General features: G+C 37.6%; 4 protein-coding genes, 4 long non-coding RNA genes and 2 pseudogenes across 19 annotated transcripts; 5 read left to right on the top strand and 5 right to left on the bottom strand.

The window, feature by feature from the left end:
* Positions 1 to 51,277: 51,277 nt before the first annotated feature.
* LOC121051850 lies at positions 51,278 to 51,860 on the bottom strand. The gene is made up of 3 exons (XR_005807195.1): positions 51,772 to 51,860; positions 51,488 to 51,691; positions 51,278 to 51,415 (listed from the first exon to the last, which is right to left on the bottom strand). It is a non-coding gene; the product is annotated as an uncharacterized LOC121051850 (long non-coding RNA).
* Positions 51,861 to 55,237: 3,377 nt separating this feature from the next.
* Positions 55,238 to 57,739, top strand: LOC112189667 (reticulon-like protein B17). The gene is made up of 8 exons (XM_024329015.2): positions 55,238 to 55,942; positions 56,033 to 56,183; positions 56,283 to 56,357; positions 56,441 to 56,582; positions 56,669 to 56,738; positions 56,837 to 56,902; positions 56,993 to 57,115; positions 57,453 to 57,739. The coding sequence occupies exons 1-8, from the start codon at positions 55,441 to 55,443 to the stop codon at positions 57,620 to 57,622; spliced, it is 1,299 nt and encodes a 432-aa protein (XP_024184783.1). The 5' UTR covers positions 55,238 to 55,440; the 3' UTR covers positions 57,623 to 57,739.
* Positions 57,740 to 58,346: 607 nt separating this feature from the next.
* Positions 58,347 to 63,281, bottom strand: LOC112183785 (nuclear cap-binding protein subunit 2). Its single transcript, XM_024322123.2, has 9 exons — positions 63,144 to 63,281; positions 62,663 to 62,749; positions 61,626 to 61,849; positions 60,750 to 60,888; positions 60,636 to 60,669; positions 60,300 to 60,413; positions 59,332 to 59,385; positions 59,104 to 59,210; positions 58,347 to 58,787 (listed from the first exon to the last, which is right to left on the bottom strand). The coding sequence occupies exons 2-9, from the start codon at positions 62,678 to 62,680 to the stop codon at positions 58,713 to 58,715; spliced, it is 765 nt and encodes a 254-aa protein (XP_024177891.1). The 5' UTR covers positions 62,681 to 62,749; positions 63,144 to 63,281; the 3' UTR covers positions 58,347 to 58,712.
* Positions 63,282 to 74,558: 11,277 nt separating this feature from the next.
* On the top strand, positions 74,559 to 77,775 carry LOC112185525 (protein NUCLEAR FUSION DEFECTIVE 6, mitochondrial). Of its 8 annotated transcripts, none has more exons than XR_005806260.1 (4): positions 74,559 to 74,779; positions 74,897 to 75,018; positions 75,588 to 75,645; positions 77,409 to 77,775. XR_005806260.1 is itself a non-coding variant. In XM_024323783.2 (3 exons), exons 1-3 carry the CDS (start codon positions 74,631 to 74,633, stop codon positions 77,414 to 77,416), a joined length of 279 nt encoding a protein of 92 aa, XP_024179551.1. In that variant the 5' UTR covers positions 74,559 to 74,630; the 3' UTR covers positions 77,417 to 77,775. The 8 variants fall into 8 exon arrangements, 4 of the variants coding, with proteins under 4 accessions (XP_024179551.1, XP_024179549.1, XP_024179547.1 ...); XR_005806261.1 differs by lacking the exon at positions 77,409 to 77,775 and adding an exon at positions 76,745 to 76,999; XR_002930311.2 differs by lacking the exon at positions 77,409 to 77,775 and adding an exon at positions 76,409 to 76,740.
* An 836-nt stretch (positions 77,776 to 78,611) lies between these two features.
* LOC112187685 lies at positions 78,612 to 79,975 on the bottom strand (annotated as a pseudogene).
* Positions 79,976 to 80,199: 224 nt separating this feature from the next.
* On the top strand, positions 80,200 to 84,352 carry LOC112187684 (pentatricopeptide repeat-containing protein At3g26782, mitochondrial). Of its 4 annotated transcripts, none has more exons than XR_005806258.1 (4): positions 80,200 to 80,320; positions 80,953 to 83,349; positions 83,704 to 83,810; positions 83,886 to 84,352. XR_005806258.1 is itself a non-coding variant. In XM_040514294.1 (2 exons), exon 2 carries the CDS (start codon positions 81,016 to 81,018, stop codon positions 83,125 to 83,127), a length of 2,112 nt encoding a protein of 703 aa, XP_040370228.1. In that variant the 5' UTR covers positions 80,200 to 80,320; positions 80,953 to 81,015; the 3' UTR covers positions 83,128 to 83,692. The 4 variants fall into 4 exon arrangements, 1 of the variants encoding a protein (XP_040370228.1); XR_005806259.1 differs by having other exon boundaries at positions 81,515 to 83,349; positions 83,952 to 84,021; XR_005806257.1 differs by having other exon boundaries at positions 83,952 to 84,021.
* A 3,468-nt stretch (positions 84,353 to 87,820) lies between these two features.
* Positions 87,821 to 89,324, top strand: LOC112190516 (annotated as a pseudogene).
* A 955-nt stretch (positions 89,325 to 90,279) lies between these two features.
* LOC112185216 lies at positions 90,280 to 92,760 on the top strand. Its single transcript, XR_002930177.2, has 3 exons — positions 90,280 to 90,456; positions 91,341 to 91,458; positions 92,310 to 92,760. It is a non-coding gene; the product is annotated as an uncharacterized LOC112185216 (long non-coding RNA).
* Positions 92,761 to 121,159: 28,399 nt separating this feature from the next.
* On the bottom strand, positions 121,160 to 121,433 carry LOC121051522. Its single transcript, XR_005805965.1, has 2 exons — positions 121,308 to 121,433; positions 121,160 to 121,251 (listed from the first exon to the last, which is right to left on the bottom strand). It is a non-coding gene; the product is annotated as an uncharacterized LOC121051522 (long non-coding RNA).
* A 19,815-nt stretch (positions 121,434 to 141,248) lies between these two features.
* LOC121051528 lies at positions 141,249 to 144,142 on the bottom strand. 2 transcript variants are annotated; one of them, XR_005805990.1, is made up of 5 exons: positions 143,911 to 144,142; positions 143,248 to 143,362; positions 142,479 to 142,575; positions 142,119 to 142,255; positions 141,249 to 141,783 (listed from the first exon to the last, which is right to left on the bottom strand). It is a non-coding gene; the product is annotated as an uncharacterized LOC121051528 (long non-coding RNA). The 2 variants fall into 2 exon arrangements; XR_005805989.1 differs by having other exon boundaries at positions 142,483 to 142,575.
* Between the last annotated feature and the right edge of the window lie 37 nt (positions 144,143 to 144,179).

Below are 144,179 nucleotides of genomic sequence, written 5' to 3'. Positions count from 1 at the left end.
GTATTTGATATGCACTCTATATTTACAGGAGATTGATAATTTTGCTGCTCAGTTGGGTCTTTTTTTTTTTGAATAAAGGGCTGGTGCGGTTGCCCTCAAGCCTTGATTAATGAAACTGTCGAATACAAAGGGGGGGGGGACATTGAGCCTAAACCCCTGATTATAATAGGCACTAGAGAACATCCTGAAATAATATCATGACCCTCTACTAAACAATTGTATTCAATTACGCACCAACTAGCAAAACGCGCTCTACAGGCGACTCTATTTGCTTTACAGCGGTGACACAACGGAAAGATAACTCGATCTGCAACTCGATTACAGCATAGCATAATTTCCATACTCACAGCTTTCCCATCATGTTCCACTGGAAAATACATGCAATGACACTTAGTCTCACCCTGCCACTAGGCGATAACGACCATTTGACGAAGCAAGGAACTCGCCGCCTACCCAGAGCAGACAAGGCACTTAGAGTGTACACACAGGCACAAGACCCGACTAGGCTAGCCCTACAAAACTATTGCAGGGACTTATTGCTCGCAAAAAGCGCAAACAAACTAAGCAACATAAGTAAATAACAACTATAAATAACATAAAATCTTAGGCAGGGCCCACAAAGTGAACCAGACCCCAAGCTCCAGCCCACTTGGGTCTTATTTTGGAAGACTGAATTAGCATTTTTGTACCTTGGAGGTAGCTTTTTTTTATATAAGAAAGAACCAGGGATGCTCATTTTTAGAAAGAACTTAGTATCCTCATTTCAACAATAGAAGTAGGAAAAAAAAAGCTGATCCTTTTGTATTTTGGAAAGTAGACTTGCACAAAGATCTCTCGCTGTGTATTTAAGGACAATATCTTTTGTATATGTCAGTTATGAGACTCTAGATATAAGAGTGTTATTCAGTTTCAGTTAAGTCGTATTTTTTATTTATATTTTGAAAATATATTTGTTGTAAAGTTTGATAATACCGAAAACCGAAATACCTAATTTGGTAAAAATAATTAATAACTGAAAGTTTTGGTTGGTAATTGGTAAGTCAATTTCAAAACCGAAAGCTTTGGTTTTGAAGTTGGTAATGCCAATAACCGATTCGAACTGACCGAGTGGCAGGCCTAGTTTGAACCAATTGAGCTCTAGAATCTGATTGACAACCGAATTAATGACATGACTGCCACGTTCAACCTCTTCGGAGTTTCAAATCAAGCTGAAGCACTGGGGGAGAAGATCGTGGATTTGGGCATTTTCAGAGTTGGTAATTTGGGGAAGAAGTGACAAAATGGGTTCGAATATATGGGGGAGATGAGTAGTAGGTATGTGAGGTAATAGGTGTGGAAGAATTGGAGGGTCTTGAGGGAGTTGGGGGTGGGATGTTGAAGGAGGTGAAGAGGTATGTAAGAGAGGAGGTAGAGAAACAATGGGTCTGGGGAGATTGGGAGATGAGGGAGAAGAGATAGAGTGGGTAGTCGGACACTGGCTTTGATGGTAAAGAGAATTAAGAGCGGGAAGTGAGGTAGAAGAGGAGGGTTGGGTTGCGCTCATGGTGACGATCGAATGGAGCTGCTATATGAGTTTTTAGGGTTAAAGAGAGGGTTGTGGGATTTAGGAGAGGAGGGTAGTCTGGACATTTTATCCAAATTGAGGGTCAAAGTTTGCAAATTGGGTTCTCATGTCAAGATCAACTCAGCTTGTGACGTCACAATTGGAGGAAATTTTGAGATTTGGACGTGGGTGATAAAAATTGAAAGCATAAGGATGATCGTGATTAAGAAAACCTATCACGAACGAAACTAATGTTTGCCCCAAAATTGAAGAGGGCAAACTGAATTTAGTCCTAAAACATATCCTTAATATTGGATAGTATTAAGGAGATTCTTTTGATGAGATTTCCAATCATGAATGGAGTATATAAAAATTATTAGTAAGTAATGGTTAATAATACTAATACTTTATATAACCATATACCTTAATGGTTAGTACTTAATAGTAAGGGAATTCTCACTACTATCCTTCAAACCTATTCAACTGTAATTTTAAAATTTGGAGGATGGGTAAAAAGACCCTACTCTTTCTAGCAACGATTGTTCTCACACTCATTCTAACACCGTCCCCTGCCGGTGATGCCTATGGCAGTTCCGACTGACTTCCAAGCCCAAAACTTTTGGGTCCGATCTCTGTTGCCTTTGCGTGAGATGGAAATAATCCTTCTGATTTGCCAATGTATCTCTGGCTGCTAAAAACCTCCCAATCTATCTTTGTTTATTCAATGGCGGCGGCACTGTCTGAGACACAGACGACAAGCAGTGCTGGACCAAGATGTAGTGTAGAGGTTACAGATCCAGAAATGAAGGTGAACAGTGCTTGGTCGGCGCTACATGAGTGGTCAGTGTTGCCGGTGGCATGATAATAGATCTGGGTGTCCAAATCAGTATGGCGGGACTGTTCTGTTGCTCAAAACCGAGCCCAATTGTTAGGGGACATCACGAGTATGAAAATATGTGAAAATTTGTGTGATGTCACCTACTCCCAAGATTAGGAGGTCAAGTTTTAGTAAAGGCAAAGACTACCTTTGTACAAATTCACAACCTTAGCCCTTTGGAAGCTAAAGATCATGAGCATAGTATTTACAATTATGGTAGTAAACGGTTTGGTTGATTTTAATTTTTGGATAAAGAAAATTAAATGCATAAAATAAAATAAACAAATAAAAAGGGAGAGACTAAATCAATGAGAAGAATAGAGACTTAGGCATCACACCTAGCCTTACTCATGCACAAAATATAACCCAAAATTAATGTAACAACATGCTTTGATAAATTTCCCCTTAGTGCTTTGATGAAGCTACCAAGAAACCAACTAGTCATGCAATTTAACAATCTCTTCTGAAGCAAAGCTAAATTACACAACCTTTATACCATTCAAATCTTCCGGATCCTAAATGGCCTATGGTGCCGTGAGTCTAAATTCTTCCGGAATCTAAACTCACGACATCATGCATTAATTTCAAGGTAAGAAATTCAAGCAACTTAGTTCTTCCCGTAGGAATAAGCTAAGCCACCACCTAATTAGCTACACATGCTCACTGAATGAAGAGTTTATCAAGTTCATGTTTCCGATTCATTAATTTCCTAAGCATGTTTCTAGGTGATAAATCTATAAACACACTTAGGATATATGAAAGTACAGTAGCCAAAAGATTCAAAACATGCATAAACATCAAACCACATGGAAATTTACATTATTTGCACATATGTTTGGTAGGGCTAGCCTTAGCCTCAAATCCAACTACTCACAATACATGTTATTATAAATACAAGCCATGGACATCAAATTAAAGAGAGAAGGAAGGGAAAAGAGAAGAACTACCCAACCTTCTACCTAGCTCTCAAAGATCTCAAATGATGAGAGAATTGCTTCAAGGTATGGGATTTTTGGTTTTACAACCCAAAACACCATACACATCCACAAAACTCAAGAACAAAGAAGAACAAAAGCTTGGATGTGTGAAAACAAGTGTTGTGATTGATTTAGAGTGTGTAGTAACTTCGGTTTTGGTGAAACCCAAGTGCGTACACACCTATTTCTCACACAAACTCAAAAAACTATATACAAGCTACGAAAAACTAACCTAAAACTAGAGAAAAGAGAGATTTTGATGCACCAAAATGGGGGAGCCAAGGGGATGCACGGTTTTGGGAGAGAGGAAGGGCTATTTAAAGGCTAAGGCAATCCAAATCAAGGGTGGAGATTGGCGAATGCTTTTGCTCGTATCAATTTTTGCAAAAATTGATACGTGCAAAAGCATTCGCCAATTTAAACCCTGAAAATGTCGAGCGTTAGAATAGAATAAGCAGGGATCGTTCAAGTCGGGGATTGAGGGTGCTTACATGTGAGAGACAAATTAAAAGAAATAATATAAAAATTCACACGAAAATTATAAGAATATGTACAAGTTAAGTTAGAATTGAATTAGAAATCCATATACAACACAAATACAAACAACAAATTCTAGTTAAACTCTAACTACACAAATCCATGTATAACACAAACTCATATTACTATTCATGAAAACACTATTCACGGAATTAAAATATATTTCCAGATTATTTGTAAGTTATTTACGATTTACATGCATACTAAATCCTAAAACTGATTTACACATATACACAAACAAGAAAACATAAAGATAGGGGGGGGGGGGGGGGGGGGGGGGGTTTGAAGATCAAACTATAAAAATTTCAGAAAACAATAAAAGAATAAAAATGTTTTCTATACAAAGGTGGGAAAAGAAGAATTTTTGGAAAACAATTCAAGCTCAATTCATTCATGCAATCTTTAATCTTTTAGTTACCATGGAACGATATCAACCAAGAAACAAAGTTACAAGCGCCCAATGTCCCTTATATGACTTCCCTTTACACAATTGAGTAGAACAAGCGCCTAAACAATATATTTCAAATGCAAGTATCACACAATCGAAGCGACTCATAATCTCATGCATTCAAATCATTAAGAGCAAGTGAAAGTTTAGTCAATAAACATGCAAATTCAAGTACTCAAAGCAAGTCTTTTCATTACATGCATAATCTGATCTCGACCTTTGTACAAAGCCTTTACTACTTTAATGAATTAGGATCAACAAGCGTTCACCTAATTACTAGCTCCAATTACATGCAATCATCCTAAGTTGGCCACCAAAGAACAAGAACATGCAAAAGTTTTCTATAAAACAAAACCAGATTATCATTCCATATATTCGGCAATTAAGCAAGATCAAGAGCACATAAACAAACCAAAAATTGAAAAGAACATCAAAATCGCATCCAAAAATCAGATTGTCAACTCATGGTTTCGGTTTTACACAAAGAAAAGTAAAAACAGAAATTACAACTACAAGAACACTAAACCGTGAAGTAGACATATGGAAGGTGGTAAGAACAACCCTTGATCACGTCCCAAAGACCCAAAGCAGCTCCAAAGGTGGTGGCACAAGGTGAAGATCACGGCAAAGATGGAGGATGGCACGGCTAGGTGATGTGCTTAAAAGCAAGCGCATAATTTAACCCTGAAATATCGTTAGTAGTATAAGCAAATAGGGATCGTTCTATTCCGGGGATTGAGGGTACACCTGTCATTGTCAAACAATTAAACAATTAAAATTAAAACAAAGTATAATATTCACAAGTATAAACATTATTTACGAAAAAATGGGGGATTTTGTTTTTGGTTTTTTCGAAAATAAAACTAAGTTAGCAAAATAATTAAAATGCAAAAACATAAAAATACAAATGGAGTGAGAGAACAAAGATCAAAAACCGAAACATATGATTAAAATTGATTCAAACCCTAATATTGTTCTTCTAAGTCATGAGAGAGGAGTTGATCATGTGAAACGTTAAAAGCAAACAATTTCCCATATTTTACTTTTCAATGCTAATTAATCTAAGTGAAAGCACCTAGATTAATCCTATTAAACATGCAATCAAACCCTAGAAAGCTAGTCAATCATGTCATGTTTAACGCATTACACATAGAGAAAGGCTATCAACTCAAGTGTACAACTTAGTATGGAAAAGTCCACCTAATTGCAATCCTCTTTAATTAAATTCAGTCTTTGCACAAAACCTTTACTACTTTGATTCAAGTTTACACAAAACGAAAAGTCGATTTCATGTTCTTAAACCTAGCACCATTCATATCAAAACCCTACGTGTTTGCAACCACATAAGATTAAAATACAAAAGTTATCTATAACGCAAATTTAATTAAACAAACTCACATAAGCAACTCTCGAATCACAATATATGAATCTGAAAATTCTCAATTAATCATAAAGCAACATAAAAATCAACATATAGAAATCACAACTTTATCTCAAAACATATAAACGGGCTTTAAACTTTGCCCTTAACATTATTTGTTAACTAGAATTCATAGTTCTACAAATCTAAACAAAGAAAACCAAAAGAAATTACAAGGAAAAAGATAGAATTACACCATGAAGGGAGTGGATGATGAAGAGCTTGAGACATTGATCTTGAATCTTTAAAGCAAGACTTCACTATCACGGCACAAGGTGGATGATGACGGCTAGGAGGCTTCATGGCTTCTTCTTCTCTTCTTCTCTTTGCTTAAAAATGCAGAAACTTAAAACTAGAGAATGGAGAGAAAAATGGAAAGGAAATGGAGAGACAAAGAACATGAGATGGATGAAGGAAGATGTTTTAGAATGAGAGGAGAAGGTGTTTATATAGGGAAGAAAAAGAAGAGTGAAATGATGAGTGGAAGAAAAATAATGAAAGTGGAGTATGAAAGTGATTTGTAGAATATGGAAAAGAAAGAGAAATGATGAAATGAAAGCAAAGCATGAAGGTGCAGCAACATGGAAGTGATGATGATCTATTAAAGAGATTGTAGAAAAAATATATCCAAGGAAAAAGAGAAAAGCATCTAGCTTTCTTCATGTGGGTGGGAAACATGAATATGTGGTGTTGAGCTGTTTTCAGGTCAGTTTCTGCCCCTTTATTCCTTCAATTATTTCTCCATCATATTGGGCCTCCGATTTCTTTATATCAAATGTTCCTCTATGAGTGTAGATCATCCTGACAAATTTTCAGAGCTTCAATCCATGTGGTTGGGCCGGAAATGCTGCTGGACCTCTTACAGGTCCAGTTTTCCGGTTTTGCTTCTGTAGAAAATTGGGCTGATTGTTTGAAGGCCTTCCACTCATATTTTTATCTGGCACTCTTCATAAGAAATGATCCTTTGGGTATCTAGAATGGATCTGGAAGGTTTCAGCTCATTTGAAGTTCATTTGGTCAGGCGGCCGCTCCTTCTTCTTTGCTTGGCTTGGTTTCTCCTCGGAGTAGGAATATGTGTAAAATTGATCTTTTAGTACATTTCACCTTCATCTACTCCAATGTACCTTCATCTTTGCTCCTCTTTCCATTTATGAGTTCATTTCCACTTTTTAGCTCGGAGGTCCTGAAAATAGAAACTAATAAGAAAAATAGAAACTTTCCTAAACTGAAAATGGAAACTTACTAAAAATGATAAATAGAAACTATAAAAATAGAAACTTTTTACAAATAGGAACTTTCCCAATCAAAGAATGAAAACTTTCCTAAACAGGGTTTTAATAAGGAAATAACGCAAGAAATGTAGGGAAAAGCAAGTAAAACGTCGCATTAAAATGCTCCTATCAAATTCCCCCACACTTAGCTTTTGCTAGTCCCTTAGCAAAATAAAAATACAAAACAGAACAAAGACTTGACAAAAAGCAAGTAAATGACTCTACTGCCCCTAACTGTTGTATCAGAGACTCCAAACTCATGGCTTTCACGTTAAACACTTAATCAAAATCACAAAGATAATTCCAAGGTTAATAAATGTGTGACACTCATATGACTAAGTAAGATATGGAGAACTTAAGTTATACAGTGAATGATAGCATGTTTCGAACAAGTCCAATCCAAACTCACAAGGCATACTCTCGATTTTTCTTTCAGAAATGGCTATGCTTAAAAGCTTCACACTCAAGTATATGCAAGAGAACAAATTGTAAGGCAACAAACAGCTTGCATATTTCATCAATAAAAGCATTTTGTGAAGAATTTTTAAAGACCTCATGAAATGACTAAGTGCACAAATGGACCTAAACCATAAGCTCGACTGCGTAACTGACTCCACTAACCAAAGACTGCCCATCTCAAGGATCAAGTCAGCACTTAAAATAGGTTGTAATGGGGCTAAGCTAGGGTTTTTGAAATGAAGATTAAGGATACAAAAAATCCTAAGGACCTAGCAGAGCATAAAAGGACCACCTTATGTCATCATTTTGTAGACCACATATCATTGTTTTGGGCCAAACCTTTACTCTAACCAACATGGGAATGGACAAAGGCATAATTTTCAATTTTGAGCCTTCTACAAATTTGAAAGTCCAAAACCACACTTCAACAATTTCCCAAGAGTTTTCTTTTCAATTTTTCTTCTCTTTTGCTGCTTTTTTTTTTTTTTTTTTTTCAAGGCATTTTTTTTCTTGGATTTACCCCACCCCACACTTGTCTTTCATCGTCACCCCTACATACTATGTCATGCTCTACTAAGTCCTTAAGACAAGGGTAGAGATATCCTGTACTAAGCTCATGGTAGGGTAGTGAGGGTGATGAAACAAAGGTTTTCAACGTAGGCTCAAAAGGGTTCGTTCTAAGGAGTCCCACGACGAGCACAATTGGGGACACATGCTTGTTTGGCTATGGTGGTTACCCTAATGCCTTCTATCCTATCCAGGATCAGTGCAAATTATGGCATACTAGTTTTGACAGTCACAACAGCCGAGTTCTAGTACTCTCTAGTCCATTAAAATCTATGGCACATGATCATTGGATTTCCAAAGAATGATGAGGTTTTGCAAATATAGCCACGAAATTCTAGAATTATCAGTAAGCACTCAAAAAGAAAGTATTTTAGCTCAACAGCTCACTTGGGTCAAATGAATCAGACTTAATCCTAGCATGCTTAATGAACCAAGTTACAATCCTATCTCAAATCTTCATACAAGCATCACAATGTCGATTAACCACAGAATTCAATTAAGTCCTATTTTGATTGTGAAAACCTTCAGCCATGAATTCAGAGACATGTTCATCCTAGATGTTAGGAGCATCCTAAGACTCAAACACACAAAAACACTCTAAAACCAACACATTTTTTTTTAATTTAATTTAATTTCAACACTTAGGTACGGGAACAGGGAGTCTCGATGTGCAATGGGACTGAAACAGCTACCCTTTTTCAAGACTATGTTTAATCCAATATACCTTAGTGTATCCCAACATTTTCTTTTGTTATAAACATTTTTTTTTTTTTAAATACTAACTACTAAAAACACAACAAAGCAATAATCCGTCCCCCATACTTAATTCATGCATTGTCCTCAATGTATAACAAATATAAAGCATGCAAAGCATAAATCAAGCATAGAAGAGAAAGTTAACACAACAAAACCTAAAACAACTTAAAATTCATGAAAATAAAATAGAAGGAAGAGTTCAAGAAAGCAAATCTGCGTTTGATGGCTCCTCCACAGATACGGTTGAAATGGGTTGCCTCCCATGCAGCGCTTAATGTTTAAAGTCTTTCAGCCTAGACTTGTACCTCCATTTACTCCTTTGGAGGAGCGGTATGCGGGCGAGTGGCAGCCCTTTTGCTGGTTTCAGCCTCCGGAGGAGAGTTCTCATGGTGTGATGCAGTAGTGTCCTTGCGAGGAAACCTAGGAGGATAACTCTGCAAGTTATTGACTTCCTGAGCAAGCTTGTTTATTGCAGTGTGACAGCGGATCAAAGAGCAGTTCATCTCAGAGATGTAATCGATCATGCAATTGACTCTCCAATCTGTCACCATAATACCATCGCGGAGAGAGGAACACAAATCATCAATCGAATCCGACAAGCTTTCCAGGGTGGCCATAGGCCGAGGAGCACGAGCAGCTAGTGAGGAAGAAGACTCTCCGGGATGCAGTCTGGGAGAGCGACGAGGTAGAGGAGGGGGACTGCGGGTACGCTCACGGATAGGACGATGGTCCCATGGACGAGTAAGCCCAGCTCTAGTGGCCGCTTGACGACCTTCTTCCTCCAAAGAGAGAATACGGTGTTGATTGACGCCCCTGCGAGGAGTAACCTTGGTTCGAGCCATGAGGAAGTAGAAGGAATTTGAAACTGCACGCTTAGACAAACCTTAGTAAAATCTGGAGGAGACAAAAAAGGATGTATATGTAAAGCAAAAAATAGGGTAGAAATCTCAACAGGCACACGGTTTTAACAAAGCTTCTCCAGGAAGGAGAAGAGTTATCACAATTCACGGCCCAAGAAACTCCCCCACGTGTAAATATTCCTTTCTTTTCCTGGATTTATGGCATGCTTTCGGCTATAGCTTGTCTGTCACGGCTCCTCGAGATTCGTTTGATTCCCCTACGCGTCCTTTCTTTTCCTTGATTCACGGCAATTAAACCTGCTTTCGGCTGTAGCTTGTCTGTCACAGCTCCTCGAGATTCGTTTGGTTCCCCCACGTGTCCTCCACGCGCCAACAGCTTTTCCGTGTTTTCGGGTGACTTTAATCCAACGCGTAGATTTAATCTCAGAGATCGTCCATCCAATGGTGGAGATCTGCTCACTCGTTCTATAAATAGGTGCATTCTGAGGGAGCGACTGTTCACTCCAAAAGAAAATTCTTCCGAGTTCCAGCCTTTCTCTCTCAACCCTTCAGCTTTTCTTTCGAAACTCAAATCCTTTCTTCATCAACATGGAACCACGAACTCTGCAACTAATGGAGTTACGAACCCAGCAACAAATGGAATTACAAGCCCAGCAACCAACCGAGGAGGGAGGAAGCATCCAAGCAGCCAGGAGTAGTGCCAACACGCCTATCAGGCCGACCAATAACCGGTGGACTCCCACACCAGATCAACTAAGAATCCTACAGGTGCTTTACTATGACAAGGTGCTTAAATGCCCAACTCCAGAGCAGATTCAAGAGATCTGCCTTAATCTGCAACAATATGGGCAGATCGAGGACAAGAACGTCTTCTTTTGGTTCCAGAACCTCAAGGCTCTAGAGAGGCAGAAGTTGAAGGAATTTCAGAACGTTCCGGTTGGTGGATCTCTCGATCTGCTATGGTGTTGATGGATCGATCATGGAACAACGAGGAGAATATCACCAGGAGATTGAAACCCTTCCACTATTCCCTATGCATGGTGAGGACATCTTTGGCAACATGAAGACTACTTCCGAGGGAGGTAGCGGCTATGGCGGTGGCTCTCGCATTTCCCTTGAGCTCAGCCTCAACTCTTACGGAGAAGCAGACATGGCTTAGTATAGTGAAATTTTATTTTATTTTTTTATTTTATATATATATATTTTTTTTGTAAATAGCTGAATTTAATAAGACTGAATGAATGCAGTTTTTTTATTTTTATTTATTATTTATTTTATTTTTTTATAAAGGACTCAAAATGAAAGACAAAAATATAAATCCCTTCCCCCACACTTAAATATTGCATTATCTTCAATGTAATCAATTAAAAGCATGCAATGAAATAAGTAAGCATAGATAGAAGACATTTACGAAAACAAATCCTAAAATAAAAACAAAAGAGAAAAATTGAAAAATAAAAAGAAATAGGGAAAGAGAAAGCAAATCTGATTATATTCTGAATTGGGTTGCCTCCCAAGTAGCGCTTGTATTTTACGTCTTGCAGCCAGACGGTACCTACATTAAAAAAAATTAGTAACTATAATTAATAAAGAAATACAAAATAAAAACAAGTATAACTATTAATTACAAACTACAAGTATAAACAAGTATATTGTACACAAGACACAAGTTAAGTACTCAAGTGAGTCTAAAACGTGAAGAGTATTTTTACAAGTTTCAAGTGTGAAACAACAAAATAATTTACACCTATAGAGTATTTACAAGTATTTCTTTTATTATAAACATTATTGATATTGAATCAAATTTCAAGCGGTAAATCAAGTGGACGTGCGGCCCAAGTATAGTCGCCTAGACACAAACTCCCTTTCAAATCGTTTGGGCAACCTTACTGAAATGGCCAGGTGGGGGAGGGCGAACACGAGAGGAAAAATCCATTTTGGCATGAGCTACTCCCACATTGTGGTTTATGCCCATTTGCAAGCACTTCTGGATTCAAAAACCCGTCATGAACGTTGTCCCCTTCCTAGACACCATTTCACATAGGCTTTCTTACTAAGATGAGAAAGGTCATAAGTGTGAAGACAGTTCAACAAGTGTTAATAAAGGCCGCCCTCAACCTTAAGGGACCTGAGCTAGGTACCAGTAAGGGGTTTAGGCCAATATTAACAAAAGAGACTTCACCTATTCCTCTCAATTTACAACCTACAATTAAAATTCGTGTTCAATAATATAAATAATATTTAAACTAAAAATAAAACAATTTATATACAACAAATATATACAATAAATGATACAATTTAGCAAGTGATTTTTCAATCCCCGGCAACGGCGCCAAAAATTGATGTGCTTAAAAGCAAGCGCATAATTTAACCCTGAAATATCGTTAGTAGTATAAGCAAATAGGGATCGTTCTATTCCGGGGATTGAGGGTACACCTGTCATTGTCAAACAATTAAACAATTAAAATTAAAACAAAGTATAATATTCACAAGTATAAACATTATTTACGAAAAAATGGGGGATTTTGTTTTTGGTTTTTTCGAAAATAAAACTAAGTTAACAAAATAATTAAAATGCAAAAACATAAAAATACAAATGGAGTGAGAGAACAAAGATCAAAAACCGAAACATATGATTAAAATTGATTCAAACCCTAATATTGTTCTTCTAAGTCATGAGAGAGGAGTTGATCATGTGAAACGTTAAAAGCAAACAATTTCCCATATTTTACTTTTCAATGCTAATTAATCTAAGTGAAAGCACCTAGATTAATCCTATTAAACATGCAATCAAACCCTAGAAAGCTAGTCAATCATGTCATGTTTAACGCATTACACATAGAGAAAGGCTATCAACTCAAGTGTACAACTTAGTATGGAAAAGTCCACCTAATTGCAATCCTCTTTAATTAAATTCAGTCTTTGCACAAAACCTTTACTACTTTGATTCAAGTTTACACAAAACGAAAAGTCGATTTCATGTTCTTAAACCTAGCACCATTCATATCAAAACCCTACGTGTTTGCAACCACATAAGATTAAAATACAAAAGTTATCTATAACGCAAATTTAATTAAACAAACTCACATAAGCAACTCTCGAATCACAATATATGAATCTGAAAATTCTCAATTAATCATAAAGCAACATAAAAATCAACATATAGAAATCACAACTTTATCTCAAAACATATAAACGGGCTTTAAACTTTGCCCTTAACATTATTTGTTAACTAGAATTCATAGTTCTACAAATCTAAACAAAGAAAACCAAAAGAAATTACAAGGAAAAAGATAGAATTACACCATGAAGGGAGTGGATGATGAAGAGCTTGAGACATTGATCTTGAATCTTTAAAGAAAGACTTCACTATCACGGCACAAGGTGGATGATGACGGCTAGGAGGCTTCATGGCTTCTTCTTCTCTTCTTCTCTTTGCTTAAAAATGCAGAAACTTAAAACTAGAGAATGGAGAGAAAAATGGAAAGGAAATGGAGAGACAAAGAACATGAGATGGATGAAGGAAGATGTTTTAGAATGAGAGGAGAAGGTGTTTATATAGGGAAGAAAAAGAAGAGTGAAATGATGAGTGGAAGAAAAATAATGAAAGTGGAGTATGAAAGTGATTTGTAGAATATGGAAAAGAAAGAGAAATGATGAAATGAAAGCAAAGCATGAAGGTGCAGCAACATGGAAGTGATGATGATCTATTAAAGAGATTGTAGAAAAAATATATCCAAGGAAAAAGAGAAAAGCATCTAGCTTTCTTCATGTGGGTGGGAAACATGAATATGTGGTGTTGAGCTGTTTTCAGGTCAGTTTCTGCCCCTTTATTCCTTCAATTATTTCTCCATCATATTGGGCCTCCGATTTCTTCATATCAAATGTTCCTCTATGAGTGTAGATCATCCTGACAAATTTTCAGAGCTTCAATCCATGTGGTTGGGCCGGAAATGCTGCTGGACCTCTTACAGGTCCAGTTTTCCGGTTTTGCTTCTGTAGAAAATTGGGCTGATTGTTTGAAGGCCTTCCACTCATATTTTTCTCTGGCACTCTTCATAAGAAATGATCTTTTGGGTGTCTAGAATGGATCTGGAAGGTTTCAGCTCATTTGAAGTTCATTTGGTCAGGCGGCCGCTCCTTCTTCTTTGCTTGGCTTGGTTTCTCCTCGAAGTAGGAATATGTGTAAAATTGATCTTTTAGTACATTTCACCTTCATCTACTCCAATGTACCTTCATCTTTACTCCTGTTTCCATTTATGAGTTCATTTCCACTTTTTAGCTCGGAGGTCCTGAAAATAGAAACTAATAAGAAAAATAGAAACTTTCCTAAACTGAAAATGGAAACTTACTAAAAATGATAAATAGAAACTATAAAAATAGAAACTTTTTACAAATAGGAACTTTCCCAATCAAAGAATGAAAACTTTCCTAAACAGGGTTTTAATAAGGAAATAACGCAAGAAATGTAGGGAAAAGCAAGTAAAACGTCGCATTAAAATGCTCCTATCACTAGGAACTTGAAGTAGCGAAAACCTGAAACTCAAGAGCAAACTGGTGAGAAATCGAATTTGTGGAGAAAAAGTGTCACCCCTGGACGTCTAATACACATGGTATATATAAAAGAATGTCCCAAGGCACTCCCAATTCGTTTCTACTTGGTTTCTCTTAGTTTGTGTTGATTTAGGACTTCTTTGGCACAAAACAGATTTCTGGCAGGATTGAACTCAGTCCACTAAAACGACCATAACTTTCTATAGAAACTAACTATTGATGAGATATAAAAATATCTGGAAACTAGACATCCGTAGCTTTCCAACCATATAAAGATCATAATTTTCTGAGCTCTGAGCAATTTTTGACACTCCGTTGAAGTTGACTGATCTGCACAGGCAGATTTCCGAATCTGTATTGGATTTGACTTTTGAAGCACAAGTTGAGTCCAATTCGGTTTTCCTTTGTATCACATGCCTCTCACATGTCTTCCACGCCTATTCTGAAGTAGAAACGTCAAGAACCTTCAAGAATATTCAAGATTATCACGCAATTCCAATCCTTACTCAACTAGAAGTCCAAATTCCACATTGCTTTGTAATTCAAATCTCTTGTTGCTTCCTCTTCCATGTGCACGGTATATGACCTTCTTGAGTCTTCTAGATGCTTCATGGACGTTCCATGGACTTCTCCTAGCTTCCACAGGTCTCCTAGTATGAGTAGAACTCCATATGCAAGTAGGTTTCCTAGTTGAATACTGCTTCCTTTCTGCGATTCTTCCACACTCTTCCGGAACCTTCTTGAGTAATCCTTATCCAACAGGGACTCCTTGTCACACTAGGATTCCTTATCTGAGTAGAATTGGGTTTCCCTGTCTAAGTAGAACTTCTAATTTCCACGACTTAAGAGTTTGAATCAAAGTCAGCTTTTGATTCCTACTCCAACTAGGATTCCTTTTCCTAGTCGAACTGGGAGAACTTCCATTTCTTCATTTCTTCTCATTTCCGCGCCCTTTGTGTTTTCCTTAGCCATTTTTGGACTTTGAGACTCCATTTACACCTGTAAAACACTAACTAAGTTAAATTGATCAAGTTAAAGGAAATAACTTAGCAAAATATAGGGTTTAATCGTTATAAACGTCGCATTTGATGCTCCTATCAGAGATCAAAAGGAATGAGGGGCTAGATGTGATTGACAAATCCGATAAGCACAAATTATGGATCTAGTATTTGACTCCACATAGAAATGACCTACAAAGCCGATAGATATTTTGGTGGAGGAGAAAAGGTAAGGGTAGAAAGGTCATTGTGTAAGGGAACAAGGTAATAAATGGAAGTGTTAACGTTAGAGATCTGAGGGGTCTCTAGTTAGCTTTAGAGAGAGAGAGAGAGAGAGGGAACGACACAAGCAAAGTATAGTGGTTCGTCTCCGGCTTAGCGGGAGACTACATCCACTTGGATATTGTACTATATGTGTTTGGGATTACAAAGTGTGTAATGGAGTGATTTCTAAGTGGGAGGACTGATCCCTTTTATAAGGAAGGAAGTCACTCTCCTTTACATATTTTCCAATGTGGGATGCAAGGATAACTATTCTAGTGTAGAAAGCCATATTATAGAGGCATGTTGGCAAGGTCGGGAAGGTGGCTTCCCAGCGAGGTATTGGCCTCTTCCAATTACCGTAGCGTAGCTTGAACATCGGGCTACGGGATGCATGTCTCAGTTGGGCCCCACCATGGCTTGTGGGCTCCTTTAAGAGGGTGTTACTTATGCTTGGTGATGTAGCAAATAGCCTTGCTAGTAGAGGTATCTACAGGGAGACAAAGGTGTAAGGTGTAAGAACGGGACCATTTGTCATCTTTCAAATTTTGAATTTCAAAATAACCTATATCTAAAGTCTTCCCACCTAAAGTCTCTAACCCTATTTAGATCTTCTTTGTCTTCCACACATGTTCTCGACCGGCCAACTCGGTGAGAAATGTCCAGAATCCGGCGTTGACCACCGTACGTTGACCGATTTTTTGTCCGTTTGCGCACTTTCTTCGCCTTTCTTCCTTCACTTAGATCTCCACCAAGACTTCTGAATTGGCCTTTGACTTCTTCATACCAAATATTCCTTCATGAGTTTAGATCATCATGGTAAAATTTCAGAGCTTAGTTCACAGTGGTTTGGCCGGAAATACTGCTGGAATCTGTACAGGTCATGTTTTACAGTTTTCGTCTTCTAGTGCAGAAAATTTAACCGATCTTTTGAAGGCCTTCCACTCCAAACTAGCTTTTACACTCTTCATAAAAAATGATACTTATGATGTGTATAATGGATCTAGAAAGTTCAACTCATTCAGAGTTCATTTAGTCAGTCTGCCACTCTTCCTTCCTTGCCTAGCTCAGTTTCTCCTAGCCGGAGTAGGAAAATGTCCTAAGATTCACTTTTTAGTGCACTTCCAAGCTTCTCCATCATTTCCTATCATGATAAGGAAAATATAATAAATATATATAAATAAACACAAAGATTAAGCAAAAGTGTAAGATTAGGGAAATAATTACTAGGTAATTATGGACCTAACACCAATTATCGGTGATTCTGATGTTGATTGCCCGGTGGTGTTCACAGGTCGCTGTGTTGGACTCAGGCGGTGGTCCAAGTGGCTATGTGATTGGAAGGGTGACTCCCTATGACGGCGATGACCTAGACTATAGCAGGGAGGCTACTACCTTAGTGATATAGGGTTTGGGCCCAAATTGGCTAGTGCAAACTGTTGGGCCTGTGCTAAAGGCTCTTGATATTGGCCTCATCAATGCTACTGTGGGCTAGAAAATGAACATGAAAGAAGAGTGTGATGGGCTTAGGCTTTTAATTAACCAATCAATTCAGATCTTTAAGAGTTTGGGCAGCTGTGGGGCCCACTTCTCCCTGTTGTTATTCTCTACGGACAAGACAACTTTTGCGTTTGATAAAATCTCATAGCCCTAGCTTGATGGGCGAGGAAAAAATATAGATAGGTGTGGTAGGTGTCATGCCCCGATTTTTAAACAGAATTAAAAATCAATACATAATCTCATAATTATACATGCGCGATGATTCAGCCATCAATACAAAATACCTGGAAAACTTTTTAATTTTTAAACCAAGTACATACTGATGCTCTGAACCCACTGAGTCAATACAGACTCGCTCTGCATAATCAAATATTACAAAAGTTTACAAACTAAATTGCCACAACAAAATAATAAGTAAATGCTCCTCAGAACTTACTGCAATCGGAAGTCTTAATAACGGTAAAGTCACAAAATTGGATTCCTACCGTAAAGCTGCTAGCACGCTACCTCAGTTCAGCCAAGATTACCCTGACCTACAGGATTAACCCCTACATCATTGAATAGTACTGCACCGAGTTGCCACACAACAAACCCGATAAGCTTATGAAAGCTTCTATGAGTAAACTCAAAACCACAAAGCAGAAATACATTCTTAAGTCACCTCAACCTAAACAACGATATGCACACAACTCACACCTACAACATCAATTTCATCTCCTTCCATATCATATATGCTTACATAAGTCAATTCGTGACTACAACCTCATGCTCAGATTCTCAACCTAGTGTCCAATTACACAAATTTCAGTCAAACAAGTCTTCCTCAAGCAATGTTTGATACCATTCTAACACACTACGGCGAATTTCAAACTCACATTCATTCCCTCTCCACTAGAAGCCTTTGTCATCAACATGACATGAAAGGTGAAAATCAATGAATCACCTTCCTATCCTCACCACAGAGTACCATTCGTCACCACTATGACATTTAAGATAAATCAAACCATCAATCAATAAAATCAAGAAGAAAATAAGGCAATCACAATTCAAACAAGCGAAACCATTCATAGTAACCCCTGCATATAGTTTAGTTCAGGAGTCACATTAAGTCAAGCAATTCAAGTCATAGTAGTCATCGTAACCCCACACTCTGACATCCGTAGATAGCTTCGACCATCACAGCATTCATCTCGATCATTGTTAACTTAATAACAATTCAACCCCGCTACCGAGCAGTCATCACACTGAGCATCGCACAGATTCCACCGATCATCACACAAATAGCCATCTTCCTACTAATCATCACACATATTCCGCAGGTCATCACACATATAGCAATCATCACAAAGATTCATCACACTAATTTTAACGATTCATTACACAGATATTCCTACACAAGCTTTACATGACAATCATCACAATATTCATCACATTGATTTCAACGATTCATTACACAAATATTCCTACACAAGCTTTAGATGACAAATATCACAATATTCATCACACTGATTTCAACGATAACGAACTTAATACGTCCTATGCTACCCATATCACAGCAATTGCACCGATATATATATATATATATATATCACATAAATATATATAAGTAAATGCTCACTCAGGAATGCCACTAATACCAACTATAGTCATAGTTAACCTAATAACTCCAAGACAATATGGTAATCATGCTCATAACGAATATCGTGGGATTTACTCACCTCTAAATCCCGCTGTGTTTTCACACGCTAATCAAAACAAGCATAAATCGCCGCAATCAGTTCAACACAAGCGGTGCGGCTGAAATAGCATCACAATTTAACCCTGCAAAATGTAGTTGTTAGTATAGGATAAGCAAGGATCGTTCAATCCGAGGATTGTAGGGTAAACCTACACAAAAAGGTCAATTAGCAAATAAAAGAATAAAATGGGGGGTTTTGAAACTTGGTTTCTAATCTACTTAAAATAAAAACAAAACAAACACTACTACAATAAGTTAATCAGACGACAGACATTTTGTGTTGTGTGATGACCAGCCTCACTGTGGTCTAAACGAGTGTTGTGTGATTAAAAAATCACACAACGGTGATTTCACCGTTGTGTGACAATACTTTGCTCAACAAAATACCTGTTTCCGTTGTGTGAATTCTGCGCAGGCATGTGCCTGCCATGACATGCGCGGGGATGTGTCGACACATTCAGACAACAGAAGAAGGAATTTGCCGTTGTCTGAGATTCATAACACACAACAGATATAATTCATTCTTTGTTGTCTGAGGTTCATAACACACAACAGATATTACTCATTTTTTATTGTCTGAGATATGCAACACACAACAGATATTACTCATTCTTTGTTGTCTGAGATATGCAACACACAACTGAAGTGAAATTATCTCCCTTGTCTGTTGATTACTCAGACAACAGAGATGATTTCATTTCTGTTGTGTGTTACGAATCTCACACAACAGAACTTTGTTTTCTTTTGTTGTTGGTTGTTAGTTCACACAACCACTATATTTGGTTAGCTGTGGTGTGAATATTGTAATCATATTGACTAACAGTCAATTACTGTTGTAGGAGAAGCCTTAATTTTGAAATAATTTACAATCATACAATACATTATTTTGTATTGTGTTGTATGAGATCAATGCTAGGTGAAATCATACAAAGTCAATGCTAGAGATTATTACCAACGAGCAATAATTTTATATTAATGCTAAAAGTAACTTTGATACATCAAAACAAACTCCAATCGATTCACTATATACAATTTTATAAGCATTTAAACATTTCATTGAACTAAGCCTTCCAATTTCATAAGCTATAGAAGATTGTGTTCGATCCTCACCCATAAGCAATGCTGCAATACTAGCAATCCAATTTCCATCTTGTGCAGCATATGCTTGAGGATTCTGATGGAAAAGTTCATTATCTGGTGCAGCATTAGTTCTAGATTCATCTCCTACATGGAATCTTAGGCCTGAATCCACACCCAACTTGGATGCCAAGGACAGTTGCAGCAGCTGCCTTTGCTGCTGTTTCAGCATCATATTTCTGCATAAAGTATTAGCAAAGACGCATTGTGAAATCCTTAGAAGAAGCCTAGTCAAAATCCCAGGAAAATCCTTCATTTTTTGTTTCTCTCAAAAATACAACGAAGTATCAGATTCTTAATTGGTTTCAATACCTCATATCCTTTAGTCCTATATAAATGTGTAACAGAAAACGCAGCACCAAGGGCTTGATCAAATTCTGTAAGTCCTATATTAATGCAATTCCATATGCTTCATCATTCTATTCATGCAAATTCCAACTAATAGACGCTTTCAATCAAATCAATTTAACTCTTTCTTAAAAGAATCCATGAAACAAATAGATATCATACAAGCTAATAATTCTTTTGATATCCAAAACAAATATCAATATAAGATAACTACTTAAGCAATTAGTTCACTAGAAAAAAAAAAGTAACAAGAAACCTAAGTTAAGATTCATACTTGAGACAAGAAGAAAGAGTGTGGAAACAAGGAGTTCTTAACATACACCTGCACACAGAGGATTAATAGATAAACTGTTAGAAAAATTTAAGAGACAATGATACCAACACTATCCCCAAAAGAAACAAATGATGCATCCATAGCTAAATAACTGAGATATGACAAAAGTACCTGCGTTACAGCCTGCCCATTCATTTTTCATGACCTCTGGGATATGATCAAACCAGCATCCTTCAAGTTCCTTCTGAAGGCATTCACAAGACTGCTAGTATGAGGCCTGTGCAGATAAACTAGAACATATAAAACTTCAGAAAATTTGGGAAATGTAAATACATGAAAGACAAGATCGTGAGGGTAAATGTGCATTTCAAACAAAGATCTAATCCTACCTCAAAGATCAGTCAGTCTACATCAAACTCTATATAAGTTTATTGGCTACATATAGGTCAGAGAAACCTTAAGGTTTGTAATGTCAAAGTCTGAGCATCTTCAGACCTGAAGCTTTAACAACCTACTCACTGAGTACAGAAAAACTAAATAAAAATAAACTTTTGTTTTTCCAAGACAAGTTCCTATGCCTAAGAATAAAGAACAAAAATTATCTTCTTTTGTTCATCACTAGTTAACTACAATCATTGATGAAAGCTTAGAACAAGAAGGGAAACTGCTAATACACGACCTACTACTAATGATTTGTATTAGTATAGAGAAAGGTGTTGACTTGCTAAAACCTTCAATGATGCATTTAAAATCTGCAAAATGAAAATTCATGATCCCATAAGAAGAGGACTTGATACAAGGTATAGGATGAGGGGAGGACACCATATGCATCCGTGAGCCCAGACCAAGCTGCCCTTCTCCTCCATATCCCCATCCCCACACCTGTCCCATATCTGAACATATGTCAAACTTTACATAATAGAGCTTCAAGCATCTAAATACCATTCCAGATGGAGTTCGTACTTCACTGATCCTAATACAAACACTCTTTGATTTCAAAATTTCAGATAAATCAAGAGATGCATGTGCTTTATGAGATGCTTATGCTTTATGCTCTTCAACTATTTTAAGGATGATGCTTTTTCTCATATCATCCTAATTTTCACAAATGGAAGTGCTTGGCATCCTACCAATTATAAGCCAAACCTCATGATTGGTAAGGTGCGTACTGCTGCCATTTCATGAATACAAGAGCAACATACTTTATAAGGGACATGAAGAAAAATTTTTGGAAAGTTTATTAGGAAAAAAGAAGGAAACAAAGAATCTGGTGTTTCAAGATGTCAAGGTTTACACTCATGCATATGAAGTAGATATACAATATTCTTGCATCAAGCAGTAAACATTAAAGCATTCAAATGTAGGTAGACACACCATGAAAAATCGAAAATCCTTAATCAACAAGTAACTTACTTTGAAGACGGGCCCAAATCCTCCCTCTCCAAGCTTATTATCTAGACTAAAGTGATTTGTAGCTGCCTTCAGTTCAGAAAAACTGAAAGTGAGAGGTCCAAGATCTATTCCCTACAGCTCTACAAATTTTTGACAATGAATATGTCTATTAGCATGTTTCTCTCTCAATCAAATTGCATTCTTTTTTTTTTTTTTTTTTGCTTAAGTTCAAAGTATGCATCTATGTTTTTCTCACAATCAATTTGCTTTCTTTCAAGTTAAATAAAATATCCTAGTTTACAGAAATAAAACAACAAAAGTATAAGATTCCACTTATAGCTATTAGCTAATACAATATATAATTATTTTGTCTTTTGAGAAGTCAAACTTTTGTAAATAGTTTACCTTCATCATAGTCATCATCAGTGTTGTGCCTCTTTCTTGAATAGTTTAACATAATAACAAGAATTGGCAGTAAATATCAAACCATGAATAGATGAAAGAGAATGACACAAAACATAAGTTGCCATAATACAATAATCACTTAAATGTATTTTCAGGGAAATGCTATTCCAGACACTAATAAATAATAAAACATATGAATGGTGCAAGTAGAAGAGGTCTAACATATGGCTTTAGAGTTTAGACCATATGAGACTTGAGATTGCAATTTAGCAAGGCCTTGGTTGGCTCAAATGTGCACTGACAGGTATAGCATTTGTGATCCACGAATTACATTACATATATAAAAATACAGTATTAGAAACATGTACAAGCACTGATACAGATGAACATTCATATAGAGTTGAACCTATCTATATGTCCTGTGAAATTTACAACATCATATGACATGGCAGACGGATTAATGTGCCAGCAGTCCATCTGATGTGCTGGCACATTACTGTGCCTGTGAAATTACAAACTTTTTGTTGCATACAAAACCTCAAGAAAGGCTATCACATGATTATGGTTTGAGTGCAGTAGTCACATTTAAACCTCGACATCATAAATTTTAATAGAGATAAGAGACTTACAGAGACGATGGGGGGAGGGGAGGACAATGAAAAATCGAATGAACCATCAATATCTTCCATACTTCTTTGTGAGTGAGATGATTTTGATCAAGATCAAATATTTTTGCATTGCCAATGTTGGCCTGCAAAAATACCCATAAGTTCACTCCCTAAAGCCAAACCATCAAAGTCTGGAACAAAATAAAATTAAAAAGATAAGCTGCTACAAAGTCAAGAACGTTATAAGACTAAAAAAAAAAAACACCAACAATCAAGCCTCACCATGATGAGAGGTGGGTTATAATACAAAAAGGCCTCATATAAGAATAAATTACGCAAATTCGCACTCATTCTCATGGCAGAATCCCATCCAATCTGTTTCAAAAGAACAACTTAGGTATCAGCATATTGACAAAATTTATCATATATCTACCAAACCAATGCTTCAAAAGCATCCATAACAAATGTGATTAAGATCAAAAGAATTAACACTGACCTTGCAACAATTAAATCCCCATATCATGAAAAGTAGAACCTGAAAAGGTGATGTCCTAGATGATCAATGAAAAGAATATGAATATGACTAAATAACTGGGAAAAAAAAAACCCCTTAAGCCTCCATCGAAACTGGAGATGGAGAATATGTGACAGCGGACTCTTCATTTCTTGTACATTATTCTCCAGGGTCAATTGTACCTGAAAATTATCAAAGAAGAATGCTTTGCCTAATGAGAATGATAAAGATCAAAACTTTAAGGGAAATTGCCAATTGGATACAGAGCTTTCTTCACTACGCGAACAACTACTTCAATTCAGATCACGCAGAAATATAACAAAGGGAAGAAATTAAGGGGAAAAATTAGTTAAATTAAATACCGGACCAAAAATAGACTCTGCATCCAGAAAATTGCCTGCCTTCTCAGCTCTACTACTCAAAACTATAGCAAAAAAATATAAATTCAGCACCCAATTTGTAGTAGAAATTGAACAGTGAACATAGAAGCAACATCAGCTTGAGCCAAATTGATTCTGCAAAAACAAAAAGCTACTTACGAGAATGAAAGAACCTCCATAGACGCTGCGTATTAGCTCCTGTTGCAACTCAGACTTGCAAAGAGCGAGAGAGAGATAGATTTGGCGAGATTGACATAGAAGAAGCGAGGTTTAGGGATTGAGAATCACCCACTTGGATGGATTGAGAAGCGAGGCCGTAGTTGGTTCCCCGTGAAGGTGCAGGATTTAGGGATTTAGGGATTTAGGGGGTCTATGATGATGGGAGGTTGGGGTTGAAATTAAGTGTGGAATTGGAAAAACCCACCATTAACATGAAAGATACATCTATCAGATTAATGAGAATACGCCATTGCTAAACCTCCAGGGAAAACTCCAGCTGAACACTACCTTCAGAGAGAGTGGGCTAGGATTGCGAAGGAAAGAGGGAACATTAGGGTTAGGCTTATGAGGTAGAAGGCCTTAGGGGACTGTTTGGGGGGAGAGGTCGATTCTCGAAGAATGTCTGGGATTTAGAGAAACTGAAGTTCTTCCAGGGCCAGATCCATGGTTGATTCAAGACAGGTCGAAGCTTTAGGGCCAAAGATCGAAAATTTGGGGGAGATTTGGAGAGAGAGAGACAGAGGGGGAGGGAGAGAGACAGAGAGAGGGATATTGGGAACGGAAGAGAAGAAGAAGAATGGGACCTGGCAGAAGAAATGCGGAGTAAACCCCAATCGAGACTATTGATTTCAATAAAGACTACTTGAGTTGTTTAGTACGTGGGGGACTTCCAAGTTTCTCCAACAACAGAAAATTAAAGCACACCGTTGTATGAGCATATAATTACAAAGCAGGCTGAGAGGGAAAATTTGCCGCCTGTGATTATAGGTTTCATTTGAGTGAAATTTTGCCGCGCTGTGCAATTTGTTTCCATGCTCAGACAACAGTACTATCACAATCGGTTGTACAAATTTTTGCAACTTGCACTAGGTGTACCTAGAGGATTTCTCAAAGTTCATGCAACATTTCATTATACAACAGATATCAAAAAAACTGTTGTGTGGATAATTCAAATTGAGCTCCTTCTGGGAGGGAATTATGTGCTCATTTCCCTCCATCTAGGCCTCACATTCACACAACGGAAACTTCTCAATTTGTGCAATATCTTCTTAAAAAAAAAAGTTTTCAATTTGCTTATATTCACACAACAAAAACATAATTGTACCATTGTATGATAGAGTTTGTGTTAACACACAACAGCAGATTTTAGTTCTGTTGTGTGATGAGTGTTGTGTGTTTCGATTTTTGTAGTAGTGAAATAAAACTATCTACAATGATCAACTTATTCACACTCAAATCAGAATTTTCAAACCATATCAACATGCAATGAATTATTTCAATTTATACAACCTAAAATCGTGCCAACACTAAATATCAGAAATGAATTCGAAGTACAAGTCTGAAGAGATCGAGTACCATTTTAATTCTCCTTTTTAATCTCCTAAGTCAGGAAAAATCCATAACTTAAAATATTTCATATAAAACATCACGTTAATACTGAAGAGCATTTGTCAACATTAAATATGAATCATTAAGTGCAATTAGAATTCTGAATCCAAACATGTATGCATCCATAAGAAGTTGCAAACGCACAAACATGTAGTATATAATCTCGACCATTGTACATAGCCTTTACCACTTTAATTTATGCCCTAAAAAGATTAGATGAATTAGAACATAAATTTGGCTTTATTAACCTGCACATTAACATAATTATTCAACCAAAATCATATGCTTAAAGATATAAAGGATGGCACAAAATCATATTGTAAAGATATCATAATTAAACAACTCAAGAACATAAAGAAACGAATCTGAAAATTACTAACATAATCTCGTTCTTAACAAAAATCCAACTCCAATAACAAAGTTCATAAATGAAATCTGAAATTCAAAACTAAAGAGTATGAAAACAGAAATAAGGGCCATGAGTTACAGTTTTTGATCTTCAAGGAAGCTTAGAGAACGTCAAGAGAACACAAGACTTGTGTCACGCCCCTGATTTTTAACAATAATAAAAATCGATATATATAATCCCATAATTATACATGCGTGAATGTTCAGTCATCAATACAAATACCTGAAACATCTTTCCCTTAAAACGAGTACTTACTGAGGAACTGAACCATCCAAGTTAATATACACTCGCTCCACAGAGTTATATATTACACAAATTTACGAATTAAATTGTCATCACAAAATAAAACGTAAATGCTCCTCAAAGCTTACTGCATAGCGGAAGTCATATACTGGCAAAGCCAACAAAATTTGCTTCCTACCCGTCCTGCTGCCAACAAGCTACCTCAGCTTCAGCCACGATTTTCCTGACCTGCAGGATTAGCCCCTACACCGTTTGAATGGTGCACCGGGGTTGCCAAACAACAAACCCGGTAAGCTTTTGCAAGCTCGTATGAGTAACTCATGAACATCAATCAACAACTCACATCAATCTACTTAAGGAAACATGAAGCCATGAATCCATCTAACATTCTATATCCTTTCCACAGAAAGGACAACATGAGTCACTGCTGTGACCATGCCCTATTTGCTAACTTAACCATCAAGTAGCAATTCAAGTCTCATCTAGACAATTAAAGAAGAATGCCATCGGAACTCTCCTTTAAGATGCATACCTATGAGTCTCAAGCAACCTCGACCGTTACTCCCATAGGCTATCATGACAGATAAACTAGAACTCTATTGAAATTGTAATCACTCGTCCTACCAAGGACGTGAATACCTATTTCCTGCCTTGATCACCATCTGCGACCTGTCACCATCTGTGACATATGATTTCAGACTCCGTCTGATCATGAAATTAACATCAAGGTCACCATCTGCAACCTGTCACCATCTGTGACATATGATCTTTAGACCCTATCTGGTCTCAGATCAACCATTGATCACCATCTGTCACCATCTGTGGCTCTTGGTTTTCAGGCCCCATCTGGTCTTAGAACCAACTATTAGTCACCATCTGCGACCTATGCTTTTCAAACCCCATCTGGTCTCAAGTCAAATGTTAAGTAAGTCACACCTGACCTAAAACGTTACAACTATCTAATTTCGGCTTTCTTTATCCATGCTCACCATCTGTGACGCATGATCTTCAGACCCCATCTGGTCATGAAATCAAACATCAAGGTCACCGTCTGCAACCTGTCACTATATGTGATCCATCACCATCTGTGACATAAGATCCTCGTAGACCCTATCTGGTCTTAAGGTCAACATTAAGTAAGTTGCATCCGACCTAAAAACGTTACAAACATCTAGTTTCGGCTTTTCTAATCTCTGCTCACCATCTGTGACCCTTGATACAAAGACCAATACATCTAAAATGAGTCACGCTTGACTCAAAATGTAACATCAAGCTTAATACTTTTCAAACAATAGGAAATATCTTTTTCCACAATATTGTTTCCTGGAAAGTCATATTCAACAATAATATGAACACCATCATGCATATTATTATTCATCACAATCATCCACAAGGATATATATATATTTCATCTAAATATATATATGTAGTCATTCGCTCAGGAATGCCTACTAATACGAACTATAGTTTGCAGTTAATTAATTAACGCCAAAACAATAATGGTACTTCTGTTCATAAAGATCCTTGTGAGATTTACTCACCTCGAATCTCCTGTTGCGTCTTCAATGCAGAATAAGTAGTCAAACTACAGAATAACCATCCCAATACTTCTTCAAGTACCTAATCACAAACGGTTTCCACTTAGTAACGATTCACATTTGATTTAAGTCTGAAACCCCTGTTTTGAACTAAAATCCCTAAAGTGGAGCCAATCAAGGAAAAACCACATCCGAGACCTCCCAAAGTCTCCGGAATACGTCTACGATCGATGTGACCAAACCACAAGTCGATCGGACGCTCGAATCCTCACAGATCAAATAAATCGATCAGTATGAAAATACAAAAATCATAACAAATCCATTCGAACTCCAAAATTTGCACATTATATATCGAAACGCTCGTATCGACGAGTAGAAGAAATATAATACCAGAAACTGTCCCATACATGGCCGGAACACCGCCGGAAAGCCGCCACAGGCGGTGGCGCACCGCCGCATGCCAAAACTCAATATTTCACAAACATTGCCGAATAATCGAACTGTCTGAAATCGTAAAAATCATAACATATTCATACGATCTCCAAACATTGCGTATTATATATCGAAATTCTCGTATCGACAAGTAGATGATAAATAACACAAGAAACCATCCCTTACATGGCTGGAACTCCACCACATGTGGTAGCACAACAACCACTAGCCAAACCTCAAAATCATCTAATCCAACCATCCAAAATGTCAAGAACACCAAATAGAACAACTTTAATACTTGGGGATCAAGCCAACTCGGCCTAGATCGGCCTATATCAAGCTTGCAAGTTGAGAGTACACTGTTCACTCCGAGTTGAACCAATTCCAATGTGAATCGATCGAAACCACCACCAACGATCGACAAAGAAGGCTAGAGCGAGCTACACAAGCTTGGTTTGAGGCACTGTCGTTGTCAGATATCGGAGAATCGATCGGGTCCAACTGCCTCTAACTTTGCCACCTTGCAGCGTCGTGAGTGAGAATCGATGCTAGAGGATGCGACAGGGAGGAGTGATAGGAGCATTTTAATGTGATATTTTAATAGTTAATTCCTCACATTTTGCTTAGTTAATTCCTTAACTGAATCGATTTTAATTCAATTTCTATTTTTAGGTACATTGGAGTAAATGAAGGTGAAATGAGCATTAGGTCCATAATTACCTAGAAATGATGGAGAAGAATGAAAATGCACTAAAAAGTCAACCTTGAATATTTTCTTACTCCGGCTAGGAGAATCAGAGCCAGGCAAGGAAGAAGGAGCGGCCGCCTGACCAAATGAACTTCAAATGAGCTGAAACCTTCCAGATCCATTCTAGACACCCAAATGATCATTTCTTATGAAGAGTGCCAGAGAAAAATATGAGTGGAAGGCCTTCAAACAATCAGCCCAATTTTCTACAGAAGCAAAACCGGAAAACTGGACCTGTAAGAGGTCCAGCAGCATTTCCGGCCCAACCACATGGATTGAAGCTCTGAAAATTTTTCAGGATGATCTACACTCATAGTGGAACATTTCATATGAAGAAGTCAAAGGCATATAATGAAGTCTTGTTGGAGAAATAATTGAAGGAATAAAGGGGAAGAAACTGACCTGAAAACAGCTCAACACCACATATTCATGTTTCCCACCCACATGAAGAAAGCTAGATGCTTTTCTCTTTTTCCTTGGATATATTTTTTCTACAATCTCTTTAATAGATCATCATCACTTCCATGTTGCTGCACCTTCATGCTTTGCTTTCATTTCATCATTTCTCTTTCTTTTCCATATTTTACAAATCACTTTCATACTCCACTTTCATTATTTTTCTTCCACTCATCATTTCACTCTTCTTTTTCTTCCCTATATAAACACCTTCTCCTCTCATTCTAAAACACAATTCCTTCACCCATTCCATCTTCTTTGTCTCTCCATTTCCTTTCCATTTTTCCACATATTCCTTCATCCATTTCATCTTCTTGTCTCACCATTTCCTCTCCATTTTCCTTAGTCACATATTCCTTCATCCATTTCATCTTCTTGTCTCACCATTTCCTCTCCATTTTCCTTAGTTACATATTCCTTCATCCATTTCATCTTCTTGTCTCACCATTTCCTCTCCATTTTCCTTAGTCACACATTCCTTCATCCATTCCATCTCCTTGTCTCTCCATTTCCTCTCCATATTTCTTTTCCATTCTCTAGTTTTCTTGTTCTTCATTTTCAAGCCAAGAGAAAGAGAAGCCATGCAATACATCAATTTCCCAACCGCCATCCACCCTTGTGTCGTCCCTAGAAGATTGCTTGCTTTCAAGGATCTTCAAGTTCTTCGTCTCAAGGCTTTATCATTCATCTTTCAAGGTGTATTATATCCTTTCTCTTGTTTTCTTTGTTTGATTTTGTAAAACTATGAATTCTAGTTAACAAATAATGTTAAGGGCAAAGTTTAAAGCCCGCTTATATGTTTTGAGATAAAGTTGTGATTTCTATATGTTGATTTTTATGTTGCTTATGTGGGTTTGTTTAATTAAATTTGCATGATAGAAAACTTTTGTATTTTAATCTTATGTGGTTGCAAACACTTAGGGTTTTGATATAATTGGTGCTAGGTTTAAGAACATGAAATCGACTTTTCGTTTTGTGTAAACTTGAATCAAAGTAGTAAAGGTTTTGTGCAAAGACCGAATTTAATTAAAGAGGATTGCAATTAGGTGGACTTTTCCATACTAAGTTGTACACTTGAGTTGATAGCCTTTCTCTATGTCTAATGCGTTGAACATGTCATGATTGACTAGCTTTCTAGGGCTTGATTGCATGTTTGATAGGATTAATCTAGGTGCTTTCGCTTAGGTTAATTAGCATTGAAAAGTAAAATATGGGAAATCATTTGCTTTCGAATGTTTCACATGATCAACTCCTCTCTCATGACATTTAAAATCAACTATAGGAATTGTAATTGGATTTCTTGCATATGGATGTGGTTTTGATATTTGTTCCTTGCGTTCCACCCTTGTATATATGTTTTTACATTTTCTTTATTTTATTTATCTTAATTTTCAATTCTATAATTCTTAAACCCCCCCCTTTTTATTTTGTTACTTGTATATATTTCTATTCTTTATTTTATTTTTGTAAATAATACTTTATTATTTTAATTCTTTATTTGTTTATATAATTGTATATATTTATATTCTTTATTTTATTTTTGTAAATAATACTTTTCTTTATTTGTTTCACAATTACAAGTGTACCCTCAATCCCCGGAATAGAACGATCCCTATTTGCTTATACTACTAACGATATTTCAGGGTTAAATTATGCGCTTCCCAAAAGTGCATCAAGGAGCGCACAGAGGAGACAAAACGATCTGGCTCGTCTGGTGGTCTGCCGTCGCCGAAGCTGCAAGTTCCAGCCGGGTAGGAAAACCTAGTCTGGTCGGGTCTGGCACAAAGAAGAGAGAGAGAGAACGGTGGTATTGATTTCCAGAAATGGAAGCCCAAATGAAAATAGTAAATTTCCATTTCTGGAAATTTCTATTTATAGTGGTTTTCCAAAAATATCTGAAACTTCCGCAGACCATAAATTTTTCATACCAACTCCGATTTTTACGTTCCACATGTCCACTAACTCGTATCAATGCGCTTTACGACTCTCATAAAGAAAGTTTTTTGAGAAACCCAACTAATAAAAATTCAACTCTTGCGCCCCCTAAAATGACGCTTCTTGAATAATTATTCGCCCGAAACACTTCCGCTCCATCCACAAGTCACGAAATAGTCCAATAACCACTAATTAAATTTTGAAAAATCCTCAGAAAATAATAACAAATTTTCGAGGTACTACAGTAGGGGCCTATTTACTATGTCTTACTATTCTCCATAGCTTATAGGCTCTGCAGTTAGTTCAAATATAGATGGTTTGTTACTATGTATCACAGTAGTTCTCTTACTACAACTTCTTGATATATTTAGTCGAAGGCAGCAGAATGATATATCTAGTCGAAGGCAGCAGAATGATATGTAATGGTCATTTTGGTATGCGTTAATGAAATCCACGTATCTTTCAAAAAAAAAAATGTAGTTAGGAAATTTTTTAATGCAAAGCTCCAATTTTAAGGATTGTTTTATAACGTATAACAAAAAACGAGACTCAATTATAAGTAAATATGCTTAGCATAAGGGTATAGGCACTTATATGCATAAGCAAGATCGTTTCTCAGATGTATTTGTGATAAAATAAACTTTTTAATTGACCGTTTCAAAGACCGAGGTAGGTAAAAATAAGAAATAGAGAACAAGAAACTATATACAAGATTAATAGAATGGTTTGAGCTAATTTCTTGGATGATTAAGTTCGAGTCTAAACATATCACTACCTTCAGTGCGTACCCCTTTCTTCTCCTCTCTATCTCTCTCATCACACTATCTTCTCTCTTTTTCGTCATATTTCTCATACATGAATTCTTAGCCAAAAAGAAAAAAGAAAATAGAGAAATCATATATAAGTGCATCAAAAATAGCCATAAATATCAAGAATGTACCATGTATAATTTATTGTCTTGTCCAAATATCTCACCGTCAGGAAAGTCTTTTAGAGAAACACCATACACATGGATATTGAGAAATTATCTTGAAGAAAAATAAATTTTCAGGGAAATATATGTATAACCATATCAGCCATTTATGTTTATTTACAGATTTTCAAACTAAACATCGACTCAAAGTTTTGTAGGTTAGACTACTGGACAATAAATAAAGTATCATATCCATGGTTGATTGAAGATGAGTTTAAACTTTAAAAAGTTCTTTTTTTTTTTTTTTGTCTTTTTTGTTGATAATCCATGGAGCTAAACAACAAAGATAATAGGCTGTCATCACATCTAAAAGTTCAAACACTAGTCCAATAGAAGTCTCATGAGTCATTGCTCCAAGTATATTTCTTGTTGGTCCCTAAAAGTTGCTATGGTTCCACACTCGGCACCAAAAAGCTATTTTTTTTGCCTCATATATCATAAAACGTGGAGGCAAATGTAGCTTGGGTTTCTTATCAATGGCTCCCCCCCCCCCCCCCCCCCCCCCCCCCCGGTCTCATTATAGCACATCCAAGTTAAACCTTCCAAGATGTGTAACTCACTTGCCTTGGGAATTATGCTAGTGACTTGAAGGCCCCATAAATACGGTACTAGGGTCACGCACCACTATTAATGCAACGAATTAGGAACTTTAATTGGAGACCGATAACATCTCTTTGGTATACCAAAGGGATATGGTATGGACATATTACCATCCTGAACCGAGCAATGAGATAGAGCTTGGAGCAGCAATTCTGATGTTTCAAGGAGTAGTAACAGATCTAAAAAGAGTGGTAATACTCATTTCTTCAAAGAATAATAGGGGTCATTAATAATACACAAAACCAATAGGGTTTACGGTTTAGGGATCAATCACATATATCATCCAATAAAGAAAACAAACTCATGGATCATAAGTCATGGTTGGAACTTAGAAGCAATAAAGTTGCACCAAGAACTCTTTGATCATCATAGAGTTTATAACTACATATAACCATATAGTTATAGGGAGTTTCTACATATAACTACATATAACCATATAGTTGCACCAAGAACTCTTTGATCATCATAGAGTTTATAACTACATATAACCATATAGTTATAGGGAGTTTCTATTCATACCTCCAAAATTGGTATTTGGACCTCCTCACTTAATAGACCTCCAATTTATTTTTACAAATAACTAATTTGCTACTACACCTCCCAAATTTTCCTACAATGCCCATTGTCCAAAAAAAACAAAGTTTTTTTTTTTTTTTGAGTTTTATTCATACCTCCAAAAATCAGTAGTTGGACCTCCTTCAATTTTTGAAGATTTCACAATTCTATTTTATCTTAATACAATTAAGCTGAACAAAAACAAACAAAAAAAAACCTTCAATTGGTAGTCGTATCTCTCTCCTGGCTGCTTTAATTTCTATCTCTCTCTTTTACTGTCATTTATATTTTTATAGAGGTTGTTTATGGCCTTGTATGCATGAATTCTTTCCATGAAATTTTCAGTGTTTTATAATCTTATGGAGATAGCTTTATGTTTCTTTTTTGTTGAATTAATGAAATACAGTGACGCTCCCCCCCCCCCCCCCCGCGTCAAATCTTCTTTCCACCACCATTCTTGCTAACTCTATCAGTTTCATAATTGAAACTCTTTTTTCATAAGAAACTTATTTCCATTGATGGGTGATCGATCACAAAGTTCAAAAAATCTTGACAGCAGCATAAATAAAGTTTGCCGATGTATATTTTAGGGTTTACGTTGGAGGAGAAAGTTTTCTCCAATTAAAGACTACTACTATATGTAGAGGTAAGAAGTTTTTTTTTTCCTTCCCTCTTTTGTGTCTTTATTGGTAATTTGACATGAGTTGACAAAATCAACTATTACTTGAAAAATGAGGGAGGTCCAAATGACAATTTTGGAGGTATGAATAGAAACTCCCATAGTTATATAGTTTTCCTAAAAGAATAGTTATAAATATAAAATTATTAACATATATATATATAGTATAGATATATAGTGTTATATAAATATGTGTGTGTATAGACACACACCTTCAAACTAGTAACATTTATAATATATATATATATATATAGTCAAAAATAATATAATTTGTTTTTTTTTTAAGTTAAAAATAGTATAATATTACTTGTCATTGCTTCTCAAAATAGTTTTTATATAATATGCCACACATAATTTTTCAATTATAACATCTATGAAGTCAACTTGTGGTCGGTTTCTAAAGCAATTCCAAGACTTCGTTTGGAATCTCTAACTTAAAAGAGCTTATTCTATATGGTGTGAACATTTAGCTAAGATTTATAATTATGTTGGATCTCTTGATAGGCTTCTTAACAGGTATGTTGGCAACTTCTCTAACCCATAATTATGTTGGATCTCTTGATAGGCTTCTTAACAGGTATGTTGGCAACTTCTCTAACCCTATTTCCTTGCTGAGAGAAATCATCTTGAAATCTGTGCACACCATTTGTCTTATTGATTGCAAAAAGCTTGAGGTTCCAAATTTTGCTAGAAACTTAAATTTCTTAATAGAGTTAAATATATATAGCATTAAGCAATTGCATCCTTTAATTGAAAATTTTCTGTATGTTCAAAAATCTAGCACTCGGGACAAAATCTATTTGTTCAAACGTCAAATCAGCATTCAATTTCACGATCATAGTTCAAAACAAAACCACTTCAAGTAATGTTTGAAATTATTTTCATGCTCAAAAGTGAATCACAAAATCACATAGACTGCGATAAATCCACTCAAATCTACTTGAGGAAGCAACTCACCTAAATCGCGATAAATCTACTCAAATCAACTTGAGGAAACAACTCTCGCAAGCAACTTATGCATTTTTTTTTTCCAAAACTCAACATCTTTTTCTCAAAAGAAAACACGTGTCACTCCGTGACAAATCATATTGATTGAAATCATCAAAAAATTCAAATATGAAAGTCAAAGTCCCTCATGGACAATAAAAGAAAGAATACTCTCAAGACTCTCTTTCAAAACGCGTACTCGTGAGTCTCCGGTAACTTGTAGTTACCCCCACGAAGTACCCCGGTAGACAGACTAGAGCTCCAACTGATCGTAACCAATCACCCAGCCAAGGCTTGGTTTCCGATAACATGCCTTGGTTACCATCTGTGAAAGTCACAATCTGTGACATCTGATTTTCAGACCTATCTGGTCTTCAGACCCCGATCTCCACAGATCAAAACATTTTAAAAAGTTGCGCTGGACTTAAATTGTTATCCCGATTACTATCACCATCTGTTACCTAATTTTGGTCACCATCTGTGACCTAAATCTCGATCACCATCTGTGACAAAGATCAAAACATTAAGTGAGTCACACTAGACCCAAAATGTTCCACAAATCTACTCAAAGATTTCTCAGTCTTACTCACCTCTATGACAAGACTAAAACATTAAGCGAGTTGTACTGGACCCAAAATGTTATGCCAATCTCAATACTTTTCAAAACAATAGAAACCATCATTTCCAAACTATATTTTTTTTTTCCTGAAAAGTCACATCTCAAAACAATAATGTCAACATAATCATGCATATTGTTTTCATCGTACATCACATCCATAAGGAGATACACACACACACAGAGTCATTCACTCAGAAAGTGCCACTATTACTAACTTTAGTCACAATTAAATAGATAACTCTAAGACAATAAGGTAACTTTGTTCATAAATGAACATTGTGAGATTTATTCAACTCTGAATCCCGCTGCGTCTTCACACACAAATCGAGATAGCACTAAACGCCGCAAATCCACTCAACACACTTTTCACTTGTACCTAATCACATCAAGGTCAGATCTTAATACCACTTGTGATACTAAAGCATCTAAATTAAAAGCAAGCGATTAAAGTTCGAATCCTCCATTTGAACTAAAACCCAAAAGTAATGCCAATCAAGGTGAAAACTTGTATGAGACCACCCAATGTCTCTGGAACACTTCTACGATCAATATGTCCAAACAACAAGTCAATCCATCGGTTGGATCCTCGCGGATCAAAAACTGAGACAATTGAAACCGCTAAAAACCCTAACTTGATCAAACGATCTCCAAAAGTTACATATCATATATCAAAATACTTGTATCGACTAGTAGATGATAAATGAAGCAAGAAATTTCCCCTGACATGGCCATAACATCACCCAGCGCTGCCACAAGAGGCTGCATATGCATTGCACGAGCCACCATCCCAAACTCAAAATCAGTTTAATCCAACCGTCCAAAATGGAGTTTACACTATAAGGATAAACTTTAATACCTGAGGTTTTGACCGGTTTGATAGGAGCATTTTAATGCAATGTTTTAATAGTTATTTCCTCATATTTTACTTAGTTTTTTTCTTAAATAAATAAATTTTATTTTAGTTTCTATTTTCTAGGTGCATTGGAGCAAATGGAGAAGAAATGAGCTTAAAGGCACATGAGAAGAAAGGAAACGTTGGAAATGATAGAGGAAAGGCACAAGGGCTGCATAAATGAGCTGAAATGAAGAAATGAAGTTTTCCTGGTCTAGCCATAAAATCCTGGTCCAACTAGGAAACCTACTCCTGCCAAGAAAAGGAATTCTAATGACACAAGGAGTCCGAGTTGAACTAGGAAAGCAAAAGAAGATTCTGAAAGGTTCAAGAGCATTTCATGTGAAGAGTCCTCGTTGGACTAGGAGAGCCCAAGAATAAGCTCAAAACGTCCTCTACAAAGGTGATATGGATTGGGAGTCATTTTTGGCAAGAGAAGATGGTTAAAAATCAGATTTTGGGTCCGTATTAGATACAAATTGATTTTGGCCGAATTTCAAGAATATATATGGATAATGACATCTCAATTAAATCCTAAATACATTTAGACATGATTAAGGCCAAAAGGAGACTTCGACACAGATAAGGAAGGAGAATTTCAAGAGATTGCAACAAGCAGAAAGGTTGAAAACAGGTCCAAATACATTCCTTGATGTCCACATTCATTCTTGGCTGAAATTGAGGAGATAAATCAGAAAATAATCATGCAATTAATGCAAAAATAATCTCTCTTAAATCAAGGTGTTAAATTGGAGGTTTCTCATTGGTTGGATGACATAGCAAAGCTGACATGGAATTATCTGATTGGCTAATGCTGTGTGGATCAATCTTGAAGACTTGGAGACTAAGTTGTCATCCTCATATAAATAGGAGCATCAGAGACACAACTTCACATACCACCACTTCTCCCACAATTCTACACACACAAAAATTCTCTCTATTATCTAGTCTTCAAAAGCCCTGCGTCTCAACCAGGAAAAGAGAAGAAGTCATGCAATACAACAAGATCCTAACTGCCATCCACCCTTGTGTCATCCCTAGAAGATTGCTTGCTTTCAAGGATCGTCAAGTTCTTCGTCTCAAGGCTTGTCATCCATCTTTCACAGTGTATTTCATACTTTCTTTTGTTTTTCTTTTTTTGATTCGTAGAGTTATAAATTCTAGTTAACATGACGTTAAGGGCAAAGTTTAAAGCTCGTTTATTTGTTTTGAAATAAAGTTGTGATTTCTATGTGTTGATTTCTATGTTGTTTATGTGAGATTGCTTGATTGATTTTGGATTATAGAAAACTTTTGCATGTTTGTGTTCTTTGGTGGCCAACTTAGGATATATGCATATAATTAGAGCTAGATTTAGGTAAACAATTCACCTAATATTTTTGTGAACCTATTTCATAAGTAGTAAAGGCTTTGGACAAAAGTCGAAATCAATTAAGGAGGATTGCAAATAGATGAGCTTTCTCATACTAGGTTGTGCACTTTGGTTGACATCATTTCTTTGTTCTTCATGTATTGAATGTGTTCTTGAGTAGCTAGCTTTCTAGACTATGATTGCATATTCAATAGGTTTAATTTAGGTGCTTTCAGTTAGATTAAATATTGAAGAAAAGTAAAAATGGGAAATCGTTTGCTTTCTAACGTTTCACATGATCAACTTCTTTCTCATAATATAGAAAATCAACTATAGGAATTGTAATTGGATTTCATTCATATGGATGTGATTTTGATCTTTGTTCCTTGCGTTCCACCCTTGTATATATGTTTTTACATTTTCTTTATTCCATTTATTTTTATTTTTTATTTTATAACTCTAAAACCCCCTTATTTGTGTTTACTTGTATATATTTCTTTTCTTTGTTTTATTTTTGTAAATAATATTTTATGCTTGTATTAATTCTTTGTTTCTTTTTGCAATTACAAGTGTACCATTGATGCGCCTGAAAGCAAGCGCATAATTTAACCCTGAAAATATCGTTAGTAGTATAAGCAAATAGGGATCGTTCTATCCGGGGATTGAGGGTACACTTGTAATTGTGAAACAAATAAAGAAAAGTATTATTTACAAAAATAAAATAAAGAATATAAATATATACAATTGTATAAACAAATAAAGAATTAAAATAATAAAGTATTATTTACAAAAATAAAATAAAGAATAAATATATACAAGTAAACACAAATAAGGGGGATTAGGATTCTTAAAATTAAAATTAAAATAAATAAAATAAAGAAAACGTAAAAACATATATACAAGGGTGGAACGCAAGGAACAAAGATCAAAATCAATTCCATGTAATCAAATTCGATTCAAACCCTATAATTGTTCTTCCAAGTCATGAGAGAGGAGTTGATCATGTGAAACATTCGAAAGCAAATGATTTCCCATATTTTACTTTTCAATGCTAATTAACCTAAGCGAAAGCACCTAGATTAATCCTATCAAACATGCAATCAAGCCCTAGAAAGCTAGTCAATCATGACATGTTCAACGCATTAGACATAGAGAAAGGCTATCAACTCAAGTGTACAACTTAGTTATGGAAAAGTCCACCTAATTGCAATCCTCTTCAATTAAATTCGATTCTTGTCCAGAACCTTTACTACTTTTGATTCAAGTTACACAAAACGAAAAGTCGATTTCATGTTCTTAAACCTAGCACCAATTACATGCAAATCCTATAAGTGTCGACCCAAATAAGATAAACATATAAAAGTTTTCTGTAAAGCAAATTTAATCGAACAAACTCACATAAGCAACTTAGAATCACAATTATAGAATTCGAAAACTTTATTTAAACATAGAAGTTGGGTTTAAACTTTACCCTAAACATTATTGTTAACTAGAAACAAGTTCATATGAATTCAAACAAGGAAAACAAAAGATCATTACAAGGAAAAAGAATGAATTACACCGTGAGGGGAGATGGAGATGGAGAGCTAGATGGTTGGATCTTGAATCTTGGAAGCAAGCCTTCAAGGTGGATGATGGAGGGTATGATCTTCACGGCTCCTTCTTCTTCTTCCTCTCCTTGCTTGAAAACGCAGAACTTTGCAACTAGAGAATGGAGAAGGAAATTAATGGAAAGGAAATGGAGAGACAAAGAAGATGGAATGGATGAAGGAATTGGTGACTAAGGAAAATGGAGAGGAAATGGTGAGACAAGAAGATGAAATGGATGAAGGAATGTGTTTTAGAATGAGAGGAGAAGGTGTTTATATAGGGAAGAAAAAGAAGAGTGAAATGATGAGTGGAAGAAAAATAATGAAAGTGGAGTATGAAAGTGATTTGTAAAATATGGAAAAGAAAGAGAAATGATGAAATGAAAGCAAAGCATGAAGGTGCAGCAACATGGAAGTGATGATGATCTATTAAAGAGATTGTAGAAAAAATATATCCAAGGAAAAAGAGAAAAGCATCTAGCTTTCTTCATGTGGGTGGGAAACATGAATATGTGGTGTTGAGCTGTTTTCAGGTCAGTTTCTTCCCCTTTATTCCTTCAATTATTTCTCCAACAAGACTTCGTTATATGCCTTTGACTTCTTCATATGAAATGTTCCACTATGAGTGTAGATCATCCTGACAAATTTTCAGAGCTTCAATCCATGTGGTTGGGCCGGAAATGCTGCTGGACCTCTTACAGGTCCAGTTTTCCGGTTTTGCTTCTGTAGAAAATTGGGCTGATTGTTTGAAGGCCTTCCACTCATATTTTTCTCTGGCACTCTTCATAAGAAATGATCCTTTGGGTGTCTAGAATGGATCTGGAAGGTTTCAGCTCATTTGAAGTTCATTTGGTCAGGCGGCCGCTCCTTCTTCCTTGCTTGGCTCTGATTCTCCTAGCCGGAGTAAGAAAATATTCAAGGTTGACTTTTTAGTGCATTTTCATTCTTCTCCATCATTTCTAGGTAATTATGGACCTAACGCTCATTTCACCTTCATTTACTCCAATGTACCTAAAAATAGAAATTGAATTAAAATCGATTCAGTTAAGGAATTAACTAAGCAAAATGTGAGGAATTAACTATTAAAATATCACATTAAAATGCTCCTATCAAATTCCCCCACACTTAGCTTTTGCTAGTCACTTAGCAAAACAAAACAAAAAAAAAAATCCAAAACAGAACAAAGACTTGACAAAAAGCAAGTAAATGACTCTATTGCTCCTAACTGTTGTCTCAGAGACTCCAAACTCATGGCTTTCACGTTAAACACTTAATCAAAATCACAAAGATAATTCCATGGTTAATAAACCTGTGACATTCATATGACTAAGCAAGATATGGAGAACTTAAGTTATACAGTGAATGATAGCATGTTTCAAACAAGTCCAATCCAAACTCACAGGGCATACTCTCGATTTTTCTCTCAGAAATGGCTATGCTTAAAAGCTTCACACTCAAGTATATGCAAGAGAACAAATTGTAAGGCAACAAACAGCTTGCATATTTCATCAATAAACACATTTTGTGAAGAATTTTTAAAGACCTCATGAAATGACTAAGTGCACAACTGGACCTAAACCATAAGCTCGACTGCGTAACTGACTCCACTAACCAAAGACTGCCCATCTCAAGGATCAAGTCAGCACTTAAAACAGGTTGTAATGGGGCTAAGCTAGGGTTTTCGAAATGAAGATTAAGGATACAAAAATATCCTAAGGACCTAGCAGAGCATATAAGGACCACCTTATGTCATCATTTTTGTAGACCAAATATCATTGTTTTGGGCCAAACCTTCACTCTAACCAACATGGGAATGGACAAAGGCATAATTTTCAACTTTGAGCCTTCTACAAATTTGCAAGTCCAAAACCACACTTCAACATTTTCCCAAGAGTTTTCTTTTCAATTTTTCTTCTCTTTTGCCGCTTTTCTTTCTTTCTTTCTTTCTTTTTTTTTTCAAGGCAAATTTTTTTTTTTTTTCTTGGATTTTTCCCACCCAATACTTGTCTTTCATCGTCACCCCTACATACTATGTCATGCTCTACTAAGTCCTTAAGACAAGGGTAGAGATATCCTGTACTAAGCTCATGGTAGGGTAGTGAGGGTGATGAAATAAAGGTTTTCAACGTAGGCTCAAAGGGGTTCATTCTAAGGAGTCCCACGACGGGCACAATTGGGGACACATGCTTGTTTGGCTTTGGTGGTTACCCTAATGCCTTCTATCCTATCCAGGATCAGTGCATATTATGGCATACAAGTTTTGACAGTCACAACAGTCGAGTTCTAGTATTCTCTAGTCCATTAAAATCTATGGCACATGATCATTAGATTTCCAAACAATGATGAGGTTTTGCAAATACAGCCACGAAATTCTAGAATTATCAATAAGCACTCGAAAAGAAAGTATTTTAGCACAAAAACTCACTTGGGTCAAATGAATCAGACTTAATCCTAGCATGCTTAATGAACCAAGTTACAATCCTATCTCAAATCTTCATACAAGCATCACAATGTCGATTAACCACAGAATTCAATTAAGTCCTATTTTGATTGTGAAAACCTTCAGCCATGAATTCGGAGACATGTTCATCCTAGACGTTAGGAGCATCCTAAGACTCAAACACACAAAAACACTCTAAAACCGACATTTTTTTTTTTTTTTTTACAATTTAATTTAATTTCAACACTTAGGTACGGGAACAGTGAGTCTCGATGTGCAATGGGACTGAAACAGCTACCCTTTTTCAAGACTATGTTTAATCCAATATACCTTAGTGTATCACAACATCAATTAAAAACACAATCCAACATCAACTATTTTTTTTTTTTTTTTTATATACTAACTACTAAAAACACAATAAAGCAATAATCCTTCCCCCATACTTAATTCATGCATTGTCCTCAATGTATAAACAAATATAAATCATGCAAAGCATAAATCAAGCATAGAAGAGAAAGTTAACACAACGAAACCTAAAACAACCTAAAATTCATGAAAATAAAATAGAAGGAAGAGTTCAAGAAAGCAAATCTGCGTTTGATGGCTCCTCCACAGCTACAGTTGATATGGGTTGCCTCCCATGCAGCGCTTAATGTTTAAAGTCTTTCAGCCTAGACTTGTACCTCCATTTACTCCTTTGGAGGAGCGGTATGCGGGCGAGTGGCAGCCCTCTTGCTGGTTTCAGCCTTCGGAGGCGGGTCCTCATGTTGTGATGCAGTAGCGTCCTTGCGAGGAAACCCAGGAGGATAACTCTGCAAGTTATTGACTTCCTGAGCAAGCTTGTTTATTGCAGTGTGACAGCGGATCAAAGAGCAGTTCATCTCAGAGATGTAATCGATCATGCAATTGACTCTCCAATCTGTCACCATAATACCATCGCGGAGAGAGGAACGCAAATCATCAATTGAATCCGACAAGCTTTCCAGGGTGGCCATAGGCCGAGGAGCACGAGCAGCTGGTGAGGAAGAAGACTCTCCGGGATGCAGTCTGGGAGAGCGACGAGGCAGAGGAGGGGGACTGCGGGTACGCTCACGGATAGGACGATGGTCCCATGGACGAGTAAGCCCAGCTCTAGTGGCCGCTTGACGACCTTCTTCTTCCAAAGAGAGAACACGGCGTTGATTGATGCCCCTGCGAGGGGTAACCTTGGTTCGAGCCATGAGGAAGTAGAAGGAATTTGAAACTGCACGTTTAGACAAACCTTAGTAAAATCTGGAGGAGACAAAAAAGGATGTATATATGAAGCACAAAATAGGGTAGAAATCTCAACAAGCACAGGGTTTTAACAAAGCTTCTCCGGGAAGGAGAAGAGTTATGATAGTTCACGGCCCAAGAAACTCCCCCACGTGTAAATATTCCTTTCTTTTCCTGGATTTATGGCATGCTTTCGGCTATAGCTTGTCTGTCACGGATCCTCGAGATTCGTTTGATTCCCCCACGCGTCCTTTCTTTTCCTTGATTCACGGCAATTAAACCTGCTTTCTGCTGTAGCTTGTCTGTCACAGCTCCTCGAGATTCGTTTGGTTCCCTCACGTGTCCTCCACGCACCAACAGCTTTTCCGTGTTTTCGGGTGACTTTAATCCAACGCGTAGATTTAATCTCAGAGATCGTCCATCCAACGGTGGAGATCCGCTCACTCGTTCTATAAATAGGTGCATTCTAAGGGAGCGACTATTCACTCCAAAAGAAAATTCTTCCGAGTTCCAGCCTTTCTCTCTCAACCCTTCAGCCTTTCTTTCGAAACTCAAATCCTTTCTTCATCAACATGGAACCACGAACTCTGCAACTAATGGAGCAACAGACCCAGCAACAAATCGAGGATGGAGGAAACAACCAAGCAGCCGGGACTAATAACCGGTGGGCTCCCACACCGCCTCAACTAAGAATCCTCAAGGGCCTTTACTATGATAAGGGTTTTAAGTACCCAACTCCAGAGCAGATTCAAGAGATCTGCCTCCATCTGAAACAGTATGGGCAGATCGAGGACAAAAACGTCTTCTTTTGGTTCCAGAACCTCAAGGCTCGTGAGAGGCAGAAGTTGAAGGAATTTCGGAACGTTCCGGTTGGTGGATCTCTCGATCTCAATTTTGGATCCACTAGTTCTACTGATGATGGTAGATCCATTGATCTAAACTTTGGGTCACGTGTCGGCTATGGTGTTGACCCATATTCCTCCTCACCCTTCAACACTAATACCAGTACTACCTCCTTTGGCACAACAGGAGGACAATCTTTCATGGAACAACGAGGAGGAGATCACCAGGAGATTGAAACCCTTCCACTATTCCCCATGCATGGTGAGGACATCTTTGGCAACATGAAGACTACTTCTGAGGGAGGTAGCGGTTATGGCGGTGGCTCTCGCATTTCCCTTGAGCTCAGCCTCAACTCCTACAAAGATGCAGACATGGCTTAGTTTAGAGTATTATTATTATTATTATTATTATTATTTTTTGTTTTTTTTTTTTTTGTTTTTTTTTTTTTTTTTTTTTGTAAATAGCTGAATTTAATAAGAATGAATGAATGCAGTTTTTTTTTTTTTTTTTTTAATTTTTTTTTTAAAATATAGGACTCAAAAATAAAAGACAAAAAAAATATATATAGGACTCAAAATGAAAGACAAAAATATTTATAGGACTCAAAATGAAAGACAATTATATTTATAGGACTCAAAATGAAAGACAATTATATAAATCTCTTCCCCCACACTTAAATATTGCATTATCTTCAATGTAATCAATTAAAAGCATGCAATGAAATAAGTAAGCATAGATAGAAGACATTTACGAAAACAAATCCTAAAATAAAAACAATAGAGAAAAAAATGAAAAATAAAAAGAAATAGGGAAAGAGAAAGCAAATCTGATTAAATTCTGAATTGGGTTGCCTCCCAAGTAGCGCTTGTATTTTACGTCTTGCAGCCAGACAGTACCTACATTAAATAAAGTTAGTAACTATAATTAACAAAGAAATAAAATAAAAACAAGTATAACTATTAATTACAAACTACAAGTATAATTAACAAGTATATTGTACATAAGACACAAGTTAAGTACTCAAGTGAGTATAAAAAAAAACGTGAAAAGTATTTTTACAAGTTTAAAGTGTGAAACAACAAAATAATTTACACGTATAGAGTATTCACAAGTATTTCTTTTATTATAAACATTATTGATATCGAATCAAATTCCAAGCGGTAAATCAAGTGGACGTGCGGCCCAAGTATAGTCGCCTAGACACAAACTCCCTTTCAAATCGTTTGGGCAACCTTACTGAAATGGCCAGGTGGGGGAGGACGAACACGAGAGGAAAAATCCATTTTGGCATGAGCTACTCCCACATAGTGGTTTATGCCCATTTGCAAGCACTTCTGGATTCAAAAACCCGTCATGAACGTTGTCCCCTTCCTAGACACCATTCCACATAGGCTATACTTACTAAGATGAAAAAGTTCATAAGTGTGAAGACAGTTCAACAAGTGTTAATAAAGGCCGCCCTCAACCTTAAGGGACCTGAGCTAGGTACCAATAAGGGGTTTAGGCCAATATTAACAAAAGAGACTTCACCTATTCCTCTCAATTTACAACCTACAATTAAAATTCGTGTTCAATAATATAAATAATATTTAAACTAAAAATAAAACAATTTATATACAACAAATATATACAATAAATGGCACAATTTAGCAAGTGATTTTTCAATCCCCGGCAACGGCGCCAAAAATTGATGCGCCTGAAAGCAAGCGCATAATTTAACCCTGAAAATATCGTTAGTAGTATAAGCAAATAGGGATCGTTCTATCCGGGGATTGAGGGTACACTTGTAATTGTGAAACAAATAAAGAAAAGTATTATTTACAAAAATAAAATAAAGAATATAAATATATACAATTGTATAAACAAATAAAGAATTAAAATAATAAAGTATTATTTACAAAAATAAAATAAAGAATAAATATATACAAGTAAACACAAATAAGGGGGGATTAGGATTCTTAAAATTAAAATTAAAATAAATAAAATAAAGAAAACGTAAAAACATATATACAAGGGTGGAACGCAAGGAACAAAGATCAAAATCAATTCCATGTAATCAAATTCGATTCAAACCCTATAATTGTTCTTCCAAGTCATGAGAGAGGAGTTGATCATGTGAAACATTCGAAAGCAAATGATTTCCCATATTTTACTTTTCAATGCTAATTAACCTAAGCGAAAGCACCTAGATTAATCCTATCAAACATGCAATCAAGCCCTAGAAAGCTAGTCAATCATGACATGTTCAACGCATTAGACATAGAGAAAGGCTATCAACTCAAGTGTACAACTTAGTTATGGAAAAGTCCACCTAATTGCAATCCTCTTCAATTAAATTCGATTCTTGTCCAGAACCTTTACTACTTTTGATTCAAGTTACACAAAACGAAAAGTCGATTTCATGTTCTTAAACCTAGCACCAATTACATGCAAATCCTATAAGTGTCGACCCAAATAAGATAAACATATAAAAGTTTTCTGTAAAGCAAATTTAATCGAACAAACTCACATAAGCAACTTAGAATCACAATTATAGAATTCGAAAACTTTATTTAAACATAGAAGTTGGGTTTAAACTTTACCCTAAACATTATTGTTAACTAGAAACAAGTTCATATGAATTCAAACAAGGAAAACAAAAGATCATTACAAGGAAAAAGAATGAATTACACCGTGAGGGGAGATGGAGATGGAGAGCTAGATGGTTGGATCTTGAATCTTGGAAGCAAGCCTTCAAGGTGGATGATGGAGGGTATGATCTTCACGGCTCCTTCTTCTTCTTCCTCTCCTTGCTTGAAAACGCAGAACTTTGCAACTAGAGAATGGAGAAGGAAATTAATGGAAAGGAAATGGAGAGACAAAGAAGATGGAATGGATGAAGGAATTGGTGACTAAGGAAAATGGAGAGGAAATGGTGAGACAAGAAGATGAAATGGATGAAGGAATGTGTTTTAGAATGAGAGGAGAAGGTGTTTATATAGGGAAGAAAAAGAAGAGTGAAATGATGAGTGGAAGAAAAATAATGAAAGTGGAGTATGAAAGTGATTTGTAAAATATGGAAAAGAAAGAGAAATGATGAAATGAAAGCAAAGCATGAAGGTGCAGCAACATGGAAGTGATGATGATCTATTAAAGAGATTGTAGAAAAAATATATCCAAGGAAAAAGAGAAAAGCATCTAGCTTTCTTCATGTGGGTGGGAAACATGAATATGTGGTGTTGAGCTGTTTTCAGGTCAGTTTCTTCCCCTTTATTCCTTCAATTATTTCTCCAACAAGACTTCGTTATATGCCTTTGACTTCTTCATATGAAATGTTCCACTATGAGTGTAGATCATCCTGACAAATTTTCAGAGCTTCAATCCATGTGGTTGGGCCGGAAATGCTGCTGGACCTCTTACAGGTCCAGTTTTCCGGTTTTGCTTCTGTAGAAAATTGGGCTGATTGTTTGAAGGCCTTCCACTCATATTTTTCTCTGGCACTCTTCATAAGAAATGATCCTTTGGGTGTCTAGAATGGATCTGGAAGGTTTCAGCTCATTTGAAGTTCATTTGGTCAGGCGGCCGCTCCTTCTTCCTTGCTTGGCTCTGATTCTCCTAGCCGGAGTAAGAAAATATTCAAGGTTGACTTTTTAGTGCATTTTCATTCTTCTCCATCATTTCTAGGTAATTATGGACCTAACGCTCATTTCACCTTCATTTACTCCAATGTACCTAAAAATAGAAATTGAATTAAAATCGATTCAGTTAAGGAATTAACTAAGCAAAATGTGAGGAATTAACTATTAAAATATCACATTAAAATGCTCCTATCAACCATCAATCCCCGGCTTGAACGATCCCTACTTATTCTATACTGACAACTACATTTTGCAGGGTTAAATTGCGCGCTTACTTTTCGAGTATCACTGTTTGGCCTTGATCGGCCGGAATCAAGTCCACAAGTCAGAATCCACTATTCACTTCAAGTTGACTCTTCTCTAATGAAAATGGTCCAAAACCACCACTGTGGATCGAAATAGGAAGCTCCCATGATCCAAACAAGACCGATCTGAAGCCCTGCCATCGCTGAAGTTGAGATTTCTGATCGAATCCAGCTGCCTCTATCTTCGCCTTCTCAATGCGCCACCGTGGGTGAGATTCGGTGCAAGCCACCACCACAGGGAGGACCATGAGGCAAGTCTGAGTCGATATGGGTGAGCGCCATAGTCGGAGGTGGTTGGAATCAGCCGAAAAAGTCGGGTTGGCCTCCTTTAAGAGAGAACGGAGCTTCCAATTTCTATTTTTGGAAGTTTCCAAAAAAAATGATTTTTCCCAAAACAGATACCAAAATTTTCAAAAATAGAAAGTTCTTCCATTGACCATAACTTTCTCGTACGAACAACAATTTTCGCATTCCATATATCATGAACTCGTATCGACACGCTCTACAACTTTTGTGAATGAAGTTTTTGGAGAAACCCAACATATAAAAAGTCAAACTTCGTACACCCCCTAAAACTTTGCGTTTCGAATGATTATTGGTCTAATTCCACTTCACCCCCGAACCACGCGATTATCCTAAAAATTAATTTAAAATCTCTAAAAAAGCATAAGAAATTAATACAAATTTTTGGGGTATTACACCAAGAAAGCGTCGTGATAGTCGAAGGAGAACCGAGAACCAGAACCATGGAGAATGGGGGGTGATGAACGCATGCGTGAGCACCCAAACTCACCTAGATAAGTGCCTTGCACTTTATCATTGTAGCTGCCATAGCTTTCATGGAGTTTGGGAGTGAAAAGGGAAGAACTGTTTCGGGGTTGGCTGAACGTGATCTGGAAAGATGTGGGATTGATTGATAGAGAGAAAGAAAGAAAATAAAAGATGAGGAACAAGGTCCTCCCTATCTAGACAAAGCCAGAGAAGAACTTGACATAGCCAGAGATAACCACAAAGGGAGCAAAAACACCACAAAGGTGATAGAAGAATAGTAAGTAGTCTTTAGGATGCTGAAAGGGAAGAAGGAAGGACCTCCCCCAACTCTTAAGCCTTCAATCTAGATCCTGACGGATCAAGATTTGGGCAAAAGAGAAGGGGGGAGGAGGGAGTTTCTTCTCAGATCTACTTTCTCTCTCTACAGTTTAGAGGGAGAGGGTCTTGGGGTATTCTATTGCCCCTAAAATTGAAAGGTTGGAATAATGAATTTTGTGGTGCTAGACTAAAGTTTGAGTGTGGAACTCGAGAAAGGGAATTGTTAGTTAGATTCATTTTCATCAAAGGCAATGATCTGAAAATGAATGAAGAATTGGTGTGCAATTGTTTATTTTGGGGTCATTTAGGCCACCTCCAACCCAAGAAGACAAAGTGCTAAAGGGGCATATTTTAGTCCAATCCAACTCCAACCCAACAAGTTAAGGGTCAAAGTGTTAAAAATTAGGGCTATAGGTGAGTATAAAGGGCTAAATTTAGCCTTAAAGATGCCCCTTTGCCCCTTTAAAAAGATTGGATCAAAAAGATGTGGTCCACGAATTGAGAGTGGAATGTGACATAAGCATGACGTCAGCAACTCAGCTAGCCGCTGGGTTTTTTTTTTTTAAATAGCCGTTGGTTTTGATTTTTAAAAAAAAAATAGCTGTTGGTTTGCTTCTTTAAAAAAATATAAATAAATAAATAAATAAAACTTTTACACTATAAATACATATCACTTCAACCTTCTTTTTCACATCTTCCTTCTACTTCCTCATATATATCTCTCTATTCTAAATCTTGTCCAACACCTCTGGAGTCTGTGAGGTCAAGCACCATGAATTTGATCTTTGCTATGTGATTGAGTTTTCAAAGCTTTCAATTTGTGATTTTAATAATTGTCAGGGTTGTCACTGACAAGTGTTTGCATTTTCTTACCTTATTGTGTTCCTTTTTAAATGCTTGTCATGAATAAAATAAATATTAAAAATAATTTCGAATTTAACTTTATTTCATTTCGAAATCAGTTTTATTCCATTTCGAAATTAGTTTTATTCCATTTCAAAATCAGCTAAAGATATTTTTAGTTATCTTAAAAAAAAAATCAACCGAAAAAATAATTTTTATCATAAAAATAATTTCAATTACTATAAATCAATTGACTTTAAAAAATAAGAACACACACTGTTGAGACCAAAAATTTTCGATGAATTCCCACAAGTGGTTGTGGTTTCAATAAAAGTTTGGAGACCAAACGAAAAAAATATATACAAATTCATTTGGCCACCAAATCAGCAAAAAGATTTCATTGATTGATCAAAGGAGTTCAAAGCAAAACGAGATAAATATGGAGGTAGTTCAAATAAAATTACACCTCTTGGTGTGATTGGTTATTTGGACTCTGTGAGCCAACAAGAAGTTCAGTTTAGCTTTGACTATAAATTCTTTTGAACTTGCAAACTTATCAACAAGTATTCACGAGTTGGTCAATGAAAGAAGAAAAAAACAGTCAGCCAAACGTGAACTAAAGGCAACAAATTTTGGATAATATCCACCACTTTCAAACTGGAGACTGAGTCAAGGTGAAAGATATTTGCACCTATCCAAAGTTTGAATAAAAAAGAAACTATTGGTTCAAGCTTCAAACGTGAAAATTGGAGTTTTGTTGCTACTGTGATCATCTTCAGAGTGACAAATTTTGAATTCAAATTGCAAATTATCCTTATCTTCAGCCAACCATTTGGGTTCCTAGCTGCCTATAAAAAGGCTCGACTTCAAGAGCAAAGGGGGGAGGAGGGCAGCAAAGTTACGAGAGAGGAACTGTGAGCTAGATAGCAGAAGCAACAAAAGAGAAAAAAAAAAAAAAAAAAAAGAGAAAGAGCATAAGGGAGAACGCAGGAGAAAGCAGAAAAGACGAAGAAAAGAAAATTAATCCGAAACTAAGAAGAGACCACGAGAAGCTACAAATACAAAGCAGTGGGTATAATTTCTTCTATATGCTGTCAATTATCATTTTCACTCAAGTGTTCTCTTTGTTTTGTATGATTACAGAAAACTAATAGGTGATCATGTAAGACTATGAGCACTCTAAACAAGAAGTTGATGCTCTATCCTCTCTTCAAGAGTCCCTCGGTGCTGTCACCCTCACAAATCTCATCAACGGCTTCCGGGCAAGACACAAAGTCAACATCAAGCCCTCATTCACAGCCGTGGTGTCACTCCATGCTGCACTTGCTTTTGATGCCTATACTGCGTCCTGCGTATAGGTGGCGGAAGCAAGCTTCAAGTTCAAGGGGGTTCACCATACTTGTTTTGATGCCTGTATTGCGGTGCGTCCTGCATATGGGTGGCAAAAATGAGTATGTGAGGTGAATGCTTGGTGGCTGCCAGTTCACGTCAAGTACGGTCCTGCAAAGTTCCCGAGTTCACAACAGTGGGGAAGCTGCTCCAAAGTGATCCCTGTGCAGGGTTTCAACGCCAAGCTACGGCTCCACCTGCATCAAATTCATCATCAGAGTCATGCCCCTGAAAGAAAAGTGTTTACCTTTCTAGAGAAGGGTGTTTACCTTCAACTACAAGACTGCAGCAAAACAAGGTGGAGGAGCTATGGGAATTGTCTTGAGGCAAGCACACGAATGCGGAAGGTATCACGAATACTAGAGCTGTTCCTTGTGGGCTACTCCAGCGTGCATCGAGGATTGTTCTCGTGCAATCAATCCTAGGACCATCTGAAGGCCACCTGACAGACCGGAATGAAACTTGGATGTTTCCTGCCAAATGAAGAACAAGCCACAGAGATATGTGAATCAAAGAAAGTAATAGGCGTATTCCTGTGGTCAGATTCTCTTACCTCAAAGTCACAAGCACCAAGTACTGGGGTGGTTACGTTTTCTTCAAAACATGTGGTACCTTCAACACACAAGTCCAATACGTAACTAAGCCATGGTGCTACGACAGCTTTGATTGAGAATTAAAGACAAAGAGCATTAAATTGCTTCGGCTTTAAACATGAGTTAAGCAACAAAGACCAAATGGCTTTAATTATGCTTTCTTTCTTGTCTCTCACTGTGACCGTAAAGTGGTGAGATAATGGTTTAATAATACAAAGAAGACTAAAGAAAGACCATGATCATATCTTCCATTAAAGGTCTGGCGGTGGGAAACTTGTTATCACACTTGAAGACAAAATGCATAATTATCAAACCATGGTGCTGTTGTAGCCTTATTATGAAATGGGGATCAAATGGCAAGATGACAGAGACTCAGAGAGCTAATGTCCAGGTCTTTGAAAAAGAGATCAATTATGCAATTGAATCGGTGGCATAAATAAAAAATAAAAATAAAAGGGCTAATTAAAGCGGTGCCGTACTCGTGCAATTCCAATGGAAGTCTACTGCGGGTCTTTGAGTTTCTGTTTGTCAAAGACAAAAATTGGGCTCAAGTTGGGTGCATATGTAAAATTAATGGGTGTCCATATCACTCTATGCCTTGCAAGCTTTTGGGTTGTTTCGGTGCACTACAGAGCCTACTTCAAACCATTATCACGCTCAATAAACTTCAAAGCAGCCCAAATCCCGTTTCAAGTCTCAAGGCCTGTTAAAAGCTCCCAAATCAAATCAGCGGACGCTCCATAAAAATTGGGTGTCCACAAAAAAAAATGTGTTCTTTCGACGGATTCGAAAGTAATACACACACATCCGTCGAACACAAAAGTCGGTACAAAACCGAAAACCCAAATACAATGAACTACAGTGGTTTGATCCCTTCACGGGGTATGTAGGCAGTCTAGCGACCCACTAGATGCAACCGCAACTCCAAACAGAATCCCTGACTCCACCAGTCAAATTCAGCCAGTCCCAAATGAATCACTGACTCCAGTCAAATTCTCCCAGCACCAGAAAATCAAATCATACAAAATTCAAAGGCTTTAAGCCTTTCAAATCTCTCAAACACAAATCCAAAATAAATGGGTCACCTACCCATCTAAACCTCAAACGCCGGAACTACATGTGGTTTGATCCCGCAAAGGGTATGTAGGCAATCTAGAACCAAATCTATCTAGATGCAACCGCGTCCTAAACACAAAATCGAATCATTGGTCCACTTAAACCAAATTCGTCCCAAACACTACTCTAATTCCAAAATCAAAAGCCTCCAATGAGTCATCCACTCATTGGAACTCTTGAACTACGAGTGGCTTGATCCCTCTCCAAGGGTACGTAGGCAACCCATTCAAATATCCGGGTGCAGCCGCAAAAACAAACAAACACACATCCCATCAATTGGTTTCTTCATAAATGGAATCAAAGGGTGTTTCCCTGTAACAAGGGATTGTAATTAAGAGACACATTCTGTCTTGAATGGGTCGAACCCAAAATAATAAAAACTCTGTTCACTAAATGAATACGAGTGAAATTATGTTGGGTGACATTTACGATTTTCTCTCAACACACACATACAGAAACGGTCAGAAGAGGACGCCCGCGGAATTGGAAAATTGAGGACGAGACACGTGTCAGCCACTGGTTGGTTTAAAGAAAAATCCAACAACCAACGCACCGCCTCCTCTTTTCCTTAATGAATCGCCGTTAACTCCGTTTTCAATTCGATCTTACTATACGACTCCAAGAACAACGATCGATTTTAATCCCAATTCAACGAAGAAAAGAGTTCTATGTTCAGCGAACGATAGGTGTGGGTTTGACTTGGTTTGTTTCGGGAAGTGAAAATTGGTCACTGGGTTAATTTGTTTCTGGTTCGGATGGAGCTTAGGAAGGTTGAGAATGAGGTTGGGTCGCTAAAATCATCATTTTGTTTGGAGATTTCTGATGAGTTTGCCTCGCAAGATGGGAGAAGAGGAATTAGAGGAAGAATAGGAGTTTTTTTTTGTTTTCCTGGTGGTATGTGTCATTGGTGAGGATCTGGAACTATAAAATCTTAAAAGTTAATGGTCTCTGAACAATCTGAATATAGGCTATGATTCAAATTGGAGAGTCTGAAAGTAACTAACAGTTTGATTTCGTCATTTTTGAGGCGTGAATGCTGACATGCGAGCATTGGAGACACATTGGTTGGTTTGAGATTTCTGTAGAAGATGGAGTTGGATTTGCAGAAGCCGCTTCTGGAATCGACGGTGGTCGGAGTCGAGATTTCAATTAATCAGATGGTGGCTTCTGACAATCAAATAGATGGCTGACACGTGTCTCGTCCGCAAATTTAGTTTTTCACTGACGTCCTCTTCTGAACGTTTCTGTCATTCTGTGTTTGTATATATAATATATACTAGCAGGGCTCATCCACTATGTGTGTGGAGATAAGTTAAAAGTAGTAGAAAAATTTCCTGTACAACTACCACATTTTATGTTTTTTAAATTTTTTTTTTATATTTTACAATTTACTATATTATCCTTATTGATTAATTATATTTCATAGTTTTTTAATATATAAAGGTTAAACTAGTAAAAAAAATCAGTTTTGGAGAGCAAACTCTCTTCTTTTAATAATAGTATAGATATATATATATATATATAACATATCTAAAATGTTAAAATATATTTTAGGGCTATAATTTAGCCTTGGAGACGGTTGATGTCAGATCAATTAATAGTACAGAATTCAGGGCTATTTTTAGCCCTCTCGGTTAGAGATTGCCTTAGGTTCAAAAGTTCAGACAAGAATAACTTATTCGGGATTGAAATGATTTATTGGAAACATGAAGCCGGAATTGGCTTAAGAACATCAATCATCGGAGAATTGGAATGATCTATCTTTTAGATTGGACAATTTACGACAAATTAGTTTAGAAGAGTATTTTTAGGTGTTCATGTAATTTTGCAGATTTAGACTGAATGAAGTTATGATTTGATTTTATTATTGAAAACAAACATTCAGAGTTTGGATTGGTGTTACGAGCACAAATAGGATACGACGACAGAATTAAATATAAATGGTGGATTCAAACCGTATTGAATCATTGTCTAAAAGGTGGAGATAAAGTGAAATGAGTACACTTGATAAATTATTTTAACAGAAAAAATTTCTAAATATGTAGTGTTGATGTCTGAACCATCACACTCGGAGTATTTTGTGATTGTTTAACTTGTTTATTATTTGTGCTTGAAAATCGGGTCGTGACCCTTGTGAAGGGTGAAATACACAAGAGAAGGAGAAGTTCGTGTATTGAACAAGTTACTATGGGCAATGAGTAATGCCCTTGTGACCCTTTAAGTGACAATTGACACTCAGGCTGATGATATCTGAGCAACACAAACGGGCCGGTTGACACCTCAATTCTTACCGTTGTATCGTCCAAATATTAGTTTATTTTGTAAACTCTGCGGCTTGTATCTTCCTGTCCCGCAATAACCCCGCCGTTAAAATTCAAATACAAACCTTTTCTGGTTTCCCCAACGGCTACTTAGACAGTACCTTAATTTCCCAAAAACCCCCCCAAGATTTTGTCCATCTCTGAATCAAAAACCCACAACTGAAACGCCTTTCCTTCATTTCAATCAATCTCATGGATTCGACAGCTTCACTGCCTCCCTATCGTCACCATTCTCGTTCGGAGCCACCGTCCCGAACCAAAACGGCGTCACGGCTCGCCCAATCGGAGAAGGTCCCTCATCTCTCTCTGGGTCTCATTCAATCACCTTCACCTCCGTCTCGCAAATCTTCAGCTTCTCTCCCTCTACACGAGCTGCTGCTACTCTCGCCTTCGCCTAATCCAAGAAGGTCCAAGACCCGTCTCGCCGATCGGTTTGAAATGCCCGATGAGCCTGCTGCGGAACCGGCAGGCCCACGACGGAGGTGCAAGAGCAGCAGGGTCTCCCAGATGGGCTCTCTGGGATGTGCCTCGCCCAGGAACACCAGAAGGTCCAGGAGGAGATCGGAGGTTGAGATTCGAGAAGATAAGGATTTGGGTTTGGGGGAAGAGATTGTCAAGGTCAGGAAAAGAAGGTCCAAGAAGGACAAGCTGAGCTTGGTGCCTTGTGTGCTGCCCTCCCCTACTTCATCTACAAGTCAGTCCCGACCTCTTTCTTTCGATCTTTGTGAAAGTCTTTTTAGATTTCTTGGGTTTTTTTTTATATGATTTATGTTTGTGTTGATAGTGGATGATGACGATGGGAGTCGTCTGGAGCGTATTGGGCAGCTATTGAATGATCTGATCATGTGGAGAGATGTAGCAAGATCGACCCTTTGGTTTGGTTTGGGCTCTCTGTTCTTCTTGTCTTCTTGCTTTGCCAAAGGAGTGAACTTTAGGTGATTTCTTTCTTTCACTTTTCTCTCACTCTTTATTTCTTTTGAATTATCAAACATGTAATTATATCCATACAAACCTAACACCATGGTTGTTTGCAGCGTTTTCTCGGCGATTTCCCAACTAGGACTTCTGTTCTTGGGTGCTTCATTTGTCTCGAATTCAATCTCCCAAAGGTACAACAACTTCCACCTCACTTTGTCTGCTAATCTCTCTGTGTTAAGTAAGGTTCACTGATTTTGTTATTTTAAATGCACAGAAATGGTGTCGAAAAGAAGCGGGATTACTTGCTTAAGGAAAATGATATCCTTGGTGTGGCCAAAATGATACTCCCTGCAGCAAATCTTGCAATATCAAGTACAAGGAAGCTTTTCTCAGGAGAGCCATCTACGACTCTCAAGGTAACCACAAATCAAAATTTGATTGTTCATACAGTTAGAGTTTATGGCAGTGTTTGACATTGTGCATTTCAATTTTCTGCATACAGGTAGCTCCATTCTTTCTTCTAGGAGCAGAGTATGGACATCATATAACAGTGTGGAGGCTCTCTGTCCTTGGTATGAATATGATCACTGTTGTTAATTTAGTCCATTGTGGAGGCTCTTTTGTATGAGTGTATATTTCTGTTCTAAATATTGTGTTCTATTATGGGTAGCATTCTTTATTAGCTTCACAATCCCAAGGCTGTACTCATGCTACTCCATTCAAATGAACCAAAGAGGTAACCAGCTCCACCTATATGTACTCGGGTTTTATGTGGACTGTCTTTATATTTATATGACAGTAACAGATGTGTGAATTGGATGTGCAGCTGAGTGCTTGAAATGGTTGGTGTTGGAAGCATGGGGAGCATGCTCTCACAAAAAGATTGTAGCAGCATCAGCAGCCACAGCATTCTGGAATCTGTCTACGGTGAAAACCCGCATATTCACCGGTAGGTTCAATAACATTGCAGAATACTTTTATCTGTTGCAGAATAGTTTCGTCTGTGGAACAATAAATGTGGAAATTGTAGGTTTAAAAGAGACATAACTACGACTAATAATTCTTCAATTGTGACCCTTCAAATCTTTTTCATGGTTTGCTGATTGCTCATGCTTGAAATAGATCAATGCCTTGATTAAATCATATGGGATAGAGTTCATCTCTGAGAACTTCGTTCATGTTAGAGCTTCTACTGTATCTGCTAGAAGAAACAACCATATGAAACATTAATACTATGAATACTGTTGATTCTTATGTGAGATATAACCTACCTGTTACCTTTGCAGCATTCATATCCCTTGTAATTCTTCGTTACTGCCGACAACACATGGTGCAAGTTAGGGAAGCCGATGCAGAAGCAGAACAGGAGGAGCAGCAGCAGGCCATAGTAGTGGCAGAAGCAGAAGGAAAACAGGAGCAGGCATTAGTAGTGGCCAAAGTGGGCAAGCAATCATAAGTAGTCCAATAGTCACTGATCCATTTTTAACACACTAATGTTTTTGTCCCTGATGCAATGTAAGACAATAAATTGTCACTGATCCATGTCCAATGTTCAACATGTACAAATAAAAAAGGTTTCCAACTACTCTCTTATGAAAATGGTTTAAACTCTAACTGACAATTTGTATGGTTTAAACTCTAACTGACAATTTGTATGGTTTAAACTCATACAATGACATTCAAAATTGAAATGCACAATGTCAAACACTGTGTAGACATTTAAAAATGGTTTCCAATTTTGAACTGGAATGTCGACATTCAAATTGTGTAGAAAAAGGACAAAGAACCATTCACTATACAAACCTGGGAGAAATGAGGCAGATATGCCCAGGATTGTAAATTACTTTCTCAAAATAAAGAAGAATTGATTGAAACTCTAAAATAGAGAGCTTTCTTATGAAGATGCAATACCTAATCGTCAGAGTTGATGGAGCAGATTCTGAAGATTGAGAAAATGCCTTCTCATACTAGGAATGACATGACTACTGCAAAATAGGGATTTTTTTTTTTTAATTATAAGATTACAAGTATTAGGTCCAAACGTTGTATTACTGGATATCATTCATACATCTTTTCTTACTAACTTGGGTTTATTGCCTTTTTGTTCTCTTTCCGTGTGCAAAGTTTGGATGAACGATGTTCTTTGCTACAAGTTTGACAAGCAACACCAAAGCTCAGAATAGATGAAAATGTAAGGAAATATACGATAGGAACTTCAACTATAAATGTTGATAACGTTAGCCTGCAACTTGAGTTAGAAGGCACCCCACCCAACGGCTCCTCTTTCTTGCCCCTTGGGTAAAAAAGGTGGAGTGAAATCTGCTCCTGGGTTTACATACAACTAACTATTTTGTAAAGACACTTCAGTTTGAACATACACAGTTGATCACTTCTCTGTAGGATAAATCCAGAAACTAAGCCTTAAAATAAATAAAAAGAAGAAAGAAAACAATGTCTTCAAGTTGTTCAGGCACAATTCAGACATCTCGATAGCATGCATAAATGCCCTAAAGTGTCAGTCCAATGATCAACCCCCGCAATGCTGATTAAGGTCGCCGCTTTTTGCCATCTTCTTCCTCATCATCAGAGTCACCACTCTCACGAAACCGTGGATTTTTCTCCTGTTGCAGCGGATGAAATAGATAGAAAGAAAATAAGGAAATGCATATTAAATTAATAATTAAAAACATCTGCCTTTTTTTTGGGTTAGGATTATCCGAAATTACTGTGGGACAATTAAAAGTGAGATAAGTTGTTACGGCATTGAAAGAAAACATCATGACGCAAGTCACTGAACGTAGGGCCTGACACTCTTTTTCAGTTATAATTGCTCCACATGGAATACTTTTGGCAAGATGTTGGCACTTGGCACATGAAAGCAGCATACGAAACTCTCAAGATTCAAGACAAATCAGGACAAGAATCAGTAGAAATTACCGGTCTAGAGTCGAGATCAGAGTTCTTCCGCGGTTCATAATTTGAGTTTCTCTTTGAGGTCTCATATGACTGGCGGTCATCATCACGCTGTCGTTTCCGATGAAAATCTGCTTTCAAAAATCAAGTTCAATAGATCGGATAATAAACAGGTAAACAACAAAAATGGCTAAAACAGCTGCAGAAATCTATTTACACCAGATTAGACAAATGTCTGTAATAGTACCATACCTCTACCTTGCCGATGAGAACCGCCATGATTATTGCCTCCCCCTTGTCTACCATCTGTACAATTGAAACGTCAAAAAGTTGGTGAAAGGAACTATCACATATGGAATAGACTAAGACCAAATTCTACCTTGCACCAAAATGAAAAACAGTCACATTACAGCATCTCAACAGGTTTGCTAATGTTAGCCTGTTCAGAAGTGTTTTCCAGCCCTGACTCTTACTTTAAACTACCACTGAACAATAGAAAAGTAAAACACAACCAGCAGATGGACAAAAGGTCTAACAATATATTTTGGCCAACAAGAACCACAAAATGTTGTGATGAGATGTTTAATAACTACGCTGGATTTCTGTACTAAAGGTGGCCATACCAGGCTAGACAGTAGTTGGAAAGATAACCTAAAGGCCCTATCTGTTTCTATGAGCTCACAAGACAATGACATGTCATCACCATCATTGAAGTAAAACATTGGTATACATACACAACGACATGGGTCAGGCCATGATCCTAAACCATCCTTGAGGTAAAAAATTGTCATACGTATCATGTCAGCTTATGAAGGTACTCATACGCTAGTACTACTTTCTGTCTTGATGGTTGGCTGCACCATGCCAAGTTGTGTTCTTTTGCAAAATGATGCAATTTTCAATACGCAGTACAACTGCAACCAATACTCTAATAACATTAACTGTAACGCAATCATACATGTCAAGAGTGTTAATCCAGCAAATAAGCCAAATTTCTGTCTGGATGGTTGGCTGCACCTTGCCAAGTTGTGTTCTTTTGCAAAATGATGCAATTTTCAATACGCAGTACAACTGCAACCAACCTACTCTAATAACCGTAATGCGATCATACATGTCAAGAGTGTCAATCCAGCAAATAAGCCAAATTTCTTGAGCTAGACAAACAGTTTTCCAGTCAAACAATTTAGATATAGATGATAAAACAAATCAAACTGACTTACAGTGAGGAGGTGGCATGACTGGAGGGAAAGAACCCAATGATCCAGTACCATAATCTACAAGTGTTCTCTGAGCTTCCAACTCCCGTTGAACTAATTTACCATATCCACCTCTACGTATAACTTATTAAGGAAACTAAAGGGCAAATTTTTCAGCTATAATTTCATAATCTGAGAAAAAAAAATGCACCACAGGGGAATAAGGGCAAAATTTTTCAGCTATAATTTCATAATCTAAGAAGAAGAAGAAAAAATGCACCGTAGGGGAATCAATATTATAAAAATTTTCAAAGAGCTGAAGAAAAACTTTGCAGACATTCCAAAGTGGCAAAAGGATATCTGGATCATAATCAGTACGATATTCATCACGAACCTGTACAACAGAGAAAATATTGATTTTAAAACACTTAGAAAGGTAGATTTGGCTAATTAAACGAAGGCAGAATCATCCACCTGCCCGCCACTTCGCCCTCGGCCCCATTGCCTTCCTTCTTGGAATCCCCAATCAAAATCCACACGAATAGGACGATCATCAAGAATAGTCCCGCTTATATATTTTACAGCATCCTCAGTATCTTCTCGAGAATAGAATCTGTTAAAATGGACATAGAGATTAAAGTCTAACTCTCAGAAAGAAAAGTAACAGTATCATCTAACCATTCTTCTTGACAAAGGGTACTCAGAAATGATCAAGGAAACCATATACAATCAACTAAGCATGAAACATGAAAGGAAAAAAAAAATCAAACAATTCAGTGCAGTTCAACAAAATACAATGGTTGCCATCCCAAACGTGAAGCACATCAACAATGGCCATAAGGACTCACAAAAATTTTAAAGAAAGTAATCCGAAACTAGGATTTATACAAGTACAGAAAAGAACTATAAGTAGCTTTTTAACAAAATGAAATAAATAATCCGTCTTATGTGCAAAGCATCTCCCGAGAAAGAATGCTTATGCAGTCAATCAGCAGAGAAGACAGTTCTATGCATGTATACACAGTGCTACCCACCAATAAGCATGATATTCATGTTCGACAAGGTCAGACCAAAATCAAGCGCCCAAGAGCCAGATCCCAATCAAAAGAGTTCATCTAAATGATTATCTCGTTATTTGATTTTGATCCTGTGGTTAATGAGAATTAACTTCATGGTAACTGGTGGGTAGGAGATTGTGTAGTCTTGTGCAAGTGCAGATATAACTTAAATAGAGGGTCACATTTCTAACATAGAGATGAAGGCTGAAGTTACTCTGCAAAATTGACTCTTATAACCCCTAGACTGTTTCCTTTTACTATGTTAAGAATATGAATGAGAATGCAGACTTACAGGACAAAACAAAAGCCACAAGGCGTTTTTGTATTCTTATCCAAGCCCATAATTATCTTCTTAATTTCTCCAGCACGAGAGAAAAGCTCATAAACTTGCTCTTCTGTTGTATAAAAAGACATATTCCCAATATAAACAATCGTTGATGCCAGAAGTGCTTGTTCAAATTCCTCTTGCGATCCAGGAAATCTTCTATCCCGATATTGTGAAAGCTTGGCTTGATCCTAAACAAAATAGTGAAAAAGAAAAAAAGATGATGTAATTATAATATGCATGCTGGATAACAAAGGATAAGCAGTAAATATCACCAGCCATTCAGCTTCCAATGCGGGAGTCGGTGAAGCATATAATAATCTGGCAGTTTTTATCAGTTATCTTTTTAGTTTGCACCTATTACAAAGTGGTCAGACTGTCCAATTTTCTCTATCAGTTAAGAATATACAGAAATTGATCTATGACATTATCACTCAAACTTTTCAGGTATATGAATAGCGCATGGTACATAAGAACAAAATATATACAATTTCTCTTAAGCTTATACTATATAACAGTTATTTTTAAATATCTGCTAAGAATAGCTGTCACTTTCACACACCAATTGGTTTGAGACAATAGGACCCAACTTCAGTGCTCGCATATTTTAAGAGAAGAAAATGGCAGCGGACTGGTTGGGGATATAATAGATATGACATAGAGAAGTTTAGAGTCATAATAGATACGCAATGTTCTTCAGCTTGTTCAGAAACTCATTGAAACATTACTGTTAAAGTTGTTTACAAAATTTTTTACTGAAATTTATTCCTATAAAAACAAAAAGAACACCCCCAACATCTTTGACTTACCAGGACTAAAAACAAAAATTTTCTTTACTTCTGTTCTCTTCAATATTATCTCTACTTCCGACATTACAATAACTGAAAGTAAGAAAGACACCTAAACCAAGCAGACAACTGTTTATGTGACCATGTAGTACTTGAAAACAAACTCATAAAAATTTTCACTCCACCAATTAAAAGTGCCGCCCGAGAACAGCTTACCTTGAATAAGGAAGCCATCACAGAGCGTGACTCCAACAGAAATCACTGAACCAAAAGTCGAAGAATAAGCTCCAGAACTTGTCGAATCTGAACCAGAAACAGGAAACCCACAACATTAATAGCGTGAAAATGACAACTAACAAGGTATACGAGGTGAATGAAAGATATAAAAGGAATGTTATTACAGGACAAAAGTGTTGCTCGAAGCTCGTTCACGTTTTTTATTGAAGCAATTTATGAAAAAGCCCATACAAATTTAAACCTTGCTAAGACAAAATGCAAAAGCAGAGAGCAAGAGAATATGAATTGGCACATGAGATTAGCTACAATGCAGAAACAAAATCGACTAGCTATCTGAAAAATTGGCTTAAAACCCTAAAACAGTAGAGCAGAACAGTATAAATAATAGCAGCAGTCGAGAAGCCCTAGAAATTTTAATGGAGAGAGAGGGGGAGAGAGAGTTTGAGGGAGGAAATAGTACCGGGAGTGAAGGTTTTGGCCCTGGAAGGAGCGCCAGTAAGTATGGTCTTGATAGAAAAGGGGTTTCAGTTTTGGGGTTCGACCCTGACTAGTACCCGCTTCGTTTCAGACCCAAAACAGATACCCGCTTCCTTTTTCCTGTTTTTTTTTTTCTTTTTTCTTTTGTTGTAAATGAAATATTTCATTAAGAGGCAAGGCCCTAGCAAAGGGTCTTTCTGGAACTGAAAAGCGGCAAATTACATCGAACCGAACCGAACCGAAATTTGCCGTGTTGGTGGTTTTAGAGGTCGTCAGCTCGGGCCGGGTCTTGCTATATTTTTAAATAATTGCGGGCCGGGCCGGGCCGGGCCGGGCTTTATTAAAAATCAAAGGATCCAAGCCCGTCCATATAAAGCGGGCCTTGCTGGCTTTTTCGGGCCTGGCCGGGCTTGGCCTTGCGGGCTTTTTTGGGCCGGGCCTTGCGGGCTTTATTTATAAATAAATATTTAAAGACACAAGTTTTTTTTTTTAATCAAGCTTTGGAAATTCAATGGATATATAATGATCAAATACAACCAAAGATAATAGATCTATATAACTATATTGTACCCAAAAAAATCTATATTTATATATAGATACTAATTTATTGATAAATAAATTTTTAAAGACACTAATTTTTTATAAACCTATATTTCATACACTCCAAAGAGCAACCCCTATCAATTCAAAGAAAATGAAAAAACCGACCGTTGGATGAGTTTATTACAATAAATTATGAGTGTGGTAAAAAATTTAGCCAATTTCACCATATTTTAGAATCCGATCGGATTGGTCAACCGTAGTCACTTATATGTTTTATTGGTTGACCGATGGCGTGGCAACAGCGAAACGTGCTTATTTTTTCACATCACGTTTGTATATATTCCATCGATGGATGTGCGTGGACATAAGATAAAAAAAATTAATTTTAATTACAAACACATTGGTGTATACCAATTTTATTCCTTTAGTTGTATGACTTATACATTGCATTTAAATTGTTTAGGTTCATTCTAAAGCAACCATGAAGTAGAAAATGAATTCGGAGAAACCAACCGCTTGATGGAGAGATTGTAATGTTTTATGGTGATTGTAGAAAATCTAGCCAATTTCGTTATTGTTTCGAATTCGATCAACTAGGTCAAACTTAGTTACTCTCATAAACCTATATTTATTTATCATACACTCCAAAGAGCAACCCCTATCAATTCAAAGAAAATGGAAAAACCGACCGTTGGATGAGTTTATTACAATAAATTATGCGTGTGGTTAAAAATTTAGCCAATTTCACCATATTTTAGAACCCGATCTAATTGGTCAACCGTAGTCACTTATATGTTTTATTGGTTGACCGATGGCGTGACAACCGCGAAACGTGCTTATTTTTTCACATCACGTTTGTATATATCCGATCTATGAATGTGCTTGGACATAAGATACAAAAAATTAATTTTAATTACAAACACATTGGTGTATACCAATTTTACTCCTAAAGTTGTATGACATATACATTGCATTTAAATTGTTTAGGTTCATTCTAAAACAAGCATGAAGTGGAAAATGAATTCAGAAAAACCAACCGCTCGATTGAGAGATTGTAATGTTTTATGGTGGTTGTAGAAAATTCAGCTAATTTGGTTATCGTCTAGAATTCGATCAACTAGGTCAAACTTAGTTGCTCTTATAAACCTATATTTATATATCATACACTCCAAAGAGTAACCCCTATCAATTCAAATAAAATGGAAAAACCGACCGTTGGATGAGTTTATTACAATAAATTATGCGTGTGGTTAAAAATTTAGTCAATTTCACCATAGTTTTGAACCCGATCTAATTGGTCAACCGTAGTCACTTATATGTTTTCTTGGTTGACCAATGGCGTGACAACCTCGAAACGTGCTTATTTTTTCACATCACCTTTGTATATATCCCATCTATGGATGTGCTTGGACATAAGATACAAAAAATTAATTTTAATTACAAACACATTGGCATATACCAATTTTACTCCTAAAGTTGTATGACATATACATTGCATTTAAATTGTTTAGGTCCATTATAAAGCAACCATGAAGTGGAAAATGAATTCAGAAAAATCAACCGCTCGATTGAGAGATTGTAATGTTTTATGGTGGTTGTAGAAAATTCAGCTAATTTGGTTATCGTTTAGAATTCGATCAACTAGGTCAAACTTAGTTACTCTTATAAACCTATATTTATATATCATACACTCCAAAGAGCAATCCATATCAATTCAAATAAAATGGAAAAACCGACCGTTGGATGAGTTTATTACAATAAATTATGCGTGTGGTTAAAAATTTAGTCAATTTCACCATAGTTTTGAACCCGATCTAATTGGTCAACCGATTACCGATATGTAGAATATATATATATGCACATATTCTATATAGAATAATAGAAGTATAAGAACTTCCACACACAAAACATATATATATATATATATATATATCTCTATATATATTATTATATTATATATATAAACACACACATATATAAATATATATACATATATATAAACACACACACACACATGTATATATCTCTATATATATATTATATATATAAACGAACACACACACACACACACATATATATATATATATCTCTCTCTCTATATAAACACACACACACACACATATATATCTCTATATATATATTATATATATAAACACACACACATATATAAATATATATATACATATATATAAACACACACATATATATAAATATATATACATATATATAAACACACACACACACACACACATATATACATATATATATATATATATATATATATAAACACACACAAATATATATATATATCTATGTGTGTGTGTGTGTATATATATTTATAAACACACACACATAACTACAAATATATATATATATATATATATATATATATATATAATATTTTACGGGCTTTTACGGGCCGGGCTGATGCGCTTTTGGGAAGCGCATAATTTAACCCTGAAAATATCGTTAGTAGTATAAGCAAATAGGGATCGTTCTATTCCGGGGATTGAGGGTACACCTGTCATTGTGAAACAAATAAAGAAAAGTATTATTTACAAAAATAAAATAAAGAATAAATATATACAAGTGAACAAAAATAATGGGGGTTTAGGATTCTTAAAATTAAAATTAAAATAAATAAAATAAAGAAAACGTAAAAACATATATACAAGGGTGGAACGCAAGGAACAAAGATCAAAATCAATTCCATGTAATCAAATTCGATTCAAACCCTATAATTGTTCTTCCAAGTCATGAGAGAGGAGTTGATCATGTGAAACATTCGAAAGCAAATGATTTCCCATATTTTACTTTTCAATGCTAATTAACCTAAGCGAAAGCACCTAGATTAATCCTATCAAACATGCAATCAAGCCCTAGAAAGCTAGTCAATCATGACATGTTCAACGCATTAGACATAGAGAAACGCTATCAACTCAAGTGTACAACTTAGTTATGGAAAAGTCCACCTAATTGCAATCCTCTTCAATTAAATTCGATTCTTGTCCAGAACCTTTACTACTTTGATTCAAGTTTACACAAAACGAAAAGTCGATTTCATGTTCTTAAACCTAGCACCATTCATATCAAAACCCTAAGTGTTTCGAACCACATAAGATTAAAATACAAAAGATATCTATAAAGCAAATTTAATCGAACAAACTCACATAAGCAACTTAGAATCACAATTATAGAATTCGAAAACTTTATTTAAACATAGAAATTGGGCTTAAACTTTGCCCTAAACATTATTGTTAACTAGAAACAAGTTCATATGAATTCAAACAAGGAAAACAAAAGATCATTACAAGGAAAAAGAATGAATTACACCGTGAGGGGAGATGGATATGGAGAGATAGATGGTTGGATCTTGAATCTTGGAAGCAAGCCTTCAAGGTGGATGATGGAGGATATGATCTTCACGGCTCCTTCTTCTTCTTCCTCTCCTTGCTTGAAAACGCAGAACTTTGCAACTAGAGAATGGAGAAGGAAAATGGAAAGGAAATGGAGAGACAAAGAAGATGAAATGGATGAAGGAATTTGTTTTAGAATGAGAGGAGAAGGTGTTTATATAGGGAAGAAAAAGAAGAGTGAAATGATGAGTGGAAGAAAAATAATGAAAGTGGAGTATGAAAGTGATTTGTAGAATATGGAAAAGAAAGAGAAATGATGAAATGAAAGCAAAGCATGAAGGTGCAGCAACATGGAAGTGATGATGATCTATTAAAGAGATTGTAGAAAAAATATATCCAAGGAAAAAGAGAAAAGCATCTAGCTTTCTTCATGTGGGTGGGAAACATGAATATGTGGTGTTGAGCTGTTTTCAGGTCAGTTTCTGCCCCTTTATTCCTTCAATTATTTCTCCATCATATTGGGCCTCCGATTTCTTCATATCAAATGTTCCTCTATGAGTGTAGATCATCATGACAAATTTTCAGAGCTTTAATCCATGTGGTTGGGCCGGAAATGCTGCTGGACCTCTTACAGGTCCAGTTTTCCGGTTTTGCTTCTGTAGAAAATTGGGCTGATTGTTTGAAGGCCTTCCACTCATATTTTGCTCTGGCACTCTTCATAAGAAATGATCCTTTGGGTGTCTAGAATGGATCTGGAAGGTTTCAGCTCATTTGAAGTTCATTTGGTCAGGCGGCCGCTCCTTCTTCTTTGCTTGGCTTGGTTTCTCCTAGCCGGAGTAGGAATATGTGTAAAATTGATCTTTGAGTACATTTCCATTTTTCTCCATCATTTCCAGGTAATTATGGATCTAACGCTCATTTCACCTTCATCTACTCCACTGTACCTAAAAATAGAAATTGAATTAAAAATCGATTCAGTTAAGGAATTAACTAAGCAAAATGTGAGGAATTAACTATTAAAATATCACATTAAAATGCTCCTATCAGCAACGAATGATTTATTGAACAGTAAGAGGTTGGTGAGTCATTCTTTAGTCACTTAATCTTTTTCTCCCTCATAATGCCATCAAAATATAAGATATTTACAACGTTCTACTACTCTTATCTTCTCCCTAAACCTTAGCCAACTTACGGCTTCCAAACGGTGCTCGTTTGCTGGTGGCTAGCTTCAGTGCCGACCTAGTCGTGCTGCTGTCATTTGCTACTGTCGAACAGGGGTTTCGTCTAAGGCTTGGTTATCTGGGTTAACTTGGCTCGATGGCGACACGATAGGCGCTGGTCTTTGTTCTAGTTGCTGCATCATCCAATCTGATTCGTGGACACCGACAGCGAAGCAACTCAGACTTGTTGGTTCTTCACGACAGCTGCAACAAGCTTCATTGATGGAGTCTGGAGGCAGGGATCTTACCCGATTGTGTATAGGGTCTGGTTGGCTTGTCTAGGTCATCGTCAGTCTTCTAGGTGGTGGAGGCTACGTGGCTAGTAGGATGGAAAGTTGTGGCGGCACAGGCTGTACTGAGGAATGGAGGCGATGTGCGACTGATTGCACGGTTGCAAAGATTGGAATAAACCTGGGCCTTGGTGTTGGGCCTAGGGTTTTGGTTTGTCTTATGGGCTTTAGATTCTCCTTCGGGCATGTTAGGCAGTATTTAGTTATTTTTTATTTCTAATAATTCCCTATTTGTATCGGTATCTATGCTTATTAGTTTTAGTAATTGTCAAGGAGTCTTAGTTTCTTCGCCTATTTACTATGTTATGGTGTTAACATAGTTTATAGGCTTACTTTTTTAAGTGAGCATGGAATTGTTGAATGAGTGGACCTAATCTATGTATCGTTGTGGCACCAGTACAAACTTTTTATCTACCCATGTAAGAGAGGGAGGTTATGTAATGGCCCTTTTTGGCTTTAGATGAATGATATATGCCCGATTTGAGTTTGATTAAAAATATATATATATATATATATATAAGATATTTACAAAAATTTCACCACATTTTTTATTTTCATTATTTACAAAATGTCACTGTGTCAAAACTATTATTGTCATTAATTGAAAATCCACTGTCAACGAACAAAAACTCTATTGTCGAATAGTAAAAAAGCTACTGTCAAATAGTCAAAAAGCTACTGTCATTTTTTAGAAAAGTTATTGTCATTCGTTGACTCTTAAAAATAAAAATATATGGTAGCTTAATAAATAATATAAGTTTTAAAAAGACAGTTATAAGTAATTTGCGATAACTAGCTTTATGGTTCGTCAATAATTGTTTTCTGAAATATGCCAATAACTTTTCAAAATATTATCGTGAATGACAATAGTTTTTTTTGGAAAATGACAATAACATTTCAATTTGTTGGCAATAACTTTTTGGTGTGAGGTAGTAGCTTTTTGAATAATGGTAGTGACTTTTTAAAGAAATAATAGTAACTTTTATGAAAAATGACCGTAAGTTTTATGAAGTTTCTTTTCGATTTATTGATGGTAGCTTTTTGGTTATTCGGAATAGCTTTTTCGTTAGTCAGTAGTAGCTTCTCAATTAATAATAGTAGTTGTAATTTGGATGCAGTGGCGTTTTCATAAATTATGAAAAATAAAAATGCGGTGGTATTTTTGTAAAGATTGATATTTCTTATATTTTGTGGCTTTTATGAGGGATCAATAAAAACATATGGTGGCTTACTAAAGCATCTGGGTTGGGGTGTTACATAGTACTTAGCTTTAGCTTTAATAAAGCATGACTAAAGGTCACCATATTACGGAAACCCATCCCCTCCTCCTTCAGAATACACATCTTGTCTCAAGCAATCCAATGGACCTTCCTCCTTTTCTCAAAGTCACACCACCAAAATCCAGCCATGCACTTATGCATTTCATTGCAAAGATGTTTAGGTAACTCGAAGCAACTCACTACAGAAGTGGGAACTAATTGAACAATTGATTTAATCAATACCTCCTTCTCGACTGCACTTAGAGTTTAATCTTTCTAATTTTTCATCTTGTTTCTAGTCTTTTCCATAATAAATTGGAAAGCTTTGGTTTTTGAATAACTAACCTCCGTAGGAAGACCCAAATATATACTTGTCGTGTTTATCCACCCTTACCACTCCAAATACCTCTGCCAATTCTTCTTGAAATTGCAACTCCATGTTCTTAGAAAAAGATATGCAACTTTTTTTAAAGTTCACTTGCTAACCGAAACCATCCTCATACAATTGAAGAATCGCTTTCAAATTTTCACACTCTTCTTTTTCAGCTTTCATAAAGATAAATGAGTCATCGGCAAAGAATAGATGGCTAACAGAAGGTGCACCACTCACAGTAGACACACAATGTAGCCGACCATGAAACTTTGCCAATGAAAGCAATCGGGATAATCCTTCTGCACAAAGGAGAAACAAGTATGAGGAGATGGAATCCCCTTGTTGTAACCCTCTGGTAGGAACAAGACAACCTCTAGGATCACCATATAAAATAAAAAAAGTAAGATATCGTATTTCATAATCCAAATTTGACTGAAACCCATGCCTCTCAAAACAAATTCCAAGAACTCTCATTCAACTTTGTCATAAGCTTTGCTCATGTCAAGCTTCAAGGCTTCAAGGCTCCATAACTCAGAGAAACACCAGAACGCCTCTTCAGAAAATGCGAAATTTCAAAGACCACTAAGGAATTGTTTGAAATCTGCCTTCCAGGTATAAATGAACTTTGATTTGGGGCAATAATGTCTTGCAAGAGAGGTTTTAAATGGTTGGCAAGAACTTTGGAGCCCAACTTGTAGATAACAATGCAAATGCTGATTGGACGCAATTGAGATATATGCTCTAACTCTTTCACCTTTGGAATTAAAGTAACATGTGTCTTATTCACTTGCTTGAGGAGTGTCTCTGAGTTCATAGAGCAACGTACACAGGCCACTACATCTTTCCCACCATATGCCATACTTTATTGACACAACGCGAGCACATCTGGTAAAGGCATGTTGTCCACCTAAAAGATCTGGCATCTCTAACTATTCTTTTTGAGGGAAATGAAATCAGGTTCTAATATATTACGACTTCACTTTGTTAAGCTAGAGGGTTTCAAAAACCACTTATAGCGCAAGTTCAAGCACAATACAGACTGCAAAAAGCAACCCAAAACTCTAACAAAAAAAACTAAAAACCTAAAGGAACTGCAAGAAAGAATAAGAAGAAATTAAAAAAACTCCTACACTGATCTAACCCTAAATCAGAGCAACCGACATGACAAGCATTGATGCCAGACCCCGCTAGTCCCAAATAAAGAAAGAAGAGTAGGGGAATATCAGTAGCCATACAAATGAGCCTCCTAGGCTAGGCTCGGGTGACGGTCTCCCAGGCCATTCCTCTACTCCCGTTATATACCTCTACGCTACTATATGCAGCAGTAGAGTACTGGGCTTCAGGGACCCTGCCATAGGCAACTCCCCAGGCGCCCCCAGCTTGGCTACCTTCACTGGGGCCCATTGTGGCTCGCAAGGGCGGACGAGGTTCACCTCGCCACACAAGCGAACTCATGCTAGCATGTCAATCACAAAATCACCCTATGTATGGGCGACAAAATCCGAAAATCAGTAAATCCATAAATTCATAAGGTCCCCTAACTCTGAGAACCAAAATCATAAGTATCTGAAAATCTCATCAAGTGCACCAGAAATTCCGCAGGAGATGATAAATAAATACAATGCCATCGAAAATCAATATAAGTCATATTTTCAAGTAATAATCAAGATAAATCATAGTCTCCATAAATTAAATCATATTTCCAAAACCAAAATAAAAAATTCAATCAAAACATAACAAGTTCATATCCGAACTTCAAGATCCAATAAATCAAATAAATCTCGATGGCACCACAAACAATGACCCAGGCAGACGGAAGCCCAAGTAGCCAAAGCCCATCTCCTCCACCTTCCTTCACCAGACCTGCCTACATGCACCAAGCCACATACCTAGAGAAACAGAATCCGGTCACCAGTCCTGCGGCCGACCCTGGTCTTCCACCATTGCCAGAAACTTCTGGACTCGACCCAGATCAAACACCGCACAGGCCTCCCCCAGACAAAGTTGTCGCCGAAAACCCGAACCCCCAGCTAGATCTGATCAGACTCCGCCGCTTCTAAAGTGGAGAAACCTCACCGCTAGAGAGATACGGCGCAGCCGTGACGCAGACCCTGCTGAGCCCCCGATCACCACCTTATCATAACACCCTTAACCGCCAACGCCTTAGCGCTGTCGCGACCGGAGCCCAGCTCTACTTAGATCGATCACCACCACCATAGAAGAAAGACACTGCCCCTCATTTGCCGAACTGTCGTTGCCTAGTCTGGGTAACATAACACCACCACCGCCACTACACGAACCCTAAGTTTCAACCCTCAGTTTTACCGATCGAGGTTGCTCCGCAAACTCGGAGGCCTCCATATTGCTCGTCTCTCCAACTCTTCTTTAATTTGATAGATTGATAAAAATATGGAGAAAAGCTATCTACTCCTAGAGCTTTAGATGAGTGCTTTTGTTTAAGAGCTGCAAAAACCTCTTCCTCCTGGAAAACCCTTGCCAATACATTATTCATGGCAGAAATAACAAATTGTGGAAATAGGTCAGTAAATGTATGTTACCTGAAACGCGGAACGCTGCGGTACTGGTACGCGATACGGGTACGCGGTACGTTAGTCTTTATGGTACGCGGTACGCTAGGATATATTAGTTAAATTTAATCTTAATAGCAAAAACAATCCCTTATACAAATACTATGAAAACCTCATTAATTAGAATGGGTAAAGAGGTAAAATTATAAATAATAGAAAATATTCATTATCTCTTTCTTGTTTGGTAAAAGGATAGTTATTATCTTTTTATTTCAGAAATAATAAGAATAAAATCTCTTCCGGAAAAGGAAGAGGATAAATCATTCTCTATAAAAAAAGAAAAAGAAAAAAAAAGATAAACCTAAAAAAAGAATAAGAGGATAATCAAGCCGGATTTTGCCCTACATTAATTTTTCCTTCCTAGCCGCTCCATTTCAATCGTGCATTCTAGAGTTAGAGGAATATAGAGGCTTGTCTACTGTAGTGATCTATTTATTTCAAAGGGAGGTCGGGCTCCACAGAGCCATTGAGTCGTAGAAGATGGAGGAAACATCATATTCAAGAACACCAAACGGGTAAACATCAAGTTAGATGGAGGACCGATAAGGGATCGCTCAACCTAGCGATCTGGGTCGTGGATGCACTGCGATTGGGTACGTCTTTTCTGGAACGCGGTTCGCTGGGGATATCAGTGTTTTCGGTGACTCTGCAGTGTGATGGTTACTAGTAGTAAAAAGGTTACCAAAGTAATCCAAAATACTTTTCTCCAAATCTGCATCCTCACTACACCAAATGCCATCACAGTTAAACAAACCCTTCACCATATTCTGTTCGCATCGATTAGAAGCTCGCTGATGAAAAAAAGAAGAACATGTATTCAAGTCTCCCTCAGATAACCACATGACCCTTGACCTCTACTTCCAGTATGTATATTCTTGCATCAAAAGATCATTCAACCTAGCTTGTAGCGTAACCTCTCATCCTCTACCAGTGAAGAGAATGAACTGTCATAGAACTCTACCAATCTCATTCTTATTGTTTTAGTTTCATATTTCAGTTTGCCAAATTTTCCTTTGCTCCACTCAAATAGAATCCTTGATGAATTATCAATTCTATTGGAGCAACTCCAACAGATTTCCCATATCTTGATTTTTCTCCATTTTAGATATAAATTTGGTTGTTTTGCTCCAACAGATTCTCTATAATTATCCCTAAAATAGAGATAGTGATGAGAGAGAAAACAAAATTCCCTATATTTACAGCAATTTTAGGGAAGAATTATGAAATCTGTAAAATAGAGAATCTGTTGGAGTTTGAGCATAATTTTTTTTGGAGATTTTAATTTTTAATTCCCTATAATAAAAAAATTATAGAGAAACTGTTGGAGATGCTCTTGTAAAACTTCACAAATGGATCCTCACCCGAGACACCTTCTCAACCTTTTCTTACTTTCAAAGCACACTCATCATCAAGCAACCACTGCTCTACAAAACAGAATCTCCTTTTTTTTCTTCTTTTTCCTCGGCTTGCATGTTCGAACCTCCACCAAGATGGGTAGATGATTCAATTTCGATGGAGCACTTCGTGGCGAGTTCCTTTGTAATATTGTAAGTCCGAGTTAATGAAGTGCTCTCGTTTTTTCTTAAAAACAATTAAAAAAGTAAGTTTAGATAACAATTTCTCTTATTTATTTTACCAATTGATTAAACGACGTGGCACTTACATAGCCTTTGATTATTGTTTTTTGAACGGCCTAGATAATATCCCAACACATCCGACTGTAGAATCCAACCACACCCGAACACGCCCTCTTTAAAGCCCAAGGTTTAGGGGGGCTCTGGGTGTTTTGAAGTGATCTCCGAATCTTTACACTACTACTTGAACCCCTAAAACCCTCTGAAATGGCCGCCTCAACCGCCGCCAGATCCATTTTCCGGTCCTGCGCCGGCCGAAGCTGCGCCTCAGCGGCTCGGTTCGCCACTGAAGCGAAAGCTGCTCGCTCACCGTTTCGCATCGGAGCCAAGCAACCTACATCATCCCCCGCTCTCAGGTATACGCACTCTTTACTCAGTCTTCGTTTCTGCAACCAAAGTAGATTAGAGTACGTTTTCTATTCGCATTCAAAGGATTTTGTGAAATTGGATGTGATTTGTGGTTTCTGCTGTAGGTGTCCTGTTGAATTGAGCTTCTGTGTGGAGTCGATGCTGCCCTACCACACTGCCACGGCTTCGGCTTTGATGACTTCCATGCTTTCCATCACTCGCCGCAGTTACGGTTGGCTTCCGGAAGGTGATTTTCTTAACTTTATTTACTCAATTTTTGTGTGTGTGTTTCAAATTTATTTTGGAATGAGTGATTGTTCTGGTGGTGATGAATGTTAAAAGTTCCTATTTGTTATGCTTATGTTGTGCCCTGGCGACTGCTGCATTGTTTGGAGTTCCAATTCTAGTGTCGAAGTAGACTTTTTGGTGCGGCAGGAATTATAAGAATTAAGTTTCGTGAAGACAATGGTTAGGAGTGAGGAGTCCTTTCCAATGTGAGGTTTTCTGTGTGAGGGCTTGGACCCAATTTCAAAATCCAACTTGTATATAACGTAAAATTCCTTCTTTTTTATTTTTCTTTTAGCTTGGTAAAACTAACAAATGACCATGGACTGGACAAATGGGGTGGGACTACTTATCTCATTAGGCAATTGCTTCATCCCTCAAATGCTAAATCTTCTTCTTGATCCTCCTCCTGCTAGGATGTTCTGAGATTTGCATATTTTGTGTGTTAAGCAGTCTTGTTTCATTATGTTCATCAACGACGTAGTTGTGTTTGTCGGCTGCCTAACCAATGGATTTTCATTCTTGAATTAGGTATCTAGCGAACACTTGTATGGTCCGTTGATGTCGTTGTCTTCCTTCTAATTTTCTGGTAAGATAGTGGTTAATTTTGCTGGGTATCAGATGTGGATATTTTGGATTTAGGATTGTGAGCACCTAGTCATATCACATGCATTTCTTCTTCAATACGGGATATAGGCTTTCATTTGAATTTGTTAGGTAGTGATAACTGAATGTGGTGGTTGATTCATGCCCTTTCTCTCCAGAATTACTGGTTCACTTTCTTTCTAAATAACTAAGTGAATCCTTCCCCCTCCCTCTTTTTAGTGAAAACGGTACAAAAGAACCTCTTTTTATTGTTGTAGGCCAAGACAAGACTAGATGAAGATCAAGAAGCGAAGTTGGAGTGACATTGATTTTTAACTTTCAAGCTTTCAAATTTGTAGGGCTGCTATCATCCTAATGTATTTCAGAACATTTCTGTTCTTTACTACATCTGTAATTCTTGTTCTTAAAAACTCCTGATATAGTTCATCAAATGTGTTGAATTCTCTAATAAAACAAGTGGCAATTTTTTTTGTGTGGTTGAAGCTTGTAAGGGCTTGTTACTACTGTTAGAGAGAAGTGTTGTTGTTTAATGTTAAGATTATCAAGAATTTTCTTAGTTAAAGATGTCTTTCTATTCCCCTCTTTACTGTTCTTCTCTCACCTCTCTTTTGTTCTATTTGACTTGAAATGCTAACTCAAGGTTGATATCTAAGATGTTTCCTTATATCCCCCATTTAAATTGAATTTGAAAATGTCATTCCACTCGGATCATAAAGTTAGTGTACTGATCACTTTTATTTAATCAGCTTGCAATGATGATGTGTGATGAATGTTTCAAGGATTCAAGGAAGTTTTATGTACTTTATCTTCAGTCTAAGGCAGTGACTGCTGGTAATATAGGAGTTTTGACTGAGCTGCAGAAGAGACAATTTGCATGTCCTGAGATTTTAAACTTGGATCAACTAGTAGACTTTGTTACTTTTCTGCAGGCATAAATATAATTTCTTCTTTTCTTCCTGTTTTGAGACACTCAATATGTATCCCATAGACTTAATAAGTCGTCATTTGTATGTCACATTATTTAGTTTCCTTTGCAATGATGTTTATGACCAAAGATTGATGCTAATATTGTATTCAATCAGCTTGCAATAACGATGCATGATCAATTTCCAATGAGTCCAGTAGAAGTTTTGTTCAAAGTTCATGCACTTGAAGAGAAAGAGACTTGGAAGCCTTAATGAGATGCATACTTACAGGACTCTAAACTGAAAATAAGCCGTTGCTGTTGTTTCTAGTTAATTGTTTTCCTTTTTTTTTTGGGATTAGTCTAAACACCATGAGGATTGAGATGTAAAATTGGTATGCCTACGGTATCTACATATATATCATCTTCTCTACAATGTTGTCATTTTTGTTATCTTGGTATAAGGCAGCTTCTTGTATCTAGCTTTTGTTTCTTAAAAGTAGACACAATTGCATTTGTGGCAGTGAGGTGTTATAGCTTCTGATATGTTTGATTTAGAAAAGGTTCTTACATGTTGGAGTTCAAGCCAAAGCTCTTACAGCCAAACTCTTCTTATATGTCAGCCCTTGCACTTTTTAGTGTGAGAGTATAGTCACCTAGTTGAGTTTGAGTTCACAGGATTTTGGTTCATAATATAGAAAGTTGCAAAGGTTGATAGGGACTATGAGCTGACACTTTGAGTTCACTTCCCCATTTTTCCTCTTCCTTTATGGTTTTGCCATGTCCCTTTAGATTTCCCCAGTAAGCTGACATTTAATTCTTCCTTTTCAATCTGTGCGCAGATTCTTGATGAATGCAGATCCATCCCTTCCATTCCTGAGCTGACTTCAAACACCATCCATTTCATTTGATCACCTTTGTAATAGAGCAGCAAAGACGTTCTACACTCATCACACATACATTATGTTTCCCTCCTGTCTAGTTTTCTCTTGCTTGCATTCCTCTTGAAATTGGGGTGCAGTCAATGCTTGCATCTCTCTGTTTGAGCACATTAACAAACGCATAGTTTAATGGCAGTTTACTCTGCATGTAACAGTGGTTATTTAATGGAAAAATGTGGTCTAGGCATAGTTCTTGGTGCTTGGAGTCTTTATTCTTATGTTTTTGTGGGTCAAGACCTTTGAATAATAATCAAGATCTCTTCCATCACTATGTGCTCATTTCTGTAGGGATATTAGACAATATGTGAACAGGGTTTCGGCTTTGAAGCTTATTGTTCTGAGTTTTGTGGACCTTAATGATAGATGAGGCCGCTTGAGTAAAAGTCTGTAGTTATTTGGATTTTTTTTTTCCTTCTTGAATCTGAATCTATTGCAACCATCTTTAAATTTTGAATAATGGATACGGAAATCTGGGTAATGCCATAATGAGACTGTACTGCTAGTTAAGCTCAACAAATATCTAAACACACCCGAGGCTAAAAGTTTAAGAATATATGAACCTTTGCCACTAAATCACACCCAACGGCAGCAACTGCTGGCAGACCAGCTGATGGCTGTTACTCTATACAACCTCTAGTCCTCTATACTACTACAGTATAGGATTAAGTCTACAAGCATATGCAAAATAATCAGCCATTATTATGCACGTCATGCCAATCTTTACATCCCTTGCTGCTATCAGTTTGAGCCAAAGCAGAGTACCCCATTCTGGTTGGCCGCATTGGGACAGAGAATGTGGGTTGGGTCAGAGTCTAGGCACAAGGCAGAGGGAGCTGAGTGTTAGCCAGTCTATGATTTTACAATTCCAGGAACGCTCAGACATTTGATCACTTCAATCTGAGGTTCTATTACATATTTATGTTTGGAAGATAACATAGTGGAGAAAGCATGAGCATGATTAATAAAACTGTAACTGATCAACATCTCAGACTCCTTTTTGTAATAACAAGGTTGTTCTAATAAATATGAAGTTCTTAGATGAATCCTTGCTGCAAATTTGAAATTGGTCCCGAAACCTGGTTGTAACTTTAAAGGGAGCTGTCAAAACTCAAGAAGATATGCATTTCTTGCAGCTGAAATTGTCTTGTAGGAAATTGCAACACCCGCTATGGTTCATACAAATTGTTGCAAGCAAACAGATATAATGTACAAGATAGGATTATTCTTGAACATATATGACCACACTTTTTCCAAGTCATAATATTAGCATCCGAAAACTCACTAGCAAATAACAAGAGTGAAAATATCTTCAGGAAAACAGGAGAAGAACCACATATCAGCTGTAGTATCCCCGGAAAGTAACGGTTAGGAACACCAATCTAACCTTTGATTGCTACTAACTCACTAATATCCACTCTCACAATATACCCATCACTCAGTCTTCCATCAAATTAGCTTTTCTGATCTGTTTCCGCAACACTAACTAATTCATACTCGACAAGAGAAAGGTTGTTGGCCTCCTTGACTTCAAAGCTGGCCGGTTCTGTAACTTCAACACGACCCCATTTATCAACTGCAAGCCTCATAGTCCCCTTGAACATGTCAATCTTTGCATTGCGCAGGATCACAGTGGTGCCGGGCGTCATAATGTCAACTGCACATATAACCCAAAATGTAAGCTCAACAATCACTTTACAGTTCTACCAAAACACACTCCGAACCACTCCATATATAGTCCTCTTTAATCATACACACTCCCAAAGCCCCCAATATTCCGTACGATACAAAATGCTCCACAATCCTATTATCACATCAACCACACCCACAAGGCCACAACACAACAATCCAACACCCTACAATGGTGATATAATATGTACACAGACACATTTAGCAATCAATCATGTGCATAGTTAATCAAGTCGGTCCGAAAACAACAGCAATATCAGAGATCCATAACTTTCATGCTATAAAACACAGATCTGAAGATCCACCACACAGATTAACACATAGAGAGAAAGGTTAAACAAAGCCAGAAGATCATTTCCCTAAACGGCTTAAGAAGGCAGCGACACTGTACCTTGGTCATTGCGAGCAGTGAAGACAATGGTGCCAGTCTCATCGCCGACGAGGCACTCAGCGATCCGAGGGGCTGAAGAGGGCGAGAGGAGAGGGAGGATCGGGCGCCGGCGTTCTTGGAGGTGACCTTGACCGGATTGGAGCTGACGACCTTGACGGTGAGGGTGTGGCCGCTCGTGCCTGGCTGAATCTCCTCCACCTTTATGAACACCGGCTTTCTCTTCGCCGTCACCGTCGCCCCTGACGCGTTCGCTGTCGCCGTTGCCATTGGGATTTGAGAGAGTGAGATTCCTACGCCTTTGGCCTCTTGGGTTTTCGCGAGCGAGAGAGCTGCTTCTGAGAAACCCTAACCCTAGCTCGCTCCAATTTGGGAGTATTTGAGGTGTGTGGAGAGGGCGGCCTTTGCTACCGGGCCTCTCTCTTTTTGCCAGTTCGGCCCATATTCCAAGTCGGATAATTTCTAATGTTTCTGTTCAGTTTTACCATTTCCAAATCCAAGGGTGGGGTAACTGTTTTTGGTTTTTACGTTACGTGTAAGGATATATTGGTAATTTTATTTATTTATTTTACATCAGTATTCGATTTTATTTTCTGAGAAATTATTTTATTTTATTAGCATTCCTCTTCCCCAAGTTGGTTTTGAAAACCATTTGAGGAATCAAAGCAGAGAGGAGAGGAAGAAGGAGAAGCATCTCACTGAGTTGGGTTCTGCGTAAATCTCTCTCTTTGGTCTTGAGGTATGAGTCCAACTGTTTCAGTTCAATTCAACTCTCTTTATTATTAAGCTTGAACTTTTTTACTTTCTCTAGTAGGTTCTTGATATTATGACTATAATCATGATTGTCGTGCTGAATCTTACTTGAAGAACAAGGGTGTTGCAATATATATATATTCATTTGAATTTGTGGTTTCAGGCATGATTTTGTGATTTCAATTAGTACAACATTTATATGCTCTGTCGTCGAAAGATTGTTGTGGTTCCTCAGTTCCTGACAAGTTAGCAAGCTCTGCAGTTAATTTTATTTAGACATTATCTCCTTCATGTCATGTACAGATCATGAAGTGGATAATTAGCTGGGCATTATGTTTTAAAAGAAAATGGAACTTCTGCATATAATAATATCTCATATTGATGTAGGTTTTACCAAGTCTTCAGCTTGAATCATACAAGAATGCTTTAAGTCGGTGGTAATGGTAATAGGTGTTGAAAAGAGTATCAATAGGTGTTAAAGGGCAACCGTTAATACCCAGAATAGCTAAAACCTGATTTAAACCTACTAAAACCCAACCCATTGCCAGGTCTAGAGCTACAATGATCAAATCAATATCCTTTTTTGGTTTTTTATAAAAAATTTATTAACTTGTGCAGGTGAATTGGTTTAGCACAGACAGACAGAAGCAAAATATAGCCATCATTGTCAGTCTCATTCCTATGCAAAACCAAAACACTTTATTGCTGCGTACTCTAAACCACCACAGACGTCTCCTGCACTGCACACAATCCCAATCCCAACTCTTTCATAGACCAATTAGACCAAGCACATGCATATCGCTGATAAAGCAATGCAACACCCTTCAGTCCCTCAAAGCTGTCCATGCCTCTATCCTCAGAACCTACCTTCACTTCAATATCTTCTTTTGCACCAACCTCATTGCCCACTATGCCTCTTTGGGCTCAACCTCTCACGCCTATACCCTCTTCTCTGCCTTCTCTTCCTCTGACGTTTTTCTTTGGAATGTAATCATCAAAGGCTTTGTTGACAATGGCCTGTACAACAGAGCCATTGCTTTGTATAGTCAAATGTGGGAATTGGGTGTTCACCCTGATCACTTTACATTCCCTTTTGTTCTTAAGGCTTGTGGTTATGTTTGTGACCATAAGGTTGGTGTAAAGGTTCATGGAGATGTGATTCAATGTGGTTATGCTGCAGATTTGTTTGTAGGCAATTCACTCATTGCACTTTATGGTAAACTGGGGCAGATCGAGGCTGCAAGAAAGGTGTTTGATAAAATTCCTGACCGTACTGTGGTTTCCTGGAGTTCAATGATTGGCGCGTATGCGCAAAATGGGTATTTTGAGGAAGGATTATTTTTGTTTGTGATGATGTTGAATGACAGATTGAGACCCAACAGGGCTGCAATTTTGAATGTGATGGCTTGTGTTTTAAGAAGCAAGGAGGCTGATGAGGTTTGTGCAGTCTTGATAGATAATGGACTTCAGTTTGATAGATCTGTTCAAAATGCTGCAATGCAGATGTATGCACGCTGCGGAAGAATTGATGTTGCTCGAGGTTTCTTTAATGGAATCATTGATAAAGACTTGGTGAGTTGGGCATCCATGATTGAAGCATATGCGCAAGTTAATTTGCCTCTTGAAGCCTTGGAGCTCTTTAAAAGTATGATGGTGCAAAGGATTCGCCCTGATTTGGTGGCACTTTTGAGTGTGATTCGCACTTGTTCAAATCTAGCATCATATAAGAAAGCACGCTGGATTCACGGAGTTGTTATTCGTTCCTTTTTTGGGCACCATGTCACGCTTGAAACTTCTCTAGTTGATCTATATGTAAAATGTGGAAGTTTGGTATATGCTAGAAAAGTTTTTGATAAGATGCAAGAAAGAAATATAATATCATGGAGCACCATGATTTCAGGATATGGGATGCATGGTCATGGAAGAGAAGCAGTCAACCTCTTTCATCAGATGAAGGCTCCAACAAAACCAGACCACGTTGCATTTCTATCAGTGTTGTCGGCATGCAGTCATGGTGGTTTGATTGCCGAAGGATGGGACTGCTTCAATTCTATGGGTCGGGATTTTCACATCATACCAAGACCCGAACATTATGCATGTATGGTTGATCTGTTGGGTCGATCTGGTCGACTGAATGAAGCCTTTGAGTTTATTGAGAGAATGCCGGTAAGGCCAGATGCTGGTGTTTGGGGAGCACTTCTCGGGGCATGTAGAATTCATTCAAACATAGAACTGGCAAAAACTGCTGCAAAGAATTTATTTGAATTGGATGCGGAGAACCCAGGTCGATATGTCCTCATGTCCAATATTTATGCATCTTCTGGTAAACAGAAGGATGCTGATAAAATTAGAGATTTAATGAAACAAAGAGGAGTGAGGAAGGTTGCTGGTCATACTAGTATAGAGATTAGAAACAAGGTCTACACATTTGTGGCTGGAGACAAGTCACATGCTCAATCTGATTTAATCTATTCAGAGTTGGAGAAAGTTATAAACAGGATTCGGCAAGAAGGTTACAAGCCGGATTTGAACTTTGTATTGCACGATGTGGAGGAAGAGATGAAGGAAACAATGTTGTATGTGCATAGTGAGAAGCTTGCAATAGTTTTTGGACTTTTAAATTCAGGACCAGGAAGTGTTATTAGAATTAATAAGAATCTTAGAGTCTGTGGGGATTGTCATACAGCTTCCAAGTTTATCTCTAAGGTTATGGGAAGGGAAATTGTAATGAGAGATGCTCATAGATTCCACCATTTCAATAATGGTGCATGCTCTTGTGGGGATTATTGGTGACATTGTCATAGAAGGTCAATATCTGGTCCACAAACTCTCAATAATATTACAATATTGCTGGTCACAGCATCTGGTACCCTCATTACCATCTGTTTTGTCATCGTTAAATCTTGATTTATTTTCTCTTTCAACCCGGAGAACATAAAGCGCTGGTGATGAGTGTGCAACGCTAATCCTATAATCACGACCAAGTAAATCATCGACCTGTTCATGAATTATCAGGTGCCTCTCACTGGACGCCCATTTTGGTCTGTAATAATTTATATAGGTTCTTGTAGCATGTCGGATTTCTTTCACTGTTGTCAAATGGGTCTTCTTGTGTGTCTCTGAGTCTTGAAGTGTGAAGATAAAAGTCAAGAAATACATGTTTTAGTGCCTCTGTAGATGTATCCTAAAATCTTTCGGGAAAAATAGTAAACCAAACTTTGTAACGGTAATCAAAGTAGGGTTCTCAAATTCAGACAGCTATTGGTTGCTACATTTGTTAGTCCACAAGTAATCTGGCTTGGCCAGTTTACCTGTGATATGTGGTCTTGGTATGGAATTTATCAACATTCATTCTTATTATTGGTGCAGGAAGAGTTCGTGACACTGTTTCACACCATCTAGTTCATCAACTGGTGATTCTTCCAGAAAACTGGATTTTCATGTGTAAAGACAAATGAGCTTTGTAATCCAGTCTGGTATGCATTCCTTTATTTATCCGGTTAATTGGCAGTTCTGTCTTAAAAAGTTTAGAACTTTATCTTATTTTCCAGTGGGACTTGTCCAGTTGCCAAGTGCTTCCACGTAATGACAATTATGTTATTGCTGTGCTGTATCAGGAATGATTTTGATCTGTCATCGAAAAAAACGAATGATTTTGATCCTGGTAGTGCCTTAAACTTCTATGTGGAAAAATATGTGGAATTTGGAGGTGATACATTCTTGAAAATGACCGTTTAAATTCATTGTCATTTTCAAATTTCCAAAAGAATAAACTGCAAGAAAAGAACAAGAGCACGCTTACAGCCATTGCCACTACCAACTACAATGCCTTTTCCGACCTGCAAGCTGTGAAAAGAACTGTTCTGGCAGTGTAACCTGTGAAAAGAACTGTTCTGGCTAGTTTTACAATACCTGTTTATCACAAATTATTTATGGCCAATCGACTAGCGCAATTTACATCTCGGATTCAGAAATGTGTGGAGTCTTTCAACATTGTATACATAATCAAATATTTACGCGTGTGTAAATTGACTTTCTGTTTCTTTAAAAAAAAAAAATGGACTTTCTGTTTTATTTATTTATTTATTTATTTTCTTTTTTAAAATCTTGAAACAATATGGCCTGGCAAACAGCTGGGTTTAATCTGTAGCTTTAACCGGTCGTACGTGTTTAACGGTTTAACCTCACGGGTTGAGTCTCATGCCACCGAATAATTTCCAATAAAAGAAGGGATTTTTTGTTTTGAACATCATTAAAGGGAGTAAACAACACGATTGTTTTAAGGGGTGGTTAATTAATTTGTACTCAGTTGTTGTGTATAGTTATCATTGAATTTAAATTCAATGGTGGAAAACAATGAGTCAAATAAATTCATTTCGAATGTTTTCATTATTTTTTTATATTTAAATTTAAATCAAAAGACAATTGAGTAATAAGCACGGCTAAAAGTATGAAATTAACCTAACCACTGCAACTGACCTAGTGATTCTTGCCTAGTTGGGTGTGCTCCCGAACTTAGGTTCGAACCTCAAAGCTGTGAAAGTGGCCAGGCATTGTGCCGCAATGCACAGTTAAAGCATTTTACATGCCTCGAAATGGGTTTATCTTGAGCCTAGGAAGCCTTTGGGTTCCCCTCGACAAAAAAAAAGTATGAAATTATCAGGTTTCGGAGAAAAAAAAAAAACTGAGATGCACCTGTGTTGCTAATAGCAGCACCGCGCGGGAGATGAGAAAGTGGATATACATATATATATATATACACACACACACACCAGCTCACACTGGAACTGCCCCAATAAATTTGAAAAACTAGGGTTCCCAGTTGAATCTCCATCTATCAAAGCTTCCATTGTTCACGCTCACAGGTAAACAATCCATCTCTCCTTTGTTTGTCTCTAAGCTTCGAATTCGGCAAAACCTATTTGCTTGCTTTTTTGGTTTCAATTTGGGGGTTTCGCGTTTCAAACCATGTCTCAGCTTTCCCCTTGAAATTTTAGAGATGCAGGTTTCGAAAGGGTCTAATAATACTCCTTTTTGAGCATATATATGCTGCTTTCATTTCGGTGATGCTCAATTTTCAGTGAAACTGTATTTGCAAGATGTTTAAGTTGAGGCTATTGAGTGTGAAGTAATTAGAGTCAAACTCAGTTTTAGCTTCAATGAAAAGATTAGGTACTCTCTTTCATTAGAGTGAATTACTAGTTGAAACTTTATAGTTATGTGAATTATGTATATGATATACATGTATATGTTGTATATATAGCAATAGATCATAGTTATATACATGTTTAGCAAGAAGAGGATCCTGGTTTTAACCTTCTTTAGGGAACTTCAGTCATGTGCAGTATCAACATAAACGAGTCACGACCATTTCAGAAATGTATATCTCTGAGCGCCCCGGCTAGATGTTCAATATTATAATGTGATTCCCTTGCTTTTGCTTAGAGAGGAAACTAAAAAAAAAAAAAACGGAAAAAGAAGTCAGCTGCATAACCAGTTCCTCCTGCAAATTCTGTACAGCCATAGATTGGAAGCTCATAAAGGTCAATGGTCATAAATTATGACCTGTTTTCTGTCTTGATTGAGCTTCTTCAGTTCGGACCATTCTGTGAACTATTTGAAAAGTCTTATTGCCATTTATGAGTTGGTGATTTTCTGTTTCAGCTGAAAAGTCTGTTACCATCGCCATATTCATCAGCAGTAGACCATCTTTTCTAGTGCCTGGTTTTGTTAATGAGGTTATTGTTAGTACCCTTCTCTTCACACCGCCACACACCTCCACAGGTCCTTTTGGATATTGGGTTTGGGCAACATGATAATGTCATCAGCAACTTCACTCATCTGAGTTCTTCCAAATCCAACCTCAAATCTAATCCACGAACAGTTTGAGAGGCAGAGGATGAGACATTACTGCCTTTCCTACTCCTCTTGGACCAATATGCAGATTGAATGGCTTTTGTCAAGCCAAATCCTATTTGAGTAGTAGTTGTAGAACCAATCTCATTATCATCAGCTTCATTTTGAGGCAAATTAAGCATCTGATAGAGTAGAAGAAGTGTAGTTCTTGGCTGTTTCAGTGGTTGACCTCATGTGCCTTCAGCAATGGTAGTTATTTGCTCTTAAGTGTGGATTCTCATACGTCCTCCTAATTCTCTACTGGAATAAAACCTCTTGTGGCAATACTCAGAGTCCACTAAATTCAGGAACATGATATTGGTTTTGTTATGAAGGCTTGGCCTTGCTAGATTGAGTATGATCGATTATACGTGCTTTATTTTTTTTCTTGGTCTCTGAGGTCTCCTGGTTCAGCTTCCTAGTAGGTTGTAATTGATCTCTAGCTAGTGTCTGAAACTGAGTCTCTTTGTATTCAATTCATAGGAGAAAAGACCCTGGGTGTAGGTTAGCTTGAGTAAGGAGCAATTCCCTTTAACTAATTTTGAAATTTTTAGTTTTATGCAATTATTTTCAGAGAAGTCCTGTTTCATCTTTCTCCTGTCACAATAGTAAACAAAATTAAGGAAATACATTAATACATCACCCTCAAGGATAGAGGGCAGCCATTTAGGGATTACAATTACATAGCTCCACATACAAGATGCAATAGTATCAGCACCCTTATATAAAGCATGGAACTAGAGCAAAACAAACTTCCTCAAGTTTATGAACGAGAAATCTATCTGGACCTTTCTTACTTGACTTCCTGTTGTTTACTTCAGAAATTTAAATTTCTCAGACCCGTCACTAAATATTTCATTTCTGCGTTGCCTCGTTTCTGTCAATTCTCAAACAAAATGACAAACTAGTTCAGTGTCCATTCTTTTAAAAAATTGCTGATTTGGCTAAATGTCTTTCGGTGATACTTGTATTGCCCATAGGTTAGTTAAGTAGGATTCCTGCCCATATCATATATTTTCATTTTGTGTCTGTTATTATACTAAGATTACATAAGATGAGGTTGTTTGGCATTACACTGTTGAAGGATAATGGTAAATGCCTAAACTTAAGATTGAAGGAAGGTAATGATCTTCTTAGGGATTATATGTTATGTTTGCTGTTATCTGCCACTTGTTTGATAGGGTAAACTGCTTCTGTTATCAGTAATTTATCTTGGATCCACATTCCGCTTATATACTGGTATGCTAAATGACACCATGCTCTGTTGTAATTATGGCTCCTCTTTCATTACCTGACTAATCATGTTGTAGTCCATGGCAGAGACTTAATGTATACTTTTGCTACTTTTTTGCATTGTATCCTTGCAGGTGGTTAAATTGAGTATTACCAGCAATGTTCGGCCCTAGAAACTTCTAGCCAGTGCCCAAATTGTGGTTTTGAAAATACTCAGAGACTCCACTGAAAGGTGCTTCTCTGACCTATTTCTATGTCTTCATTAAAATATGATATCTTAAAATTATGTACCCTCCCAGTCTCACTCTCTGTGAGCTTCAAACTTCACAATCAAATTTCATTCTAGCTGTGCCTGTATCCTATGAACCTTAAATGGCTTTGAACCTGATTCGGATTGCTTCCTATGAAGTTGAAAACCCCGTGGGCTGCTCTCTGAAGGAGGCCTTTGAGCTCCTTGAACCAAAACTAAGACCCCCATTGGCAATAACAATCCCAACCCCACAGGAATACTTGTTGCTCAACAAGGCTATTTTGTATGGAGTTCTATGCGAAACCCATTTTGCCAAAACACATATTAAGCATTTACATGCCATTGTCACTGATGGGTATGGCTTGTTTGCTAGTTTGATTGCTAAGGTTGTGAATGAATTGTACACGAAACTTGTTGACCCAGTGAAGTGCCAGTTGATTTGGGTTACTAAGGAGATGATTGATGTTCAGGCTGTAGGCATCCATGGTTTGTTGGTTTGTTTTCTGAGGCAAATTGTTGGTGGGGATTTTAGTGATGGAAATTTGTGGTTGTGTTTTGAGATCGTGAGCATTTTTTTGACCAAATGGGATTCTCTCTTGGAAGTAGAACCAATGATTTTGACCAGTGGATTGTATACATATCTTCGGCTAGTAGCTGATCACTATAGATTGCTAAGTAATGCAAAGTTGGAAGCGTTAAAGCAATTGGAAATTGATTTCTACATTAAAGTGTTAAGGGAGCAGTTTTCTGTCTGTTTAAAGATTGGGAGGGATCTTGTTCGGCTTCTACAAGACGTGGTTCATATACCAAACTTTAGAGCTACGTGGAAAGATTTGGTATTGAATCAAGGCAAGTTTAAGACTCCTGGTTTTTCTGTTATTTCGCAGCTCTATAACACAAGGACTTCAAGTGAATATATTTTACTTGGGATTTCACCAGAAATGGAGACACAGTTGCGGTTTTACTTAATTGCGTGAAGTTAGGGAGTCAAAAGCGTTACCAGGCATGGTTTGCTAAGAAGTTTCTATGTGCACCAAACAGAGAGACTTTGATAGTTGACATTGTCCGTTTTATATGTTGTGCGCACCACCCACCAAATGAAATCATACAATCAGATATCATTCCAAGATGGGCTGTTGTAGGTTGGCTATTGAAATATTGCACAAAGAATTATGTCCAAGCCAATGTGAAACTAGCTCTACTTTATGATTGGCTATTCTTTGATGAAAGAGTAGATACTATAATGAATATTGAGCCTGCAATGCTACTGATAGTGTACTCTATACCCAGATACATTGATGTGACTCACACACTTCTTGAGTTTTTGTTCCTTCTTGTGGACAGTTATGATGTGGAACATAAAGATATAATTATTAGAGGCGTGTCTTCATCTCTTCGTGTACTTGTCAAGAAAGGAGTGATTCGCTCTTTTGATGTGTTAACATCTTGTGATGCACTTTCTCCTGTCTTGAAAGAGAGGCTTGATCGGTTTTTGTCAGGTGCGGAATTGGAAATTTATAAAAGGCTGGAACAAACTAGATTTCCCAGTCCCTTTGCTTTGGAGAATTCCTCTTGTATAGGAACTCCAACCCCATCACCAGAACGTGAATGAGATAGATTTGCTATAAGATCAGCTGATACTTCTGTTATGATATCAGATTTGCAACAGTCTCATTTTCCGGGTCACTCCGTGGGAACTCCTACACCATCACCAGAATAGCAGTCTAAATGTACCCAAGGCTCTTATTGAATGATCAGAAGCGTCTGAAGTTCTAAATAGATTTATGATAAGAGAAATATTGATCGTTTAGATTAAAAACACACAATGTGAGTTGACAAAACTAAATCTGCCTCTTATAATGTTTAACCAAGTTTTTGTTTGCAATTAGTGTGAGAATGTTTGTTATTTCAACATTGTGCCTTGTTTTGTTTGTTTATCTTTCTTTTTTACTAGCTATAGCAGCTAGCCAATTACATCACTACTGAAAATTGCAAAACTTCGAGAAGAAATATTTAATATGTTGTGTACAAAACTATATGCTGTAATTATCTATTTGTTCCTATGGGGGCGAAAGTTTAAGAATTGGACCAAAAATGCATAACATTATATAGAACATTTGTATATAATAGAGTAGAAATAGTTTTGTCGTAGGGGCTGCAGCTGACGCTTGGCACATGCTAGGTTTGCCCATACCTATAGTGACCCCCAAAATTTGGTCACTAACCAGTTTAGTGATTAGATTCACTGGCTGATCACTAGTTTCAGTGACCAATACAATGGTCACTGATGCCCAGATTTGTTGTATTGTTCCTCACCTATGAAAAAACTTGTAATGTTGTAAAACGCTTCTAAAATTTATTATGATGAAACCTCACTTCTTTAGATTTGGGGTATTCATAATAAACTTTTATGAAACTTTACTTTCTCTTCAACTTTTTCCTTCATTTGTCTTTCCGGTTACTGTTACGAAGCAGTTTTGGTATCGGCTCCAGCCGAGCTGGTTGGTGGAAATTACGTTTTCGTCCTTATTCTGTGATAAGGACGACACCGACGTTGTCTACTCGAGTCTTCCAGACTATCATCATCTGCACACCCTTCTTTGCTCTCCCAGAATTGTATCATCCCAAAATCTTTTTCAAAACCATTAATCGTATCTTACCGGACCAACCAAGTTAATTCTCCCCAAATCTCTGTCCTCGAGATAAAAAATAAAGGAGCTTGAAATTCTTTGCTGATTGATAAGGTTAGTAATTCAATTTCATTTGTTTCCCATAATTGGAAGAGCTGTTTTGGGTTTCCTGTGTTTGCATGCTTTGGGGATCATTGAATCCTTTGAGTTTTTGGGTTTCCTGTGTCTGCATGCTTTTTGGGATGATTGATTGTATGATCACACTATTGGTCATTACAGAGTGGATCTTTGTTTAATTTCCTGCATACCTACGACTAATGTTCCATCTAGTTTGGCTCTTCTCAATTGAGTTCTTGCTCTTTTCCACTATTGATTTTGTATTTTAAGTCGATTAGGGATAATACTGGTAATGATTTTGTTCATATTTGAATTTTGATGTTCTTAGCTGGAACTTTTAAGATTATATTCGTTTCATAGAGAGGTCGTGATTTGGATTTCAAATCAGTTCAAACTTGAAAAATTGGTGGATGATACTGAATTTTTTCATTTGTTGAAAGCATAGTAGTTTTAGTCTTTAGGTTAATCTAGAATTTTGATTGCATGGACTTTAAATAATTGCAAATTTGAAGCGATGATGGTTGATTCCGAATTTGGTTGTTCGTTGGTAGGATATTGTTTGCCTCAAAATACAATAAAAAAACATGTAATCTAATCTATAATGTTGATTTCATGTCTGAAGTAATTGTACTATAATGAACTTTAACGATATATCCTGTTCTGAATTGGGTTTGTGTGTGATATGAATGAGTTTGATGAAATCCGTTTCCATTGTCTATAGATTAACTTGAGATTTTAATTTCACTAACTGGGTGCGATTGGATTCAACAATGTAGACTTTCCGGTCTATGAAATATGAACACTCAAACACTATACTGGTTAGTTGGTATTTTCTGGATGGAAATTTGCTAGTACGCTGATCTTTTTTTGGTTGTTTTCAGTTTTGCTGTGAACACTGCTAGACTGATCCTGTTCAAGCACAGTTGCTGCCCTATTTTGCATGAGTCGAGTGTGGTAGAGCAATTACCTATCCCTTTTTCCATGCATCTTAAAATCCAGGTAACTTTCAGATTCCATCAAGCTTTTTCTGTATTACCCATTACTGTTTGAAATTTAGAAAATCATCTGCAAATGATTTGGTGGCTGGTATTGGAAGAATGGTATTTCTTAACTTTACCCGTCTCAAGAAATAGTGCCAATTTGGTTCTAATCTCATTATTACTGATCAAAATCTTCCATTAGGCATCAAAATCGTGTGCTTTTCTGTTTACTTTTTCAGGATCTGAATTTCTTCATGGCACATTGTAAGAATGGGTTGCACATTGTAAGAATGGGTTATAAAAACGTATTTCAGTAATTTAATTAGCCATGAAGGGGATTCAATTAATTGGGCTAAAACACGAAAATCAAACTAATTTGACATGGTATCATCTGATAATTTATGCAAAACCTTAGTGATGTATTGGTTCAATTTGTAGCGTTCAATATACTTAATCTGTAATCCACGTTTCAGTTGTGTTTTTTATGCTGCTAATCATTTACTATAATGTTCCTTGGTACGTTGTTTGGTCTAAAGCCTATTTCGCTTTGGGGGAAAATACATTTACTATCTTCTGGAAATTTATGCAAAACATTGGTGATGTATTGGTTCAATTTGTGGGCTGCAATATAGTCAATGCACAATCCACGGTTCAGTTCTGTTTTATATGCTGCTGACCATTTACTATAATGTTCTTTTCAATGTTCTTTGGTCTAAAACCTATATCGCTTCGAGAATGGTCCTGAGATTCAGATTTTCTTAGCTTTGAAATATTCCTATTCTTCAGTTTTGCTTCATGTCAGTATCATTTCTACTTAGTTCCTGCAATTACTTCCCCACATCTCTGAATTTGATTCATATCTTTATGCAGCTTCAGTCACTGTTCTCATTGAAGATGAGACTGGTCAAGCACATGCAGTCTTAATGGGCAAAGAAGCAGAAGAAATCTTTGGAATCTCATGCGAAGACTTGATATATATAAAAGATCAGACCAGCACAAATACATTTCAGTGACAACTTTGAACCATTAGATCAGACCAGCACAAATACATTGGTTCAATCTGACACCAAATACCTTACCTAATCACTTCTGCTTTGCAATGCAACTTTTTGTTTTGTGATAAGGACCAATATCTATGGGTTTTTGTAATGCTAACTGTCCTTGAAAAACAATGTCATGCTATGTACATATAAGCACTGGTTGTCAGGAGTCAGGACCATTCTCTGTGTTTTTTGTAATGCTAATAGTCCCTGAGAAACAATCAACCAAGATAGCAGACATTTTGTACATTACTGATCAATATACATAAAAGTTTTTGCTATTCTTCTTTGTTTCTCATTCTTTTTTTTTTTGGCTACAATATACCAATTATTATTGCAACTAAAAGACCCGCAACATCGTGCGGGCCTTTTTATTACCTAGTTTACTTGAAACTTTAGGCAACTCTCTTTATTACCTAGTTTACTTGAAACTTTAGGCAACTCTCTTTGAATTATTACACTATTTACAACTAGACTCGAACAAACAACATTTGCACTTAATGTCATATTAGTCTTTATCAAGCTTAATGTAATAATGTATATGACTCTTCATTGCAGCTTTTTCCTTAGTGATGTTTTTGGAACTTTCCGTTTTCTTCCTTTGTTCCTTCTTCTTCTTCCTTTTTTTTTAAACGCCTTTGTTCCTTCTTTATTTAGAGAGATTTTATGACTGTCAATTGCTCCATCTTCTTTTCTGGCCATGAGATACAATACACATTACCTTCAACTTAGAATTCTGCATTTGTACAAGCATCTCAATATTGTTTCTCAAATTTGAATCTACAGACTTACTAAATGATCATATATTTCTAATAATATAATGAATTAAAGACTAAGCCCCAAAAATGCTATAATAATTTCATTATTAGGTATGATGAGCTCAAACAAACAATGAAAAACAGGAGTGGGCCTCAATGAACCAACCGAAATGTAGACCAAGGGGGCCCCAGTGACGTGGGCAGTTAACATCCTCACAAACTGATTACTTTTTGTTGACTGTTAATGAGACGTTAACTGTAATTTTTGTGCCGTCGTGGTGAAACAAGCGGGGGCTAATGGTATTTTCGCTGTGAAAATATCTCCATACACAGCTCCATTGAGGTGATCTGGCTCACAAAGATCTGGCCTTGTGGATATCTCTTCCCCTTAGAGCTAAGGAAAAGAAGAGAGAGCAAAGCTATCCCTTCATGATTCAATCATGAATGAGGCTAAATACCGCCTAATCCCGGTGGCTCATCGTTGTTATGTAGATGGATAATGATTGTTGTGATTCAGTTTGATTTTGGTTGCAGAAGAGAAGAGATATGGTTTGGCAGCTGTACCGGTAAGGTAATGCCTACAATGATTAGTTGGAACCGGAAAGCCTCACCTCAGTAGGACAGAGCAACATCAACGGTACGGGTTCCTCCCCATATTCTTTAAAATCTTTTACTTTTTGGATGTTTGTATATGTTCATCAATCAAATATGTAGTTTGATTTGGTTGTATTGATTTCAAATGTCGGAATATTGGGATTGCGAACAGGAATACGATATCTGAGCAAGTAAACTGAAATCTTTGTAGCAATAGAGGGAAGTCGATCGAAAGTTTTGTGTTTCCGCCCATGTAATCCAGGATTTGATGGAGTTAATACATTGATCTAAACCCCCGAATTACAGAAGTCCGATTCGGGAAGGGGACTGTATCTCCTAGGCTTACTAATACTGGGCCTTGTTGTAGAAAATATTAAACAAGTTCACAAGTTCGAAGCACTCCTGCTAACAATCGTTCCTGCAATCTGAACTGAACTCAACCATCTGGTAGTGTCTATCTTTCCATTTGGGTTTTGTTTTTGTGTTGAATACACTCCCCTTGTGCTATTCTGACAGTAATGAAATTAGTGGTTGGCTGACATCCGGTTCTTACCATTTATTTATTGTGGGAATTGTTGGTTTGGGTGGTTTCTTGTGGTGGGCACGAGGCATAACTAGTTAAATGTTTGATTATAAAAGTTAATTATTGAATTTGTAACCGGTATTTGTTCGTGCTTGGAAAACACCATATTGTTGCTCCGGTGATTAAATTTCCATGCTATTAGTAGTAGATGGTTGGTTCCAACCCACAGCACCAATAAAGGAAATAGGCATTTGAAAGCATCCTCAAGTGAAACAAACGTGTTAGATTCATTCAGGCAGGTTTAGAAAATTTAATATTGCGTGTAATCGGTATGGATCTTAGTGTCATATAAAACAGCTGAGTGTTTTAATTGTAATAACGGGGGGACAATGATAATCCACTTATACATGTGTACAGTGAAACAGTGGGGGTAAAGTAATATAAATCCGTATTGGTTGGAGTAATTACAGTTACAGGTATAGTTAACTTGTTGCTAAAATAGGGTCTGTGGACATTTACCAAAATGATGAGAATGGGTATCGTGGATATGAAGATGGATGATACAAAGTTTGTTGAGAAGGTGAATAGCGAAAATAATTGATGAGGCCGAAATTATGGTTACTTTCATATAATGATGCAGCAAGTTGATAGGCGCATTTTAATGTGATATTTTAAATGTTAATTCCTCACATTTTGCTTAGTTATTCCTTAACGAATCGATTTTTAACTTAATTTCTAATTTTAGGTACATTGGAGTAGATGAAGAAGAAATGAGTGTTACGTCCATAATTACCTAGAAATGATGGAGAAGAATGAAAATGCACTAAAAAGTCAACCTTGAATATTTTCTTACTCCGGCTAGGAGAATCAGAGCCAAGCAAGGAAGAAGGAGCGGCCACCTGACCAAATGAACTTGAAATGAGCTGAAACTCTCCAGATCCATTCTAGACACCCAAATGATCATTTCTTATGAAGAGTTCCAGAGAAAAATATGAGTGGAAGGCCTTCAAACAATCAGCCCAATTTTCTACAGAAGTAAAACCGGAAAACTGGACCTGTAAGAGGTCCAGCAGCATTTCCGGCCCAACCACATGGAATAAAGCTCTGAAAATTTGTCAGGATGATCTACACTCATAGTGGAACATTTTTATGAAGAAGTCGAAGGCTCATTCTGAAGTTTTGATGGAGAAATAATTGAAGGAATAAAGGGGAAGAAACTGACCTGAAAACAGCTCAACACCACATATTCATGTTTCCCACCCATATGAAGAAAGCATTTCTTTTTCCTTGGATACATTTTTTCTACTCTAAAACATCATCATCACTTCCACATTTCTTCACCTTCATGCTTTGCTTTCATCATTACCTCATCTTTTACATATTTTACAAACCACTTTCATACTCCACTTTCATTATTTTCTTCATCTCATCATTTCACTCTTCTTTTTCTTCCCTATTTAAACACATTCTCCTCTCACTCTCAATCACCAATTCCTTCATCCATCTCATCTTCTTTGTCTCTCCATTTCCTTTCCATTTTCCTTCTCCATTCTCTAGTTGCAAAGTTTTGCATTTTCAAGCAAGGAGAGGAAGAAGAAGAAGGAGCCGTGAAGATCATATCCTCCATCATCCACCTTGAAGGCTTGCTTCCAAGATTCAAGATCCAACCATCTAGCTCTCCATCTCCATCTCCACTCACGGTGTAATTCATTCTTTGTCCTTGTAATGCTCTTTTGGTTTCCTTGTTTGATTTTGTATGAACTTGTTTCTAGTTAACAATAATGTTTAGGGCAAAGTTTAAGCCCAATTTCTATGATTGAATAAAGTTTTCGAATTCCATAATTGTGATTCTAAGTTACTTATGTGAGTTTGTTCAATTGAATTTGCTTGATAGAAAACTTTTATATGTTTATCTTATTTGGGTCGACACTTATAGGATTTGCATGTAATTGGTGCTAGGTTTAAGAACATGAAATCGACTTTTCGTTTTGTGTAAACTTGAATCAAAGTAGTAAAGGTTTTGGACAAAAATCGAATTCAATTGAAGAGGATTGCAATTAGGTGAACTTATTCATACTAAGTTGTACACTTGAGTTGATAGCCTTTCTCTATGTCTAATGCATTGAACATGTCATGATTGACTAGCTTTCTAGGGCTTGATTGCATGTTTGATAGGATTAATCTAGGTGCTTTCGCTTAGGTTAATTAGCATTGAAAAGTAAAATATGGGAAATCATTTGCTTTCGAATGTTTCACATGATCAACTCCTCTCTCATGACTTGGAAGAACAATTATAGGGTTTGAATCGAATTTGATTACATGGAATTGGTTTTGATCTTTGTTCCTTGCGTTCCACCCTTGTATATATGTTTTTACGTTTTCTTTATTTTATTTATTTTAATTTTAATTTTAAGAATCCTAAACCCCCCTTATTTTTGTTCACTTGTATATATTTATTCTTTATTTTATTTTTGTAAATAATACTTTATTATTTTAATTCTTTATTTGTTTATACAATTGTATATATTTATTCTTTATTTTATTTTTGTAAATAATACTTTTCTTTATTTGTTTCACAATTACAAGTGTACCCTCAATCCCCGGAATAGAACGATCCCTATTTGCTTATACTACTAACGATATTTTCAGGGTTAAATTGTGCGCTTGCCAAAAGCGCGTCAATTTTTGGCGCCGTTGCCGGGGATTGAAAAATCACTTGCTAAATTGTGTCATTTATTGTATATATTTTTTGTTTAAAAATTGTTTGAAACTTAGTTTAAATTAACTAGGATGTTATTTATATTATTGAACACGAATTTTAATTGTAGGTTGTAAATTGAGAGGAATAGGTGAAGTCTCTTTTGTTAATATTGGCCTAAACCCCTTATTGGTACTTAGCTCAGGTCCCTTAAGGTTGAGGGCGGCCTTTATTAACACTTGTTGAACTGTCTTCACACTTATGAACTTTTTCATCTTAGTAAGAAAGCCTATGTGAAATGGTGTCTAGGAAGGGGACAACGTTCATGACGGGTTTTTGAATCCAGAAGTGCTTGCAAATGGGCCTAAACCACTATGTGGGAGTAGCTCATGCCAAAATGGATTTTTCCTCTCGTGTTCGTCCTCCCCCACCTGGCCATTTCAGTAAGGTTGCCCAAACGATTTGAAAGGGAGTTTGTGTCTAGGCGACTATACTTGGGCCGCACGTTCACTTGATTTACCGCTTGGAATTTGATTCGATATCAATAATGTTTATAATAAAAGAAATACTTGTGAATACTCTATACGTGTAAATTATTTTGTTGTTTCACACTTTAAACTTGTAAAAATACTTTTCACGTTTTTTACTCACTTGTGTACTTAACTTGTGTCTTATGTACAATATACTTGTTAATTATACTTGTAGTTTGTAATTAATAGTTATACTTGTTTTTATTTTGTATTTCTTTGTTAATTATAGTTACTAACTTTATTTAATGTAGGTACCGTCTGGCTGCAAGACGTAAAATACAAGCGCTACTTGGGAGGCAACCCAATTCAGAATATAATCAGATTTGCTTTCTCTTTCCCTATTTCTTTTTATTTTTCATTTTTTCTCTATTGTTTTTATTTTAGGATTTGTTTTCGTAAATGTCTTCTATCTATGCTTACTTATTTCATTGCATGCTTTTAATTGATTACATTGAAGATAATGCAATATTTAAGTGTGGGGGAAGAGATTTATATTTTTGTCTTTCATTTTGAGTCCTATATATATATTTGTCTTTTATTTTTGAGTCCTTTATATTAAAAAAAAAAAAAAAAAAAAAACTGCATTCATTCTGTCTTATTAAATTCAGCTATTTACAAAACAAACAAAAAACAAAAAAACAAAAAAAAACAAAAAAAAAAAATTTATACACTATACTAAGCCATGTCTGCATCTCCATAGGAGTTGAGGCTGAGCTCAAGAGAAATGCGAGAGCCACCGCCATAACCGCTACCTCCCTCGGAAGTAGTCTTCATGTTGCCAAAGATGTCCTCACCATGCATGGGGAATAGTGGAAGGGTTTCAATCTCCTGGTGATATTCTCCTCGTTGTTCCATGATCGATCCATCAGCACCATAGCCGACACGTGACCCAAAGTTTAGATCAATGGATCTGTCAGTGGATCTGTCATTACTAGTAGAACCAGTGGAACCAAAATTGAGATCGAGAGATCCACCAACCGGAACGTTCCGAAATTCCTTCAACTTCTGCCTCTCACGAGCCTTGAGGTTCTGGAACCAAAAGAAGACGTTTTTGTCCTCGATCTGCCCATACTGTTTCAGATGAAGGCAGATCTCTTGAATCTGCTCTGGAGTTGGGTACTTAAAACCCTTATCATAGTAAAGGCCCTTGAGGATTCTTAGTTGAGGCGGTGTGGGAGCCCACCGGTTACTACTCCCGGCTGCTTGGATGCTTCCTCCCTCCTCGGTTGGTTGCTGGGCTTGTAATTCCATTTGTTGCTGGGTTTGTAACTCCATTAGTTGCAGAGTTCGTGGTTCCATGTTGATGAAGAAAGGATTGGAGTTTCGAAAGAAAGGCTGAAGGGTTGAGAGAGAAAGGATGGAACTCGGAAGAATTTTCTTTTGGAGTGAATAGTCGCTCCCTCAGAATGCACCTAATTATAGAACGAGTGAGCAGATCTCCACCGTTGGATGGACGACCTCTGAGATTAAATCTACGCGTTGGATTAAAGTCACCCGCAAACACGGAAAAGCTGTTGCCGCGTGGAAGACACGTGGGGGAACCAAACGAATCTCGAGGAGCTGTGACAGACAAGCTACAGCCGAAAGCAGGTTTAATTGCCGTGAATCAAGGAAAAGAAGGACGCGTGGGGGAGTCAAACGAATCTCGAGGAGCTATAGCCGAAAGCATGCCATAAATCCAGGAAAAGAAAGGAATATTTACACGTGGGGGAGTTTCTTGGGCCGTGAACTATCATAACTCTTCTCCTTCCCGGAGAAGCTTTGTTAAAACCGTGTGCCTTTTCAAATTCATTCTACTTCCTCATGGCTCGAACTAAGGTTACCCCTCGCAGGGGCGTCAATCAACGCCGTGTTCTCTCTTTGGAAGAAGAAGGTCGTCAAGCGGCCACTAGAGCTGGGCTTACTCGTCCATGGGACCATCGTCCTATTCGTGAGCGTACCCGCAGTCCCCCTCCTCTGCCTCGTCGCTCTCCCAGACTGCATCCCGGAGAGTCTTCTTCCTCACCAGCTGCTCGTGCTCCTCGGCCTATGGCCACCCTGGAAAGCTTGTCGGATTTGATTGATGATTTGCGTTCCTCTCTCCGCGATGGTATTATGGTGACAGATTGGAGAGTCAATTGCATGATCGATTACATCTCTGAGATGAACTGCTCTTTGATCCGCTGTCACACTGCAATAAACAAGCTTGCTCAGGAAGTCAATAACTTGCAAAGTTATCCTCCTGGGTTTCCTCGCAAGGACGCTACTGCATCACACGATGAGGACCCTCCTCAGGAAGCTGAAACCAGCAAGAGGGCTGCCACTCGCCCGCATACCGCTCCTCCAAAGGAGTAAATGGAGATACAAGTCTAGGCTGAAAGACTTTAAACATTAAGCGCTGCATGGGAGGCAACCCATTTCAACCGTAGCTGTGGAGGAGACATCAAACGCAGATTTGCTTTCTTGAACTCTTCCTTCTATTTTATTTTCATGAATTTTAAGTTGTTTTAGGTTTCGTTGTGTAAACTTTCTCTTCTATGCTTGATTTATGCTTTGCATGATTTATATTTGTTTATACATTGAGGACAATGCATGAATTAAGTATGGGGGAAGGATTATTGCTTTATTGTGTTTTTAGTAGTTAATATATAAAAAAAAATGAAAAATAGTTGATGTTGGATTGTGTTTTTATTGTGTTTTTAATTGATGTTGTGATACACTAAGGTATATTGGATTAAACATAGTCTTGAAAAAGGGTAGCTGTTTCAGTCCCATTGCACATCGAGACTCCCTGTTCCCGTACCTAAGTGTTGAAATTAAAAAAAAAAAAAAAATGTTGGTTTTAGAGTGTTTTTGTTTGTTTGAGTTTTAGGATGCTCCTAACGTCTAGGATGAACATGTCTCCGAATTCATGGCTGAAGGTTTTCATAATCAAAATAGGACTTAATTGAATTCTGTGGTTAATCGACATTGTGATGCTTGTATGAAGATTTGAGATAGGATTGTAACTTGGTTCATTAAGCATGCTAGGATTAAGTCTGATTCATTTGACCCAAGTGAGCTGTTGAGCTAAAATACTTTCTTTTTGAGTGCTTACTGATAATTTCAGAATTTCATGGCTGTATTTGCAAAACCTCATCTTTCTTTGAAAATCCAATGATCATGTGCCATAGATTTTAATGGACTAGAGAGTACTAGAACTCGGCTGTTGTGACTGTCAAAACTTGTATGCCATAATATGCACTGATCCTGGATAGGATAGAAGGCATTAGGGTAACCACCATAGCCAAACAAGCATGTGTCCCCAATTGTGCCCCTCGTGGGACTCCTTAGAATGAACCCCTTTGAGCCTACGTTGAAAACCTTTGTTTCATCACCCTCACTACCCTACCATGAGCTTAGTACAGGATATCTCTACCCTTGTCTTAAGGACTTAGTAGAGCATGACATAATATGTAGGGGTGACGATGAAAGACAAGTGTGGGGTGGGGAAAATCCAAGAGAAGAAAAAAAATTTGCCTTGAAAAAAAAAAGAAAGAAAGAAAGAAAAGCGGCAAAAGAGAAGAAAAATTGAAAAGAAAACTCTTCGGAAATTGTTGAAGTGTGGTTTTGGACTTTCAAATTTGTAGAATGCTCAAAGTTGAAAATTATGCCTTTGTCCATCCCCATGTTGGTTAGAGTGAAGGTTTGGCCCAAAACAATGATATTTGGTCTACAAAAATGATGACATAAGGTGTTTCATATATGCTCTGCTAGGTCCTTAGGATTTTTGTATCCTTAATCTTCATTTCAAAAAAACCCTAGCTTAGCCCCATTACAACCCGTTTCAAGTCCTTACTTGATCCTTGAGATGGGCAGCCTTTGGTTAGTGGAGTCAGTTGCGCAGTCGAGCTTATGGTTTAGGTCCATTTGTGCACTTAGTCATTTCATGAGGTCTTTAAAAATTCTTCACAAAATGCTTTTATTGATGAAATATGCAAGCTGTTTGTTGCCTTACAATTTGTTCTCTTGCATATACTTGAGTGTGAAGCTTTTAAGCATAGCCATTTCTGAGAGAAAAATCGAGAGTATGCCCTGTGAGTTTGGATTGGACTTGTTCGAAACATGCTATCATTCACTGTATAACTTAAGTTCTCCATATCTTGCTTAGTCATATGAATGTCACAGGTTTATTAACCATGGAATTATCTTTGTGATTTTGATTAAGTGTTTAACGTGAAAGCCATGAGTTTGGAGTCTCTGAGACAACAGTTAGGAGCAATAGAGTCATTTACTTGCTTTTTGTCAAGTCTTTGTTCTGTTTTGGATTTTTTTGTTTTGTTTTGCTAAGGGACTAGCAAAAGCTAAGTGTGGGGGAATTTGATAGGCGCATTTTAATGTGATATTTTAAATGTTAATTCCTCACATTTTGCTTAGTTATTCCTTAACGAATCGATTTTTAACTTAATTTCTAATTTTAGGTACATTGGAGTAGATGAAGAAGAAATGAGTGTTACGTCCATAATTACCTAGAAATGATGGAGAAGAATGAAAATGCACTAAAAAGTCAACCTTGAATATTTTCTTACTCCGGCTAGGAGAATCAGAGCCAAGCAAGGAAGAAGGAGCGGCCACCTGACCAAATGAACTTGAAATGAGCTGAAACTCTCCAGATCCATTCTAGACACCCAAATGATCATTTCTTATGAAGAGTTCCAGAGAAAAATATGAGTGGAAGGCCTTCAAACAATCAGCCCAATTTTCTACAGAAGTAAAACCGGAAAACTGGACCTGTAAGAGGTCCAGCAGCATTTCCGGCCCAACCACATGGAATAAAGCTCTGAAAATTTGTCAGGATGATCTACACTCATAGTGGAACATTTTTTATGAAGAAGTCGAAGGCTCATTCTGAAGTTTTGATGGAGAAATAATTGAAGGAATAAAGGGGAAGAAACTGACCTGAAAACAGCTCAACACCACATATTCATGTTTCCCACCCATATGAAGAAAGCATTTCTTTTTCCTTGGATACATTTTTTCTACTCTAAAACATCATCATCACTTCCACATTTCTTCACCTTCATGCTTTGCTTTCATCATTACCTCATCTTTTACATATTTTACAAACCACTTTCATACTCCACTTTCATTATTTTTCTTCATCTCATCATTTCACTCTTCTTTTTCTTCCCTATTTAAACACATTCTCCTCTCACTCTCAATCACCAATTCCTTCATCCATCTCATCTTCTTTGTCTCTCCATTTCCTTTCCATTTTCCTTCTCCATTCTCTAGTTGCAAAGTTTTGCATTTTCAAGCAAGGAGAGGAGGAAGAAGAAGGAGCCGTGAAGATCATATCCTCCATCATCCACCTTGAAGGCTTGCTTCCAAGATTCAAGATCCAACCATCTAGCTCTCCATCTCCATCTCCACTCACGGTGTAATTCATTCTTTGTCCTTGTAATGCTCTTTTGGTTTCCTTGTTTGATTTTGTATGAACTTGTTTCTAGTTAACAATAATGTTTAGGGCAAAGTTTAAGCCCAATTTCTATGATTGAATAAAGTTTTCGAATTCCATAATTGTGATTCTAAGTTACTTATGTGAGTTTGTTCAATTGAATTTGCTTGATAGAAAACTTTTATATGTTTATCTTATTTGGGTCGACACTTATAGGATTTGCATGTAATTGGTGCTAGGTTTAAGAACATGAAATCGACTTTTCGTTTTGTGTAAACTTGAATCAAAGTAGTAAAGGTTTTGGACAAAAATCGAATTCAATTGAAGAGGATTGCAATTAGGTGAACTTATTCATACTAAGTTGTACACTTGAGTTGATAGCCTTTCTCTATGTCTAATGCATTGAACATGTCATGATTGACTAGCTTTCTAGGGCTTGATTGCATGTTTGATAGGATTAATCTAGGTGCTTTCGCTTAGGTTAATTAGCATTGAAAAGTAAAATATGGGAAATCATTTGCTTTCGAATGTTTCACATGATCAACTCCTCTCTCATGACTTGGAAGAACAATTATAGGGTTTGAATCGAATTTGATTACATGGAATTGGTTTTGATCTTTGTTCCTTGCGTTCCACCCTTGTATATATGTTTTTACGTTTTCTTTATTTTATTTATTTTAATTTTAATTTTAAGAATCCTAAACCCCCCCTTATTTTTGTTCACTTGTATATATTTATTCTTTATTTTATTTTTGTAAATAATACTTTATTATTTTAATTCTTTATTTGTTTATACAATTGTATATATTTATTCTTTATTTTATTTTTGTAAATAATACTTTTCTTTATTTGTTTCACAATTACAAGTGTACCCTCAATCCCCGGAATAGAACGATCCCTATTTGCTTATACTACTAACGATATTTTCAGGGTTAAATTGTGCGCTTGCCTTTAGCGTCGTCACAAGTACTATAGACATGTAGTCCTGAGTTTAAGAAGATGTAGATAGCTACCTAGATTGCATTTCGTTATTGTGTATAGCAAGATGAGCGAAACCATGTTTATGTTTGACATTATTGTTTGGTATATTTTTGTCTCTGTACTAAGCATTTCCGTAATTATGTAGGGGATCGCTTTCAAGACTAAGTAGACGTACTGTAAGAGAAAACAGTGGGGCGATTTACACATTCACCTTCATCTGTCAACCTTGCTGTGAAGTGGAAGTGTCATTATGTTGTAAGCAATCATATTCAGAATGTCATCACATGATTAGAATGAAAAAGTTAATATGTTAAGTGGTTATTCCTTATCCAAGAACCACATGGAATGTTGTTTGCAGTTAATATAGGAAGCCTTCATTTTGTTGGTAATCATCCTCCGATAAGAGGGACTAAAACTCTATAACTGTAGCTGGCTTGTTGACGGTCCATATTGAATTGAACCGAGCGGAAGCTAATGTTATCCTGCAACATGCATCAAAGTCGGGGAAATGACCGTATATTAGTAGGTGAGATATGTTGCATGTTTTGGAACTGATATGAAAATGAAATGTTATCTGAATTGTTGAAATATAAATGTGTAGATTAATTATGGCTAGACTAGGAGTCTAGTGTTGTTGTACATGTAGGCGTGTAATATTTGAGTAGACAAATGAACTAATGTAGGAAGCATTCAATTTTAGAAAATATATATGAACAGACACCAGCAGTGGCTATGTTTGTACCATTCGGCCTTTATGTCACCCTACTTTACCTATAGCTCCTGATAGGAATGTGTATGCTGCATTACCTTTGTCCCGTTGGAGGACATTTGTAGTTGGCTCCACCAGTTGCATGTATAGTAAAAGCATCAGTTTTATGTCTATGATTGTGTGTCCCAGTTGGGTGATATGTCTATTCCCTAGTAACTGATAATATAAACATCGGATGTCACGTTCAAAAAGTTATATTCGATATGTTGAACCAACTATAAAAGTGACGCAACGATTTATTTGATTGCAAGTAATTAACAAGTCGTTCAATATATTGGTAGTGTACATAAATTGTATTTTGTCGTGAGATATGAATGTGAATAGGGAGAGTCGTGCAAATAAAGTTGTGTAAAATAAAACCTGCAAGTGGATAAAGGTATGATGTAAAAGACAAATCATAATTATGTTGCGTTGATTACTTGATGTACCGTCTAGCTAGTATACAAATCGAATGGGGAAAAAAAACTTAAATTCCCCGGATTATTACAATGTTGAAATATTTAATATTTTCTTGGCATCATATTTATGGTGGATGTGTGGGAGTAATAGATGGAAATTTGTTATCATTACTTCAACTTTATTGATGCAAGTAATCTGTGAAGTATGCCTTAACTTCCATAAAAGTGAAGTTGAAGTTTGAGGTACAAATAATATGGACAGCAGTGAAGAAGAAGGCTTTCGTTTCACTGACTACAATTATCATAACTAAGTGCTTTCAGACGAAGAGGAAGATGAACCCCTCGGGTTTGAAAGCTTGAGTAACTGTTTTGGAGAGGTTCCAGTCATAGAAACCATGCCCCCAACACGGCAACTGCGTTGGAAAGAGAAATGCAGATGAATAGATGTAATCAGTTCAAGAAAGTAGTTCGGGATTTAGGAGTAGAATTTGGAAATGTGGAATTGAATGGGAGAAATTTCAAAGATATCACATATGAGGACGTTAAACATCTATGGTTTCGAACCATAGATGAAGCAGAGAAGTTCTACAAGTATTACTCCCATGTGGCCGACTTCAGCGCAAGGAAAGCTAAAAAAGACATACACAAAACCAAGAAAACAATATATCGAAGGCAGTGGGTATGTTCTAAAGCCGGCCGACATGTGTCGGTATAGAAGACCAAAGAGGTTGGCGGTTGTGGAATGAAGGAAGCCCCCAATGGTGATAAGAATAAGGTGTCTAGGAAGAGATTGCTTCGTGGAACGAGGATATCTCGAACTGACTCCCCCGCCCAGTTCATGGTTATGTGGTCTAATCACCAAGATTTGTTCTATGTTTCTAAGTTTGTGACGCAGCACAATCACGATCTTGCTATCGCCCTGAAGTTCATTTCCTTCTCTCCCACCGTAATGTTGAGAGACACGACATTGCACAGCTTGAGTCCCTCCTGCAAGCACAGGTCTCTATTAGTCGAGCTTATGAATTTCTTGCCCAACAGTCAGGTGGATATCACAACATGCGACTCACTGAGAAGGATCTTTACAACAAGCTTCGTCTAAAGAATATGAAATATGATGCAGAGGGTGATGCAGAAACGGCTGTAGGAAGGATGAAAGCAAAGGGATCGACCGAGAAAGAATTTTGGTTTGAGTACACAATTGATAAAGACAGGAGGCTTGCAAACATGTTTTGGCGGGACCATCAATCACTTTTGGACTACATTGTGTACGGGGATGTGTTGATTGTAGACAGTACTTACAAGACCAACAGGTATAGTAAGCCTATGGTGTTGTTCGTCGGGTGCAACAATCACCGGGCCACCGTTGTGTTTGGTATTGCACTTGTATGTGATGAGAAAGAGGAAACTTACGATTGGGTATTTAATCAGTTCATTGATTCAATGCAACAAAAAAGGCCCTTATCAGTCATTACAGATGGGGATGAAGCTATGAAAAATGCTCTTCAGCGCGTCATGCCCCAAAACCGTCGCAGACTCTGTACCTGGCACATTGGTAGAAACATTGGCTAGAACCTAAACTATGAAGAAGTTATGGAAGGTATTGGCCAATTGATGTTTGCGTCACTAACCGTACCCGATTGGGAGTCTAGATGGCAGTCTCTTATTTTGAATAATGGGCTTGAAAACAATGCGTGGGTGGCTTCTCTTTATAATAAGAGGGATCACTGGGCGGAGGCTTATTTTAGAGGCCACTTTTTCGGAGGTATGTGTAGCACACAGAGATGCGAGGTATGAATTGTCAGTTTAAAAAACATATCTCCAGGTATACAAATTTGTCTGATGTTATGCCACGATTGGGGTGGAAACTGAATCGGTTAAGGGATCGCGTCATGCGGGACAACTTCAACATAAAAAATAGTACCCCTTTGTTTGATACTCATATGAGGGGCTTGGAGGAGCAGGAGTGCAAAATATTCACACATGACATATTTATTATGATTAAGTCTCAAATCAAATTTGAGGGGAGGTTTGTCGTTCATCATAGTTTCAAGTTTCCTAATGCTGACTCTAAAGTTTTTTTATGTTGGGCAGTATGATAAAGTAGAATGTCGTTGGTGCGTTGAGTATCGAGGCAACAATAGAAACCCGGAGTGGTTCTGCTCGTGCAGGATGTTTGAGTCTGATGGCATTCCTTGTATGCACCTGTTCTGTGTAATGAAATCCGAGTTGGTTTCAAATTTCCCAGACTGTCTCATTTTGAAGCGATGGACTCGTTTAGTTGGGGAAACAACGTTAGCCCCTGCGATTTCCGTAATGTCCAATGATAAGTCTGCCCAGAGTGCAAGGTATACTGCCCTGCCAATTCAAGCTGCAGAAGCCTGTGTTTAAATTTCTCCAAATCCCTAGAAAGCTTCAACGATGCAATGATCCAACTTCAGACCTTCAAAGCTAAATCGATGGAGTACAAGGAAGTTGTGGAAGTTGCGGATACCAACCTTCCTCCCCCTACAGACAGTCTCACTATTGTGAGGGACCCGTTGATGTCAAGAACGAAGGGAATGTCGAGCAACAGACAAGGGCACGCTGACAGTCAAGGTAAGAGAAATATAATTACTTGCGGACGATGTCATCAGATTGGTCACAACCAGCACACGTGCAAAGGGCACCAAGATAGATTTGAGATCATTGGTTCAGGCGATGGACATTCTCCACCCATCGAAACTCCATCGGTGGTTCGTCACGAATGGGAACCATCAGTTCCCGACTTTTCTTGTGCGGGGAGTGATCACATTCCAAATCCTTCGAGCACAGGTTTACCTACAAACTACTCGCAGCCAACCACTGCCCAACCCAAAAGATGTATATCAAATCAGCTTAAGGATTGCATGTGGCCTGATATGGAGTTTCCCCTGTTATGAGGTGCTCATGTTATCCCAGATGGACCTAAATGTACTGGTCGGTTGTGTTCCAAAGGTATGTGATGCCGTGTTGTCCAATCCCTATCAACATGTTAGAATGTTGATATTTTCCTGCACGTGCCAACCGGTTTTCGTACGTGTCTTGCTATGTTGTAAATGCGGGATGTTTTGTAGTAGCATGTTGTTCACGTAACTACTACCGGCATGTTTATTTTAAATAAAATGTAATGCAGCTTTTCCTTTGTAGCAAGGACATGTGTTCCTAACTTTTGACTGGTTATTTGTTTATTGCGCTGTAATCTTATAACCTCCGCCCTCTCCCCTTATGGTTGAACTTATGTATTGAATTTAGTAACGTTGAAGAAGTATTCCTTTTGTAATATACACATCCACACACACAGTGACACAATGTTGATTTTGTTAGTGTACATGTAGGTTTGGTTTGCATTGTCAGCTTCTGCAAACATCAACATGCGTATAGGTCGTCAACCTCATAGCTTGTGTATTGCAAGGTTAGTTAGCAGCCAAGTTGTTCCTTTCAGTGTTCCTCATATTAAAGTTGACCCTGCATTTTTTAACTTAAATCAAGTCCCATACATTGTTAGATCTATATTTATACACGAACCTTTTACCAGTAGATGTTAGAAGTTGGTATCCTCGTGTTAATGAAAGACAACAAACTCGACAGTTTTGATGTTTTGTTATTTTCTATCTTTTTTGGCACTACACTGGGTTGCTGAATTGCTTGTTGAGCAATTAGTAATTCACTTTGCCTATTGAAGTGACAAAATATTTAAGAATATGATGTATCATCAGGCAGGTTCCTCCATGAAAATATAACAATATATATCCCCAAACGTTCAACACATTACAGCTTACTGAAGTAATACAAAAGTTTTTATGACGTTTTATTACACCGTCTTCGATCTCTCAACTCCAAGCACGAAAATGCAATACTATGGTGTGCGATAACTTTCCGTCACAAGTCATTGCTCACACTAAATAACAATATTACCGCGTAACGAAGATTGATCCACTTATAATTTATGATATATTAAACACGGATATTGCACCTCCCCCACAGTATAACTTACCTATAGGTTCTGCTTCATACCTTTTCATTCCATTTGCGTCTTTTGCTTTTGAACCCTTGTTTGTCTTTTTCCTTTTCATTCCCGTTCCGTATGTGACGCAGGACCCTTGGTTAAATTATATGCGTTTTTGATGGGAGGTTGTCCCAACATTCCGATGCCCTCCTAGTCCTGCATGACCTTGTCTGTGTCTATACACTCCCCTTTCCCTCTTTCTTCCCATTCTTCCATATGCTTTCCTTCTCCATTCTGATGCAAACCATCATGCTGCATTGCTGTTTTTTCAACCCCATTGTCACTAATTACGATAGCCGCTCCTACATTTGCATCCGACTCGTTATTTGGGGCTGTTAAACAATCCAATAATATGGCTGCTCTCTGGTATTCCGAGTCGTACTGCAATTAATGTTGACCAATGACATTGGTTAATTGAGTGTGCACACAAACCACATTCTTATGTGCGTATTGAATTATATTTTGACATTATATCACTAACGCATTTATAAATAATCCATTTACGTACCTGTTTTGCCCAATCGATCCGATAGTGCTGCATGTTTTGTATGACGTAGACACTGCAGTCAAATGCGTTTTGTTGCTTTGGCACATTCGGGGCCTCAACAATTGTAAAATCTTCTACCTTTACCATGCTTCCAGGTTGCGTTATGTTATCAAACCACATTACCCGGTCTATGTGTCTCAGTTGCACATGCATTTTGTGACCAATCCTTTCTTTGACTCAATTCATTATGACGTAATGGTAATTGAACTTATCGTATTACAGTAACATAATAATGCACTCACCACAAGCTAAATGTTTTCCATTCTCGATGCCTGTAGTACTGGTCCTGGTCCGCTATCCCATACTTCAGCAACCTTTGTGACCATGTCAACTGTGACGTCCCGTATCTCAATTACCTGTTTACTAGTCATTTGGACGGTAAACGACCTTTATTTTCACTTTTACTATCGTTTCAGTACGTTTAGTGGCCCTAAAAGTTGACTTTTTGTTCGGGTCAAATTTGAGAAAATTTCCTTCATGAAAGTTGTAGACGACGTTAAACCGAGCGCATACATATGTGGTACGTAGGGATCGAAATTCGTATGCAAAAGTTATGAGCGAAATAAGGAAATTACTGTTCATGGTAAAATTTTAATATATATGGAAAGTTACCCGGGTAGGTTTCCAAAACCGGAAACCCACCCCTCTTTCTCTCTCCTCTCCCCCGACTCTTTCCCCTTTCTCCTTCGGGTTTTCTTCCTCCCTCCGATTCCTCACTTTCCGGCCACCATCCAGCGTGCAACCGGTCACCACAGGGGCGCCTCAACCCGCTCTTGATGCCAGTGACCTAGGATTGGGGAGTTTTGGCCGTGAAAGTCCGGATCGAAGCAAGAAGTGCTCCGGTCGCAGTTTTGGGATTTTGCCTATTTCCGACCATTCCGCCCACCTCCGGCCACCATATTCACATCGAAGGTTTGGTTTTTGATAGAGATTATTTCCCCTAAGGTAGTTCATTCCAATTTGCATTGTAGAGGTCGAATTGACAAATTTTTATTTCTAGGGTTCTTGAAGCTTCGGGGCTTTCCTTCACCGGCTTGATTCGACCACTTCGAGGTAAAATTGGATGATGTTGTAGTTGAGAAGTTGGTTGGGCTTGTTGTGTAGATGCTAGTGTCGGAGTTTGGTGGTCATCGGAGGTAGTGGTCGTCGGCGTGTGGGCCCCACGCGCCGTCATTGTGGGTCGCGCGTGAAGGCGCGTAGGGGTGCTTTTTAATTTCAATTTTTTAGCATATTAAATTCTATAATTGTTGTAAAGGTTGAATATGTGATTTTGGTTAATTTTGGGAGAAGTTTGTCATGGATTATGAATTTCCGAAGTTTGAGAGTTTCGGTTGTTGATTTGTGGGAATCCGACCTTCGGATTTCCCTTGTCCCGATATGGAATACATTAATTGACGGATGGATATTAATGGTGAAGTTTGGTAAGGATTGGTGAAGTTTGATTAGGTGTGGAAGAGGATTGGAGAAGTTGAGGTTATGGGTTTTGAGATTTATTATTGGTTATCGTAAATATATTTGTCGAATTGTGGTTTACGGATTATATTTGTGTACAGGACGTGATACCGAGCTATCGCTCGACGAGGATCCTTACGCTTGGATACCACGTTAGCCGTATATCGTGAGTGGACTTTTATTTTTCAAAGAATGATGCATGCATTTATTTAATTGATTCCAAGCTTATAATTTGTTTATAGTATTAATTTCCCGAGTATATGGTTAATTTCAGGAAGAGTTTTGGTTATTTGATTATTTGAAGGTTTTATGGCGTGCGGGGTCACGTCATTGGTTTATGCTTATTTTTCCTTTATTTATTTATCTCCGATGGGATTTCCGGATTTATACTATTTATATTTTATTTATATTCGGTGATTTGTGATTTTTAATGAGACTTCGATGGAGTAAATCCATATACTTATTTATCTCCTATTTATTTCGAACTTTAGATTGTCTTGGCGTGTGGGACACGTCATGGGAAATTCTTTTACGAGATATGGGGAAGCTTTATGTATTTGTGATTTTACTTGGTTTTCGGGTTTCTTATGCCATACTTAGGGTGACTACTATCATTGCTAGCATTGATCTTCCGCCTTTGTGGCGCTGGTTACTGTCTCTGTGACAGTAATTCTGAAGCCCAGTATCCTATCGCTACACATAGTGGCGTAAGGGTATTACGGGAGTAATGGGAGTACTTTAGCCTGGGAGGCTATCACCCGAGCCTGGGAGGCTTACTCGTATGGCTATCGTCTTCCCCTACTCACTTTACTACTTAAGCTAGCGGGGCTAGCTCGATTTTTGTTTAACCAGCGGGGCTGGTCTTATTTTTCCTTGAGTATCAGAGTTCCAACCTTTTCTTTTATTCGTTTGTGACTAGCGGGGCTAGTCGGCTTGCATGAGCGGAACTCCTCTTATTTTATTTTTTTTGTTAATCATTGCATGCATCGGGAATTTTAAAGAATTTAAATGTGGGAACGTATAAAATCCTTTTGGTTTAAAATCGTTATTTTTTTTGTCCACTCACGCTAACGTTTTTATGTACTTTCCCCTGGGCCCTTCGGTTTCAAATGCCCAGATTGCAGTATTGCTGCTCGGTGTACGAGTGTGAGCCATAGTGACCGCACCTGCTTCCGCCATCACATTCTGTAGGTTACCTGTTTAACCTACTGCACTCCTTGTCCATTTATATTCTTAGATTGCTCTGATTACTAAGGGATATGTGACCCAGACTTGTATGAATTATATTTGGGGTCTATGACCTATCTTTGGTGATTGTAGTAACTTATACCTTTTGGGAGATTATGTTTGATGTTATTAGCTTTGACATGGGATTGGTTGAATTTGGGAGCAGGGTGACTCCAGGAGTTGTGGTTGGATTATTAGAAGTGAATTTTGGTTTTCCGCAGGATTTTGGGTTAACCATTTTAAAGGGAGGTTATGTCAAAATTTTTGGTAAATCTCCTTTAAAAGTGGGTCCCGCAGGGCCACTTCGGATTCCAGGGTGGAATTTGGGGTGGGTCTTGTCACTACGTATCTCTATGGGGATCTAGATACGGAATATAATGAAGGTTCTTGTGGACTTTATTTTCCCAAGTCAAGTGGCTCTAGACCACGGAGCGTATTTGCAGTACTCACTAAAATGACTACTTGATTGGGAAGGGATATGATGAACTATGCCCACGCGTTTCCATGACAAGTTTTGGATTTGCAATTGTCGCGGTTTATGTTGATAAACATGATTGGAACCCTTGAGAGTTAAAGGAAACCGCTGAACACCTGAAATCCGAGTTTGAGAGGAAGGACCTTGGGAGAATACGGTTTTGTCTAAATCCAGAACTTGTATACCGTGTCAATAGACATTTTTGATAAAGTCAAAAATGCACCATGGTCGTCCGTAGTCTTGGCCCTAAAAGGGATCCGTTTCGTCCCAGGGATGATGACGAAGACGTGTTAATAGCAGAAGTGTTTACTTATGTACAATAAGCGCATTATTGTACTTAGCACAATACAAGACCGAACACCTCAATTATTATGAACTTGTTGGCTAGATATAGTCCCGCGCCAACGCAACGCCATTAGATTGGTATAAATACAATCTTTCGATATTTGAGAGGTACAATTGATATGAGCTTGTTCTATCCCTACAGAGAAAAGAAATGACAGAAGTGTGGGATCGGACCCCACAAGGTAAAATGCCACCTTCCGTGCTCCTCTTCCCCTCCATCAAAATGATAACAAGCACTTCTAAATATTGAAGTGAACTCAAACTGCCGTTTCACACCCTCAATTAGGTGACTGACTGCAAATGAGGCCCAATTTTTTCGCACTATTTTTGATGTCTCCATAAGTGGAAGCAACAATCCTACGTCAACCACATCATTTACTCCCGGGCATATCACACAAGTTAGTGCCAACATTGCAAGGGCAATCTTGAAAGTGTCGTCCACCTCTCTTCTATTACTTACTATGTCAGTCAACAACTCAATTGTCATTCTTCCTTCCGCATCGCACATTGGACGAACTGTTTTTCCATACTCCTTTTCTTCTTTGCCCTCCCCTAGCACAATCCCTTCACCACCGTCGTGTATGCCCATTACACGTCCAAACTCGTCCCCGTTTATGTAGCACACGATTCCGTGTATCAATATTTTGTAATTCAACGGATCAACATATTTAACTGTTGCTTCATTGATCGGTTGTACCAAATCAGTACATCCCAAGTGTAAAGTATAGCCTAGGCCAATGCCTAGCACAACCTCTTTTTTTCCTTGTGAAATGTACTTCACGGCTGCACTAAATTCCCACAGTTTTGATTTGGTCATTATTCGAACATTTTCCCTCGATAACTTACTTGCCCCTTCCTTATTTGCAATCAAAATGCCTCGGTCATCCATTACTTGCTTTCAAGTACTCGTCTGTAACCTGCATTTCCCCCTCAAATAACAAATCGAATGTTAGCCTCATTTTTACAACTATGATTGACAAATTTGTCATTTCGTTTCCCATATAGTTTGTTGTGATTTGATAGTACGGATCCAGTAAATATGATTCTCACACTTTCAACTCCACCTACATACATTGGTTAACTCATATGACATAGATGTACCTAATCATTATGTTATGCATATGTTATGGTCAAACAACCCTCCATATATGTGTGTGTGTTGGTGGGAGGTGTTTATATACACACACTTCATACAATTTTGTCATTAACTTATCCATCAAACACTATTTTTCCTTTCCACATCCGTCTTCCATTTTACCCAACCATTTGTTGTTGTTCCCTCTGCAATTTTTGTCTCACTCTGAACTTGACACTTATAGCAATATACGTACATTTGTAATACAAATTATACAACTGTGTTAACCCTCCCATATGCCCGCCTTCTTGAACATATCTCCTAACCCTACACTCAAGTGCATCATAACTAATTTATAATCAAATAAAAGTATGTGTGCAAATCTAATTCCCACATTAACTATTTTTAATTATCACTTTCAATATGTTTATCTAATATGTACTGTTGTTTCTTCAATTCAACTTTCTACTCCTCAGTTTATATTTACCCTAGTGTGGAATCATTAATAAATGTTAACATACGCTGAATCGACAAACAACGATATAATAGACTTCTTTGTTCTTACCTGTTTTACTTTGAAATTGTCGTACTGAAATATATTTATCCTACCAAACTAAAAAAGCTGCATTATTATCACAATTTTGTACCCGTAAGTCAGAAAATCACCTTATCTTTCGGATAGGATGTCACCTTTGCCGTCCTCCTCCGCAGCTGCACGTTTGTTAGACCAAACCCACCTCCTCCCTCCTATCCCTTTCTTGCTTCCTTTCTTTCTTGTTTGCCTTACCTCCCACCCTCTTTCAACCAACCGTTCTCTCTACACAAAACAGTGATATGTCAGTTTTATCTGACGAACGGAACACTCGTTATTGGACTACCTCTACTGCTGGTATTTACCTCCCACATATGCACATTTTGTGTAGTTTTGTTTCCCATGACCCAGTTACTTCTCTATTTAAGTAGACATCTTTCCACACCCATTACATTAGAGGATGACACCTTCCTCTTTTTCTCTAACCATCTCTAACATCTAACAATCTCTAACTTGTTAGACATTCTTATCCCATTTTTTATACTCAATGCATGGACTACCTTCACCCACCTCCCACTACTTCTCACCTTTGATGATTATCCGCGTGATTCCCAAATTGTTTCCCACCATCGTATCCCCTAATTCCCCGCTATATTTGCTGCCCCCTTTTTTTGTCCCTCAAACTGTGCTTAACAACTCAATCTGGAATGTCCTTGTTATACTGTGATACTTGTGAATTAAGTTGCGCATACTTAACCATGACATCGGATTTATCATTTTTCGGGTACTCCTGTACTAAATTTTTTTTACTGCTTACCATCGCATATTGCGTGCAGCTATCCCCGTCTAGTACCTATGGTTGTCCAATTAAGCTTTATAGGTACTGCACGACAGGCAACTGATAATCACCCTTCTTTTATTGTTCCTACTTATTACTATAATGAAAACCAACATGTACATAACCCAAACGGGAGAAACCAAATGAATTATTACAGCATTACCAGTTCAACATTGGCGTTCCACATTAACATTGTCATAACAAGGTGAATAAGTTCATATTTCAAACTCATGTTCACCGTTGTAGCAATGTTGATGTGGAACTTCTAAACATCCGCAACTTATTTATCACGTTCATTTAAAAAAGCAAACTGAAAACAACCACACCGGGCACCCCCACCCCTAATTCCAGCATGATTTGGGATGGGTGGTATGACCTACTTAATATAGCCATTATCTCCTTTCAGCCGCATCCAGGTAGTTTCCATTGTCAGGCCAAAACTTACATACTTCCCGTTCACATTTCCATACTTGTTCAACAGTTTTTGGTTTTTGTTCCCCCTTCTTCGCCACCTCCAATCCAATCTCCGGCTTTATCAAACAGGTGAAACTGATCAGAACCCACTACTACACAAAAAGCTTCACACGACGGTTTAAAACTGTCGTCTCACGTTTTGCATTTCCGTGGTCTATCGAGGCGTCGTCTGATGAAACGCTGTCAGACGACGGTTTTCAATGGTCGTATACCGATCATTGGGTCGACGGTTTGCAGCTGACTCCGTCGTCTGATGGACCGGCAGATCTGCCGACATGCTGTCGACAGAAATATGCCGTGGTGTGACTTCTACTCATACCACGGTTTTAGGATTCTAGCGTGGTGTGACTTCTACTCAGACCACGCTTTTTAGGAATCCAACCTTGTCTCTTTGTTGTTCAGAAGTCAGTTTTTATTTTTAAGACGTTGTGTAAATTATATACACACGACAGTTCTTCCAGCATAAAATGTGGTGTGATGACTTAAAAATTCAGTGCATGTGTGCTTTCACACTACACATATAACTCAAACTGTTGTACCATGACATTTGAGACCATGATATCAATACAAACTGTCGTCTGAATTGTAGAAATTTTGTTTGATTGTACCCTAAAAACCTCATAAGATGACATATTTTCCTACTATTGTTGTAATGGCAAAATTCAGATTCTGGAAGCAAAAATGACCAAAAGAATGGTAATTTATCATAATAGAAAGCTGTTATAATCCCATAGCATTCTAAACGGATCCAATGTATCCACAAAATAAGGGATCACATCTTTGAAACTCTTATAGCAAAATACATCCAGAAATGTACCTAAAAATGTCACATAATCACATCTATAGGCGAACTGCAATTAAGGCCAACCCAAAAAAGACCAACTTCTAGCCTCAGTACAACTTCTACCTAAACAAATTTCTCTCTATCACTTCAAAAGCTTTCGTCACTGCTCCATCTTCCACATGATTGTCCAGTTTATAAGCAACCTTCAAACCTGGATCATTGTTTTTAGAACAAAACCACCACCACAAACTTGGCCAGAAATGTGCTTTTTAAAGATAGGTTTCCACTTCTCCCTGTAGAACAAAACCACCATGTCAAACTTCATGCCTCAAAAGGATAAATACATTAAGCAAGTAGCTGATAGGAGCATAAAATGCAATAAATATAATGCGAAACCTTTACACTTTTCTTAGCTATTTCCTTTAAAAAGTCAGTTTTAACTTTGTTTTTCTTTTAGGTAGTTCGTGAAGTAGCTCAAGAGAAATAAGAGCTGAAAGGGAGAAAAGAAGCCATGGATAATTAAGTACTGATGCAAAGGACCAAGTTTAATCAACCTTTTGGCCAGAAATTACTAGGGAAGTCCACGGAATTCATTGTGCAAAACAGTTGCTGCAAAGCAGAAAACTGCAGTTTCAGAATCAGCTTTCTGGGAACGGTTTTTAGGAGCAATTCTTGCATCATTCCAGCTGCAAATTTGAAGAAAGGGCCAGTGATCCTTGAATAAATGATGTTATACTTCAACTAAAGCTAAATAACTGGTCATAAGTGTCAACGAGGAAGCAGAAAACCAAGCACAAACTAGGCTTCCCGATAAGGCAGAAACTGTCAGCTTTTCACGAAGCTTTTTGGGAGATCTTTTCCGGCGATTTTCTTGGAGTTTTTCGAGGAAGTTGTTGATCAATCTAGAATATATGATGTCATAGAACACGTGGGAGTCAAGAACCATCCAGAAACTTGTCAAGAAGAAGTCGTTCCTTGTCCAAGAAGGAAGCTTCAGAGTCAGAAATTGAATCCTAGTCGAAACAGGACGGTTTTGCAGAATTTTTCTTTGGACGGATTTCCAGGGCATTTTTGGAAGGTTATTGCTGCTGAAAATATGAAGGAGAGTCCTAGAATGATTCCTCAAGATTTTTAAAAGATTATTAAGGCTTGGAAATCATTTAATTGTGCACCAATCAGAGTAATCCTCAAGCAACTAGGGGAGGTTTTCAAAGCAGAATTGGAAAAGGAAACTTGAGGGTGCTCCACATACACATAGGGCTTCTGCAAACGTTGAAAAAGAACAACCACTACAGCGCCATCTTCTGCCAAAAACCCTAGCACACAAAGTCTTGAAATTCCCAAGTCCTTCAAGAAGGAAAACCGTGCACACCATCATCCATCTTCATCAAGCCTTGCCGTGTACCATCTTGAGGGGAGTTCTTACGTTCAAGGCTGCCTAAAAGTGAATTCGTGGCTCTCATCTTCTGCCCTTTACGGTTTTTATTTTCTTGTAATTCAACTTATATGTTTCTAGTTGTGAATTTTAGGACAATGTGTGGCTAATCTACTTTTGTTAGGGGCGAGGTTTGAAGCCCCTAAGATATGTTTTTGACAATATTTTGATTCCTAGTTTCGTGATTGCTTTGTGGTGAAATTGTTTATTTGGTTTTGGTTTATAGATAACTCTTGCATGTTTATATTTTATGAATGCGCACATAAAATATTATGATCATGTGAGTGGGGCTAGAAATAGGTATTTTAATCTCCTAAACGGTTAATAATGCTTGTTTCAATGGTAGTAAAACCTATAGGACAATAGGTGAAACCAAATAAAAAGGATTGCATGCTAGGTAGGCGTTCCACACTAGTTTTGCATACTTGTTCAATCAAACTTCCACATGTGATTAATGCTTAGAATGAATTGTTGATAGGATAGCGTTCTATACCTTGATTATTTATTCTAAAGGCTTAGTAATGGTGCGTTCATCTTGCTTAAGTAATCTAGGGAAGTAATAAGGACTTATGCATGCGTTCATGGTTTGTTCTTGATTGAAACCTTTTTCACGACTTAGTAATTGAAACTAGGATGATAAATTTGTCTCAAGCATATTTTGGTGGTGGATTTCCGAGTTCCTAACATCTTCATCCATATCTTTCAAACCTTAAATTCAAAATTGTATTCTTTTCTTTATTTTCTGTTTATTTTTGTTAAAAACCCAAAAACCCCAGTTTAGTGTATTTCAGGATTGCAACGCCTCTGCAATCCTCCTCTTTGTCCCTCCATCTTTCTCTCTTTTCTTTTTGTTGTTTGACGTTTTCTTTGGTTTAGTTCAGATTTTGTTATTCTTTTTTATTTGTTAGTTTAGTTTAGTTTTGTTTTCTTTTGTGTGATTAATATAGTTACCCTCAATCTCTGGCATCGAACGATCCTTGCTTATCCTTTACTACTGACGACTACATCATTGCAAGGTTAAATTGAGCGTCTATTTTGGGCGTATCAGTAGCAAACGAGCAAAGTTCCAAACTCCAGGAGGACTAACACAAAACAGTCCAAAAGTATTTAAATAATGTCTTCAACAATCAAAGAATCAGAAACTTATGATTGAGAAACACAAGTCAAAACAGCCAAACAGCTTCAAGAATCATAAACACCAAAGCCCAACAACGTCTTCAACAATCAAAGAATCAGACACTTACGAATGAGAAACAGTTCAGCTTATTATGAAGTTTGAAGAGTAGACTATTAAAAGGGCATAAGTGTGCTAATATCTCTATTTGCATATACTAATGGTACCTGGCATCAGCTCACTTGTTGGAAACAATTTCTACAACATTGCCTCTCTTTCAACCAGAAAGTCCTAAGCAGTAAGAGTCACTAAGTCCAGTGTCTTCAACAAAGACCCGAGCAGCTTCTGTTGCTTTCTTTCCCATCATTTTTGCTTTCAAAGCCCAATCAAAAGTTTTATTGTACCTAAAAAGTATAATTTCCTGGACTTCAGTATAGAACTTCTCTGTGTCTGAGACAGCAAAAATCATATCAAACCATCAATTTCTTTCCTAGAATCTAGACATAAACGAGAAGCCTCAAACTTAAGAACCAAGGCATTGAGCAAACTCGTAAAAACAATAAAATGTCTATAGGAGAAATCAATTAAGAGCAAAAAATTCCAATATACACATAAAATAGAAGAGACATATTGAACTAAACTTGATCCACACAATAATCGAAAACCAAGACCAATTGAAAATCTAAAATACAATGTTAGCAATAGATATGATTTTTAAACAACGGTTCTATATACTAGTCAAAATAGCCAAATAGCTCCAAGAATCAGAAATACCAAAGCCCAGTAACTTAACAAGAGATTCAGAGACTCACTGAGCTTGAAGAACCCAGAAATTGAACCAAGTCTTCTGCTTTGTTGCTTGACAGCTTGAAGAGGAGTCAAAGCAAGCAAACCAAGAGTGAAGAGCCGGCGCCTTTGACTGGAAAGTGAAAACCCAGAAAGAGTTTGTGAGATTGTGAGAATCATGATTCATGAAAGCCAGAAATTCGATTGAATGTTCTAAAACCCAGAAGTTCGACTTACCAGCAAGGCAGCAAATCAGCAATGTCACTGTTGTCACGGCGTCACCGGCGACTCGGATTCGGAGAAAGGCTGATAATAGATGGCCCGTGCAACCGTGTCGCAGAAAGAGAGAGGAGAAACGACCTTCATCACACCCAGAACCCTATCTTCGATTTGGGTAAATTGGGATTAAGTATGAAGAGTTCAAATAAAAAAAAATAAAAAAAAAGGGACTGAAACGCCTAGTCGCCGACCCGCCCAGGACCGCCCAGCAATGCCTAGGCGGCCGACTTTCTGCCCAGCGCCTAGCTTGCTCGACTAGGCCAAAATCGGAACTGGGTGGTGGCGCCTAGAGCCTAGGCGGCCGCGTGGGCCGATTTTTAGAACCTTGTTAATTATCACTCATCAAGACTCATTATAGGTTAGGATCCAGAGGCATGATGGGTACTTGGGGACTTAAATACCTTCAAACGAGCAAAAATTCCTCGAAGGCGATAGCTACAACCCAACTGAAAGAATCAGCAAGTGCATATATTAAATACCAATCAACCAATAAACAATCAACAAAAGGAAGCTTAATAACAGAATAGCACCAGAATGATGAAGCTTATAGAAATCACAAACTTCCTGGAATGAGAATGTAATAAAATTTGTATACAATAGACATACCTTAAGTACCCTTTTTCCTCTAAAGCTCAGTTGCCCATCTTGAATCTCATGCTTCAGGACATTAACAAGATCAATAGAGCTATCGCAAGATTTCAGATACCCTGCATAGTAACTGAATCTCCAATTTTGAGCTCAAATCTAGCAAGTTGATAATCCTTTTACAATCACCTTATGAGCTTTTCTCTGGGGCATTTTCACGAACACCTTTCGGTGCATTCTTCAAGTTTCTTCCCCACAGCCTCTAAGTCTTCCCTGACATCTGGCTTGTACTCAAGATTCAAATCCAACTCTGAAACTTTCAAAAAATTCAATATCAAAGCCAAAAATGCACACACAAATCTGAAACAACCTGATCGGTTTCTTCCCATTAAACATAGCATCAGGTCTCACAAAAAAGAGGTTTTTCCACGACTTAATGCAACCACCGAATAGATACACATCTGCCTCACTGCAACCCAACAAATTGAATTACCATCAGAATAAAAAGGACCGAAACACTCACAGAAACTGTCCAAAAGGACCAAAACAGAGCAGTCCAAACAATCAAACTTAATCTCATGATTGTCATCAACAACTCAACAAGACAACAAGAGTTACAAGACAACGGAAACCATGAGTCATCTGCTCTGACTACTCATCAACAACACAGTCATCAGTTCATCACAGTTCAATACAATACCCAGCAGCTAAACATTCACAGACTCACAGTTTGATAACATTCACAGTTTATAACGTTCACAGAATCACAGTTTGATACTTTGAGAGTTGGGACAATGACTCACCACAAAACCCAAAAATCACCGAGCTTGCAGAATCCAAAACCCAGAAATCAAGCTTCAACAATCAGTCAATCACCGAGTTTGAAGTTTGAACCCAAAAATCGAACCCAGAATTCCAAAAAATCAAGCATGAAGAATCACCAAGTTTCTAGGTTGAACCGAGCTTCAAGCCTTGAACCCAGAAATCGAACCCAGAATTCCCAGAAATCGAGCTTGAAGTATCAGTGAATCACCAAGCTTCGTGGTTGAAGAATCACCAACCTTGAAGCCAGAAATCGAACCTAAAATCGAACCTAGAAAATCTGAAATTGTTAGATTGAAACCCAGAAATTCTATTGAAAGACAAAAACCCAGAGAAATTCGATTTACCGGCGAGCTGGAGAGCTAGAGAGCTGGCCGGAGACTCGGTGAGAGACTGAGAGTCTGAGAATCGACTGATCGAGGAGCGGCGTTCCTTCTTGATTTCGAACCCAGAAAGGGAGAAAGCGCCTAGGCGCCGACCATCCAGAGCCGCCCAGCCCCGCCTAGGCCGCCTAGGTGGCCGACTTTATTCCCAGCGTCCAGCTAGCTCGACTAGGGGAGAATCGGAACGGTATTGTGCCGATTTTTAGAACCTTGCCAGAGAGATCTCAGAGGCTGTAGATTCGTGGTTTAGGGCTTCAGGGATGGGTACCAGAGAGATCTCGGAGGCGGTGGATTCGTGTTCAAGGGCTTCAGAGTCGGGGATTGGGAAAGAGATTGTCAGAGTAGCAGTGGAGTTTTGGAAAGAGAGTGAATGCTACCACGAGAGTTGGGTACCAGAAAGTCGGGGTGGCTGTGGAGTGAGTCGGACAGCGAGAGAGTCGGAGTGAGTTGGAGAGAGAGTCGGGGTGAGTCGATCTGTGGGGTTTTGTGGAGTGAATGCCGTGTCGGGGTATAGGCGTGGGCTGGTCTAAGCCAAGGCATTAGTTTTGGAAAGACTTTTTGGTCTGAATGGATATATTCTAGTGTAGTTGTCTAGCTAGCTAGGACAAGACCATTAATGTTGATTCACATATATATATGTACAAGGCATCAGACCATGTTTTTCCACATATATGTTGTCTGAATGCCACTTTAAAATTTTCAGTTTTGCCGCCTCTTATTGTCCGGTAAGAGGGAAATGGATTTGGAGGGGTGAATGGAGGGAAATGTTGGAGGGAATGTTGGTGGACATGTTTTGCACTTGCAAATCTATGAATTCATACCACGGTTTTAAACAAACCGTCGTATCACCACTACATGCTGAGGAATACCAAATTGTGAGAAACTTGCCGCCTCTATAATAATTTAACCTCACACCACGCTTCCATTTATAAACGTCTTCTGAAGCAATACATAATTCCAGCATGAGAAACACCCGTTGGTTGAATTCATATTAGAAGACGGAAATTTTACAACCGTCGTCTCAATAATGAGAAATGATTCACACCACGGAAAACAGTGTAGCGTCGTATGAGAGGTGTCGTGTGATTCATTTTCTGTAGTAGTGACCCCATTCTTGAAATGGATGAGCTATACCAGGGGTCTGCTCCCCCCTTACTTGAGTCAGTCGATCCTCCACCCCATAGTAACTTCCCTTCATGACAACTTCTATTGTTCTTGACATCTGGTTATTTGGTGGTTTTAGACAGTCTAGTAGTATGGCTGCTCGGATTTGGTGAGAGTGGTACTGCCACGAAACATGTCATACAACTAAATTTAATTAACTTTGTCATATACCCCGCAATCCCCAGGAGCTCCCCAACATAAATTTAACATAATTTAAATCCTAACCCTTGCTATGTTGTGATCAACGAAATGAATTATCATCGCAATTTTGTCATACATTACATGGTACTTACCCCTAATGCCCAATCGTCTCTATATATTTGCATGTTCTTCATGACGTACACCCCACAGTCATATGAATTCCTTTGTTTGGGTACACGATGCGGTTCAGCTGCCACAAAATATGAGATTGTTTTCCCTCCTCCATTTTGCTTTAAGTTCTCAACCGTCATCACACGGTCAATATGTTGTAGCTACAAATAACAATCAAACAATGCATCAGTAACCCGGCTTTCTTTTTAGTCATCAGACATTATTTTTAATCATATTTTGTTTGCTTCATCAAACTCCATAACCACCAACCACTTGGGACATCGTTGATAGTCGCCCCGCCGTTAGTCGCTTTCCTAGTCCACTATCCCATAATTCAGCCACCCTTTTGACCATGTCCACCACAATAAGGAACCAATGTCCATTGTTATGTTCCCTTCATATACTTGCAAAAAAATCTGCACAAACATCCCATGTACATATTGTTAGCATCAATCCCTTTGGCACCAACCTCGTTCTTAGTCCCTACACATGTTGTATTTCATAATTTTAACCACATTTCCTATCTTACCTTCTCGCACTCTGCAATCTTCCCATCGAACCTCTCCAACTTGCATACTTCCCTTGTGTGGTTCACCCAGTCGATCCATGTGTTATCCTCATTATGAGTAGCTCTATACTGTCAAACACAACCATGGAACCATATGAACAGATCAATTATTTTAAATACATACACCTTTTCGATTTCCAATTGCATCAATAACAGAACCTAAGCAAGCGGATTGAGGGTGTATTACCGCAAACTCTACCGGCCAATACCAATTCCGGAATCCATCCCGCTGGTTAAGCCACTCCCCCACATAATTAATCACCTGATCACACATCCAATTTACTGTTACGCATTGTTTGAGTGTGTAAATACTTTTTACTTCTTTCCATTACCCGTTATTCATTTGCCACTCATGGTTTTTACAACTTACATTAATAACAATTAAGTTCCCTTCTTCATGCACATAAACTTATTTTTTAATACTTACACTTCCCGATACCCACACAAAAGGGTTTAGGGTGACCAAGTCCCCTCTATAAAGAACTTTTGCCCCATCTCCGCACACCGCGATCCATGTTCTGCATATTTACATAAACCAAATAAATTAATTGACACTGTCTATATATTCTTACATATCGACAATACTTATCCACCTCAACTGTAAGTTGTAATGTCGTTCCCTCTTCAAGACAATATTATGCAACATATACAACATGTTTGTAACTAGAATTTTGCTGATGTTCCTAACTACAAGTTATTAACGAAAGCATTTCTGAAACACCATTTCCTGTTCACGATTTAATTACTTCCGTCATTTATACATTTTCATATGCGAACCAAACTAGTGGCATTTTCCCCCCCATATCTTCATTTGGATCTTGTCAACTATTCTCTTCTACTCTACACCGACTCGCATCCAAATTGTCCTCCCCATACAATCATCCACGCAATTAGTTGTCTCCCTACTAACAAATTTTAATGAACCTTAAGTTTCGTGACTAACCTGATTTCTTCTTATGTCAGGACCTTTCCCAAAAAAAAAAAAACAAATTTTATCAGTGCGACGTCGAAATCTGGTAATTGGACCTTTAGTCTGTACGGCCCGACAACCATTCGTCCCATCGAATTGGAAGTTTCGTCTTCCTTTCCCGTATAGCCCATTACATACTTGATATCATCATACTTATCACTTCTGTTTTCACCCACAGCACGTCCATGACTTCGCTTCACACCCCTGTCTTTAATGGTGCCTCCTTCCCTGAAGCTTTTTCTTTTCCGACATTGTGCTCCGGTTGGGTTGCTTCTAGTGTCCGACCGAACTGCCTTGTCATGGCCATGTACTTCTTCTAAATTTACGTTTTGCCCCTACAAAAAAACAGAGCCAAATGTTGTTATTCTTCGTTCACCTCCCGATTACGCCTTTATGCGTACTTGCTCATTAAACCCCTTGGTTTTTTTTTTTGGAACACTACCCCCACCTGTCCTCAGCAACAAAGTTTAGCTAATACAATCACCATATTCATTCCAGATTGACCATACTCGGTAACATTAAATACGCACAATGCCTCCACCTTCCCATTCATTAAGATATTCTTTTAACTTCCCCTGTTTATCATTAGTGTTAACATATGGACTTTACAATTGTTGGTTATGTGAATGCATTTCATATCGACATCATCCTTCACTATATATTACCTGTTCAATTCCTTGATCTACTGTATGGCGATATGGACTACAATATTCCTCCTCTACATGTCGTTCCTCTGTATCATGCATGTTCATCCGCATGAATCGGCACTCCTCTCTAACCTTGGAAACACAAGTTTCCTTCACCTTTAATAAAGATTCCAAAAGCACCAACACACCATTTGTTAGCTCCGAAACTTTCTGCGGTATTACTGTTACGATTTCTTTCACAACCACCATATCATCTTTTAACCTTCCCACGTCGACCATAAGATCAAACATGTCTTCGTGTAGTGATTTTCTTAATGGAAATCCCACAGACTTCTTGTCGTTCACTGCCTCATCCACACTAGTCCCCTTATTACAATTGTCCCCCGTTTCACCCATTATCTTGGTTTTAGTTTATGCTACTAACCTACTTAGCAACACATTTATCTCCCCAAGGCTCCAATCCATCACAGGTGCCACTAGCCGCTCCTTTGGCAGTAACTTCTCACCAACTTTGTCACAATATACCAGCTGCAAATATAATGCACATCCCTCTACAACCGGAGATCCTTCTTCACGATGCTTTCTTATTCCCTCCATCAAGTAGTCCACTGCAAATGTTGCCCAATTCTTCGCTCCTATACTGCGCGTATCTAGTAATGGCAACAACAACCCACTTTGTACGTCATTACTTGTTCCCGGACATATTACTAGGGTCAGAGCCAACATTACATAAGCTATAATGAAACAGTCGTCAACAATTTTCCTGTCACGAACAATGAACTTCAGATTGTCCACTGCAATATTGCCAGCCGGGCCAAGCATCGGAGTTACAACATTTCCATATTCAGCATGACTAATGTCACCCCCGAGTTCAATGGCATGCCCCCCGTTGTGAATGCCCATAACACGAGTAAATTTGTCCGCGTCTAAAAACAGCAGCCTACCCTTCAGCCTGATATTGCATGCTTCCGTGTCGATATTTTTGACCATGTCTCCCAAATTTCGGGGACGATGTCATCTGACCTAATGCATTGCATAAATCCATATCCCACCCCCACAACAGCCTTAACTTTTGCATCTGATAGGTTGTTGACGGTGTCCTTGAACTCGCCAATCTTAGATAATGTCATTTTCTATTCATCCTTCCCTGCAGCAGTGGAAAGGTTGGCAAGGGGCTGTAACCCAGTCTCAATCCTCCCTCTCCTCACGTCAAGTTTATGCCTAGCTGACACCCACCCCGCACAACTTTCTCCGTTTGAACCTGCATTACAACAAACCAGAAGAGGTCTTACGATGAACGTTTACCATGCATCACCAACTACACCTCTTTTATCTCCCAAACCCATACAAGTTATAAACGCCCCACATAACTAATCACATGTATGCACCGTTAATATCATTATTTCCATGCAAGTCTATTGGTAACTAATGAACTCCATCCGTCAGTTAAATTTTATGTCCATGGTCTAATTGGTTTTTCCCCTACCCATTCCATCATTTCAGATCTTTTCCAGTATTCCCTCCTATACCAGTTCGAGTAATAAACTAGGACATATATTTAAACTCATTTATTACAAGACGCTCAACTACCCAGCATCCGCATTTAGTTTATCTCCTACTTTATGACAAACTTTTTGCATGGTTTGTTCTTTACCTCGCAATTACTAACCATCTCCACATTTATATAACAGCGTATTTACTTCAATCACCACTTTTTGATAACTTATGAGACACTCAAGTCTCAAGCAACCATGTACACAGCTATATACCAACCTATTAACTAACATTGACAGTTCAACTACTATTGTCCACTCCCCTAACCTTCTCCACATCTTATACTCCCTACAAAGTCTGCCAACTCTTTCATTTCTCTCTGCCTATAGACCTATTGCATGGATCCGTCCCCTTTCTAGACTCGTTTCTAACATATATGACAACAATTAACTCATACAAGAGGAAAACATTATATCCATATGCCTACATGTTTCGATGGTTTCCATTGCCCAGTTCCCCTCCCACAAACCACTTACTTTTTGAGACATCCATATCGACGGACTGATAGTTGATTCCTTTCCTCGCACCTACAGTTCCTTTGCTTCTTTCCTACTCGTCTGCTTCCCTCAACGCTATCCCTTCAGTTGAAAAATAATATCCTCACTTTTTCAATATCAAAACATGAATGCGTCCTTTTTCCTTGCGTTTTTGAATCGGTCTGCATCAATGGTCCACATTTTGATGTCTCCCAAATAACCCTATGGGGTTATGCCACCTATCCCGTTACTGTTGCTAATCTTCCAGTGAAAGTTTTAATTGATTTTCCCAAGGACAGGCATTAGCCTTCCACGTATGCCCACCTACCGGTCCTATGTACAATAATTCCTTTTTAATTAGAGGATGCTTAGAGGATTCCTTCTGTCAGCCCTCATCCTTTTCCGCCCCTTTTATTTGCACCCTAACCCTCAATCCGTGATGGCCACACTTCTCTCCATTTTTACACGATTACCATCATTTCAACCCTCTCAGTAATGCTCCCAATGAAGACCTCGTCATACTGGTCACCTTATTACGCATGTTTACTTTCCTAAACCATGGCCTCACATCTGTGATAGCTGCTTCAAATCGTATACATTTGCATGACACTCTTCTTATGAATTACCAACCATTGCATGCATTAACCCAACATTTTTCGGTTCCATTTGCAGTGTCACCCTCACCATGCCAACGTGTCGCGCCATGTTGGCATCTATGTAACATTCAATTTTTCCCTATTGACCTTCTTGGGAATGCGGACCATTTGGTCCTGCCTTTCATTTCAATTCACATATACAATACTTAAACGGGACCAAAAAACCTCCATTACTGTACGGTCTGCAGATCCTAAGGTGATTTCCTATAATGCATGTTGTAGTAATTAATTTTAGGAAATGTTTTCAACATTTACCCCTTCTTCCTAGTCTCATTGCAGTAACAATATGTTTGAAGGTTTACTAAAACAACTGAAGTAGATTTACATTGTCACGTACAAACAGTGGCATAGCTAGGGATGACAAAAATCCCCAGCGGGTCGGACCTCCATTGGATACCCGCCCCTAATGGGGGGAGAATTTTGGGACAAATGGAGAATGGGAATGGGGATCCCGAATCCGCCCTATCTAAGATTGGGGATAGGGCGGGGATGGTATTGTGATCCCCATCTCCAAACCCGCCCCAATAATATATACATATATTTAACTTATATATATTTAAAATTTTTTTATAATAAATCATAAATATATAAATTTACTACTTTACTTTAATGATTTTTTGACTTTTGCACTCACTAAATTATGATTCATGAATTTAATCATGTTTTTAATTTATTTGTTGTAGATTTTGATTTTGAAAAAGGCAATCTGAGAAAAAATTATTTTATTTATTAAATTTTTATTGGGGATTTAGGGCGAGTTTGGAGGCTTAGTCCCCAGTGGGGATGAGGACAGGGAATCCGCAATATATTTTTATTGGGGATTGGGGTGGGGATGAGATGAATGATACTGATTTGTTTGGCAATTAGATTGATTTATTGAAGATTATTAATTGTGATTCCATTTGCATTAATAGAAATTGAAAGAGGAAAGCATCAAATAATAAACCTTCAAAAAATAATTAATGTATTTAATTAGGTCAAAGATGAAGATGATTAGCCGAAGAAGCATTGTTTTCATTTCTCAGGAGGGTCATTACAGTATTTAATATCTATTTATGTGGAGAGTTAAACCAATGAAGAATTAGAATGAAAATTTCAGAAGGGTCAGTTGACCCCTCTCGCCCTATACTCCCTACGCCCATGCCTACAAACGGATTTTGAGGAAATATAAACTACGGAAGCACTTGCATGTTCATCTGACAATAAAATGTGGATGACGAAATATTTACGCTTATGCTACCAAAGCCCATATCCTGTATCGTAGTTAATATGTTGTTAATCATCCCTAATATTGTAGACGTATGGGATAAAACGCCTTTTTTTCAATATACTGAATACGAAGGCATATGTTTAGCTTCCTTCTATACATTGTGGGGATGATATGCCCATGGTAGGACCCAATTTTTGACCGCGGTAGATACATCTTCTCACAACATTTAGTTAGAGGCTAAATAAAGCCTACTTGGAGGCCAAATAATCTTAAAGCAAATCTGAAAATTCCTTGATCTACTATTAATTATCAAATATATGATAATTAAGGATAGTTGATTTGCTTACCAAGATTGAGCAGGAGGGAAGGTTGTGGACGTAAAAGCAGGGGCTCTTATTGATTAAGGAATAAATGGCGTAGACTTGCAGCTGAAGATATATATTGCAATTAAAGATACGTGCATATTAGTCTTCGCGAAGATATAATCAAGGACGCGAGTGCGGACGAGTTGTTTGGGTCGTGAAGGTCGAGTTGGCCATATATATATACTTCCCATGCAATTAAGGCATGGTGAGACAATTAAGGAAATACCATGCTAGGGCATCAGGCCATGAACCACCAATATTCCAAAGCCATAGTGGACGTGCAATATATGTTGCAAGTAACAAGGGATATATATATATATATATATATATATATATATATTTCTTCATTGCATGGCAGAGGGTCAATTAAGGTGAACTCCTTTGTTGCATGGAAAAAGCCAATACATGGCTATCATATGAAACATATATAGTGTATGCAATTAAAGACTATTGCAAGGAGATACGGGTGCCCGCGACGAGTGCTCGCGAAGATATATATGAACATATATACGTGCAATTCCTACCGCATTGAAGAAGATTACGTCCAGGACTCTAAAAGGCAATTAACCTTGCCTAAAAGATTGCTATGACAGAGTCAATCTCTTGTTATTATATGATATCAAAACAATTAAGAGTTTGATTTGATGCAAGGCATCTGTGGCCTCAAATATTGTATTTCCTTCCTATTTGGAAGGTGGATCCACAACAAGCATCCTATATATAGAGGCTAAAGCGATACAGAAGAGGACCCTCTCAAATCATTCAATCCCAGTGATTACAAAGCCTCCCCGGAGCAACCACGTACCTCGTTGAAACCAGGTGACCGCGCGCCAGTCCTACTCTCTCCAAGAGCCGACTGTCAGCATCGCCAGAGGAACCCAGCGACCGTACTTCCAGTCCTAGTCTCTCTAAGACCCGACTGCTAGTGCTACTGCAACCGATACTACCAGCGAAGCAAGGGTAATACCCTCGCAACCCAGCGAAGCTAAAGTAACGCTTTAGCAAACCTGTGCCTTCTCATAACTTCCCAGTGATTGCTCTGCTCAACCTAGAACGTTGAGCATCGATTCGGTGAAGCGAAGATATCATATCCAAAGTCCTTATCCGTAAGGCAGAAAAACCCTTTCTCGGAAGGCTAACGAAGAACCTTGTGACCCTTGCAGGTGACCCATTGCCGTCCTATTAGTAGAGTAGATGGTAAGGCTGTATTAATTCACTCAAATTGGATGATGGTTCAAGTGCTACCATCTAGCCTGTACAATTTTTTTTTTCCCTTTTGGTTCCATTTGTTAAGTCACAATTAACATATTATCCAAGGGTTCAAGGACAAAATTGAATCAAACAGTAGGACATTAGTTGTTTACATTACATTGTCATAAATTTTTTGTATAAGCCGTTAAACTCTTTCCTTTGTCGAGGCTTTTCACAAAAAAGTTTGCATAGTTTATTCACTTTGAATTAGTGCACCGGGCCATCGTTATAATAAATACTTGATATTCGTCCTCGAATTTGGTACACCTAAAATAGGCGTAATAATTTAACCCTGCAATCACAAATATTTGTCAATCGTAGTATAGGAAAGAAGGGGTCTCCCACAGAGGATTGTGCTTAATATGTAAATCTACACTTGAAAATAGACAAAACACTAAAACTGACCTCTAATAAAGACGAAATTCAAAACCCTATCTAGACACAACGAAAAATTATGAAAATTTACATACACTAGACACACTAAGAACGACTCACACAAAATTTTAGGGGAATCAGAGTTAATTTACTATACTAAATAAATAAAAGAAAACAGAGAACAAAAAGTGACGAAAATAAAGAATTGTTTTTGGGTTTTTATTTTAGGGTTTTGAAATAAATGATAAAAGGCTAGCTAGAAACTACTTCTTACCAGTAGACAATGATTACACCTATGATATGTTTACCAACTTGTTTCAATTCATTGGGATGTCCTCACTCTAGGCCTCATCATAAAGCCCGCGGATCAAGTGGGCCGATGGAGGCCCGCCGCCCTTAGGGCTAAAAGCCAAGCCCGGCCGGTTAAAAGGCCTGCAAAAGCCCACCTCGGTGGGTAGTGGGCTGGCCCGCCAAAAGCCCGCACCAAATGCCCGCTAAGCCCTGCCCGTAAAAGCCCGCTAGGCCCGGCCCGTAAAAGCCAGTAAAATATTATATATATATATGTAGATATTTGTGTGTGTGTGTTTATAAATATATACACATGACGCGCTTTTAGCAAGCGCGCAATTTAACCCTGAAATATCGTTAGTAGTATAAGCAAATAGGGATCGTTCTATTCCGGGGATTGAGGGTACACTTGTAATTGTGAAACAAATAAAGAAAAGTATTATTTACAAAAATAAAATAAAGAATATAAATATATACAATTGTATAAACAAATAAAGAATTAAAATAATAAAGTATTATTTACAAAAATAAAATAAAGAATAAATATATACAAGTAAACACAAATAAAGGGGGGGTTTAAGATTTATAGAATTGAAAATTAAGATAAATAAAATAAAGAAAATGTAAAAACATATATATAAGGGTGAATCGCAAGGAACAAAGATCAAAACCACATCCATATGCAAGAAATCCAATTACAATTCCTATAGTTGATTTTAAATGTCATGAGAGAGGAGTTGATCATGTGAAACATTCGAAAGCAAATGATTTCCCATATTTTACTTTTCAATGCTAATTAACTTAAGCGAAAGCACCTAGATTAATCCTATCAAACATGCAATCAAGCCCTAGAAAGCTAGTCAATCATGACATGTTCAACGCATTAGACATAGAGAAAGGCTATCAACTCAAGTGTACAACTTAGTATGGAAAAGTCCACCTAATTGCAATCCTCTTTAATTAAATTCGGTCTTTGCACAAAACCTTTACTACTTTGATTCAAGTTTACACAAAACGAAAAGTCGATTTCATGTTCTTAAACCTAGCACCAATTATATCAAAACTCTAAGTGTTTGCAACCACATAAGATTAAAATACAAAAGTTTTCTATCATGCAAATTTAATTAAACAAACCCACATAAGCAACATAAAAATCAACATATAGAAATCACAACTTTATCTCAAAACATATAAACGGGCTTTAAACTTTGCCCTTAACATTATTTGTTAACTAGAATTCATAGTTTTACAAAATCAAACAAAGAAAACAAGAGAAAGGATATAATACACCTTGAAAGATGAATGATAAAGCCTTGAGACGAAGAACTTGAAGATCCTTGAAAGCAAGCAATCTTCTAGGGATGACACAAGGGTGGATGGCGGTTGGGAAATTGATGTATTGCATGGCTTCTCTTTCTCTTGGCTTGAAAATGAAGAACAAGAAAACTAGAGAATGGAAAAGAAATATGGAGAGGAAATGGAGAGACAAGGAGATGGAATGGATGAAGGAATATGTGACTAAGGAAAATGGAGAGGAAATGGTGAGACAAGGAGATGAAATGGATGAAGGAATGTGTGTAGGAAATGGTGACTAAGGAAAATGGAGAGGAAATGGTGAGACAAGGAGATGAAATGGATGAAGGAATGTGTGTAGGAAATGGTGACTAAGGAAAATGGAGAGGAAATGGTGAGACAAGGAGATGAAATGGATGAAGGAATGTGTTTTAGAATGAGAGGAGAAGGTGTTTATATAGGGAAGAAAAAGAAGAGTGAAATGATGAGTGGAAGAAAAATAATGAAAGTGGAGTATGAAAGTGATTTGTAAAATATGGAAAAGAAAGAGAAATGATGAAATGAAAGCAAAGCATGAAGGTGCAGCAACATGGAAGTGATGATGATCTATTAAAGAGATTGTAGAAAAAATATATCCAAGGAAAAAGAGAAAAGCATCTAGCTTTCTTCATGTGGGTGGGAAACATGAATATGTGGTGTTGAGCTGTTTTCAGGTCAGTTTCTTCCCCTTTATTCCTTCAATTATTTCTCCAACAAGACTTCATTATATGCCTTCGACTTCTTCATATGAAATGTTCCACTATGAGTGTAGATCATCCTGACAAATTTTCAGAGCTTCAATCCATGTGGTTGGGCTGGAAATGCTGCTGGACCTCCTACAGGTCCAGTTTTCCGGTTTTGCTTCTGTAGAAAATTGGGCTGATTGTTTGAAGGCCTTCCACTCATATTTTTCTCTGGCACTCTTCATAAGAAATGATCCTTTGGGTGTCTAGAATGGATCTGGAAGGTTTCAGCTCATTTGAAGTTCATTTGATCAGGCGGCCGCTCCTTCTTCTTTGCTTGGCTTGGTTTCTCCTAGCCGGAGTAGGAATATGTGTAAAATTGATCTTTTAGTACATTTCCATTTTTCTCCATCATTTCCAGGTAATTATGGACCTAACGCTCATTTCACCTTCATTTACTCCAATGTACCTAAAAATAGAAATTGAATTAAAAATCGATTCAGTTAAGGAATTAACTAAGCAAAATGTGAGGAATTAACTATTAAAATATCACATTAAAATGCTCCTATCAACACACACACACACATATAGATTTATATTTGTGTGTGTGTGTTTATATATATATATATATATAATATACACACATATATAGATATATGTATATGTGTGTGTGTTTATATATATATATATATAGTGAAATTGGCTAAATTTTTTACCACACTCATAATTTATTGTAATAACCTCATCAAACGGTCGGTTTTTCCATTTTCTTTGAATTGATAGGGGTTGCTCTTTGGAATGTATGATATATAAATATAAGTTTATAAGAGTAACTAAGTTTGACCTAGTGTATCGAATTCGAAACGAGAACCAAATTGGCTGAATTTTCTACAACCACCATAAAACATTACAATCTTTCCATCGAGCGGTTGGTTTCTCCAAATTCATTTTCCACCTCATGGTTGCTTTAGAATGAACCTCAACATTTTAAATGTAATGTATATGTCATACAACTTTAGGAAGAAAATTGGTATAGGGCAATGTGTTTGTAATTAAAATTAATTTACTTTTATCTCATGTCCACACACATCCATCGATGAAATATTTACAAACGTGATGTGAAAAAATAAACACGTTTAGCGGTCGTCATGCCATCGGTCAACCAAGAAATCATACAAGTGACTACGGTTGACCAATTCGATCGGATTCGAAAATATGGTGAAATTGGCCAAATTTTTTACCACACTCATAATTTATTGTAATAACCTCATCCAACAGTCGGTTTTTCCATTTTCTTTGAATTGATAGGGGTTGCTTTTTGGAGTATATGATATATAAATATAAGTTTATAAGAGTAACTAAGTTTGACCTAACGGATTCGTGTGATGGTTAGAGATAAAATTTGGATTATTATTTTAAATTTTGTTTCTTCCTTTTTTTTTATTTTTTATTATTTTAAAGTCAAATGAGCAAAGACGTGCTTATTCAAGCTCGAGCTCGTCCACTAAATTGAGCCGAGCCAAGCCTAGCTCGAGCTTAAGAAAACTATTCAAGCCCAGCTGAGCTTGATGATGGACAAAAAAAAATCAATTTGGTAGCCCACTTCGAGCTCAATAAAAACCAAAGGAGCCGAACATACCAAGTTTCATATTCGCTCCAGCTTGGCTGATTTACACCCCTAGTATTAGGGTTTTGTTACCGCCGACCAATGGGTCTATATTAGTCATGTGTAGGATGTAATTAGTTTTGGACCTAAACTTATAAGGTTTATCTACAGTTCAATAATGATAGTTTTAGTTGGAAATGAAACAAAAAGAAATATAGTATAGTTATAATATACTTTTGTTTTTTTTTTTTGGAAATAAATTTTCTTTTAATCATATAGAAAAATTAATTGAGGAATGAAGTCTATAGGTTTGCCTTAACAGAACAACCAATTTCATTTCACATAACAAGAGTACTAACCCTGGTTGAAATAAGTAAACTACTTCATATATAGATTACGAAAACTCGACCATAATGGACTAATATCATTATAAGGAGTAATTAAAACCTAGTTAACGATTGTATACTAATAGCATCGTCCGATTGAATATAAAGCAAGATAACGAAAATGTCACAAAAATATAAGAAACCACCACATGGGGAGAAAGATAAACACCAAAATATAGTTTATGAATCTGTGGCACCATTAAAGGACGTCCACGACTCGCACCCACCCCAGCACTTCACTCGAACACTAGTCTGTTCCGATCAACCACATGGAGCTCGATTGTGGACCCTATGGGCAGTTTCAGATCCTCCCTGAAATTGGTGTACCCAGCACTTAGGTAGTGAGTGGTATTGGATGGGACGACTTTCATCCTCCAGACACATCCATCTGATTTCTGGACCTTTATATTCACAGCTGCTCCTCTGGGAAATGTGGCATGAGCAAACTTGGCCGGCAGATACTACAATAACAGCACCATCCCAATTTGTTGCAACATTCATAAAATATTTGTAATGCATGCATACTTTATAGAACTTCAACATTACATATTAATGCAGGGAGTTGATTTTGGAATGCAAACAAATGGCACATATTATCGGGGTAGGGTGATAAATAAATTAAGGCAATATGCTCAATATTGTACCAAAATACTTACACAGTGACATCTTTGAATTGTGCATTTGTCCGACCTGGAAGTACGCCATCCTGGGTTCACCCGTTCCATATGAGGTTCCTCGTCTTCATCTTCAACATCCTGATCCGGGATCCGTTCCTCGTCTTCTTCCCCCTGTGCCCCATCCGCATCCATATGGTCCTCCTCAGGCTCCTCATTACCCTGCATGTGCTCATTACCCCTAAAATGTGGGGGCACAGCTGGAGCTTGGGTGTATTGCAGCGACGTCGTGCACATGTTCCCTCGAATAGTGTCGAACACAAGAACGGAGAAACGTAGATTTCCCAGGTAGCTGAACACACAGCACCGACGTTTGTCCAACCAATTCTCGAAGTGAAATCGTTCCCACGCACAAGTGAACTACAGCTCCCTACGTCCTCCTGTAATGTCGACTTGCTGGAGGCATGGAGGCACCGTCTCCCATTGGAGTACACACCGAGCAGGGGCCCCATCCGCAATCAGTCTATCATGCATGACACCTCTTGGTACAACAGGCTGACATTGTCAAATGCACCCAAACAATTGCAGTGAGTTAAAGGTTATAGAAGTACACGACTTAAAGCATATCATTTTAGGCAAATTATTACTTAACACAGTGACGGTGGCATCCCAAACGTCCGAAACGAAGCCGTCGGATACCCCTGAAATAGTCGGTGATTTGGGAGGTGGGCAACCAAATCAGGGTCGGGGAGAAGCGTACATCAAAGCCCCGTTGACATCATACCTACGGACAAGGAACTTCATGCCGCCTCTGTCCTGGAGTAGCAGCACCATTCTACCGTGACCGGCTCGGACATTGTCCAAAAAACTCTCCCAACTAGAACCCAGCCAATGGTCCCGCCCTTGTCGCATAATTTTGACATAGTATGAGCACTTCTGTGATCCATCCAAGACCAGTCGAGCGACGTCAGTGTCATCATCCTGCAAGTGATGCCTACTGAACAGGGGTGGAATTTTCTGCAAAATGAACCACAAAAATTATACAACCCCCCCCCCCCCCCCCCCACACACACACACACAGAAATAACCATAATTTTCGTAGCCAACATTGTAATCGAAACCCGATCTACTAAAACCGACAGCAAAACACTATCCTAATTTCACTGTGCATAACCAGCAGAAAACCTAACAGTAGTCCAACCCCAACGAAGAACTCACCGTCTTTTCGACGTTCTGTCCCGGGTACCGAACAACAACAATGAAACATGGGTCAAACATTCTACTGAAATAGGCCGTGACTGCGTCAAAATCCGAAAATGAAATTGAAAATATAGCAGATGATCACTAAATATAACAACCATTCCTTAACCGTGGAAGTGATGAATACATTCTACTTAAACAAATGGAAAACACAATAGCATGTAAAACAGACCTTCAGATTGCTTGATGCGATAGTGTCAGCCGCACCGGAATGATATTGTAGATGGAGCGATTTGGAGTTCAATTTGGGGAAGAAGCAGGGGGCTGCGACGGTTGCCTCTCGTTTTATCGCATATCTTTTCAGATTCTGGAATCGGTTTGACATAATTTATTATGTTAATCGATGGTGGTCGTCAATTTACCATATTGGGTCTTACATTTACCATATTCTCCCTCCAGCGCTATCTAGATTATCCTTGGGACTATTAGGGATTGAACCGGTATTTCCACCTGCAGGACATTAATAGTTACCGTTCTTGGGAAGACGTGGTCTCGCACGGTCACACCGATTTAAGAGACAATCGTGATTGATCCTAGCCTGTTATAGCAGCCTCTTCTTAAATAGAGATCATTATTATCTCCATACATTCCCAATAAAACATGATTTCGTAGATACATTCTTCATCCTTGGAAGGTAAAATGTTGAATTTATAGTTCAAGGCATAGGTCAAGGGTCACCAAGGTTCAATTACATATTGGAGTGTATAGATATGGAAAAAAGCCGATTAAAAGGTTTACTAGAGTCCAATCCGAAAATGAATACTATATTGCATTGGGGAGACGCTTAACATATAATAACAATATGAGATTGCGACCGATTATTGAAAAACAGTAGAAATGAAACAAACATCATATACTGTTCTTTGTAAATAAGGTTAGCGAGTTTATGTGATTGATGGCTACTTGACCAAAATCTGTATGTGCCATGTAAAAAATTCAGGTGACCTAATTATAACTCGAGTTAAGTACAAACAGTTTATCTAATACCAATACCTTAAGCAGGGATTTACGATATTATATACCTAGTAGCCTAACGAGTCTTGTTATGTCACTCATATAATCTATTTGAATAATATTAAAATTATTTATGACATTATATAATAATAGGCCATCAGAATTCTATTCAGATTTGTGAATGACTTTTGATTGCTCATTAAGATAATAAAGTAACGTTTTAAGTTGACAGCGTTGACAATTGCATTGCTGTTAAGGTATTTTTCTAACTAGGAATTAGCGCAATGTCTGCATTCTTATGTAATATGCTAAAATACTGAAACCGAAATCTCTAAATTGTCATCTTCTAATGAGTGCTTGGAGTTCACATGCTTTCGAGGTTTACACCCTCGAGGCTCCTTCATTCATGGTTCAGGCCTCACTACTAGCATAAACCTCATAGGACACAATTATTTTTCTGTATATTTTGCTCTAGAGGATATGAATAACCGTATTTAAAACTCATTGCATACGGTGCAGCCACGGAATTGATAAAAGGGTATTCTCTATTGCAGGCTCCACTAACCAAAAGCCACCCTTATGGCTTTGGTGCATACATTTTTTTTTTTAAAATTGCATTAGTGTTATTTTCTTTTCCTTTTTTTTTTTGTTAAAAATTTTCATTTTTCCTTTTTTATTTCTTGTCTCTAGATTTTGTTTTAGGTCTTAATTTCATATTTACCAAATATTATTTAACGTATTGAAGTGTATTTTGGATACCCTAGTAGAAAATACACAAAATCCGTATATACTACTATACTGCAGAGAGCTTTGAATAAACGAGACTTCTTCATTTACCTTTGGTTTAAGGTTTAGGGTTTATGGCTTAGGGTCTAGGGGTTTAGGTCTTGGCATGGGGAAACTGCAAAACATGCCACTAATGCCTTTGCTTTTTACATCAAAATGCAAAACCTTGGAGTTTGACACAATTTCCTCTTTCCTTCAATCAACGTTCTACTAAGACCAGCATTATTGCGCTAGATTGTTAAAACTGCCACGTTTACTTACTTGGAATGGAAAACAACCATGAATCGGAGACAAATGGAATGAGAGAAGAAAGGAATCGGTATTGATTCCGGAGGATTGATTCCTAAACCCATCTCCCCCCTTCGTAATCAAATTCTTGAATATTCAGGAATCGATTCCTGATAAATAGGTGGGACCTACACCAATTCCGATTCCTTCATGTGTTAGTAAACACAGAAATTTTTTTATCCGGAATCATTCTGATTCTTTTATGTGTTAGTAAATACAGGGGTGTTTTTACTCCGTAATCATTCCATTCCATTCTAAGTAAGTAAACGTACCCAACATTTTATTAAAGTGGAGTTAATGTTATGTTTAAGTACGACGCAGTGTATGTCAATTAGTATATTACACATTGACGCTATAATTAAATATAAAAATTCACATAAATATGTGAAATAGTGTGAAAACTCATTCGATTAAATTATATTTATTTAAAAAAAAAAAAACCCACCCACACACGAATGGATATGAGTCCCATTCCAATATACACATACTTGCCATATTCTCCTTCATAGCCATTGACATGCCTTCACACCACTGAAATAGGTGTACACATGTTATCAGGGGGTTGTTTCACACGAATCCCAGCACAAGTAGGGTGGGGTTCATAGTGGGTCACCGGTCATAGTTTAATGGACAATTGGAGTCATAGGAATCCTGTCACCTTCATCTATATATTTAGCAGAGTTGTCCAATCGCATTTAGTTAGACGGCTCCAATCATGTCATGCTGACCCCACTTCAAGTGAAAGACTGACTGCATGTATTCGGAGGTGGGATGAGGGTTACAAGGGTATTCTTTATTTTGTTTTTTGGCAAATGGGTTACAAGGGTTTGTTGTATGGATCATGGTTTGTAGGAGTCAGAATGTAGCGAAAGAAATTTACAGTAGTACCCCTTTATTGGGGAATGACGACCCTGCTGTAGTATGAGGGTTATAAGCGTCTTTCACCAAAGCTGGTGATTTGGGGTACATCATACTCAAACCTCAATCAGTTGGCTTGCACACATCAATTATGCCTGAAAATGATTTCATGACCAATGCAAAAGGATTGAATTGAAGATATTCACAAGTTCACTAACAACTTAACTTAGATATTCACAATGTTATTAACAATTTAAATTACTATAAAATACCGTAACTTTTTCGTCACGTTACATCTCTCACTTTTTAAAATAAACTTTATTATTGACATGATCAAAAAGTAAAAATTCATTTGTTTGTTTAAATAGATATACGGTTTTGATACTTGCCAATCTTTGTTTTGAATAGACCCACTGCCTCCTTACCACCAAACCATTGCCTTCCTTCTGCACTCTGTCCCTCCTTACGCTGAAACCAAGTATTCATGAGTACAACGAGTAGAACTTTTCTGCCTCTTCTATAGTTGGGAAGTATACCCCCATCATATCATCCGTTGTGAGGTCTTCGAAGTTCATCCCATTCAGTTGTGCCGACCCCGTGTGGTTCACATATTCTCTTCTTGGAAAAGCGCACTCAGGTAATGTTTCCTCCTCTTCAACTACGCCTCATGATTTCCTCAATTCACCTGATTCAGCAGGTATTATACCGTCAGTTGCCTCCTTTGTACGCGCTGTTACCTTAGTGCATTTACCAAACCGAATAGACATTTCATCTTCTGATTCATCGTCCGATGATGAACAATCATGATAAATATGGTCACTGTACCGAAGGCCCCCTTCGTTTGTGTCCATGTTAGCCTGTAATTCCAACACGGAATGTCAGAGATTGGACGAGTATCTTCCAAGCAAACAATGAATTCACATGTCTAGTAATTTATCTCCGGAAATGTTAACCGTTCATTTCTATATGTACCACTCATTTAATATGTTGCATCCACCATCCAAGTCATTGCATATACTTCATTCAGTTACCTTATTTAAAAATTTACACATTAAATGCAAAGCTATATCAAGTAGACAATGCGTAATCTTCAGTAACTACCACACAACCTGCAACATTCATTTTTGACGAATTATACATTATCACTACAGCGGCATACTCAAAGTCAAACAATGCTACTAGCCTTACTCACCATCTGTGATATGGAGTGCTATCAGTTTCAGCACCTCAGCTCACTTGAACAATTTGCATCAACACCACCAAATCTCTTGCTTCAAAATTCTCGTATATGCTTCCTTCAGTTTCAGTTCTTCACAATCACCCTTAATCCTACAAACAAATTTAAATAATGAGTAGTTGCATACACATGGCTTATATCACTCCAACCTTTATTCAACATAATAAATGTTTCAGATTTCCCTCTTATCTTTTCACGAACAAAGACATGCATTATCTCAACACATGATAATGAGTATTATTGTCAGGCACCCGTATTTTCAAATACCAACATAATAAATAGAAAAATACTACATTCCAGGAAATGTTGTGGTACCTACAAAAATTAAACTGGGTCTGTTGCGACCTTTGCTTGTCTTATATAAGTGGACAACCAGTTCCCTGCAACAAGTTCTTCACAATCACCCTTCTTCCTACAAACATTTTTAAATAATCAGTAATTAGACAATACGCATGGGCAATATCAATTCAGCCATTAAAACATAACCCAAACATTCACTGTAAAACAAACTTTTAGGAATCGTTACATTTACTAGTTGTTAACTACACAGTTTGTTAAATTCACTTGGTTCACAAAAAGGGTTCAGTTTGAAAAAATTATCACTCTACCACATAATGAAATTCAGGCACAAAGTCATTGCATTTGTCTCTTTTCAGTTCTCAGGAAGCATTTTATAACAACATCAACCAACAATTAACTAATAGCACAGTTTATTGGTCTGTCTCCTACTTTCAAATTTATACCCGTTTTCATTCACCACCTAATTTGATATTAATCATCCACACAATGTAATGACTAATCAGGAGTATACATGGGATAGAACGCACACACCCCCCCCCCCCCCAAAAAAAAATTTCTGCTATTTACAGCGTCTGCGTATAACTAATCACTCCCCAAATTTTCACAGCTGTATTTAGTGATTTTAAAGCTAATATGAAGCTACGGCAAGGTCATGGTAGATTCATATTTCCCTTCCAATGGTTCTCTTATGAGATACCAAGACAAGGTCTCCATACATCATAATGAGCACTACTTTCAGATACCAACAAAACAAATATTACATTGAAACAAAATTTTCTGATACCTTATTACAATAAATTGATGTCGATTGCGTCCGTTGCTTGTGGTTGTAGAAGTTGACAAGCATTTCCTAGTTCCCTTATACCTTTGGTTCCAGTTGTTCCTAATCACGCTTCCTCCTACAAACAGATTATAATAATGAGTAATTATAGCATAGGCATGGGCTATATAACTTCCGTACTGAAAACAAAACCTAAACTAAGATTGTAATACAGTTAGTGGTTGCAAACAACTTAGTTTGTTCAAATTAATTCTCTTCAGACACAGTATTCAGTTTCATGAAATTTTCATTCCATGCAATTCCGCACAATTCAATATATAGCATTTGCCTCTTTTCAGTTCTTCATATGCATTTTACAACATCAACCAAAACATGACTGATACGACATTTCATCAATAAATCCCCTACTTTGACATTTACATTACTTGGAAGTTTTAATTCACCCGGTTCATTGACATTAATTCCTGTAATTATCAGTATCAATGGGAATACATACCCTCACATGATCTCTGCTATTTACATCGTTTACATAAAACCAACTCTGCCTTACAATCTAAAGGTGGCTAAACAACTGAATCTTTCAATAAATCCTAAACAACCGAATCTTTAGACAACACTATCATCAATAAATCCCCAGACATGAGTCTCATCAATATACACACTTACCAGATCCAAGAGACCCTCTAAGCGCCTCCAAAATCCGATATAACGGACAATGCCGTCGGATGTTTCACTTCGTCGATCTCCTCTCAGTCAAGGGACAATGTCGTCGAATGTTTCACTTCATCGATCTCCTCTCAGTGGTCTACAAATTTTACACCATTGTTTATCGATGATGACGGCAACTCTTTTCCGGGATCCCTCTTTCCTCTAACAGGTATACTATGTGGCCGTTGGGAGTAGGACGAGGCTGGTCCCCTAAGCATTTGAAAGGG

The sequence above is a fragment of the Rosa chinensis genome, chromosome 2, assembly GCF_002994745.2.
Source record: "Rosa chinensis cultivar Old Blush chromosome 2, RchiOBHm-V2, whole genome shotgun sequence".
In the NCBI taxonomy this organism is placed as follows: Eukaryota; Viridiplantae; Streptophyta; class Magnoliopsida; order Rosales; family Rosaceae; genus Rosa; species Rosa chinensis.
This window is presented reverse-complemented; position numbering and strand designations above follow the sequence as displayed.

What these genes read in the sequence shown, in the direction of transcription:
- LOC112187684 (XM_040514294.1), top strand. Translation starts at nt 81,016, where the DNA reads ATGCAAAACCAAAACACTTTATTGCTGCGTACTCTAAACCACCACAGA.
- LOC112189667 (XM_024329015.2), top strand. Translation starts at nt 55,441, where the DNA reads ATGGATTCGACAGCTTCACTGCCTCCCTATCGTCACCATTCTCGTTCG. An exon ending in CTCCCCTACTTCATCTACAA is followed by an intron (nt 55,943 to 56,032) that starts GTCAGTCCCGAC and finishes TTGTGTTGATAG; the next exon opens with TGGATGATGACGATGGGAGT. An exon ending in GTGGAGGCTCTCTGTCCTTG is followed by an intron (nt 56,739 to 56,836) that starts GTATGAATATGA and finishes TATTATGGGTAG; the next exon opens with CATTCTTTATTAGCTTCACA.
- LOC112185525 (XM_024323781.2), top strand. Translation starts at nt 74,631, where the DNA reads ATGGCCGCCTCAACCGCCGCCAGATCCATTTTCCGGTCCTGCGCCGGC. An exon ending in ACATCATCCCCCGCTCTCAG is followed by an intron (nt 74,780 to 74,896) that starts GTATACGCACTC and finishes TTTCTGCTGTAG; the next exon opens with GTGTCCTGTTGAATTGAGCT. An exon ending in TTACGGTTGGCTTCCGGAAG is followed by an intron (nt 75,019 to 76,744) that starts GTGATTTTCTTA and finishes GTATTCAATCAG; the next exon opens with CTTGCAATAACGATGCATGA.
- LOC112183785 (XM_024322123.2), bottom strand. An exon ending in GAGGGCGAAGTGGCGGGCAG is followed by an intron (nt 60,670 to 60,749) that starts GTGGATGATTCT and finishes TCTGTTGTACAG; the next exon opens with GTTCGTGATGAATATCGTAC. An exon ending in TTCTCATCGGCAAGGTAGAG is followed by an intron (nt 59,211 to 59,331) that starts GTATGGTACTAT and finishes TTTTGAAAGCAG; the next exon opens with ATTTTCATCGGAAACGACAG.